This window comes from Ambystoma mexicanum, chromosome 11, assembly GCF_040938575.1.
Source record: "Ambystoma mexicanum isolate Mex_15411 chromosome 11, UKY_AmexF1_1, whole genome shotgun sequence".
Lineage (NCBI taxonomy): Eukaryota > Metazoa > Chordata > Amphibia > Caudata > Ambystomatidae > Ambystoma > Ambystoma mexicanum.
The window spans coordinates 457770377-457914555 of record NC_090934.1 but is presented as its reverse complement, the minus strand read 5'-3'; the positions used below and the strand labels follow the sequence as shown (position 1 = coordinate 457914555).

At 44.1% G+C, this 144179-nt stretch overlaps 1 protein-coding gene across 1 annotated transcript; it reads right to left on the bottom strand.

Annotated features, from left to right (window-relative positions):
- Positions 1-29568: 29568 nt before the first annotated feature.
- On the bottom strand, positions 29569-95188 carry LOC138503512 (astacin-like metalloendopeptidase). The gene is made up of 13 exons (XM_069623305.1): positions 95110-95188; positions 94846-94894; positions 76154-76210; positions 71484-71624; positions 71264-71381; positions 59514-59692; positions 57283-57367; positions 56305-56432; positions 53434-53549; positions 51955-52180; positions 49433-49563; positions 36067-36286; positions 29569-30980 (listed from the first exon to the last, which is right to left on the bottom strand). Exons 1-13 carry the CDS (start codon positions 95176-95178, stop codon positions 30967-30969), a joined length of 1533 nt encoding a protein of 510 aa, XP_069479406.1. The 5' UTR covers positions 95179-95188; the 3' UTR covers positions 29569-30966.
- Positions 95189-144179: the final 48991 nt, after the last annotated feature.

The following is a 144179-nucleotide window of genomic DNA, read 5'->3' as shown; positions in this document are numbered from 1 at the left end:
GGGGATGTGGCAGCACCTCAAGGAGTCTGCGAGGCACCGGAGGCCCGTGACATTCGTCAGCATCTCATTGATGTATGCTTCTAGCACTCACGCCTGGTGGCTGATACATGGACACGGGACTCGTGGCACTGTGTGTGTCTGGGACATGCACAATATGGACTGTACGCCTATGATGGCCTAGTACACAAAGATCAATGTCCACACATCTCATTGGTTGATCGTGCACTTTTTATGGCATATGTGATATCATGTTGTACACCCTATCGACCCGCCACCCAAGTGAGCCCAACACACCCCCTCCACCCTCCCACCTCCCCCCCGAACACCAGTGTCCAAAGATGCTCATCGTCCGTGGGCAGTCGCTATTGCAAGCCCCCTCTGCGGGTATCAGGGGCACCCCTGCCTGTGGAGCGCAGGTTCCTCCCAGATCTACGTTGGGGGCTGCCCTGGACGGAACTTGCAACGGTTGATGTCTCTGCCTGCTCACGTCCATGCATGTCCCTAAGGGTTTGCGAGAGCTCAGTGAGCACACGGCGCACTGCGGCAAGTTCACCACATACGTCTTTGGACGTCGCATGCAGTTCCCCCCTCAGGCTCTCGGTGCTTCTCTCCATTTGGACTCTCAGGCTCTCGGTGCTACTCTCCATTTGTGCCCTTAGTGTCTCTGTGCCTCTCTCCATTTCTGCCCTAAGTGTCTCAGTTGATGTTTCTATGTCTGCCTTAGTGCCCCCACATTCATCGGCATGGTCCTTGAGGAGCGTGGCCAGTTGCTGCTGTTGCACGATTAACTGGTCGAGGGACTGTTGCCTCTGCTGGGCCATGGCCATTTGCGGGGGTGTCACAGAGGGGCTGTTGTCCTCATGTTGCCCTGCCACAGGGCTTGTGGGGGATGGCCAGTCGTCGTCTTGTGGGTGCCCCTGCGTGGTATCCTCATGTAGTACGGGATGGAACAGACAGGGGGATTGGGACAGGTCATGGATGGATCTGACTTCGACATCCCCGTCTTCTGTGTCGGAGCATGCTGCCATCAATGGGGTGTCACCTATGGTGCTGCTGCCACCAGAGGCAGTGCCTTCTGTGGCATCCGTTGGGGGGAACTGTGGTGGTGGTGTTGTGGGCATGCTGGCTGCTGGGGTGCCTGTTGATGTTCCCTCCTGTGTGCTGCCACCTGATTTGTGCTGCTGCCGTGTCTTGATGCGTGCAGCTGAGGTGGAGGGTCTTTGGCCGTTGGTCTTGGCCCTCTTTGCAGGTGTGCTGGTAGGGGTGTCCTGCAGCTCGTCGTTTGGATCGGACCCTGTGGTGGAGTAAAGGAGGGCGAGGGTTATTGGTGGGTCTGTGGGAATTGGAATGGCATTGTATCACATGCATTGGGGTTGTACCTGAGGGTGATTTGGGTAGGGGCCTTGGAGGTGCTTCCATTTGTGTGTGGAGTGAGGGTGCAGTTGTTTGGCAGCCTGCAGTTAGGGTGTGCCTGCTGCACGTGTAGTGCGTGTTTTAGGGGTTTTTAATTATTTATGTATTTATTGTGGGTTTTAACGTGCGCTATCAGGCCAATGTGTGTGGACGTTCTCCTGGACATGTGTTTCTGTTGCACTATGGGGACACATGGTGCTTCACATGGATGGACTTTGTGGTTTTGGCATTGTTTCATTAGGCCCACCTACCTGATTCTTCGGATGTCTGCACTCCTTTCTCCATCCCTCCGACTCCCTCTATGCTCTCCATTCCGATGGTGGAGGCACAGATTTCTTCCCAGGGGGTCAGCTTGATTGGTGATTCCGACCCTCCCCCGGTGGCTGTGGCAATGTTGCGGTTGGCAGAGAGTATGCTGCGGACGCGTATCCGCAGGTCGTCCCATCGCTTATGGCATTGCTGTGGGGTGCGGGGTGCGGTCCCCACCGCACTTACCCGCTGTGCCACCAGAGCCCATATGGCCTTCTTGTTTGCGAGTGCCGTCCTGGTCATTTGCGTGGAGAAGACGACGGCAGCATTCTCCTGGAGGGTCTCTGTTAGCACGGTGAGTTCCTCACGGGAGAAGTGGACCTGCCGCTTGCGGTCGCACGCTTTCTTCGCTACTTTTCCCATTTTTCTTGGTTTCGCTAGGGTGGATGACGGGTTGGGTTGTGTCTCAGGGTGGTGATTTTAGTGGTTGTGTGGTTTTAGTGGTTTTATAGGTGTACGGCGGGTTGTTTCCCGTTCCGGGCCCGTGTTTTAACTTCAGTTTCCGTATATTTCCGGTCACCGTACTTTACGGTAGGCCCACACTGCGGTGTCCGCTGTGATGGGTGGCGGTATTGCACCTAGGGCGCCGTACGGCGGCGGTGTGGGCCGTTTTGGGGTCATTTCCGCCATCGCGGACTTTGCACTTCCGCCATGCCGTGGTGCTCGTGCCCGATGGGTCGGAATGGGCCGCACTTTGCTCCTTCTTGCAATGGCGGAAACGCTATTTACGCTGTGGCGGTCCGGTCAGTCACTTTCCACCAGGGTCGTAATGAGGGCCAATATTCCAACACATCACCCAGTGGACACACTGCAGGACTGTGGAGTCCATCATTTGCAGCCATGGACGCAAAACTGTAGGATGGAACAAAAATCACCACACCCATTCAACCAACAATATGTACAATGGTGACACACCACACATACGAGGCAACAATGTGAAACCTACTTGCAACTAGTGCACGAGGAAGGTGTTCGTACCTGGAGTACTTTGCATCGGAAATACACAATGACATGGTAACATGTTGCCACCTGACTTTGTTTTTGTAGCCGCATGGAGGCAGGAAATACAACCCTGTCATACCTCTCGATCAACAATGGTAGAGCTCATTGTAAAATAGGTTTCAGTGGAATGCATGATTTGTGCCAAAAATAGACCTTCCAGGCAATTCGAAAAGAAAATCCATATAGCAGTATCAGAGGGTTGCCATGGATGGCTGCATAATGTTGTGGTTGGTGGGGCCAAAGCCTAGGCTCTTGGGTGCATGGCCAAAGGGCGTAGGCCATAGGCCATGCACCCAAGAGACTAGGCCTTGGCCACACCCACCGCAATGTTATGCAGCCATGCATGTCAACATGTGGCCAGGTACCACAACCCACAAATGTAACACAGCCACCGGCACTGCTACCCAACCTCCGCACCATAATATTGCCATGCATCACAACATGTGGGTAGTTAGCAAAATCCACAAACATAACACAGCCTCCAGCACCTGTACCCACTTCCACTCAGATAGTATTTTTCTACTGCCAACCAAACCACAAAATCTTCAGAACATTGCCCCTGCTCCCAGCAGTCTATTAAGTACACAAAACCAATACATCATACTGCTATACAGTAATCCGTAATATGAGCAATGGCCACAAAATCAGAAATGCACAATCATATGTCCAGCCATAAATCGCTGGTTCTGGGAGCTCGCCACACGCAAGCCGTGTACACCCTATGCCAAAATGCTCATGTCATGTGCAATCCACTCCTTATCTTCAATTGAGCCTGCCAGCAATCACCACACAAACAGGTTTCCTCAGAACGTATGGTGCCTTAACGAAGGCTGCCTGCAGTCACCATACAAGCTAATCGCCGGAGGAGGTCACCGCAAATTGGCGCAGTATGCACGGATACACTCCCCCTCCCTTTCCATCCCCTCTTCCCACCACTATATCCCGGAATGCATGTTTTGCAGCCCCTTTCGTCACCGCATTATCCTCGACTACAGCATGGCAGTGTTACGCAAACTTATGACGCACATCACGCTTCCCTCCAGCCAACCACCGGGCTTGTCTAATGTCAACCAACATCATGCCACACTGCAGCCGAATCAGACTTTTGACCCTAGAGCACACAGTGAAATTGGGCCGTGGAGCAGAGCCAGATATCACTATTTTTTTACATGTACATTTTACCTGATTTTAAAAGAAGTACAGGACTAATTATCACCAAATTCACAAAAGAACGCTTTCTGGACCAGGGCGCCTCTCCTGCAGCAAAGTTGGTGAAAATCTGTCCAGCCGTTTGGCCTGTAGGCCTGCGCAAAGTTTCTCTTCATTCAATGTATGGAGAAATAAATATATTTGGGACCCTCCTCCATAACTTTCGCCCCCCTCCACGAAACGTCACCCAACTTCCCCAAAAAAATTGGAGTGCACCATATAGTTTTCTTGCAATGTTTTATAAAAATTCGTCCAGGGAGAGTGAAGTTATAAGCTACCCAAAAGTGGTCTTTCTATGCGATAAGCAACTTAACCATAACTACACGGCCGTTAACGCGGGCTGTGTAATGTGGAAGAAATCAATAAAAACTTGTAAAATTCCTCTGCCGGGCCCTTGTCCGATTTTCAACCCAGAAAGTAGTTCAGCCCTAAATAGCTGTACAGGTTTGAACACCAATGGAACCTCAAAGCGCCCGAAATTTGACAGTTCCAATACTGACACAATGCACCGCTCTGCCAAAGTGCCTCACCTAGCTGCTTCCGATCTGCAGATCCCCCCGCTAGGTGAGCGTCACATTTGAACTGGGCCATAAAATTGTCTCAGGCACCAATGAAAAAGTGGCCCACAGTTGCAATGGCTCTTCCATCTTTTTTGTGCCAGACTTTTTCAATATTACGCAAGTGCCCATTTTTTATCAAATGTGATTCAACTTTTGCAGTTTGCACAGTATTTACTCAGAAACAATAGGCAACTACTACATGGCTACTGAAAAATCTAGCTACTTTTTTGTATGGGTTTGCAAACAAATCGAAAAAAAACTGTAAGTTTCCAAACCAATGGCAGAAAATATGTACATTTGTCAGTAGCCGCTTTTACAGTGCAAAGTTGCTAGGGGGCCTTAATTTCCCCTAAATGCACGGAGAACGTAGCCAAGTTTGCAACACTGTTCACCACACCCAGATACCTGACTGACCAATCCTTTAGCCTCCATAGATCCATTGCCATGCCTACCAACCTGAAAACCCCTGGATGAGGCATGTGGGTTCCTGCAAATACATCGCTATGCCCAGACATATCGTGCTGTATACGAGCGTGGGAGAACACATTTCAACCTGGGTAGTAGATTTTGTCTTTAGAGGTGGCTCTGAAATGAGCCTTTTTTATTTATTCTTTTATATAGTTACTTGCAAGCAAACACCCTATTTTTTAGTTTTTTGGGGATTTTCCTTTTCCTCTCCTCCTTACATTCACATTCTTACAGAAACCTCTTCAAAGATTCCTGTAGATTGTAAAACAAAATTCCTATTCCAATGGTAGTCAAAGAAATGCCATTAGCATGGAAAAAGTACTCACTTCTAGAATTAAGGATGTCATTGTCACAGTAGAACATACCAGCTGCACACATAAATTCAAACATGCTTCTGTTAATTAGACACCTTCTGACCTCTGGCTGTGGACAAATAACATTCAGATAATCCCATACTCTTCTTGGTAGTATACATGAAAAAAGAATTGTGGCAGTGGAGAAAATCCACTTCGCGGCTTTAAGCAACTTCTTGAGTTGACGCAACAAACGTGCACAAGGCATGTAACCCAAATGCAATGCGCCATAGTATACGATGACAACATGAACAGTAGCGACAGTGGCCACATGTCTGCAAAGTGCAACCACAGTGCCACAGCTGCACACATGCACACCCCACCACAAAGCCTCCACTACTTGCATATCAAAGTTTTCAGCAATGCCTCTTTCCAGGGCATACCTGTGCAGATCTTGCACAAAGGCATCACCCACAAGGAAACACAGTGCGTCCAGCGATCTCTGTCATCCTCACTACAAGAGCAATGAAAAAAAGTGTCACTGCCTCTTCCAGTGAGGCACACCCTCACCACCTGATGGATACTCCCCACATTCCCATTTGCACGGCCATCATGTTGACAAGTGCAAGCTGTGGCACGTGCGCTTCCACAACTACAGCAAGGACCGCGCACTTGTGAAGCAGGGGCAGTGCTTCTTGCCTTTCCACTGCCAGCACTCCCCCAAAGGATACTGTTAAATAGTTACACACGCATCCACCATTCACATCCAAGACCTCAGCAGCTAACAATATTAATTCTACGCAATATGCAGTATGTACCGTAAACCACTCACAGTACAAGTCTAGAGTAATCGTAAAGCACCTGCAGTAGAAACTTCTATAAAAGTATGCAAAATGGATGCATCCAGATTAATGCACATCGCCACCCACCAACAGAAAGGACAGGTATCAATATTTTGTATACAGTACTTTTGCACATCTGGTATAAGTGCCTCTAAGCTACTCAGGAAACATATGCTAATTTCTCCCATCACCTACCATCAAATACCACTTGCAATGGTATGGCCTTTCAAATGTTTCATTTACTCATATCAACATTTGCAACAAACAAATAGTTAATATCTTCTTTTGTTCTGGTACAAGTGTTGTCCGCACTAACGTATCTCCTATAACATTCGTAAAATGGTTGCAGCAAAGGAGCACCTAATGCACCCTACCGATACAAACCAACTACATAAATTGCATGCATAATGACACGGTGCCTGCCACTTACCTTGGTCCCTGCACAGAGTATGACATTATGTATATAAGCAAAAATAATTATCTGTGCATCCACAACACTAGCAATCGTAAATGTGGATAAATGAAACCAATAAGTGAAATAATTGCTCCACTCATGTTGAAAGCATATATATATATGCAGAAAAGGTAATGAAACTTCACACACAAAATCATTTTCCTTTCCAAGCTAAACACCTTTCTGAAACTTTTTCTCACCCTTCTACAAGTACAAGTAACCCATTTGTGAAGTAAATACTTGCACAGCAATGCACACACGTGCTAAACTGCACATCGTACAACACACTCACAAGTGAAGCTTTTGGCCACTCACCAATAGTTCTAATGCTGCCAAGTTCCCATTCATATACAAGGCCATCCCATTACACATACACACTGTCTTCCTGCCAACACATCCCCCTACCCTTTCAAGTACTGTAGTCTCCAAATGCACTCAGTATGCCATTAAGAAACATTGGGCCTCATTGCAACTCTGGCGGTAGCTGTGCTGTTAAAAACGGCATGGCTGCCGCCGGAGTTGCATTTTTTCTGGCATCCGTGACTGGGCAAGAACCGGGTCATGCTGAGTTAGGCGCACCCAGTACTTGCCCATTTTCGGTTGCCGGAATCAAGGGCCTCCTGATCCCCATTCTGCCCCATAGGGCTGAATAGGGATGGGGACGTTGGATGCACCGGCACATGCAGAGTGTGCTCTTCCTAGTTTTAATGCAGTATCTCAGCATCTTGGTTCTGTGGTCCTCGAGGCATATCGCAACTATATTGTTGTCTTCGATAAAAGACAATCAGAGCAGTTGCCACCGCAGAGGACGTATGACTGACCCGTAGATCAAGGGCCCGGGTCTGCTATACCATATGCACGCATTTACTCCCTCACACTTAGAGAGGAGACATTAATGGGCTACATTGAGAATTCATAACAGCTAGGTCATGTACGTCCTTCTCAGTGCCCTGCCACCTCTCCTATCTTTTTTGTACCAAACAAAGACAAGAATATGCAACCATGTGTGGACTTCAGAGCTTTGAACGCTGTGACAATAAAAAACAGTATCTTCTACTCTTGATATCCGAGCTTTTGGACCAACTGCGGTCATCATTCATTTATACTAAGCTGTATCTAAGAGGGGTCACATAACGTGGTATGAATGTGACACAGTAACAAATGGAAGACAGCCTTCAAAACAAAACATGGACTATTTCAGTATTTGGTAATGCCAATTGGTGTCTGCAACAGCCCAGCCACCTTCCGAAACATAACGCTCCACCCTCCTGGCCATCTGTTGTTTTCCTGCACATGTAGAGTTTGTGCCTGGCTGCTGACCATTCCATTAGACTGCTGCCGTGTCCAGTGCGCTGGTGGAGCTACAAAGAAATTACTCACCCCTTAACTGGAGGAGGAGCATGTGAGCCGTGTGACTGCCGTATCCACTTAAAGCACCTTCCCTCTGTGGTAGCGGAGCGGAAGTGGTGCGTAAGTGGTGTTGCCAGGTGTTCCTGGGTTTTCGCTGGTGATTTTGTCCTGGAGGAGCTGCACGCCGACAAAGCCTCATGAAGACTGATGCTTCAATGATGCCGGCAGAGGACCTCTCTAAAAAGATGACTGGAACCTGCACCAGAAACCGTGTAAGACAAAGATTTACCTCTTTGCCAGCCCCGCCAGCCCCTCAGAGTGGAAGTAAATTGGTAAGGCAATCGCGAATACTGTTTGCATCCCGCAAACATCTGCAGGAAGCTCCTAAGCAACAAAACACTCCCTCAAGGGCCGAGCAAATGCCGGAAAGCTGTGCCCCCTTGGACATCTCTAGCCTTCCCGATGGAGAGATATCGGGACTGAAGGCTTTACCCCTCCCCCTTACCACAATTCCCAAGAAACATTCTATAGGCAATAAGGATTATGACCCTAATCTTGAAAATAATTACACGAAAGTTGGGCAATTGGACTGTGTTGATTCGATGCATCCCTCGCTAAGAGAGAGGCTTTCATCTCGGGAAAACAAGGCTAGCCGGTGCATGCTAACTACAGTACAGGATCTGGCAGCATCGCTGGCCGCGACCCCCAAATGCACTATACCAACTCTTCCAAATATAGTGCAATTGCATAGGGCTGAAATATCTGTTGCAGCTGCTTTGACATCTCAGAATAGTGGACCCCGCCTCAAGCAAACCCTTGCCACGATGGACAAAGTGATGTGAAAAGAAAAGGGGAAAATAAACCCACTTTAGGGGCTGCCCCGCAAATAACTACTAGATCGGATGAAAGATCAAATGACTAGCCCGTGGCTGAATCATCTGATGCCTCCTTCCCAGCCCTCCTAGTGTCCCCATTGGATCTAACAGAGTCTAGGATGGCTGTGGAGGCCGGGAACTTTCACTCAGTGCAGTCTCCCTCGTCAATGGCAAATAGAGAGGGTCTCAAGGAGGAGAATGAGAGTCGACTGAGTGAGAAGAGGGATGCTCTATCTGAGGCTTGGGCTACCCCTTTTATGGATGATACTGGAAACTTGATTTGGGATACCCTAAATGAACATGGCCAAGATGCCCTGGCCTCACCCCAATCACCTTTCAGAACTTCTACATAGCACTATCGCACAGCACTTTCAGAACGGCCGTACCATGTGGCTCCAAGGATTCCCATTTTCTGAATCTACCTTATTAAAACATGGAACAGAATGAAAAAGTACGGAACTCGGTCCCTAATTCAGGGAACTTCTGACAAAATGGAAATTGGCAGGAAAGACAAACAACCCATTCCTAGTGGAGAAGTTAATGCAAGACCTTCCAGCTTTAAATGGGAAGATTGCCAGAGAAATACGGAAGAACCTTTCCTTTATCACAGAAAATATTGCTGAAATGGATGATCAAATCCTTGCCTCATCTCCATTGAGTAAACTTAAAATGAGGCCAGATCAAATGCAGACTCCCCCTTGGACCCTATGCCTAATTATGGCAGATGAACTAACACAGCCTAAGAGCTTGAAAAAGACTGTTTATACACAGAGGCTACTAACAAACCAAAGGGCCTGGGGCCAATGGTAACCAAGGCGATTTTCAAGAAAATGGGCTGGCCCACATTCAAAATACGGTAATGGCAGCTTTGACTGTCTCTGTAGCACCCTTCTTAAAACTCTACAAGTGTATCAACTCATCTCTTGAAGACCTTCAAAATGGCAACCAAATGACCACATCAAAACTATTGGAGATGGAAAACTTCATGAAAAAAATTGAGCACTGTATGGACAAAGAGGCTGAATTAACGCATTCATGGCAAAACCGACTTAGTGATCTAGCAAGAAGGGATTCAACGGATAAGACTGCCTTAATGGAAGTAGTCCTGAAAGACTGTAAGTGGATGAGCCACCACTTTAAAAAACAGGATGCTGCCACCCCTATGGGAAACCATAAAGAAAGAAATGGCTCTGACCCAATCCAATGCGAGATTAATAAAGGGGATGGACATGACTTAAATCCCCCACAGAAGACTGGATCCACCCCGATGAAAATTTCCACTGCTGCTAAAAAAGGGAAAACAAAGGACAACCAGACTGCCCAAAAGTGGACAACGTCGCAGATCTCTACAAACTTCTCCATCTTCCATGGGGTTGATAAACAGGTAGGGGCCAACCAAATGGATAAGGAATTAATGCTGATGACCTTGGGTATTCAAAAAGAGCTGAAAAAGAGCAAAAATATGAAACAAACAGCAAAAAGGAAATTAAATGACTCGAGATCCTTTTTAAGAAATAGTAAGTCGCCCCTTTTCTTTCGAACCCAAGCAACAAACAAAGAAAGCTTGCAAAGAAATGGTTATATCCAAAGATAAAAGAGAACTATGTGGGGCCAGCGATGGAAGATCCCAGCAGATCGACTTGGTGGACGAGGATGTTTGTGAACAAGACTCAGGTGCTGATCTGAGTGATCTAATACAAACAATTGAGGAAAATGCAATGGATGAAGACTGGAGAAACTTGATTAAATCCGAATGGGAAGAAATTGAAAAAAATGTTCAAATTGTGGTGGCAAATGACGTGAAATCGCAGGAAAGGGAAGCAAATAGAATGAAAAAACAAGAGCGAGTCTCTGGTGGAGCCAAAATCGAGTTGGCAATGGACAAAGCATTTACTCCAAGCCCCAAGAAGACGACTTGTTTCCTAACCATTGACGAGAAAAGAAAAGCAGTAAAAAACCAAAATAGCCCCCTAGGAAGATCGAGCAGAAATGACATGAAAATAAACCTGGCCCTATCTCCAGAAAAAAGAAAGAGAAATGGCAATGAAAAAAATCAGGTTGGTCGAACCACGAACTATGATACCAATCCAACTGAGTGAAAGAGAAAACCACTGGAAGACCATAGGAAAAGACAGGGTGGAACAAGCTTTAGGATAAGCCGCGAAAATTTAGAAAGGACCAAAAAGAGGCCTATCCTGAAGAGGAAACAGGTGATGAATCTCTTTCAGAAAATCCCTGCCACAAGATACATAATATCTGATGACATCTGTATAGTGGAGTTCATAAATGAACGTCGGGTGGATCTGGTGATATTACATCTAAAATCGCAAGTAATTAAAGAATCGTTGCTGGATGCTGAAACAAAATAGCACTGATGGGCTATGAGGTTAGAGATGATCCGGCTTCCAAACTCCCCTATGATGATGGACAAAACAAAACAAGAAAAATGACCAGATACTTACATGAATAGAAAAACACGTTGGCCAACTCCAATAAGAACAAGTCAAACTGAAATAAAACCAAAATAAATAGCGCAAAAGACTTTAAAAACCTCTAACCAAAAGTTAAATCCACCAAAAGAAAAGGGCTGCAATCTATCTGCTAAAGTAAAGGGCAGTGAAACTGAACTACATCAAAATGAAAATAAGAAGCTACGATTTACTATTGACAACTCGAAGGACCATCGAAAGAGCAGGGGCATAAAACAAGGAGATAAAGCAAACCTGCAAGATTGGTCATGGATGGCTGAAGCTCTATCTAGGAAAAATGAGCAATAGAGTGAGAGCAAGAAGGAGGACAAGAGACAGAGATGTGCTTCCTGGAACACATGTGGATTCCTGCACCTGTTCTCAGGAGAAGATGATTACTTAAGTCAGTTTGAAATATTATGCCTGCAGGAAACCTAGTTAAGGAAAAAGCCGATCTGTGAAAACTATGAGGTGTTCCTAAATCTGGCTTGAAAAGGACCTAAGGGCAGACCCTATGGAGGCCTTCTGATGCTGGTAAAATTAAAGAATACTCTAAAAGTAATGACCAGCTGAAACCTTAACCCTGGCCTACAGATCTTGGAAATTACGATTGTCTCAAATGGCCTACATATCAAACTACTAGTGATTAATACATATTGGAATGGAAATTACCTCTCTCCTGAATCTTACTTGAATGACATAGCTAAAGAAATTGACGCATCAATGTTGAAAGCCCCAGGCCAACTGATTATACTCTGCGGAAACCTGAATATCAAGCTCCTACAAAATGATGGCCAGGATATTATGGCCTCCCATCTGAAGGGTAGAGCATCACAATGGTTAAAAGTAATGGCCATAAAAGTCATGAGGAGACTAAATGGCCAAACAAAAGGAGATCTCCATGGTGTGCCCACCTAGGTGCGGGGACACAATCAGGCATGCATTGACTACTTCTATGTCTCTAAAAATATGCTGAATCAAATTAAAACCTTTGAAGTAGTGCGCCGTGACGCAAGTGATCATGACCTCCTGAAAATTGAAACAACTATCTCTCTATCAAACACAAGTAAGTGTTTAAAAAAAATGGAACCGGTGGCTGTGACCTGGGGACTAAATCATCTGAGAATCAAACCGGAGGAAATACCAAAGGTAACAAAACAGTACGAATCCTATGTAAAGTCTATCCCTTCAGCAGTCGAATATCGATGGCTGCTAAAATCTTATGAGGTGGAAAGGAAATCAAATAGCATGAGGAAAGGGACCAGGAAGCATGCCTTTGATAAAAACCTAGTCATCAAGAGGAAAAAGCCTTGATCGGACATTCAAGCACTCCAAAAGTACCCCAATGATGCCAAAAGGGAAAAAATTAGGCATTTAAAACAGACATATAAGAACTGCATTAGGTCCACAAAAGCAACTAGAGCACAAGTGGATGCAGAAAAGATGCTAGCAGTAATATCCACGAGCAATGTGCGAAATCTGTGGGAGATAATTAATAAAGGTGACGATGTTCAAGTGGCAGATACAACAAACCAAGTTTCAGAAACCATCTGGACCAAGCACTATGCAGAGTTGTTCAGAAGGAAGACTCTGCCAGTTCTATCTGCCAATGACGTGAAACCTACTCTGGACCCCTGGAAGATAAACTTTGATCGCCTTGAAATTGACCTGATGATCCAGAAATTAAGCACATCAAGAGCTGCCAGCCCAAATGGCATCTCTAATATGGAACTGAAATCAAACAAAGAAAAATGGGGTGAAATTATTTACTTGCTCTTTAAAGTTATGATGACAAAATCAATTCCCCTCTCGTGGAAAGAGGGAATAATTATCCCCATATATAAGAAAGGCTATCGAGGGGATCTCAGACATTACCGCCCCATTGCCTTACTGGATTCAATAGGCAAACTCTTTGCCACCCTATTACTAAGAGACCTGACAAGTTGGGCAATTACAACAGGCATATTAGATCCAAGGTAAACTGCCTTTCTGCCAGTAGTCGGAACTGAATTAAACATCTTCTTATTGAACCTATTGAAGAAACAGGCAATTAACAAAAAGTCCAGAATTTTTCTTGGTTTTATGGACCTTGAACAAGCTTTTGACTCGGTTAGCCGCAAGCACCTATGGATGAAGTTGAAAAAATGGAGCTGTCCCGATTGCCTAATATAAGCAATAAGAGCCCTATAATCAGACACCAAAATCCAAATCTGACTGTCTAAAGAAGGCCATCTATCCAATAAGATATGTACCTACCAAGGAATAAAGCAAGGCTGTGCACTGGCACCTATATTGTTTGTCCTATATATGATAGACATGGATGAAAATCAAAAGGAAGTGCAAGCTATCCCCCCGAAAGTAAACGGAAGTCCCATATCATGGGTTCTGTATGCAGACGACCTGGTGTTTATTGACCAGACGCCCATCGGTCTGCAAAGACGTCTAAATGCCTTCAAATGTTTCCTTGAAGAGAATCAGATGAAGGCGAATGTGGGGCAATCCAAAATCCTGATCCTCAAAAAGGCTGGTGGTAGAAAAAGGTGGTAGAAAAAAACTAAAGATCTAAATAGGTGGTTCCTGAACAATCAACAACTAGAAGTAGTTGATTCAATCACACACTTAGGAGTTAGATTCAACAAAAATTCCAATGACTCAGGCCATTATCAGCCCATTCGAGAGAAATTGGTGAAGTTGACAAACCAAGGTAGAGCAATCCATAATCGATATGGCAGGTACTCACTAATGCCACCATAACAATCTACAAACAAAAGGTGGTGGCAGTCCTTACATATGAAGCAGAGGCCTTAATCCTCCCAAATTCTGTGCCTGGCTATATGATCCGATTCGAACTACGACTTCAATCTATGCAGTCGATAATGGTGTCGAAAACCATTTCCCTGTATATGAAGTGCATAACAGAATCTCCACCAGCTCCTTTTGCCATTCTGAACAGAGTTGACATAAACTCAGATACCTACTATTCAATACGGAAAAGAAGAGACAGTAATTGTTCCACCATTGGATGCTTAATTAGTAAAGTCCATATACAAAAGTGCTTCTCAAAGGAGACTCAGATTGATTTTTGCATTATTTAATTGTGTTCATTTTCCGTGTTCAAATGTCAGAGTTGTATGCCAACACGTGTTTCGACCTCCACAGGTCTTTTTCAAGGCAAAGCTCTGCTCCAAACAAGTGATGTGAAACCATTCGAATTCATAATGTTTGAACGCAATACATATTGAAAATAACCCAACACATGGAAAGGGGCAAAGATTACAGGGAAAACATAAAACCATAAAGTAAGGTATACATTACCAAATCATATTGTCATATAGAATAAACAGGAACATGTCATCAACAGCGCATAAAAAGAAAGGAAAACAAGAAAAAACGTATACACATTGAGCATCTGGATAATGAATATGGCATGTTCTCTATATGCCATCTGGTCGAACAATTCATGTTAGGAAGCTTTGATGTCAAATCTTTGTATACTGCAATTCAACACAATCTAGCACTGGAAACTTGATTTTTCTTTCAGGAATCATTCAGCCTCTTATGCAGAACATATATCTATGATCAAGGATTTCCTGGTTTTCACGTTAAAACATAATCAGTTTCTGTTTAACGGTCAGTATTACGTTCAAACCAGAGGAGTGGCTATGGGGGCTAAGTATGCCGCTTCGCTAGCAAACCTCTTCATGGGGAATTTTGAACAACATTACATTTTCAATCCACACAAATTTAAAGATCACATTGTAGTATGGAAGAGGTATTTTGACAATGTTTTACTTAGATGGAATGGTTCTATAGACATATTTCATGGGTTTACAGAATATTTGAACAATAATACTTTTGGTATTGAATTTGTGGGGCATGCTAGTTCGAATAGAATAGAATTTTTGGACCTAGTTATCAGCATTTCAGATACATACATAAACATTCAGAAAACCGACAGCTGTTAACTCAATTTTACACACTAAAAGTTGTCACAAACGATCAGTTATAGAAAACATACCATTTGGTGAATTCTACCGAGCTCGCAGAAACTGCAGTGCTACGTTAGACTTTATTGATGAATGTGGACAGATTCATGATAGGTTTAAGAGAAGAGGCTATTCTAACAAAACTATTCAGCAAGGTATGCAACGAGCAAGTAGTATAGCACGAGAGGATATGCTTTCTGATCAAGAGACACATAAGCCCACCAGTTATTCTGAGGTGCGCATTATTACCAAATGTGTGCAAAATTCGGATTTGTTATATGGACTGTTACTGTCTCTTTTCAATGTGGAGTAGGTTTGAGGTGCCTACTTGTTCCATGAGTGTGCATCAGCTAGTTTTGTTTGATTAAAGAGTGGTTTTCTATGAGATCAATAAGCTCAAGCGCTTCCAATAACCTGGCACACCTCAGCTATACTGTTTCTTCAATATGGGAAAGATCCTGTCAAGTTTTCTTGGAAGGAATAAATGTAGATGAAGAGATGTTAAAGATCACACCATGTACAGTAAAGAAAGAACTACAAGACCAGCACTGGCAAGATACTTTAGACCTAAGAAGTGGATCTAAGATGTGTATTAACAACTGTTGTGAAATCAAAAAACGAAATCTCCCCTTAAGCTACCAAAAAAAGTTCCCATCAGCCTATGATCGGGATTTGCTGATAAGAAGCCGATTGAACACCCAGGCTATGGGGGAAATCAAGTTAATGAGGAAACAGATTGCTCAAAAAGACTCAGGCTGCTGATTTTGTGACTCATTGGGAAACACAGAGACACTAAAACACCTCATGATATCCTGCTTAGGTCTTAGAGAAATTCGCCAAACATTCCTAGGTGATTACCATTAACAATACCCCCATCTGAATGATGAAATGTGGTGGGAAGGAATTCTATCTGCAGAAAAATTTGGCATAACAATCGCTGCCATGCAAATAATGGACAAAATAATTGACATTCTAGGTAGCGATGGTTGAATGAGACTGCTGCAAAAAACAAAAATCAGCAAGGACCTGAAGGAAAGGAACAGATTGCCACAATTGATATTAATTTGCTGAACTGTAAAGCCCAATATGTTTAAGGTTTATACTCTATTAACCAATAAAACAAAAACAAAAAAACAAAAAACAAAAGATAACGCTCCAAAGCTTACGCCCTCTGATACAGAAAATCCTAGACCCAGCCAACTACCAGGACTTGGACTCAAACAAGCTAGTTGACTTCTACAATGACACACCTGAGGCTGCTGTGAAAAGTATCACCCCATTAAACTATCCAAAGGTGAACCAATAGCCCACCTTAACAAATGGTTTACCCCTGAACTAAAAATCCTCCGCATGCCCAAAGTATGGCAGAATCCACATACAGAAAATCATCCAACTCCACCAACAAGGCGCTATTCATCTCAGCTGCCTCCTCCTACAAATCCGCTATCCTCAACCCAAAAAAGGAAACTTATGACAACTGAATTCTCAATGCCAAATCCAAAACCAAAGAGCTCTTCAGTATTCTCAGGGAACTTGAGTCCCCAGCAACCCATCGGAAACTTGTGTGAAAGACACAGACTGGTGCGTTAATATACAGAAAGCTCTTGCAGACAAAATTGCTATGCTCCAATCTAAAATTGACAAAAAAGAACAGGTAAACCAAGAACGCCAACCCTACTCCTCCTCCCCCTATCCACTGTGCCTCTGATTGCCCATCCTTCTCCTTCTCACCGGTCTCTGCCAAAGAAGTGGAAAAGATCATTAAAAGCCTCAAACCCTCTAGATGCCAAGGAGATCTCTGCCCAGCGGCAATCATTCAGGAAGGTGCTGGAAACTTGGCCCCATTCTTCTCTGCATTAATTAACTCTTCCTTTGTGACTAATATGGTACCCAATAACCTTAAGTAGGCATGGTTCATGCCTCTCTTAAAAAAACAAATTTATACCCCAATACCCCCACCAACTACAGGCCCATCACCACTGTTCCCTACATCCTAAAGATTCTAGATAGAGTGGCCTATCTTCAAATCCAGAAACACCTGGAGGGCCACAACCTACTGGGCCTCAGATAATCAGGCTTTAGGCCAAGACATGGAACGGAAACAGCCCTCTTGGCCCTACAAATCCAAATGGATGAGGCCAAGGACAATGGTATGCTTGCCATGCTCCTGCTGTTAGAGATATCAACAGCATTCAATCTTGTCGATCATCAGATCCTCACTGATCACCTGTCTACAGCAGCTGCCTTCTCCAGCAACGCCTCAATCACACTACTAAAGTCTTCGCACCATCTGCCTCAGCTGATCCAATTCCTATCCACTGCAGCATTCCCCAAGGCTTGTGCATCTCACCAACGCTTTACAAAATCTTGACTAAGCTCCTTTTGGACCATCTTGATAACTTGGCTGTCACATCACATACACAAATTACACAGGTGACACTCAGGTTCTCCTCAGGCTATCAGGGTTCTGTGAAGATGATTCTAAATGGATTAACGAGATATACTTGGAAATCCAGACGTGGATGGCAGACCACAGACTTTGCCCCAACGACAAAAAAAATGTGCCCCTGATCCTCGGCTCCCAAACACACCTTAACAAATTACACCCTGCTATGCATCCATCAACATCGATGGAAACCTGATCAAAGTGGCCAAAGAAATCAAAACCTTGGGGGTATACTTAGACTCTACCCTCTCTCTCAAGAAGCAAGTGAATGCCACTGCCTCTTCCACTGCCTACACTAACAAGCTGATTAATGCCTGCAAGTCATTCCTCTCGCCTAGTATCTGCATTACCTTAGCCACAGCACTAGTGTTGTCCAAAATTGACTACTGGAACACCCTCTTCCTAGGCACCTCTGAACGGATCCTCAACAAACTCCAGGTCCTTCAAAATAATGCCTTAAGATCGATATTAAGCATCCCTAGATTTACTCACATCACTAGCTTCAGACAGGACGCCCACTGGCTACCAGTAAGGAATAGAATCGTCCTTCGCATCACCCACAAATACCTTTCAAATTCCGCCCCTAAGTACCTGGCAGATAAAGTCAACAAACGCCAACCAGCTAGATCAACTAGAGCTGTGTACTCACACTGCCTTACCGTTCCTAGATTGCACCTAAAAAGAGCAGGGGGAGCGAGATTCCCTGTGTTAGCCACCAAACAGTGGAATGCCCTACCCATCAGCCTCAGAATGGAACCTTCATTTTGGACCTTTAGAGCAAAAGTAAAGAGTTGGCTCTTCGATAAGAAACACAACTGATTGGCTATCTCACCTTTTAAAATACCTTGCCTGCTTAATCTCTTTATGTCTTTCAGTAACACTAGCAGCCTGGTATATAAACTGATTCTCTCAACTTTCGACCCCCATGTAACCATGGTCGACCTCAGTGCTTAAAGTGGGCCGGGGCCTGTCGGGGCCAGGCCCCGGCAGTCTCCAAAAAGTGGGACTGAGCCGGGGCCCTGCCGGGGCCCCCCATCCCACACAACATTGGCGGGATGCATTATCATGCCGCAGCCGCGACGGGAGATGCACCCGCCAGTTTAATTTCAGGCGAGCTGACAGAAGTGCCAGCCAGGCACAGTGTCGCTGAGGCTGGCTGGCACTTCTGTCAGTCACTGTAACTTCCCTGATGACCCCTCATATGAGGGGTCATCAGGGAAGTTACAGTTCCTTTGTTTGCCCTTGCCAGGTCACTGACCCTCAGCGAACCTGCGGGCTCCATGATCTAATATGCAGATTAGATCACAGAGCCCGCGGGTTCGCAGAGGGTGAAAGGCGCCTCGGGCTCAGTGATCTCTGCTCAGAGCAGATAGATCACAGAGCCCGAGGCGTCTATCTACGTTGGCAAAGCATTATAAAAGATGGCTTGAATTGTATACGTTTCAAGCCATCTTTTATAAACGTAGAAATATTTCTATGTTTATAAAAGTCCGCTTGAAACGTGCACAATTCAAGGCATCTTTTATAAAGCATTGTCGATGGACAAAGCCACCTCGGGTTTTGTCCGTCCTCAACGCTTTATAAAAGATGCCTTGAATTGTTTACGTTTCAAGCCGTCTTTTATAAACATAGAAATATGTTATAAATGTCTATGCTTATAAAAGGTGGCTTGAAAAGTGCACAAACCATAGTAAGGTAAGCACACAAGTGTGCGTAAATTACTATGGTTTGTGCACTTTTCAAGCCACCTTTTTATAAACCTAGAAATATGTAACATTTGTATGTTTATAAGGCTTGAAAGGTACACAAACCATAGTAGTGCCATACAAATATATAAATGCTCACATACATTTATATATTTGTTTGCGCACCTTACAATGATTTGTGCACGTTTAGGCCACGCCCACAATGGAGGCCACGCCCCCAAACGAGGGCCCCCCTCAATTTCTTACCCCACTTAAAGCACTGGTCGACCTGCACTTATTGTTGTTTTTGTTGTTGTTCTAAACTGTATGTAACACTTGCATAGGTTTTTGGCGCCCAGTTACCTGAGCGTTCGGTGCATGGTACAAATAAATAAACTAAACTAAACCTTCCAGAATTTCATCAATGACATGTTTCAGGACATGCTGAATTGTTATGTAGTAGTATATCTAGATGACATTCTGATATATTCTAACTCCTTTGAGAAAACATCTTACACATCTGTCAAATGCTGCAGAGACTCAGGGAGCATTCCCTTTCTAGTAAAGCAAAGAAATGGGTGTTCCATTCCACGTTGGTATAATTCCTGGGTTTCGTCTTGACCCCAAAGGATATTCAAATTGCCTGTCCCATCTACAGTCAAGGCATTACAGTCCTTTCTAAGCTTCACCAATTTTTATCAGCGGTTTATAACTTCATTTTCCAAAATAGCGGTCCCATTGACAAGACTGACTCATCTATCTGTTCCCTTTGTATGAAATCTAGAGGGACAGAAGGCCTTTCAGACTCAAATAGAGGTGTTCATCGTAGAGGCAATGCCTCTGCAGTAGCCATTAGTACCATCCTTTTTCAGAGGTGCCCAACCAATAGGCACCTGCATACAGAAGCTTTTTACTCACGCACCCACTCCTCTTGTGAAGTACACTATTATGGAACAGGAGTTACTAACTATAAGGGTGGCCTGCAAAGAATGGTGACACCATCTCCTGGGTGCTAAACATCTGGTCCTTGTGTAGTCAGACCATCTAACGTTGCAGGTGCTCTCCCATGGCAAGTGTACCAATGCATGACAAATCAGTTGGCATTTGTTCTTTGCCATGTTTGACTTCACAATCACTCATTGACCAGGTCATCTACATGGCAAGGCCGATGCCCTGTATAGGTTAGGGGCTGCAGCCTAATCCCTGCGTTTTAACTATCCGTTTCTGTTCAAAGAAGCAGATGTGTATGTTTGTGCTGTCTCCACTCGGTTAGTGGATACCATTTGGTGCTGGGCTAAAGACCATTCCACTGACTTGGAAACTGTAAATGCTCACATCATTGACAACTTTCCATATGTGCAAGACCGCCTGTACATTCCTACAGAAGCCACTCACCTGGTGGCGTTGCAGTGGTCCCACAATGCCAAATTGGCTGCCCATCCAGGCCAACAGAGAACCTTAGACCAGCAACGCAGGTGGTGTTGGTGGCCCAACATAAAGCAGGACGTAGTAGACTACTAGATAACTTGTGCTGTCTGTACCCAGTGTACAACATTGCTGAGTAAACAAGTGGATCTTCTGCAGCTTATGCACATCCCACATAAACCTTGGTATATGATATCGACAGAATTCGTTGTCGAAATGTCACCTGTGCGAGGGCTGACTACCATGCTGGTTGTAGTCGAGGCTTTCAACAACGTGGTTCGATTCATACCCTGTCAGAAAATACCTACTGCCACAGGGTTAGCATCTCTATTTTTTAAACACATTGTCCATCTTTTTGGCTTGCAAGCCATCATTGTTTCAGATCGAGGGACCCAATTCATGTCTCGTTTTTTACATGCTCTGATGGGTTTGTTAGGCGAAGAAGCACGTTTTTCTTCCTTGTACCATCCGCAAACAGACAAACAGACAGAAAGACAGAGAGAGTGAATGCCACAAATGGAAGAGTCCTTGCGTTGTCTTTGTCTCCAATACCAAAACAATTGGCTCTCAGTTTTAGGGGTAGCTGAGTTTTCCAATAACAACACTGTTCATTCTTCGGTAGGGTTTTCTCCTTTTTTACCCTTTATGGACAACACCCACGCTCACTTCCCAATGAACCTGCTATGCATTGCATCCTGCTGCTGAAACCCTTTTGCATTCCTTGCTACAGATGCATGCACTTGCCCATGTATCAACACCTGAAAAAGGCACATAATTATACAAAATTGCTGTACCATCCAGGGGACAAGGTGTGGCTATCCACTATGCATCTAAGTATACCGGGCAAGCGCAAGATGTTGCCCCGGTACATCAGCCCCTATATCATTGAAAATTGCTTTAATGCTGTGACTGTGGGCTTGCAGTTACCCTCACAGTGGCATGAACATCCGTTCTTCCATGTTAGCCTGGTGAAAACGTATGTGTCAGGAACCCGAGTGCTGAGTAAACCTGCACTGATGACAGTGGAATGTGGAGAAGAGTATGAGGTACAAGCCATTCTGGACACGAGCATCTGTCAGGGAAAGCGCCATTATATAGTGGATCGTAAGAGTTACGCCTCCGAGGAGCGGACCTGGGAACCCTCCTCGAACATCCATGCACCCCGTCTTTTGCGCTCTTTTCATGCTTCTCATCAAGCACAGGTGGTGGTGGGGGTCCTTTGCAGGGGTTCACCCTACCTGCGTTGGTCTTTGCTGGCATTGCACCCCAGTGCTGGGATGGGGCCTCCCATGGCGCTTGACACACTGGGCAGCTCGGGACCGGTGCTGGCAACTTACCATGCCTCCTTCCTCTGCGGCACCTGAGCGGCATAGTGCTACATTCCATGCAGCGCCAGCAGAATACTCTGGCACTGTTTCCCACATCAGGTGTACTAAAGCCCCTAGCAGCAGCTGCGGTATGACACATGGCATGAACGCACGCACATTGCGTTACGTGAACCAGAAGGATTCACATTAAAAGATCTTACAATGATCAGCCCACACTCCTCAACTATGTTTTTTTCCTGTTCTGAGTAGCGTTTTGTTCTTTTGTATTGTTTACTGAGTTTCTTGCCTTCGGCTGTTGCATTCTGGATTGGCTTTGTTCTCCCTGCTGGCTTGCTGTGTGTTGGTACGTTTAGTTATTTAAATTCGTTTACTTCTGGGTTGCCTTTTCGGATACCCTAGTCTGCTGTGTGCTTGTTACTGAGATGACTTTCGACTCTACTTCTGGTTCTGGAATGCCCTTTTAAATACCCAGGGCTGCGGTGTACTTTGGAACTGTGTTTTGTCTGGAATTCGACGTCGTTTTTGCCTATTGGATTGTTTATGGATTTTTGCTGAACTGTTTTGGTCTACTAGTTTATTGAATTGTTTCCATTGATACCTGGAATTAGACTCCATTAGTTCCATGCTTGTTCTGTCCGGGTCAAGTTCCTGCGTTTTCTTCTGTGGATGGTTTCACCCACTAACTTCTGTGTCAGGCGGGCACCTCTGACCTATGGAATAGCAACTCCTGGTAGGAATGCAGATAGGTTTATCAGCCATTTTCCCTTTGGAATCGGGTAGGAGAACTACAAGGGGGAGGTGGAAGGTGTTGCTCACACTCAGGGTTTTCAACAGTGTATTTAACCAGTGATTCCCTGCTCTTTTCCTCCCCTGCAGCACCCGCTGGTTTCTGCTGTATTCCTGCCTTTCCACCTTAGCCCCTGGCCTTGCAATTTATCCTTCTGTCATTTGCAGGCTGCTTTCTCAGGAGGAATGTCTCCCCAGATTGGGGACCGCTGCCCTTTGCTATTCCAGCAGGGCCAGGGGCGTACTGTGTCCTTTGCTATTCCAGCAGGGAGAATGATACACACAGAGTTCCCTCGGATTGTAACAGTTTATATGTAGATGGAGAAATCCGAAATAAATAAAGTTTTACTAATGACCACATGGCGAGATGTCAAGGAGAAGAGTAAAAGTGGGCTGTTCGCGAGCAGGGAAATGGTGAGATATCTAAGGAACAGTCTGTGGAAACTGCAAAGTTACCTAATGGGTGACAAATCTCAGCCTGTTGAAAAGACACAGCCCTATTTTACTCTCATGTGTGAAATCCAGTCAGGGCTTCAGACGCGAATTGAGAGTGAGGAAAGAGGTCTCTCCTCTAAAGCAGCGATGGAGTTAGTCAAAAAAGCAAGAATTTTAAAAAAGAAGAAAGGCAAGGAAAAGAGGTGTGGCAACACTTCAAGCCATTGACTGTGAGTGATTCGGAAAGGATCCCTGACAATTCCTTGGTGTCACTTTTGAGAAACGTGTTTGAGACTAGGCAAAATGCCATCCTGTTATTTTGTGTTGTAGTTATATCTTGTATATCTTGTGTCGTATTAGAGTTTGGCCTTTTGTGGGGTCAGCTGTGCTTTCTGACAGTACCAACTTTAAGGTATATTTATGCCATTAGAATCCCTTCCCTATTGCATTACCCTTGTTAGATGTCAGGTGAGCACATTAACCCTCCTGTTTCTTGATGTATTGATTTCCATCCACTCAGTGTACTGGTCATGAATACTTCAATGGGGAACTGTAATGAAATATTTTAATTTAAAACAATTAGGTTTCTACCAGTGATGCTTTTTTGAACACTAACAGACTTGTAAATAATTGTACAGTAGCCTAAATAGTGGGCATTCCTGTTGCATCAGTGGGGTAGGAGGCCTGGAGTTTGGGGAGTTATCTTTCACAAATGCCTCAAATGGCCCCATTGATACTTCTAGAATGTATAAACAGTGATATCTAGTTAATATGCCGAAAAAAGAATTTTGAATGACAAAAATGTCGAAAACATTTTACCTAAAAAATATAATGTATTCTTTTTTAATTTAATGTTTTTTTCGCGAGTAAAAAAAAGAGTAAAAAAAAGAAAAAAGGTGGGTTGGGGGAACCCCGCCATTTCAAACAAAAAATAACAAAAAAAAGACATTCGAAAAAGATTTTTTAGGTAAAACTTTTTCGACATTTTGCCATTCCAAATTATGTAATTCGAAATAGTCACTATAAACCATCAACAGTAATCTCATCTAAGCAGTGCCAGACACTTTCTACAACAATGAGAGGCAATGGTTGAGGTTACAGCATATCAATAGTTGAAATTACTATAAAACATGTTTCTACTAAGAAGTACTATATCATTCAGAAATTGGCTAATTCACAAGTAGGATACATTTAATGTTGTTTTGTAATGGTAGGTTGACTTCCTTTGACCTGTTTTCCATTTTACTATCCTCCTCCTTCTTTCTTTCTTTCTTTCTTTCTTTCTTTCTTTCTTTCTTTCTTTCTTTCTTTCTTTCTTTCTTTCTTTCTTTCTTTCTTTCTTTCTTTCTTTCCTTCTTTCTCTTTCTTTCTTTCTTTCTTTCTCCTGGGTTTGTTCTTCTTTTAAAATGTTCTTTCTTTAATTTCCATCACTTCTCTTTTCTTAGGTCTTTTTTTATCTCATTCCTTATTTCCCTTTTGTTCCTTCCTTCCTTCCTTTCTCTTCCTACTTGCTTTCTGTTTTTCTAGCATTCAATGCGTCTTTCATTATTTATTTATTTATTGTGTCTTCCTTTCTTTCCTTCACTCCACTCTTTCCTCTTTAAATCTTCATTCACCATTTCCTTCCTTCCTTCATTCCATCAGTCTGTTGCTCTGTCTCATTCTTCCTTTTGTTCCATCAATTTTCCATCCTTTGTTCCATCATTCCACTTTTCATTGTTTACTTTTTCCCTTAATTCCATTGTTCTTTATTACTCATTTCCGTTTTCTTATTTCTGTTCCTTATTTATTTCCTGCCTTCTTTCATGTGTCCCTTCCTTCATGTTTTTATCTTTTTTCTGTATTTCAATATTTCCTTAATTCTTTCATTCATTCCATTTTTCTTTCAACGTATCTTTCCATATATCTTTCCGTCTGTCTTTAATTCATTGATTCCTTCCTTTTTTCAACTTTTTCTGTTCGTTTTATCCTTCTTTTTCTTGTGTCAGTCCTCGTGTCATTCCTTCTCACCTTCATCCTTCCATCTTTGTTCATCCTTTCTATCTGCTCTTTTTTCTTTTTTTCTTTTTTCTTCCTTCCGCTCTTTCATACTTTTTCTTTATAGTGTTCTTTGTTTCACTCTGTCGTAATTTGTCTTTCATTCCATCCATCCACTCTGTTTCTTTCTTTCTCTCTTCTCCTTTCCTGCTTTGTTCTTTCAACTGATAAACAACACTAGCCCCTGTACATTCAGCTTTCATCCAGTTGTTTTCATCAGTGCGATCATCTCTTCGATACTGTATTACAAAATCTGAAAAAATAAACTGAAGAATTTGCCAATCTTGGCTCTGAAAAGGAAGGCAAACCTTGTTTCCTGTTCTAAAACATTATGACGAGAAAGGTCAGACTGGTAGTTAAGTAGTTGCACTCTTTCAACCTGGAATTAGATAAAGACTGGAAGTATTTAATCTGAAAGAAGCCTAATATTGCAACACACTGTTTCTTATTATTTATTATGCATCTTCTCATTGGCAGGTTCCTGAGTAGTAATTCTGGGACTGCCAAACTGACTCCAGAAGGTGGTTTAGTCCAAGATTAGGACGAGTGAGACAGCTAATATTGTGAGATTGACAGAATTAATTAAATAAAATGTGATTATCCTGGGCCCCTAGATGTAAAGGTAAATGATGTGCATATGTTCCTGTTCTTCTCACTTGGCTTATGGGCTAATGTCTTAATGCTGAGGGCCACATGCTTGTGGGATTTGGAAAATAGTGTGCAGACTATGAGGATACCTAATGATAGTCATGTTCCTTTTTTCAATTATGATTTGTTTTTCTCACTAACTAGAGGCATGGGATGCATTTCCAGAGTGATGATGGGCAAGGGACAAAGTGTCCTGAACAATGTAGTTCCTTTGGACAATTCGATAAAACGGGCATACAATACATTGCTTCTTTATTGCGATGCTGTTTTGCTGGTAGATGTAGTGTGCATACTGAATGAAAGATCTAAATATGGTGATCTGAGAAAATGGTACACCCTCAAATATAAACATAAATCCCTCAACTCCTCAAACCCTCAAATACTAATAACAGCATATATGAGTAATTGTATGTCAGTCATTCTCTTTATCTGACATTTTCATATTGTGTTAAACGACCACAGAAGTAGTCTCAGAGAGCCTAGGCTTGTCGTCCTGTGCAAAATGTTTAAGGACATGAACAGGTCTTTGGCTCAGCAGTGGTTAAGATTTCAAGCCTTCCACATGGACATGTTTACAACATGCACACAAACACCAGTAGAGCAAAGACTTTGGGCCTCATTACGACCCTGGCGGAAGACCATGGTGCTATTAGCACCATGGTCCATGCCGGTAAGTTACCGACTCCGCCATGGAGAAAGGTGGAATTGCCACCCCATTACAAGGTTGGTGGGGCGGTAATTCCCCCTTCCTCCGTGGCCCTTCCTCATTCCCATTTTTGCCGCATAGGGCTCAATGGGAATGGGGAAGGCGCTAAGTACGGTGCCGCAAATTGCGGCACCGTAATTAGCACCAAGGTCCCTTTGCGGGTCCCTACTTTAACGGCTGGTCTACACCAGCCGTTAAGGTCGGGTCCCTCAAAGGGACCTCGTAATTAGGTGCTAATAGGTTAACAGCGTGTGGATGCACTTTAATGAGGTCTAATACTAGTGGTACCACTTTAGAATTGTAGATATTTACCATTATTGATTTTCCTGAGCACAAGGTGCGTTATTGTGATAAGTGTACATAACCTTTGAATTAATTATATAAAGACTGTGTTTTCAGTAATACAGTGTGTGGACATTCCTTTGTGGGGGCTTGGGGAATACACTGTACTTAAGAACCAGCCTGCATCACCTCCTGAGAAACTAGGCCTTGATTGCTCGTCCATTTCTACCGTATTAGAGAATCTTGGCTGGGGTCTTCTGTGCCTCTCCTCTACCATATAGAGAGCAGAAGTACAGACACCCCCTACCGGTCTTTACAGCTGGTGGCAGCGGTGGGATGCTTATGGTTTTAAGAATCAGTGTATAACCGTGCCACTTACAAAATATCCGCACTTTATTAGATTAAGGTTTGGGTGTGTACCAAATAACTGCATTACAAGCAATGGAGCCCATTGCAAATGGTAAATTGACTCGGATGAGCTTAGAGGCTCTCCAGAGTGCTTGTGAAGCCAGGGAGCTAGACTTTGTGAACACACGGTAAAAACAGAAAAAGGACAAGGATTCAGAGGCCCTGTCCCTCAGATGCATTTCCAGCATCACACAGCGCCGCAGCCTTTTACGGCGCTGTTAACCCATTAGCGCCTGGGTCGTAATTGTATTTAGACCATTAGGCCCCATGTGCACCATTAAATGAGTGTGGGTTTTGAACTGTGGTTCCTCCGGTAGCAAACCCATAGACTGGGCTTTGGAAAGTTCTTTATGCCTAATGGAACTTTATGCAGATATTTATAGTGGTATGTGAGCTAACATTCCCAGGCTGCTGAGGCCGGGCTTAATTCAGCCATGTCTGTTCTTCTTCACTTGGGTTGCAATACCTTATTTTGGTAATAGAGGGCAATTGAGATCTTAGCTTTAGGCAGGAGTGTGGTGTCTGCTTACCAGCTTGCATTGCCAGATCTACATTGATTATTATGACTAGTTTTATAAACTCAGAGCTGAGATTGTGTTTTATTTATTTATTTGGGTATTTTGAGGAGTGCTCTACCTGCCTCTTTATGGCTGCTTCAAAGTGCTTGACATTAGACAAATGAAATGTCATAATAAAACATGACATAATATAATCTCACACAAGTTAACCTATCCAGCTAGGATAACAAAACCAGCATTGTTTCCCAAACCAACAAAAAGGAGGCGCTTAAAGACGTTATAAAATGAAAATGGAAAACAAGCAGAACTCCCTTAAAAACCAAAACATTGATGTTCTGTTAAAAAATCGCAATTGAGAAGCGAGGATTGAAAAATGAAAAATACTGAGGAGGGGCAGGCTTTGGTTTAGATTCACAGAGATTTTGGATTGGAAGAGAGAGAAGTAAAGTCATCACACATTCTTCTGAGTGCCAGTCAGAGGACATGATAGAGAAGCCCATCTATTCACTGAGATTTGGAAGAGAGAGAAGTAAAGTCATCACACATTATTCTGAGTGCCAGTCAGAGGACATGATAGAGAAGCCCATCTATTCACTGAGATTTGGAAGAGAGAGAAGTAAAGTCATCACACATTATTCTGAGTGCCAGTCAGAGGATATGATAGAGAAGTACATTTATTCACAGAGATTTTGGAAGAGCGAGAAGTAAAGTCATCACACATTCTTCTGAGTGTCAGTTAGAGGGTATGATAGAGAAGTCCATCTATTCACTGATATTTTGGAAGAGAGAGAAGTAAAGTCACCACACATTCTTCTGAGTGCTAGTCAGAGGATATGATAGAGAAGCCCATCTATTCACTGAGATTTTGGAAGAGAGAGAAGTAAAGTCATCACACATTCTTCTGAGTGCCAGTCAGAGGACATGATAGAGAAGCCCATCTATTCACTGAGATTTTGGAAGAGAGAGAAGTAAAGTCATCACACATTCTTCTGAGTGCCAGTCAGAGGACATGATAGAGAAGCCCATCTATAAGTGGATAGTGCATTGTAACTCATACCTCCTTACCCCCTTCAATCAACCAGCGAGACATTGCGAAGTGCAGGCAGTTATAGAGAAGTTAGAGAGAAAAGTGAAGCTACCACACTTGCTTCTGAATGTCAGTCAGATGACATGATCGAGGAGCCGATTTAGAAGTGGGTGGTCTATTTATTGATTATTGCCTACTGATATTTGCCTTCGTTAAGGAACCAATAGGACACAGTAATGCACAGAAACACTGGAACGAAAAGATGTGTTTTAAACTGTGTTCTACTTATACAGGATTTATTTTTCAAACAAGAGAGAGGATGGTTAAACAAACTCTTGCCTCTAATCAGGCAATAGCATCCTTCTAACTTACCATTTGTTTTAGCGACATCATCACCAGGAGGTAAAATCTTTAATATAGCAGCTACTTGAATCGTTCCATTAATATTGAATGTGTCTGTCATAACTGTATTACTGTGCAGTATGTTTTATTCTGTCGACCAAATATACAACACTTAAAGTGGTTTTCTCGTTAAGGCTATATCATAGTTGTGATATACCAAAATAAAATGATACAGAATATAAACATAGTACATAAAAAAGATACAATTGTAGGTAGTTCATCATTTTGCTTTAATATAAAACAATTATTTGACATGAAAGAGCTACAGACAAAAAGAATATTACTCTTTTCATGTTACTGTTTTGGCATGGTCAATTTACTGACTTTGATAGTAGCCCTTTATGTGTTTCACTGTGTATACATAAAGTCTACAGTCATGCATTCTGGGCAATATTCTCTGGACTTTGCATACACATGTAAACAGGTGCATCATGAAAGCTTCAATTTGTGGCATGCCAAAGGCTGCTTCTCTGCGTAACTGAAGGCCAGGAGAAACCTGGAATAGCTACATTTCAATGCCTGCCAGAAGAGTGTGACACTTCTAATGCCCCTACTGAGCCCACAGATTCCCCCTCAGATGCCTGTGCGCCAAACTTTTGATTGAGCCTGCATGTTATTCCTTTCCAGAACCTGTGCTCTGTTCTTCTCTCTCTGAGCATTTGTGCAGTTCCCTTTCCTGTGTATGCGCATTGGCTCCACCACTTGAGTCTATGGGCCTCATTACACGGATGGCGGTGGACTAAGGTGCTATTAGCACCTTGTTCCATGCCGGTAAAATACCGGCACCGCCTTGGTGGAAAGGGGAATTACCGCCCTATTCCAAGGTTGGTGGGGCGGTAAGTCCCCCTTCCCTCATTGCCCTTCCCGATTCCCATTTTTGCCCTATAGGGCATAATGGGAATGGGGAAGGTGCTAATTACGGCACCGCAAATTGCGGTACCGTAATTAGCTCCCTGGTCCCTTTGCGGGTTGGTTTTTAACGCCTGCAAAAAACAGGCGTTAAATTATCCAACCCCCAAAGGGACCTCGTAGTAAGGCGGTAAGGGTTTATTGGTACCGGTAAAATACTGGTACCGGTAAACCCTTACCACCTACCTTGTAATGAGGCCCTGTGTCTTTTTTCTATCTCTTGAGTCAGAGTGTCATTCGTCTAGGGAGCCTGTGAGCTGCCCATTCCCAACACCTTTGTTCTACTCCCTTTCTGTGCCAATGTGCTGTTCCACCTTCCCCAGCTTGTGAGACATGCCTTCCAAAGCCATCTGTGTGCCATCTCCCTTCTCAGAATCTGTACGCTATCCACCAACCCCTTTAAACGAGTGAAATGTTCAATCTAGCGTCTCTTTCTGGTGTATATTCTGACTGTAATGTGTACATTTCTAGCACTAAAACCCTGATGGTCGAAATATGCATATAATACTTAACCTTTTATGCCCATAGGACAGGGATGTATGACTTAACTAGGTTAGAAAAATCAATAAAATGAATAAATACATATATAAATAAATAGACATTATAGGTCTTCCTTCTCTCAGCATTCCTTGATAACTTGGCAGATATCATTTGAAGTTGTTTTTCTTGTTCTGTAGTCATCTCTGGTTTCCGTTTCAAGTGAAGGCAGCTGCAAAAAAGTAACACCAGCTTCAATAAACAAGACAACATTTAGAGAAAATATATTGAAAACCAATCATTTGTTTTTGCACTGAAATCAGAGGTTTACTTTACTAACGAATGAAATTGGTTAAGCTACTTTAAACGTGTTGCTTAACAGGGCTATTTTCGTTCCTGGCAACAACATAAAACAGACAGCGGTAGGGGTCAGGGGCATGGCACTAGTCCGTTTTAGTTATTTTCGAGTGAATTGTTCCTAGGCTGCTTGCCTCTCCCTTTCAGTTATTTTTTCCCGGTTACCTACCTGTGGAGGTCCACAGGGTATCTGTAATAATCCACCGCCACTCCAATGTATAAGAATATAAGTATCTTTATTTGTGAGACCCCGCAGCGGATCACAGCTCCCTGTGGAATGTTGGTTGCCAAACACGCATCAACATTCCACCAGTGTGCCTATGCACGAGCCCGTGCATATTACAACATATCCTCTTCCCTTGGATAAAACTGTTAATATCAATTCGAACAATGGAACATAAACAAAATATTACATGACTTATCATCAATACAACTTCCATCTAGATACAAACCAAAAATTAGAGCAATTAAATGTACTTGTACTTTTAACAAATGTAATCTCTAAATCTTATGGGAGGACCACAGGTCCTACCCACACGACCCCTATGTTGTCTCTCATCATGTTGCTGATCCATAGCATTCTGACATTCCACATCTACCTCTGGACCAACAGGAATTGGAATTTGACCCATCCCTTCTTGTTCAATGCTTATTCCTTGTGAATCCACAGGATCATAATCCAGAACTGTTTCTTGCGATTCCAAATTAGATCCCACACCTGGCCTATCCATACTTTTGCACCCACTCACCACCACCCTTCTCTTACTCCAAACAGTGCCATCCTCCAAGTGCACATGCCCCTTTCCCACCTTGATAACTCTCTTTGAGGGCATAAAAGAGCTGTAACCCTTGTGAACCATCCTAGGATTCTTAATGTAAACTTCATCCCCAGGCTTAACATTCAACTCCTTCCTAGCTTTTTGCTAATCCATTGTGCTTTGCACGCGTGGGTTCGTATCCCATCCTCGTCGCCAATGTAATAATCCACCGCCACTCCAATGTATAAGAATATAAGTATCTTTATTTGTGAGACCCCGCAGCGGACCACAGCTCCCTCAGCTCCAACGGCCACTGTGGAATGTTGGTTGCCAAACACGCATCAACATTCCACCAGTGTGCCTATGCACGAGCCCGTGCATATTACAACAGTATCCACTTCATTCTGTCTTCCCTTATTCCACACCTCCACCCCTTGTCCTGCTGATACATTCTTATGGGGTCAAGGTCTACTCATATGCAAATGTGACCCTGATTCTGTTTTATCTAGGACATGAAATCACAAAGAAGGGCCGTTCCTAGGGAGATGATTTAATGTTTACTTGCATATATTCTTCACGATATCAATTAATGATAATGAAAAAAGCAGACCTGAAACAGAATGAAAGTTTGATATCGAATATATTGTTATTCTTCATTTGCTTGAAATTCAAAAATAAATTAGAGGGGTCCGGGTTAAAAAAAAATAAATAAATAGATAAATGAATTAGAGGACACTTCAAATTGATTGAAAAACGCTTCAAATTAATTGAAACATCATTAATTTCGTGAGGATACATTCAAAACAGAAGTGTCATCATTTCAATTAAGAAAACATGGATTTCCATTGAAGATACATTCAGAGCATTGCTGTAATCATTTCCGAAAAAGAATACATTGCATCGAGTACCACATGCCCTTGTTAGAACAAATAACACAAAAGTGCTGCTCATTTTTGATGTGCTCAAATGATGCCAGATTTTTATGGAGGGTCAACGTCCACCTTTAGCTTATTCCTACTTGTGGCTGTATTATACATGGACGTGTCAGTGAAAAATCGGTTAAGCCGCCTTTGTCAGGACTAGGGTATCGCTGGTAGCAGTGGTAGAGTGCTGCTCTTTCCTGCTATGTAGCGGGAGCTGTGCACGTGAGGACGTCACAATAATAGTGACGCATCTCTATCAATCGTTATCAATGAGAGTGCGTGGGTGTGAAGAGAGTGCTAGAAATGGAAAAAAGACCCACGGCAATCACTAAGGTTTTGAAAATAGATGCACACGTGTAGCTGTTTAAAACATTTTTGTCTGAGAATGCCCTAACTTCTAAACAAGGCCTTAAAAGTGGGGTCCTTTGCAGGGAAGTAGAAGTTATGTGTCTTACATCCTGAGATCTTGTTAGAAGGTGAAAACCGTCATGCTGTGAAGTTGAGGTGCCGATATTGGTTGTGCTCTAGAATAGGAAGACTGCCGGGAGAGTTAAAATAGTGGAAGATGATCATTGAGGCCAGATGTGTGTGTTTGCATCCAATGGGTCCACCATGTTCTTTATGTTAAAGGGATCTCTGTATGTTGTTTGTCCCTTTGATGACCTCTGAAGTCCACCACAAAATGTAATATGGTGTATGCTGAAATTTCCCATAGTGCGACACCATGGGTGCTGTAAGGTATTTGTATCTGATGCATGACCTGTGCTCCCCGATATGGATGTTGGCAGCACGATTAGTTTGGCCTACATATCTAAGTCTGTAGGGGCATTGGAGGCAATAGACCACTTGAGTGGTCTTACACTTTGGGAAGTGCCTAACTGGGAAATCTTGTTGTCCTATTTTAAAAGAAGTAAACTTGCATGAAGTAAAGTTCCCACAGGGGTAGTGCCCCATGAGTGGGTGCAAATCCCATCTTAGTCGCTGCAGTTTTTTGGAAATTAAACTCGAATGAACTAGGTAATCACGTAGGATTTTGGAACATTTTAAAACCATTCTTGGAGTTGGTTGGTGTGGCAGACTTAACTGAACCAATAGTCAAAATATGTTAATGATTTTCCTCACTTCCATAGTGTTGGGATTGTACATGAGGATACAATTGATTCTAGTGATTCTTCTATTTGGGGTCATTAGAGATTCATTGGGTGTGAATTGTGCCCTCTTTCTTGAATGACTTAGATGTTTTTGGGGATAATATCTGGCTCTGTTCTCTAGGACATGACCTCAAGGATAATTCTAACCGGTGTTATGAGTGCATGTTAGACTAAGGAGATTGGATGGTAAGACACTGTCCCAAAATGATCTTTGATAAATGTAGGTCATGGTAGTAAGTGTCAAGTGCAGACTGCAGCACTCTAAGATGGGTACCATGAATACTTCCATGCCCGCTCATCATAACATAGGATTTTAATTTGACTAACTCTGATAGAGATTGCCTAAGGTTCATAATGTTGCAGCTTGGCTAGTGTGCAAGGCTAGGTGTGAAAGCCATATTGTGCATCTCCCATTGTAAAGTCTATACACTGACTTCCTATCTGCAAATGTATTTTATATAAGTCTTTCTGTAATCTGCACAGGCCTTTGATGATATCATTCTATATTTCAACAGGAAATATGTTGCCATCACAGGAGATTTTTCTCTTGTTGTCTATCAAATGTCACATAGAACTCCTTGTTGTGATACATCCACCTAGTTGATACATACCCATCCATAATTGTATACTTTATACCTGCCAAATAACCCGACTCTAGATGAGGTTCCCCACTTGGGTCAATGGGTGAAGGCCAGAATAAACCAGGAGAAACTGCTGGACTCCTGGCCATTAATACCACAAATTACCAATTAAATACTGACAAATGTATGGTGCGGCCCAATATCTTTCTGCATAAATTGTACAATCAATTCTTATTGCACAGCATAACTTTTATGGAGGCCACCATTGTGGGGTAGTGGTATTACGTTAAGTAATGTTCTCAATGAGTGATGACCTTGAGGTGTGCTCAAGAGTTCCTAGGAGTTTCTGGGGTTGATATCCTGATAATCATATTGGATTCCCTCCTGCTGACAGACTGGGGACTTCTGGTAAAACCATGTCTGCTGATGGAGATGTCCGAGCCAGGAATTGTCTGTGTGCAGAATGAGTGCTGGGAGACACCAAAGGGAACTTTCCCACTCCGAGCCATACCAGACATGTCATTTGTTATCATGAAAACCTGGTGTAGGTGAAGATCTTGAGTACCAAACCTAGGGGCTCTTACGCTACGGACTATGAAATTGAAAAAGTCCCAATCCCATAAAGCGTACACAGACAACCCTCAAGTAACATGCGGTATAATTAGTTTACGTCTATTTTGGATGTTTGTAGGGAAGCCATTTGTGCATCTCCATTTAAGTCACATTATAAATTACCTGTGATTGGCACAGCGCCATCCTTCCAGGCCACAGTCTTGACTCTGTTTTTCTCTGATGTGTGTTATTGTTTTAAGAAACTTTAAACCGATTTGCTTTAATGCTGGTCTCCGTCATAGTTATTTTGTTTCAACTAACATTTATGTTATTGCTTTTTATATCGTCAAAGGGAAAGACAATGATGAATAAGAGGGACAGAGAAATAATACTTAGATTACAATAATACTTAGATTACTTACTCTTGTGTACGAGCTCGATACAAATAAAATATCATATTATATCATACTCTTATACAGCATAATCATCATAACTCAAAGCCCTACTCTTCCTTGTCCCAGTACTGATTCCCACTCTCTCTCCATGGTCTAAGATATTGGTGGATATGAGGTACTAATTGCAATTAATATTACATTTTAACAGATACTTCTGGAGTCTGTGTTGTGCTAGCTTTCAAGTTAAATATTTGAATAAAACCATATTTAAGTATTTAGGTTATACATGGGATGAATGCGGGTTACCTAGACACAATATCTGCTAATAGCATTTTCAAACAATACCCTCTGTAATACCCCTGTTTACAATTTATTCCAACCGATTAGTCTTAGGAGTTAATATGAACGTTAACTTTTAGTAAGCAACAAGACACCTGCCTTGAGGGAGTGTCACAGATAAGGATTGGGATGAGGAGGAATAGGACTCAGACTATTAGTGATGACCATTAAATGATTTAGGAAAAAATGGATAACAATCATTAGTTCTATTTTGAAGTGCTTCATATCGCAAATTGTATATTAACAGTATGGATGTACTTACAAAATGTGTATTCCACTAAGAAGCCACTGTTATCCGCGAAGCGATCACTGCGGAACTCCAGTCGCAGCATGCTCCCATAAGAGACAATTGTGTCCGGAGATGGAGTGCAATACGTGCCCAAAAGAGCAGAAGATGGTTTTGTGTCATCGTAAATCCTGAGAGAGTCGCGCGTGCAATTGTTTTGTGGTTTGAACAGAATGGAAACCAAATTCAACAATATCTGTGTGGAGTGGGGCAAGAGATTAGAACATGTCAGTTCATCCAAAACATTTCAGAAGACATCCAACAACGGACACTATTTGGACATACATCATGTCACATACTGCTAAGGAAATTGCAATTAACAGGTTTGTGAGTTCACAATTTCGATCTTAAATTCTTCAGTTAAAAAAACACCTTTGTCATCATTAGTCTCTAACATGCCTACATGAATTCTGAGCAAAATATTTGCTAGCTTTATGAACAAAAAAGTTAATCCCAAAAAAGACATGTTATTTTTCTTCTTTAGAGGCAAACTCAAAGTTTTCCATCAAACATTTCATTGTCTATTTTTCCCTTTTCTCCTTTGTAGAGATTCCTGAAATATCTACTCTGAGCTCGATATGGGACATCCTAAAAAACAACAAGGACACCATCTCACACAGCGCATTCATCTCTATTGACATTTCCACCACCTTCAACACAATCAGCCATGTAATCCGTCTAACAAAGCTGGATATTGGAGTGAAGGGACTGCTCTCATTTCCGACCAAGAGGAAGCAAGTCAAATGGCCCCTTTCAGTTCACATTCTTGCAAGTTGGCCTTTGGAGTGCCCCCAAGATCCAGCCTCTCAACTCAGTTCTTTAACATGTGCATGAACGTGCTACTGTTTTTGATTAACAACACAGGCATCAAATGATTTTACTATTGAGATGTCAAGCAAACTGTTTACAAGCTCACAAACGATACTACAATGAACCCACTGGAACTCAGGAGAGCTCTTGCACATTTGGACTCTTCAATGACTACAAACAGACTCACCATCAGTGCGAACAAAACAGATATTATGATCTGCAGCACAAAAACACCAAATTCCACACCAATCCCCAATCCCGAACCAAAGCAATAGATGCCTGGCCCCTGCCCACGACAATGGTCTGAATTCTCAGATTCTTGATGGATATCAACCTAATACTGGAATAATGTGTTAAAGCCATCACAGGAGGTTTTTCCCAAGTCCCCTAATATAACATGCATCATATCCTACCTGTCCTTCACGATTAGGACCATGACAGTTATCTTACTTGTCAACATTCGGGTATGCCACCAGCCTCTACTTTGGACTCCCGAAACATCTACTCAAAAGACTACAAAGAGTCTGAAACACAGTGCCAGTCTGCTCCTCTGACTAAAAAGATACACCTACGTCACGCCTGCTCTCTGTGCACGGCATTGTTTCCTCATTAAACAGAAGAATCACTGCATCACCCAAAATACTATCCATGGCAATATACACTGCATTGCTCTCATATTCTCTTGTGCCATGCTTTAACCAGTCATCCCGTCCTGGTTTTTTGTCTCATAATTATTTCAGTATCACAATGTCGCGTCCTGGTTTTTTGTCTCATAATTATTTCAGTATCACAATGTCAATTTGAACTGTATTTGTGAAAGTCCTGAATATATGGGTATTTCATGTCTACACACCATTACTTCTTAGGGTTTCCCAGCAGGCTGCATGATGGCCCTATCAGGTCATTTCCAGTCCATTCATAACCTTAACCAGTCTTTTTTTTACATCACTATCTGTGAAGATATAATTCTGCTTCCTGTGCCTCTGCCTATGTCTGTTAATCCTATTCTATATAACGGTGCTGAAGCAAGACTACAAAAAATGTAGAACGCTACTGAGGTCGTCCTTAATCATAAAAGTACAGTGAATACGTTTTGGGGGAAATAGTAGGCATAGGCAATTTCCCAAAAAAACATCTTCAGTCTTTTTCAAGTTTAGAAATGGCAGGGAAAAAATCATGTATCAAGCACTGTTTTTGCATCTATGATATATATATCATTTTCATATCTATAAATGTTAAGAGTATAAACAGAAACACAGGTGTATCATTGCCCATTGCAGTTGCCCCCCCCTACATTTTCCTTTGATCGCCTATGTGTCCCCCCAAATATGATTTCTGTAGATAACAATAATACCTTGGAGTAGCAGGCCCCAAGTGACACCTAGGTATTACCTGAAGGGCAGGGTCATGAGTAACATCCTAAACTGCAGGAGAACTGAAGCAGTCCTGATTGAAACCGAGTTCCAGTAGGCTATGCACAGTTAATGAAAGTGAATGGTGAGCACATTGTCATCAGCTAGAGTACAGAATGAAGTGAGAAGTATAATCATTATCATTTAAGAAGATGGCTATAGGAGGCTATGTGGAATATTGCTTTGTGGTAAAATGGTCAAACATTCAACGCACTGGATCCTATGCAGTAAAACACATACTATGACCTTACACACAGAGAGAAGGGGGAATTATTGAAGGATAACAGTTATTTGCCATGTGCCATAAGTTGGGCAATGCTCATTATCCCAAGAGTTAATGACCCCCCCCCCATCGATTTAAGGGTCTTAGTGTTTACAATGCTTCATAAAGTAAGATAATGGATACAACTATTATTTGTATAAGGTAACATTGGATGATTGGATTAATTGGCCCGATTTTAACGTGAATTTATAATAGATGTACAGAAAAAGCATTCCATTGTTCTATAACACAGTGAAAAACATGCGTCTGGTTTACCTTTCACTTTGTAACATTATATTTGATGTTGCCTTGTATGGAAAGATCTATACCATCAGAGTGGGAGCATCCTCGTGAATTATTGCTGGGAAATTGCATGGATGCTTGTTGGATGCATGGAAATGTGTTCTGATGTTCCACTGATTGTTTCTGAGATCTGAATGTTCCAAGTACACACTATAAGAATAGTTATTGGCTGAATTCTGTGCATTCTTGTTGGTTTAGAGAAGGTCTATTGTGACTTAAATGTGTGACGATGTTTTACTGTTAAACCACTCAAAGTTAATCATTTAATGGACCCGGGAAAGATAAAAGGAAGAGGTGACCCTGCCAGAATGCAATCTGTGACTTGCATATGGTGCAGAGTTCTCAGCAGTTAGTACTTTACCTATTGTGCTTTCCTTACTGTCTCGGAATTACCTTCATATGTGTTTATGTGTGTGCATATGTGTACACCAGTTGTCTTTTCTTTAGATGTGCCACACAGTTAAATCTGAATGAGTGCTATTACGCTCCCTCTGTGGCAGCCAGCGAGTGCCTGAAAACAAATGGGAATTATTTTTTTGAGCCATGTCTACAGTCATTAGCTTATAGTGTGCTCAGGTCGGACAAGGGGATTCATAGGCTTTTGCATTCCAAAGGATGGAGGAAAGAAAATATGATATGATATGGCATTTATAACGCGCCTATACACAAGTGTTTCAAGGCGCGACGAGGCAAGGGGGGAACAAAGGGAGGACAGACAACGATACTACTAGGCCAGGTGTCATTCAGATCGTGCAAGTGCATGGGAAGGGGGGAAGGAAGAGTGTGCGGGGGGAAGGGAGAGGGGAAAGTGCAGTACATGGGAAGTGGAATAGATAAGATAAATAAAACATATGAAACAGCCATCTGGTGGCAAGTGCAAGGAAGTGCAGACATAAGTGCTGGAAGGGGGACTGAAGGATAAAGAAAAAAAAGGTCCCCAAGTGCAGGGGTTGCCAGGGAGGCAGTGCAGGTGGGCAGTTGACGGGGCCTGGGCCAGAGATCAGAAAAAGGCTGGCCAGGAAACCATTGCAATTTCAGTCAGGAATTCAGCAAGGGTGGGGAGGAGAGAAAGCAGAAGCAAAGAGGAAGGTTTTGAGGTGTTTCCGGAAACGGAGATGGTTCTCCTGAATTTTCAGGGAGGCAGGAAGGCTGTTCCAGAGAGAGGCCCCTGCCGAAGAGAGTGATCTGCCACCAACTCGTTGCTTGGAGAAGCGACTGACCCTGAGGGAGTTGGAGGCAGATGAGCAAAGAGCTCTAGAAGGAAGATATTTGGGAAGAAAGAGTTGAAGGTATTGCAGCCCCAGACTCCAGAAGGCCTTGTGTACAATGCAGAGGGTTTTGAATGTAATCCTCGCAGCCACTGGGAGCCAGTGCAGAGATTTCATTCCTGGAGAGATACGATCCCTGGGCTTGAGGCCAAGGATAAGTTGCAGAGGGCGGAGAGTGGAGACAGGAAGATTTAGATAGAGTCTGTTACAGTAGTCCTGCTTGGAGAGGACCAGGGCTCTGAAGACAGTGAGCTTCTGGGGGAAGGAGACGAAAGGAAGAATACCTCTAAGTAGGTGCAGCTGATAGTGTGACTTCTTAGAGATGTCAGAGATGTGAGGGGAGAAGGAGAGTGCAGAGTCGAAGATGACCCCGAGGTTTTTAGCCTTGCAGGTGGGAGTGGGAAGAGGGCCAAGAGTGGCTGGCCAGAGAGCTGCAGGGAAGGAGGGAGTGGGTGTGCCAATGAGTACAATCTCAGTCTTACTGGCATTAAGGCAGAGGTCGTTGGCGGCACACCATTCCCGGATGGCAGACAGACAGTCAGAAATGAGGGAAGGAGAGGAGGAGGAGGAGGCTGAGGGTAGCCTGAAAATGAGCTGGGTATCATCCGCATAGCACTGAAAGTTGGAACAGAGAGCGGCGATGCAGTGGGTAAGGAGTGCCAGGTATTGGTTGAACAGCCAGGGAGAAAGGTTAGATCCCTGGGGTACACCACAGGAAGAGAAATAGATGTTGGAGAGGAATGACCCAAGTTGGACCTGGGAGGGTCGGTCGGAGAGGAAAGAAGTCAGCCACGCCAGAGCCTGACCAGTGATACCCAGGTTATCACGGAGACGGTTGAGCAGGATGGCATGGTTGACAGTGTCAAAGGCAGAAGAGAGATCAAGCAGGATAAGAACGCAAGGGGTGTTAGAGTCGAGGTTGGAGAGCAGGTCTTCACGGATGTTCAGGAGGGAAGTTTATGTGCTTCTGGCAGCTCTGAAGCCAGACTGATGGCCATGAAGACAACCAACAGATTCAGTGTGGAGATTGAGCTGGGAGATGGCCAGTTTCTCCTGGAGCATGCCCAGGAAGGGAGTTATGGAGATTGGGTGATAGTTAGCTGGGCAGGAGGGGTCGGCAGAGGATTTCTTAAGAAGAGGGTGCACAAGGGAGTGCTTCAGGGGGGAACATGTTCTTGGAAGAAGAGCTGGCCCTGCATGACTCACCTAGGTGATTACTTCTCCCTGCAACTTGCTACTCAACCTCCCAAAGTCCCATCCCTCCTCATCTTCTATTCTTTACAGAGCTTGAATAATGGTCATCTGCGGGTGTCCACCACTTCTACTTCCAACCAATCAAAAAATGAATAATAAACTTTGCCACTCAAACCCTCTTTGACATGTTAAGATCCCCTCTTCACTGAATGGCCAGGCTGGTTCATGGTGTGCAACAAGGCCCTCACTCCACTTAATAAATCCTATCCCTCCTTAGTTCTCAAATCATATCAGCTCACATATTAGCTTGCCCCTTCCACTCACAATCCCAATTCTGACTGATCACCCAAGCACACCCGTGACAACTCTCCCGTCAGATCGTTTTCCCTCACACTGGAACTGCAGCTCTGGAATGCCTTCTCTGAGCACCTTTAAGGGGGTCCTCAAGTTATTTTCCTTTATTCTTAGGAGTTCCCACATTGCTCCTGCACCCACGACCAAGACAGACTAAATACATACAAATTTATGAGGAGGACAAATAGGCCCTGAATGTCCTGTGCTTTCCAACCACATGGTGGAAATCATCAAGTGAAGTTGGAACGGTGGGCTAAATTGAAACTTTGTTGTGGAATAAGTCAATAGAATGGCAGTGAGGCAGTGTCAGAGAGCCCCTCGCTCTCTCATTTGAACACAGCCTTTTAGGATATGTTCTTGCAATGGGGGAGATGCTTGTATCCTTTTGTAGCCTCAGCACTAAAGTTCCTAAAAAGTAACGTGTCTACTCTTTAATTTGTCCACACATGAGATAGTTTCAATCTATGTGCTCATATGGATGGCTCTAATCCATATTATAACATCACAAGCTGTGTTGCCGTTGGTTACAGAATAGTGCATTCGCAGAGGATGTGTTGTGAGGAGTTGTGGGTAGAAAGCAGAAGAAGGCACCGACAAGGAGGCAGGTATAACACCACTGTGTAGCCCCTTCAGTGAGCCGCACCGTGCCCGACCACCTTAGCGCTGTCCTGTAATGGCCGCCAGTCTCCGCACACCATCTTTTAATCTGCTCAAATGCACCTTTATGTGTTTGTGTCCAATCAAAAAGGCCATTCTTCCTTAACAGCTTTCTTAAAGGAGCACTTACAATCTCAAAATGCTCCACAAGTTTGGATTAATATTTGCAAGACCCAGAAATGCCCTAAGCGCACCTTTATCATGAGGAGCTGGTGTTCCTAATACAGCATCAACCAAACTTGTTTTCTTCCTTATACCATGGCCATTTATAATATGTCCCAAATATGATACTGCTAGTACTTTAAATCTATTCTTATCTTCCTTCAATGCAAGCCCTGCACGCTTGGTTATTCTGAGCACTTCCTTCATACATATATTGGGTCTCATCACGAGTTGGGTGGTATCCCGGCGATATTACTGCCGGGATACTGCCTAGGCTAATAGCGTTACCAACACCCCATCTGGTGCTATTAGCGCTGGATCAAGGGTTGGGCAGTAATGGGTATTCCCCATTCGCCATTGGGACCATTGGACCCAATGGGCCATTTTTGGGAGCAATTAGCGCACGCTAAAAGTGCCGCGCTAATTGTGCCCCCGAAAATGGGCGTTAAGTTGGTGCATCACAGCTGGGGGTAAATGCTGCCAGATTCGTGATTGAGCAGACCCTTCAATGCTGTGGTAATAGTGTTACCGCTGCACTTAAGGGCTTCCGATGAGGACAAGTGTGATGTGATGAGGACAAGTGTGATGGTAAGGGTCAGCCGTGAAGATCAGAATATCAATTTAAAAACACCTACCATTTAACATCTCACCAAACAAAAATTCCATCATTTTTAAAAATAGCAAGGGTTGATACCAAACCAAAAGGCATTTATCGAAATCTATAAGCCCCAGAGAAGTCCCACATTACTTTAGATTTAATTTATACTTTTTTAGAGACCAAAATCTTTATCAGCATTCTCCATAACCCTTCCGACATATATAAGGCTCATTTAGTTCTGTTAAATTGTGCACACGTTTTTGAAATGTGTCTGCACTAATCACTTTGTATTTGGACCCTGAATCTGCCATCATAGAATGTTTCCACATAGAACTTGCAACTCACTGGACCCTGCCTTCCTCTCCTGAGCCTTCAACCAATTTGCCACCTCAATTGATCACTCTCCCTGCATCCACTCCTTGAACTCCCACCTCTTCCTCCACTTGCATCCACGCAAAGATAAATCCAAGCCTTGCTCTTTGGCCCATGACCATATCAGGTCTTCCATATCAACTCTTTCCTCATTTTACTCTGACTTCATTAGGGCTACCTAGAGTGAGGTTCAGCACTAGCATCTCCCTTTAAACACTGCTACGCAACTTGCCACTTCAATAGCTTTCACTCACCTCCCCAAACCTGGTCCTCCCAGCCATCCAACAGTTGAGGACAATCATGCATCCTAAGAAGCAACCACTGTCCTTCTCTTGTGGCTCCCTACAAGGTATACTTTTGTACTCATTGTACTGCCCTGGGATCTGCTGAGTACACCTATTCCACTGATTGTATCTTCTCTCTTTGCTTCCACCCTCGCTTGCTTTCTATGTTCCTCAGGTCCATGTTTGCCCACTTGACTATGTTGATTTTCCTCCTCACTCTCAGCAGACAACTTGGTCAGTTACTTCCTTCAGATATTTTCAGGATAGGTGATACCCAGACTAACCCCTCTCTTTTCCTGCCTTCTTGCCAAACTGGCCACCTTCACCCTCTCGCCTGACCCTCCAGGAGTTACTAGGACCTGTCCGTCAGTTTGCTTAATCACCCTTTCCTGAGCATTTTGAAGCATCACCAGGAACTGGGACACCTATCCTGACATGCCTGTTCTGTCCTTACCTATCCTCATTATTTAACCCATAACCCTATTATGCAATATTCACAACATGCTTGGCAACAAGTATACCCATCATAACTAAATCTACCACGGTCCCTAACAATCATGCCAACTAATAAACTGTATCACCTATTACCCACTAATGGAAAGTCCTAGAATGTGAAGTGTTCAACCATATCACTGATTACCTTGAGGATATCGAACTGAGCGACCATCTCCAATCTGAAATCCACAGCTGACATTATTCAGAAAGCAGCTCTCACTCATGCCTTGAACCTGTATGCTAACGCCAGCCACTGCCACACATTCTTCTTGATCTACCATCCCTCTTTGACACTGTTGCTCATCTCCTTCACTTTAGAATCAGTCATACCTTGGCTTCCAGACCACAGTCCTGGATTGGATTGCCTGCCACCTAGCAGATTACTCCTTCTCCAACTCCTCAAGCACTGGGACCTCATATTTCCCAAATCCCATCACAGGATATGGATCCTGTAAACATCTGTCCTTGACCAATGTCTCTTCACACATTACACAAGCTACCCATTTACAAACTCATCTTCTCCTTTTGCTTTCCTTATCATCTACAGAATTTGTCAATTATCCTCAAATCTTCTTCCTCACCTTCTTCTTCAACCATGTGTTGTCCTCTTGCATCACCGACTGCCTTTCTGATATTTTCCATTGGATGGCGTTGCAAGGCATATTGCTCAGCTCCCCTAAAACTGAAGTGATCTTTCTTCACTCCTCCAATGCCTCACATCATTTCCCTTTCCCCATTTTGTTCCACTGTGATCTCCTTAACCCAGCCACCATTACATGCAACTTAAGGATTGTCTTTGATAGTTGCCTTAAACTCCAATACCTTATTCCTCATATGCTACAGCAGCCAGACCACCTCCTCAACGTCTGAAAAATCCATTCCCATCTCACCTTTCACTAGGCCCAAACACTCATCTCCACTGTAGTCCTTAGCAGGCTTGACTACTTATGCAGTCCCTTACTGGACTCCATATCCGTGTCTTTGCCTTTTCCAACTAAGTAATATAAATAATTGACAGCCTTCACTGCTCCTGTCCTTTTAGTTGGATTATTAACCTATGCACTATTGTTCCCTTTACAATCCCCTGCTACTTTTTTTTCAAATCTATCCATGGGCTGCCCTCACCCTCCATATTGGCTGATTCTATTTCTGTCTTCTCTCCCACTCTTCACTCCTTAGCCCTCGGCAACCTATCAGTCTTCCACAAAACCTTTCATGTCTTATGTTTTTGCTCTTTTACCCACCTTGCTCTCTACCATAGGAAGAACCAACCCCCATGAATTAAGAACATTCCAACTGTGACAAGCGTCAAGGCTGCCATACTAGCAGGATACAATAGCATCACGATTGCCCCCAACAACAATCCACAGCCCAGTCCCCACTTTTGTGTCTCAATGTAAATAATGTATTTTCTGTATGCATACTCAACATTCGTCTGTGTTGTTCCCACTTTCTGTTCTCAGTCTTTAGCCCTCACAATACTTTTTATGTATCATCCACTGCCTCATGTGTTATGCAAACAGTTTATTTAGTGCATTCGAAATGTACATTGTCTCTACCCATTTAGATGAAGTGGTTAAAACTAAAGGCTCTCTCAGTGCTTACTAATGAGAGCCTTGCATGTCATCAAACATTACAGATATAATAATGATGATGATAATAATAATAATATTATTAATAATAATAATAATAATAATAATAATAATAATAATAATAATAATAATAATAACAACAACCATATTCATTAATACGGGATCCCTAAAAACTGATCTGCCCCTTGAGCCCTTGGCTTTAATACAATAAGTTGACATTAACCAACCTTCTGTACTTGTTTTACCCATTTGCGAATGATGTGAGGTTGAGTCAGCCCTACCCAGATACATAGCTATGGCCTGGATGTTACACATAGAGCTACTTTACAGTGGGTCAATAGCCCCCAGTTATATATGGGGCAGGTGGATAAAGTCAACCTTTCCAGAGTCCAATGGCCAATTAACAGGGCACTGCATTGCTTCTATAGTAAAGCCAAGCTCATAATTGAGACATAATTGAGACAGAAGACTAAGCATAGTTTTCTAATTGGAATTCTAATTACATTTCAGTAGTATTCACACAAAATCCAAGAAATATTTGGGGAAATTCATAAACATGCACCATAACCTTCTGCATAGAAGGTATTATTGAGTACCGATGTTCAAAAAGCAGATTTGAACTTCATGTTTTTAATCTTTGCACTCAGATATGTCTTTGGGATACCAGGGAGTTGGGGGGGCTGTAAAGTGTTTTGCAGATCTAAGTGAAAGGGGTTTAAAATAACAAATAACCTTCTTTGGGGAGTCAGTGTACATTTAAGAGAAGGATCAGCTACTCACGTATGATGGGTTCATTCCTTATCTCTGTGCAGAATGCCTGGTCCAGCCCACCTTCCCAAGTTCAATCATGCACATTCATATATTTATCGTTACCTGGCTTCCTTACAGATGGAGCTGTGATAGTGGGGTGTAGTAAGTCTATGTATGAGAGGAGTCCGGTATCTATCCATTTGGCTGTTATCAGATAGCTGATCAACATGACATTGATTATCCACATTTGGCAATCTGGTACATGCATCAGAGGAATCGAATGTTAGAGTTAGAGACAGGGAATCAAGGTGTAGAACTCTGGTAAAACCCATGCACTAACAGTATGTGAATGGAGATATTCTCCAGTAGATGGTTGCAAGCAAAGGCCAATGATTAAGCATCTGGCATCAGCTATGATGCAGGGCTGTTATTCAATAAACCTTTTGCCATTCAAGATACATGTCCCTTCGTGATTCTGACTAATCAATATAATTTCCAATCACACAAACTTGCTCTACATCTCTATTCTTCTCCCCATTGTTTTCTGAGCCCTTTGAAAAACATGTAGATTTATCACCATTGTTTTATACAATTAGTAAGTAGGGGGGGGATACCAGGTTAACAAAGGAGGCTATGGAGAGAGACATTTAATAGCATTAATAAGAGAATATGATATGACATATCATATGATATGGCATTTATAATGGGTCTATACACAAGTGTTTCAAAGGGCAACGAGGCAAGGGAGGGGGAACGGAGGGAAGACAGAGACAACGATCTTACTAGGCCAGGTGACATTGAGATCGTGCAGGTGCAGGGGAACGGGGAAAGGGAAAGTGCGGGTAGGGGGAGTGGGCAGTGCTGTACATAGGATCAACAGTAAAATAATAAATAGAATACATAAAAACAGAAGGTAGAAGTGCAGCCAGCTATTGGCAAGTGCACGAGCAAGTGCAGACATCAAGTGTCAAGAGCTGATGGGGACTGTAGGGATACAGAAACAGCCCCCAAGTGCGGGGGTTGCCCGGGAGGAAGTGCAGGTGTGCAGCTGGTGGGGGAGGAGACCTGGGCACGAGATCAGAGGGTAGCGAGGTGACCAGGGCAATTTCAGTCAGGAGTTCAGCAGGGCAGAGGAGGAGAGAAAGCAGAAGCAAAGGAAGGTCTTGAGGTGCTTCCGGAGATGGCTCTCCTCAAGTTTCTGGGAGGCAGGTAGGCTATTCCAGAGGGGGGCCCAGCCGAAGAAAGAGATCTACCACCAACTTGTTAGGGGAGGGAGTTGGAGGCGGATGAGCGAAGAGCTCGAGAAGGAAGAGAGAGTTGGAGGTATTGAGGCCCCAGAAGGCCTTGTGGACAATGCAGATAATTTTGAACTTAGTCCTCGTAGCCACTGGGAGCCATTGCAGACATTTCAGTCCTGGAGAGATACAATCCCTGGGGTTGAGGCCAAGGACAAGTCTCACAGTCCTGTGTTGGATGAGTTGCAGAGGGCAGAGGGTAAAAGCAGGCAGATTTAGAAAGAGGCTGTTGCAGTAGTCCAGCCTAGAGAGAACCAGATTTCGGGGGACAATGAGCTTCTGGGGGAGGCGAGGAAAGGAAGAATGCCGGAAGAATGCCTCAGAGGAGGTGCAGCTGGTAGTGTCACTTCTTAGAGACATCAGAGATGTGAGGAGAGAAGGAGAGAGTGGAGTCGAAGATGACCCCAATGTTTTTAGCCTCACAGGTGGGAGAAGAAAGAGGGCCAAGAAAGGCCAGCCAAAGCATGACAGGAAAGGAGGGATCAGGTGTGCCAATGAGGAAAATCTCAGTCTTACTGGCATTAAGGGAGAGATCATTGGCAGCGCACCACTCCTGGATAGCGGACAGACAGTCAGAGATGAGAGAAGGAGAAGAGGTGGCGGAAGGGAGCCTGCAAATAATCTGAGTGTTGTTCGCATAGCACTGAAAGTTGAGGCAGAGAGCGGCAATGCGGTGGGAAAGAAGTGCCAGGTATTGGTTGAACAGCCAGGGAGAGAGATTAGACCCTTTGTGAACATCACAAGTAGAGATAGAGATTGAGGAGAGGAAGGACCCAAGTTGGACCTGGGAGGGAGATCGGAGAGGAGAGGAAAGAGGTCAGTCAAGCCAGGGCCTGATCAGTGATACCCAGGTTATCACAGAGACGGTTGAGCAGGATGGCATGGTTGACCATGTCAAAGGCAGAAGAGAGATCAAGTAAGATGAGGACACAGGGGGTATTGGAGTGAAGGTTGGAGAGCAGGTCTTCACGGATGTTCAGGAGAGCAGTTTACCTGCTTCTGGCTCCTCTGAAGCCAGACTGATGGTCATGGAGACAACCAACAGATTCAGTGTGAAGAATAAGCTCAGAGGTGGCCAGCTTTTCCAGGAGTTTGCCCAGGAATGGAGTGATGGAGATTGGGCGGTAGTTAGCATGGCAGGAGGGGCCGGCTGCGGGTTTCTTAAGAAGAGGGTGCACAAGGGAGTGCTTCAGGGCGGGGAAGGGAAGACTCCCGTGGTGAAGGAGTGGTTGCAGAAGTCATCCAAAGCAGGTGCCAGGGTGTCAATGTGGTCCTTGATGGTTTTAGAGGAACAGGGGAGAAGCTTTTTCGATGAGACTTTCCTAGATCTGTCTAGAAACCTCGCCTGGAGATAAACAAAGTTGAGATGTTTTTCTGGTGAAACATATAACCACTTTAAAACAAAGAGGGTACATAAGAAGCTATATGAGTGCTAATGTTAAAAAAGGATTACCCTACAAAGCTGATAAATGACAGGATACTAGCATGGAATTTGTTGGTTAGCCCTAATGCCCTCATACTAAGCTGTCCTCACCTTGTATCCTGGTGGTGCAATGATGTTCCATGTGCAGGATGTTGATTGTGGATACTGATTTGGATAGTTTGGTGATGTAACAGTTCCATTCATGATTCCATTCTTAGCAGTGTAATTGCCTTTGCATGTTCCTATAAATAATACAAAACATGTAAATGTGGAGTCATCACTACCATTATAATTGTGCTCAGCACTGCACTCAACTATTAACATCACTAACCCAACTGTCACCAATCCATCTAGTAACTGCCTCCTACCACCACCGACACATCCATCAAATCCATCTGCACCGTCCCAGTTGCCAGCATTAAGCTATTATAAATAATAGACAACACTGTCTACACTCAAAACGGACACAACCACCAGAAGTCCTCCTTTCAGTGCTTCACCGGGCAAGCCAACGGTCCAGGAGGGTGCAGCAAGCTTTTATTCCAGTTTCTTCTTCTGTTCCTTCGTTCAGTGGTTGACTTTGCCTTCGTTGCAAAATACCTAACCTTTTATGCAAGTCTCTCCCATTCATTCGCAGCCTAGCTGTCACTCACACTCAAGGACAACCAGCCTGTCCAATCACTTTTCTGCAACCAAGGAGACTAAGAACAGGGAGTTTTCAGGAACCTCCCTTGCTTCCTGCCTTGCCAGACACGCTGGAGACAGAGGCGGGCTTCACTAGTGAATCCTGCCAAGGACAAAACGAACAAAGGGACCAAACCAGGTTTGGCGAGCAGAGTAAATCTGAAGAAGGACCTTTCCAACAAGAAATGTGGAAAAAAAAGACAGGGGTCATTTTGACAAAATGGGCAACCATGGGTGCAATAATGCAGCTGCAAATGCAGTCTGTGGTAAAAACGCAGACTGGAAGGAAAAATTAAACCACTGCCACCAGCCATTAATTTTAGAAAGGGTAACATAGAAATGTTACATGAGAAGGTAGACAAAGGGGATACTAAGTAACCCCTCCAGTACTCTATGTAAGGTAGTGTGTGCTGGGTCTACTAACAGAAAAAGGTAAGTAAAGTCAATTTCACACTTGGGTGCTGTGTGTCACAATACAAAAAGATGATGCCTATGGAGTTTGTCAAACTCCAAAACCAAAAGGAACACAGGGTTCAAATCAAAGAAAAATACATGAGACAGTGGGAAAAGGGTCTCACTCTCTCCAGGATGAACATTTAAAGTCCTAAAGTCCAGCAAAAGAGCTGGGAGTCTCTAAGGTAGAAGGGAATTAACACAGAATTGAGAATTCTCCCTAACATTTGTCATGTGAGGTTGGAAGCATAAATGCCATAACATAGTGTCAATTTACATGGTACCAATTTTTTAGGCCACATATAATGAGGGAGGGAATGCAGGCTCTTCTGTTTAATTTACTGGACCAGTATCAATACAAAAGGGGCTCCTCGTGCTAGAGTATGTACATATGGTAAATTGTGGGCCAGCACCCGCAAGAGTGTCCCAGGGTGCAGCCGTGTGGTGATTGCAGTGAGAATCTGGGCCCTACAAGTTCTTGTGCTCCTGCTTCTTTAAGGGTCTCAGCAGTTGGCTGCCACCACTGGTTCCTTGTCACTGCTGGGACGACTGTAGAGGACTGCTTTCCTCTCATTTCATGGCTAATCTGGGTTCTCAGGTACCCGAGGCTCATGGTCTACCCAATAGTCTTTCCTTCCACAGGTGTTTTCCAGGGTTCCAGCTCATTCATGTGCCATGGCAATGGCAAGTGGAGGAGGCTCTGTGTGTGAAGATGGATGGTGAGGTGGGCTGCTGTAGCCTGGCCTGGGCATTTATTCATACTCGTCTGTGCCTCTGAATGCTGCTGCTCTCCCCTAGAAGCCCTTGTTTACCTCGTCACCAAGTGTTGTATTGAAGATTCATGGATAATGGCCATCCTACAGACTGTCATGTGTAGGTGGAAGTTCATTCTTCCATATTCTTCTAGTTACATTTTAGTGAATTAGGTAGCATCATTTGGCTTCAGGAGATAACACCCACTAGACATCCATTTGACTTTAACAGGATCATCTTATACATATGGATCACTCTCCCTGCGGACATGCCCTGGCCTGCATGAATCATCCCATTCATGACATCTTTCACTCGCAGACAATCATGTATCCAGTCTCTCGGAATACATTGCTTTCTTTGGGAATACAGAAAGGAAATAAACGCCCATACATTATAAAATAAAATCCACTGCCATTGGAAGCCTGACCCTTGTAAAATATCTCTCAGGATGGGTCATTGGAGCAGACGAAAAGGAACGCCTGGAGGAGGGATTCCCATTTCCATGGAGAGGTGGTAATAGTTAGGTGATCTGTTGCCAAACACGGATACATACTTTACAAAGTGGGCTCCTAGTCGACAGAAGAAAAAAAGTAGGTGGGGACTACTAGCTAACAAGTCGGCAGTTCATTGGGGTGCATCTTCAAGCCTAAACATTGTGATACATGAGTTAAACATTTAAGATACCACTTAGAGTTACAAAGCCATATCCCCCAATGAAATGGAGTGTGATATGGCAAGCTTACCTGAATTGTAAACAGCATTAAAGCTTAGTGATACATTTGTTTTAATGTAGACTAATTCCACCAACATATTTTTCCCAGAAGTCATCATTGATAGCCCTCTGCCCTGGCCACAGGTCTTTTCCAGTATGACAGGCGATTCCTTGCTGTTTCCGTCATAAACTCTGAGGTAGCTGGACTGGCAGTCATCAGAGGACGGGATGTTAAAATCACTCAGCCACATAAAAACCTAAAGGAAGGCATAGGAAACGTAACTTTTAGAGCACTGCTGGCCAGCTGGCCACTTCTTTGCAAAATGATGAAATAAAGTCCATTATCTCTAAGGTATTAACAATGGTAAGTCAGGAAAAGAGATCTTTTGACCGATGGATGGATGGATGTGGATAAGTAAACGGATATATGGACATATGGGTGTATGGTTGGATCTACCGAGGAAAAGAAGAGAGAAAGGGGCCATATTACATGAACTTTGCATGAGTGCAGTCACTAGTCGGAAAACGTATTATTTCAATGCATTTTGCACCAGAACAAGCTTTGCCTTAGTTCTAATCTTTTGCACTGGTGAAGGAAATTAATTGAAGGAATATGTTTTTGCTCGAGGGCAATTTTGTAATATTGTTAATTCCACTTGCGCTGGAGTAAAGTATTTCTAGTACCACTTGGTTACAGTAAATTGTAGAGAATGTAACCTAGTTCAGAGCATGCTTAAAGCAGTGCCAAGACACTGGGAATTTGCTGCAGCGTTAAACATCAGCGTTCAGCGAGAATAAGGTTCCAGTCTCAATTTTAAGCTACTATTTGGTGGAAGGGAATACCAAAAATACTCCTGACAAACAAGGACATGAAACACCTGGACAGTTTCTTGATTCTAGCCTCTAACTCCCAGGTTAGCAGTGGAAACAACGTTGCCACCTCCAAATCCCCTAGATTTAAATAAAGTCAAACCCTTGTAAACAAAGTACACTTATGGTCTTGAAATTTGATTTGACTTATGTTTAGTCTGAAACCAGTCGAAGTCACATTTTAAACAGAGTGTGATTATTGAACACTCTTATAGAGAAATTCAGATTTCACTGAGACGCAATGAAACCATTCATCCCTATAATTAACAAGAAGCTCTTTGGTCCTCATGCACATTAATTAAACCCGAAACAGTGGGATCGTTTATGAAGCCTTTTTTTTAACAGATGACTTCCAAACTTCTGCCAACTATTTTATTTATTTCAATGTTCTTGACTTTAAATATTATATTTTGTATATCAGGACATAATGTAATACTAAGCATCTTCAAAGAGTTGCACTATAGCAAGTGGGATGCTTGTGATCATCTCTAACTGCCCTAATAAAGAAATCGTATCTGAAAGATCCAGTGTTGTTATTTTTTTCAAAGCCCCAACGTTAACCACAGACACTCCAGTAAAATCATAGAACTTTCAATGATCAGCAATTTTATATCTCATCACAGGTAACAATAAAATTCACCTGATTTGCTGGAAGTCGGATCAGCCAGAGGCAACTTCCATTGGTGGGCAGCAGTAGTGTGCTTTGGTTGAAACTTATTGTCCCACTTGGGTCCGTGAGCAAAGTTCTGCAGAGATCTGGAAGAAAACAAGGATTATTTAGGATAGAGGTAACAAAGAACACCACTATCTCAGTAAATATTGCTATGCAGACATTTTCTAGAACTGTATCGAGGCAATTCAAATGTTTGCTTCATAGAGCGGGGGTGTTTTATCAAATAACCGCACATGCATGCCAATGTGAAATCTTTGTGCGGAAACATTCAGTTTAGTCAAAATGCATGTACAGGAGGATGGTTTGCCAGAGGAGGGTGGTTAGTGAAATTATATATTTTGTTATGTGCTCGCATACACATATTGCTAGAATTATTTTAGCTCTTAAAGGTCAAGCTATTCCTTTAAATCCCAAGACAGCCATTAGCACCTACCAGAATTTATTGTGCTTTGGTATCTGATGCGTGCTGTCCCAATGTGCTGAAATGAACATATATGACAAGGCATGCATACTGGCTTCGTGTCAGTTTGGTCATGTAATGCACATTCAGTGTATCACTGTGGTGTCATATGGAAAGAAGATACAATATTTGATGTGATGCAGATCAAGGTTGTATTTAGTCAGTGAATCATGTCATCTCACTTCTCAAATAAGAGCATCATTTAGAGTTTTGCGTTGCAGGAGACAAGTGGCAGTGATTGAATTACTCCAACAGCTAAAGACCAAGTAAGAAAACAAGGTCACACAACCGCTCTCAAAAAGGGCCCAGATCCGGGCATTCAGTCAAGACATTCAAAAATATAGTTCTTATCAGGGTATCACAGGAGTACTTCAAAGTTGGTAAATAATAAAGATGAGGTTGTCAGTTGATTTTCATATAGTATTTTATCGGAAGAATAAAGCTGTCATTAATATTTCCTTAGTGAGGGAGCATTTGCCGCAACCCATATATATTTCTGACTAAAGCCAATGCATTTCGGAACATTTTTCCTTCATCAGGGCAAGTCTGTGTAATTCAACATTGAAAAAATAATATGCCGATTATAATACACACAATACAAACAGTGATATAAATAATGAAAACATACCGATCAGTAGCAAGTCCACACATGTTCATAAAATAGAGAAAAACAAAAATGTAACATAGTAAGTGGATTAATGGTAACCAAATACAAAATGAGAATCAGAACAACAACTGGTTTTACCTTGGAAGATTTGTATTGGAGCTGACAAGCGTTAAAGATGCCCACAGTAGGGTGCAGCGGTGCGGCATGCAGCAGGCAGCCGTAATGTTAACACGTACGTGTTTCAGAGTGAAATCTGTTTGGAAACAAAGGTCGGGTTCAGAATGTCAGCGTGTCTGACAGGATCTGTGATAAAGGCAGAGTGAAATGGAAATGCTAGCGAAAATCGCGGCGAGAAAGTCGTGTACCTTAACGCATCAGGAGCACAGTCTGATCCGCGAGCACCGACCGCTTAATGGCGCTCGTGAGTCACGTGTACTATAACACAAGCGGTCGTCCAGGCAACCGCCTAAACACTGCTCAGTGGAATCTAAGCACGGCGGCTACACGCAGGGGCTTTTCTGTGCTCCTGATGCGTTAAGGTACGCGACTTTCTCGCTGCGATTTTCACTAGCATTTCCATTTCACTCTGCCTTTATCACAGATCCTGTCAGACTCGCTGACATTCTGAACCCGACCTTTGTTTCCAAACAGATTTCACTCTGAAACACGTACGTGTTAACATTACGGCTGCCTGCTGCATGCCGCACTGCTGCACCCTACTGTGGGCAGCTTTAACGCTTGTCAGCTCCCATACAAATCTTCCAAGGTAAAACCAGTTGTTGTTCTGATTCTCATTTTGTATTTGGTTACCATTAATCCACTTACTATGTTACATTTTTGTTTTTCTCTATTTTACGAACATGTGTGGACTTGCTACTGATCGGTATGTTTTCATTATTTATATCACTGTTTGTATTGTGTGTATTATAATCGGCATATTATTTTTTCAATGTCGAATTACATAGACTTGCCCTGATGAAGGAAAATTGTTCCGAAATGCATTGGCTTTAGTCTGAAATATATATGGGTTGCGGCAAATGCTCCCTCACTAAGGAAATATTAGTGACAGCTTTATTCTTCCGATAAAATACTATATGACAATCAACTGACACCCTCATCTTTATTATTTACCAACCTTGAAGTACTCCTGTGATACCCTGATAAGAACTATATTTTTCAATGTCTTGACTGAATGCCCGGATCCGGGCCCTTTTTGAGAGCGGTTGTGTGACCTTGTATTCTTACTTGGTCTTTAGCTGTTGGTGTATTTTGAAGTCCGGGTGTCTCCAGACTTGTCACAGCCAGCTCCATTCGAATATCTACTATTATACATGTTTTACCTCTACATCTACCTGGATATATAAAAATTTCTAAACTAGTGGTGCCCACTTACTTCCCTGTTAGTGATTGAATTACTGCCACTTTTGCCGCACTGCAGAATTTCGTGTTTCAAAATTAAAACTGGCCAAAACCACCTAGTTTTGTGTGGAGGAAATGTCCTCCACACAAAACTGTCAGTAAACATGGTAATTGCCACATGGCGAATAACGTAAGGGGCCACATGACTCAAGCTTGAAATTGGGCCCCTAAGTTTTTAACGTGCATGTGAAATCTCATTCCTGGAGGCACAAGCGGTAACTGCAAAGCATTTCTCCTCAAGACAATAACCGCGGTATGGAGAACATCTGCAACCCATGTTCTAGGGTAGAGTGCAAAAGGCACAGCAAGAATATACATACATATCAGCACTGGGTAGAACACGGGCACTTACTGCATTTGTAGAGCTTGTTGATCTTGGCCATGTCCAGGTTGCTCAGCCCGTACCTCTGTCCAATGGGGATTGTGCTATCAGGCTTAGGTACAATCGTGCTCTTGCCAGTTGTGTTGGTAAGGGCATTTCTGTTGGAAAGTCAGAATATGAATAAGATGGAACACCGCAATCTCCTTATTAATCCTAATGATCATATCCACCTCTAGAAATGTAGCTTCTTACGCCTTTCAACATTTTGATCAAACGCATAAACCTTCTGACACATGTACTACAGCGCTGAGGCTCTGTTTGATCATACTCTATGCACTGCTGTAGGCAGCGCAGCATGTTGGTGGAGGAGCAACCTATAACCAACAATTATTCCCAGCTTTTATGGACTCAGTTTTTTTGTACCCCAACACTATCTTCAGCACACTTGCAATGCTACAGTCTGATTATCACTCAGACCTCTATTATTTCATACAGTCCCTCTTCCAGTCAAAGCACCCCATCTTAGTCTCATGCTCAAAGCCATGAGCACATGCACCCTTAATGAACTAGTCTATCCGGCAAGGCCAAGAAGTTCTTCCATCAATCGGAATCACAATCGGAACCAAACACAAGACATCGGGACCCTTCTCTGGTAAGAATGACTGGGGATATGAAGGTTACGTTCTGGGTCCTCGGTATGTTTTTTCTAAGGTATTTGCTATAGCAAGGACCTATTGCAACAGTACTCATCAGCATCCTGCACGTTTGTGTTATTTACATACACACATTAAGCTACACATATTTTCAATTTCAATCACTGGAGTTAAAGGGGATTGCCTTGAATCCAATGATTGTTTAGGTCATGTGCCCAAGCAAGGATTAGAACCCAGGTCCCAGAGTCCATGGTCGGCAGGTTAGTCACTAGACAACATAACCCTACAATGATAATTGCCAGTGATCTTTAAAACAAAAAACGTCCTTATTTCAGCAGCCCATCACCCCACTTACCTTGGATAGTGCATAATTGAGTTGTAGTCATAGGGAAGGCCGAGGGTGTTCGCATTTCTCTCTATTGCAAGGTTGGCCCAATCACCTGAAATGTATAGTAACAAGTACAGTGATATGTAATTGAAGACCCTACTCGATTGCTGAGATATTTTTGTGAAAGACTGCATCTTTGGACTAGTTCTAGCCCTTGTGTAGCCCTTATCGCAGTTTGCACCACAAAGTATCCTTTCCTTAACTAAACATTCTAGTTCAGTGGGCACCCACTTGCGACATGTGGTCTCTTACAAGCTGTCATTTCAGACAAGAGGCCCACATCCCTCCTTCACCATCCCCCCTTTTGCAATATGAAAATGTACTTGTGTTGTAAAGCTGACAGCGCTGCAGAGCAACACTACTCTATTTCAATCCTATACAGTGGCCAATAGACCTCATGAAGAAAGGGTGGTATGGATACTGCTGGTACTAACTGGTGAAATATCACACATTACACAAGCAGTAAAATACACTCCTGCGGGTTCCTGCAGTGTGGAACCTATACGCCAAAACTATCGGAAAATCAGAGAGCAATGATTTGCACAGCAAATGCACTATTCCTAAAATGTACACATGCAATGGCCAGCTGTTTCTTTACGGCCCACTGTAAGAAATGCAGGAAAATAAATGTTCCATTCTTTGTACTAAAATGATTGCACAGCAGAGACATGTACTTAATGCTGCCCCCATTTGTTACATAACAAACCACTTCAAAGCCAAAATCACCACCATCCAACAAATCATACAAAGCAGACCAATCGACTACAACATGCAACCCACCCAGCCATCCGAGGGTCACCAGAACAAACTCTGAAGCTTCCCTCAAAAACAAATCAGTCCTCACACAAGGAACACCCATGGAATACTACAGAAACATTTTCAACCAATCACTTTCAACAGGGAAAGTAACGCAATCGTTCAAAGCGGCATACATCAAGCCGCTCCTCAAGGAAACAGCAGGATATATAGAAGACCTCTCCAACTACAGACTCATATCCAACATCCCCCACCCAGCTAAACTACTGGAGACATATGTCTACAGAATAACACAAGAATTCATGGAGGAGCACCAACTGTTGGACCAAGCACAAGTAGGCTTCAGACCGATGAGGGGAACGGAAGCGGCATTGCTCTCAATCTGGGATGATCTAAAGACTAATGCAGACTCAGAAAAAAGCACAGCTCTAATCCTTCTGGACCTCTCTGCAGCATTTGACACAGTTAACCATGAATTCCTCATGGGGAAACTAGAAGAATTAGGAATCACTGACACAGCCCTACTATGGATTAAATCCTTCCTAACAAACAGGACAGAAACAGTCTGGATCAAATCTTTCAAATCTACTACAAGGGAATCCAACTGCGGAGTACCACAAGGGTCATCATTCTCCCCATTACTCTTCAATAGATACCTGATGCCACTAATCAAACTCATCAAAAAATACAGCCTCACATGCTATAAATACGCAGATGACACTCAGGTTGTCAACAAAATACAAGATACACAGTAAGAAAACAAAATGCTGAACAACTGCCTACAAGAGTTCTACATCTGGATGAACACAAACAGCCTCAAATTCAAACCGGGCAAAACTGAAATAATGATCATAGGTAAAAATTAGGAAAACAACCACTACATCCTATGGCCAATGGAACCGGGTGCAGCCGCAACTCAATTAACGATGGTAAAAAACCTAAAGAGTCTTGATGGACGACAAAATAACACTTGAACGACAAGTAAACACCATAATCAAGAAATGTTTGCTCCTGCTACATGCAGTAAAAAGGATCCTACCATTCCTCTCTTTCACCCACAAAACACTCACCATCATCACACTCATCATGTCCAGAGTAGACTTCTGTACAAATGGGCATGAACAAGATACCCACCATGTGGCTTTTCTTCGGGAAAGCATATGGTAACGAATGATAGTCTATTTGGTGTGTGGGGTGTAGGCATTTTTGCCAATAACTGTGGAATGAGCTTGCCTGTGGTCTGTCAATAGCAGTTCAATTCCTCACCCAGAGTCACTTGAAGCCCAGAGTGGACAATTCATGAAAGTAATGGGAGGTGTTTGTGGAAGGAGAGCAGTCTGGTCAGGACACTACATCTCAAAACATTTCAGTGATGGCTTTTTAATTTCCTGATGCCATCTTTAAAGTCCTTCATAGAATGCAATGGATCACAGGGTGTTTACCTTGTTTAATGTACTGCCACATGATATCAATATAAAGGTCTCTATCTTTTCGACTGTGCTCGTGGTAGAAGCCCAAGATGTGCATTAGCTCATGCTGAATGATCCCCTGCTTGAAGCAGCTAGAGATTTGCAGCGAGGTTGTCTGAACTCCACCTTGCTTTCCAATACCAGACCAGCACCTGGAGAGAGGGGAGAACCATGACACAATAAGGAGAAATGCATAAAGATCCCTCATAAAGAAACTCATGGTAACTTTAATTATCCAAACTTGATGAATGTCATAATACATTGCCATGTATCAGTGCTTAGAAAAAATTAATTTCTATTCACTCTATTTTATTTTCTTAAAATAAAGTGTCTTATGATTTAAATTAAAATGTACACACTTACATACAAATATACAATAAATATATACAAAACAAAAACCCCATCTAATTCCTCAATTGTGTTGTATTTCAACTATTTCAGTTTTATAGAACACAATTAATTCATTGTGTTCTATAAAACTTGAGCTACAAAACCCTCTCAAGCAAAAATGAAAAGAACCTTGATGACCAGTCATACCACAACCCCAAAAGATTAGTGTTAAAAAACATGGGTCACTATTTTATTTTTTAAGTAAAACATTCACAGATAATTTAGTGCCTCAAATATATATATATGTTTTACTTTTTTTTCTGAAACTCCTTCTCTTTTCAGAATCTAAGTGTTCTTTGATTCTATTGCAGTCTCTATCTGGAACAAACTACTTCCATAGATTCTTAAAGGTTAAAGCAGAATCCTACTAATAAATAGCGAGATTTCCTCTCTGGAAACAATTATATGTAGGGTATGGAACAGCCGTACGTGAGAACGTTTTGGATATTCCTCTGGCAATTTTTAGGTTTTTAATTAAGATACATTTTCTTTCCAGTCCCATCAACCTGCATTCCTTTTGATATCATCAACATATGTTCACACGTCACATGCCTATTTCGAACAAAAACTGTTTTGTTATTAACTTACACGCTCCTCTTGCCATAGCTTCTCTTAATACAACAAATAAATTCCCAATTCAAGTAGCATAAGAGCCATAGCACAACATTGTGGTAAACTCAGAACACTTTTTCAATAAAGGGCATCTTTATTCGTTAGCGACTGAGGCAAACTTTGAGGCCAAACCTCCAACCCATAACAAACCATCACAATCATTTTCTTTTCATATGCTAGTTTTGCATGTGTCAGAGACAGTCCTTCATGCTGCATATTGAAACCTTTAAATGCCACAATTACCAGAATTATCCTATTCATGTAACTTATACAAGGTACCTTTTGGCTATGTTTTGTGTTTAAATAGTGTCACCCGCCCCCCCCTGCAAGAATATTTGCACACAATCTCATCTGATTTATTTGCCAATTTCTAACTAAATGAATTGTCTCCCATTTTTGGTACTAAGTGCATTTATTTTTGTTTTTTTCCATGGTGATTTCTAAATACTTGTCTCTAGAATAGTTCACAACTGTGTTAATGCTTCTATGTAAGCTAATTTCAGTTTGATCGAAAAGCACCAGGTCAGAAGCATATCCCAAAAATCTCATGGGAATCTTTCTGAATCTAGAGGAAAGAATAAGTGTTTCCGAATGAGCTATCCAAATTAGCCATGTATAGCAACAACAGTGACGCAACAACGTGCACCAGTTTGAGCCCTATTATCGTCTTTACCTTTTCAGAATAGCTACCTTCAATGTCCCATTTTACTCTCACACTAGTGTTTCTGTGTTGGACCATGTAAGCTTTAAGGGCCCTGGTTGTTACTCATTGCTAGAGTTTCTACCAAAGAAGATTCCTTTCAACATGGTCAAATACTGCTTTATAATCTCTGAAAATGACATAGAATGGTGAGTTCAAAGGTGTGATGGCCCAAATTATCCCTGTCTGGACTGCTAGTATAGGACAAGGTAACCACTTGTTTTCTATAACCAAGTTTTATTTTCTAAAAGCAATTAATCAAAATGTCACACACACATTGTTACACTGTGATTTAGCAACACAGGAACATTACATACAACCCTATACAACATCAAACACATATCTTCATTAAAACACTTCTATATGATTATCCAAAACAGCTTTTTAATTGCAGAAGGGTTTGATGAATAGGTGTTAACTGTCAGTATTTAAGACACAGTCATTGGCACACTCCTATACTAGCCCTCCAGACAGGGGTCAAGTTTTTCATAAGGTTGTTGAATCAGGTGAAATCTGTTTTGCTGCATTAAACAAAAATCCCTCTAATCTCCTAGAATTCTTTCAAGTGATGGCACTAATGCTTAAGTATGTTGCTTAAGTATTAAGTATTAAAATACTATGACATACTGACAAGCCCTTACTGAAGCCATGAGCAATTAAGTAAGAGAGCATCGCCTTATTCTGTACCCTACTATTCAGTTATTGATGTCCAAACTGTTATTTGATGTGTCAAGCAGCATGATAAGGCAATCATTACTGGTGCTCTCTAACTTCTACTTCTTGTATATCAGGACTAATATGCTTTCCATCCATGACTGTGGTATGATTCCTCTTATCACAGTGTTATGAAACAAGTCATGGAGTATGTCGGTCAAACATTTTGGGTTACCCTTTAAAATCAAAATTGCTAAGCCATGAGGGGTAGGGGCCCCATATGGCTTTGAGTCTCGAATCAAGGTCTTTATCATTTTTATGTCAAAACAACTAAGGGCCAATTCACAGAAGCGTTTTATAATGGCAAAACCCGATTGGAAAATGTTCTGTGAATTAGTCCCTTAGTGAGATGCACTAATCATCAACGTGCGGAAGTGCATGTAAAACTGTTATGGGAATATTAGAGTTAATCAAATATATCTCCCATTTATATGTACCGATTGGGTTGATTTGCGGTATCAACACACCTCTTGTATTCTTATTGTTTTAAATCCACGATATTTTTGGAATCACCGGATGACAATATAGACATCTTTTGCTATGTCTCAGTGATTTCAGTTCTTCTATACTTCAATAACCAATCGTTATGATTACATAATTTTCTATGTTGCCTTCAAATATATTCATATGTCCTTACAGGTAATGTGAGGCAAGCATTCTAACCTTTGACAATGCTCTTTCTGCAAGGGATCCGACTGCAAGTTGAATCCACAAATAAGAAAAATCCTAAGGTGTAGTAAACCTTATATTGTTACGAATACTTTTAGTTTCAACAGTAGGGTAACTACTTTACATTGTCATATCACTCAAAATACAGTCCTCTCTGAATACGTTGCTATTAAGCGAAGCTATGTTAATCACATACCATCTTATGTGATTCCCGGCTGGGTTAATCAAGGTGTTCCCAGCACATTTTACCACAGTACTTCTTACCACTATTATTTTCCATATCAAACTCAATACGGAGTGGTCGCTAGTGGGGTTTGGATAATAGTCATGTTTTCAATTCTTAGAATGTATTAAAGTAAAATAAAGTAACGTTGATTTACACTTGTTCGATTTCCAGGTGAAATTTCTCTAAAGTTAACTAAGTTGTTACATTGCATACATTAGTCAGGTCACTGCTTCAGAATGTTAAGGGAATGATAGCAAACAGGAGACATCATACTGGTGGTTTCAAAAACAACTAATATTCTGTAATATTGAGCATGCGGTGGGGATGGTACCTTGATTCGATATAATGTAACCCAGTGTTTAAAATCAAACTTTTTTTTCTTAACCAAAAGGCCATGTGAACTCTAGCACTGGCAGCCAGGCAGTGCAAGACAAGAAAGTGATCTGTTTTATTTACAATGGTGAGGCACCTAAGGGGAGTCTTACAGAGGGCAGTGGCACTAATCGATTAAGAGAGCCTCTTGGTGATACATCGTGCTTCCATTTATCCAAATACGGTCCCTAAAAGTGTACTGTTCTGCTTGTTGTAGGATTGGTGTACATGTAGCACCCGACCCTCCGAATCTCAAGGCTAAAGGAAGGCTCTTAATAAACGGGTGTTCAAGATCTGTTGTCTAGGGACTGCTCCCAGGGTGCATTGCATCTTTGCCCTTCTCTTTGTTTAACCAGATGTAGACTACTTTGGGGCTTGAACCAAGGCAGGCAGCTGGGAATTGTCTTGTTGTGTCCTGAAGCTGGGATAAAAAACAGAACACAGCTGCTCCCTAAATTGTCCAGCTCACGATATGCACCAATGGGTGGCTAGGTGCATAGTTCTATGACTTTCTGCCAATTTATTTTCACGGTGGTAGTTTTTACTGCCGATTTGGTACCAAAGAATGTGGGGGAGATCCCTTTCACTAGGCCTCCTTCCCATCTAACCTCACCTGCTCCCACACCCACTCCCACTCTCTCCCCATCCCGTGGTTGCCTTATCCAAACCCCCCACCACCCCTTCTGCATTTTGTGGCAAACAATTTGATGAAAAAATTGCAGTAAAAAGATACTGCAGTGAGGCATATTTGGCAAAAGAGCCTGGGTATCATATGTGTAGTGAGGTAATAATTTGCTGTGATTTGAATATGTAAAGTGACTGTCATGCTTCGAGAACAATGAGTCTATTTAAGAGGTTGGTATTCTTGGCTTACCATTGGTTAAAGTAACATAACTCACAGAAAATAGTTAACGCCCATGAATTATGGGATTTAAGACCACTGTTGTTTGAGCATGATAAATAACGAGATAGATGTAATGTAATGTAAAGTGGTCTCATATTGCACAGTGGGCAATCAGATCTATGAGTGTTTATAGCAGTTTAAAAACTAAGTTGTGGATGGTGTGCATGTCCACGACCTTAGCATTCCTTGTAGAATTTTATGATCTTTGACATCCACTTCTTAACACATTATTAGTTAGCTCTGAGGACCCGCTGGTGAGGTAAACTGTTCAGAAAGTGTCTATAGGTGATAAAGAGAGAAAGAGAGAGAGAGAGAGAGAGAGAGAGAGAGAGAGAGAGAGAGAGAGAGAGAGAGAGAGAGAGAGAGAGATTTGGGGATACATAGACAAACAGGGGCTCATTTTCAAATAAGCAGAGTGGAAAATGAAAGCGGACAATTGTTTTTACGTCTCCATTTCCCACACCAGCTCATTTTTGTACCTTTTCAAGGCACAGGAGGGCACCATACCAGAGTTTGCATCTCTGCTTTGTATAGGGTGGCCAACTGTTCCACATTTTGCGGGATCGTCCCGTATTTGGGGACTCTGCCCCGCAGTTTTCAGAGTGGCTGTGCTGGACGCAGGTTGTCTCAACTTGCTTTGTTCCCTGGATTGTGACTCTCGGGAGGCAGCAAGTCGAGACAACCTGCGTCCAGCACAGCCATTCTGCAAACTGAAGTGGCCGTCTACACACCACAGAGCTGCCGCTTGCTGCTACCTGCAGTTTTCTTTCTCTGGGTGGCTCCGCGGCCCGGCTCCTTTTGTCTTGCTGCTAACGCTCTGACACCTGTCTTCATTCCAATGCTAAAGCTTTGTTCCTGGGCTTGTGATGTTCATGTTTCCAGTTAAAAAAAAATGTGACCATCACCTTCCAAGAATAAACCATTTGAATTGCAATAAAGCCAGATGTTAAGAGCCATTAACAAATGTTTAAATTACAAATGGGGCGGGTCAAACATGAATGAAGCTGTGACATCATCAACACCTTGTTGGCAAGTGTCCCGCAAAAGGATCTCAAAAAAGTTGGCCACCCTAGCTTTGTATTCCCCCTTTGTCTTGGGAGAGCACTTAATTTTACATAGTTCTGCATTGCGTCTCTGCAGCCACATATATATATATATATATATATATACGTATATATATATATATATATATATATATACATATATATATATATATATATATATATATATATATATATATATATATATTTAGTTTGCTTCTTCAGCTCCAAAAGACAATGGGTCTCATTATGAGGTATGTGGTAGAGGGATAACGGGGCCAGTAGAGATGCCAGCCCTGTTATCCCTCTACCGCCCCATTATAAGGCCTCCTTGCGGGACCCGCTAAGGGCACCTGGTTTCACCAGGCATCCTTAGTGGGTCCCGCGAGCAGACCTGGATGCAAACAACGGGCCCGTCATTAACGGGCCCGTTGTTTGCATCCTCCCCATTCCCATTGAGCCCTATGGGGGCCCGAATGGGAATGGGGATTTACCGGTTCCGGGTTCCCGGTTAGGCGAATTACCGAGCCCTCCAAGGTCAGAATGGCCCGGTACTTCCCCATTCCAGGAACTCGGTACCCGGTTTGGGGGTAGCCATGCCTCTAATAGCGGCATGGATACCTCCATACTTGTAATGAGGCCCAATGTTTAGAATGGGGGAAAGGAGTTTGGAGTGTTGTTGGTTGAACTGGATTACAGTTGGGGCTGGAAGAGGGAGCTGAAGCAAAGCACATCTGGGGCATGTTACCAACGCACCTGTTGTATCAATATAGCAGTGATGAACTTTTCAGTTACCTGAATGTCCTTCACCCCAACAGTGATATAGAGCTGGTCAGTTTTAACGGGTCTTGGGTGTGTAAAGCAGCTGTCAGGTCCAAGGACATTCCCTGTTCCCCTGACATCCATACAGGGAGGACACAGGGGTGGTATGCGGCTCCTATGCCTTTGAAGAGGTGAGATCTTCAGGCCGTGACCTACTAGACGAGGTTCCTGAACACCTGTGGCCTGCAGTCATCAAGAGGAGCGTTGGTGTGGTACTGACGAGTTCTGTCCTGAGTAAGGGCTACGCCACCGAGCCAGTTGTTGGCAAGGCCGGGAACTGGATTGAGTCCTTGGCTGCAGCGAAGGGAAAGGAAGCAGTCACCGGCCCCAAGAGGAAAGGACCTGCAAGCATTGTAGGCAAGCAGCATACACGGCTCAGAGAACAGGTTACCAAGGCAACCAAGCCGTGACAACCCTCACAGATTGTGCACTTGATGTTGGTTACCGGAGCATCCTAAGGAAGGAAAATAGATGATATGCGACAGTCTTAGCGTGAGGAGCTTGAATCTGCTCACGTCTGCGATTAGGTACCGTGACTCGCCCAATGGGATATCTGACAATGCATTGGCTATGACTCTGTAGCTAACTACAATGCAGTTTGAACCTTCTGCTTCCCATACAAGTAAGGATATACTGAGAAAGAAGACACAAGGTGAGACAAGTACCACCATGAGTAATTTATCACTAATTTCCTTGCAAATCCAGCTGAACCGTCTGTGAAATGGGCAAGCTGGAAGGAGGATTTCCAATACTATGTCCTGGCAATACATGGACAGTGTTGACAGGCGTCAGGCCCTGCTGATGCGTTGTCTATTTTATGAGGCGTGCAGGATCCTAAGGAGTCTACCAGACTTGAATCTCATCAGTGAGGTGGGTGAAGAACAGCCAGTGGGCAAGTCACTAAATGCATATGGCACTATTTTAAGGAAAAAGCACTTACATTTTGAAATAAAGTCCAGCATTATGCTAGAGAGTTATTATTTTGGGATACGTGAGCAGGGCAAGGGTAAATTAGTTGAAGTTTGTATCACTGATTTACGAGAGATAGCTAACAAATGTAACTTTGGACAAACATATAGTGACTGACTTTGGGACCAGTTCATGTTAAAGGTGAGTGAAAGCAAGATTGGGTAGGAAATATGGGCTGAAGGCTGAATGATGTACTTGATATTGCAAATAACACATGATGGCATGTCTAAAGGAACTAGAAAAAAGATTCACAGTCTTTGGAGAAAGGACTTGCTGCAGTGAGTATGCATGTGGATCAAAGGAAGGGTGGTTAGAAGAAACAATTGCTGACACAGAATGAAGATCTGTCCAAAAACGGAACTATCACTGAGAGTGGGGAGGATAAGAAAGGAAAGGAACCCAATGTCAAGAGGTGTTTCCAGTGCGGTAGAACCTTTCACTTTGCCAGTAATGGGATGTGTCCTGGGCTAAAAGTTATTTGGTATAGGTGTGGGAAGAATGGATGTTTTTCCCATTGCTGTGAGAACGTTTCTCGAGAGGTGCTGAAGGAAATTAATATTGAACTGCGAGAGGAGAGGGATGACGCTGATGGGGATGCAAGTTTGGGAGTGCGTTGGTCTAGATGCCAAGTGGGTTCACGACCAAAGAGAGGTGAGAAACCACACGCAATTGTGTCGATGAATGGTATGGGAGTGACAATCCTGGTGGACACAGGTTCAGACTACACTTTTATTGACAGTAGTGTCTGGTCTCGTTGAACAGGGGGAAGTTACTCACCCTAGTATTAAAGCCAATGCCTATGGTGGTGTGCACATCAAAATATTGAGTCTGTTCAAGGCCAAGTTGGAATGCAAATGAGAAACTACAGTGGCAGATGTTTATGTCTCTTAGAAGGGTGGAAGCTTATTGGGGTGGTATGAACACATTGAGATGGGGATTGTGGTACACCTTAATATCCTGGGGCATGTAGCAACGATGGTTGAACAAGTAGTCCCACCTGTATCCTTAGGCAAGTCAACGTTGTTGTCTTTAGAAGTTGCTCCTGGTTTCTTTTTGGTTTCTTGTTGCTTGTCTCTTAGACGTTTGTGAAACAAGTAATGACTTTGGTGACCTACTACCACAGTGTAGCCTGAGGTAACAGGAAACAACAACTGATTGGGACAGGAGGAACAGACCCTAATGGGGAAAAAGCCAGGAAGGCAAAAGAAAAACTTGTGGAGTATGGCAAAAGGACTTTGTAGTGCTGAACCAAATGGAAACAGTCTTGGCGGAATCCAAATATGTAGGCAGGAAGGCAGTAGTGAGTCAAAGGCAGCAGGAAAACAGAAGGCAACACACAAGGGGAGCAACAGCAATTCAAGTGTCAGCAAACAAAAGGCAGAGAAAGCATTGGGATGATGCAGGCAGGGAAAAGGAGATTGCACAAAGAAGGCACAGTGGGAAGGCAAAAGGAGAACAGAGGAACAGCGTATTCCCCACTGGGTTGATGGAAAAGCGCAGAATAAAATAGGATCCAACAGCACGGGCACCATCTTGAAAACACCTAGATAGGAATGGATGGTCTGAGAATGTATGATAGAACATCACAGCCAGAGACACCATCTGTTCCACAGGGACCACGGCGCTGTGACAAGTAGGAGAATGCCCAGAGGAACGCTTTTGAGTGGTGCTTAGGGAAGGTGTTGGGTGTTTGAAGGGATATCACATTTGTCTTAAAAAGGGGGCAAGACCTGTCTTGCGAAAGTAAGCACATTGTCCTTCTGCATGAGGGAGAAGGTTTCCAGAGAGATCAGGAAGCTGGAGAAGGAAGGGGTGCTTGAGGCTGTGGAGGCATCAGAGTGGGTTTCGCCTGTTGTGGTGGGGTGTAAAGCAAATGGCCAGGTGTGGCTCTGTGTTGATTTGAGTAGCCTTAATTGTGAGGTGGTGGTTGACAAGTTTCCGCTGCCAGACATAGGTTGATGGTAAGCATTGCTGCTGGGACAAACGTGTTTAGTACGCTGGACCTTGCCTTGGCGTACCATCAGGTACAACATCATCCTAAGTCCAAAGACTGCTCCACGTTCATGACCCATGAGGGTACCTTTCAACTTATAAGGATGCCCTTTGGTTTAGTGAGGGCTGCAGTGTTTTTTCAGAGAGTGATGCATAACTTGCTGGGAAGTGTCAAAGGTGTGAGTTTCTTTCAGGATGATACTTTGATTACAATGAGATGTGGTTGAGCATGATTTGAGGCTAAACAGGGTGTTAGGTATATTGATGGAAGCAGATCTGACCCAGAAGAAGGAAAAGTGCACGTTCTGCATGAGATCCATTGACTACATGCATGATATCCATTGACTACATTGTAAGTGATAGGGGCTTTGGAACCAACATGAGAGGTGGTAAAGGCCATTGTAAATTTGCAACCTCCCACAAACAAACGAGAGGTATATCTTCCTTGGGGCTAGCAGAGAACTACTCAAAATTTGTGAGGAACTTTGCAGATAGGTGCAACATCATTAGAGAACTTTGCAAGAAAGGGGTGGCAATTGTTTGATGTGAAGGTTGTCAGTACGAATTTGAGGATATCAGGAGTGCCATTGCCAAAGCACCTGCTTTGCAGAAGCAAGAAGATATGGAGAGGGTGGTTGCATTTGCCTCATGTACTCTTAAAAGAGCTGAGCCACAGTATTCCGTTATATAGAGGTGAGTCCTCAGCATGGTGTGGGCAGTAAAAAAGTTGAAAGCATTTTTGTGGGGGAGAGATTTTACGCTACATACTGATCACAAGCCTTTGGTAAGTGTGTTCATGAGTAAAGGGTTAGATGGTGCATCGCGCAAGATATTAAGATGGGTAACTTCGGTGGTAGGCCATCATTTCATTGTCGAGCATGTCCCAGAAAGGGAGGACACAATAGCAGACTTTCTCTCCAGGGCAAACGTTTATGGTCAGACGAGTGAAGGGAGTTGAAGAGTATGATCATATCTATTTGGGGTGGGGGGACTAGGTGGGTGAAAGAGAGTGGGATGACGCTACTTGGGATGACTTGGAGCTCTGTCGGGTTAAGGAGCAGGTTATGAATGGAGCTAGTGGTCTAGTGAGTCCAGTTTAGTAGCTTTTCAGAGAGTTAGAGAGGAGCTGACTTTAGAACAGATTTGTTGTATAAAGCTGGGAGCATTGTGCCCCCATTGGATGTGCGGCACAAACTCATTCAACTAGGGCATGAAGGGCATGTGAGAATGACCAAAACCAAAGGGAGGTTGAGGGTTGACTATTGGGGCTGAGTTTGAATTTGGAAAGCGAGGCCAGTAAGGTCTTGCAAAATGTGCCGTGAAGCCGACAATACACTCAGGAGTTATAATTACAGAGCCGTTGCAATTACAGAGTTTTCCATGGGAGTTTGTTGCATTGGATATTTTAGGTCCGATTACGGCCCAGAGGGGAAGGAACAAATATATCACTGTCATGATGGACCTCCACTCAAAATGGGTAGGAGGTTTTATTAGAGGCTGACACACAATCGGTTATTCATTTTCTGGAAAGAGTCTTCCAGGGGAAGGGTTTTCCAAGGAAAATCATAACTGACAATGGGGTACAGCTCACCTCGAGATTGATGGAAGTGTTTTTGGGAGGAATGATCTGGCTCACCATTAGACGTCATTTTACCACCCAGAGACCAATGGTGCAGTAGAACAAATTAATCGTGCGCTCATGGAAACTGTACAGATGTCAGTGGAAGCGGGGTTTGTCTGGGAAATAGATGGTTGAGAAGAGGGCTTGTGCCTACAGGTTGGCTCTGCATGCCACTACGGGCCAGATGCCCTTCGAAGTCTTGAGGAAGAGGAAGCCGCACACAGCGGTGTGTCTGTCGTAGCTGGGTAGGGTGTGTTTTGTGGAGTGGAATTAAAAAGATTTGAGAGAGTCCTTTCATAGTAAAGCAGAGTTGATGAAGAAGAGGTGTGATGAGTTAAAGACTGGCAGTGGTTTTGATGAGCGAGAGAGAGTGGGGGTCAGAAAACCTGGGAATGTACCAAAGTGGCATGCTAGGTTTTGTGGACAGCAACGGATTAGGAGGGTATTAGATTATGCTGTTTTGTTGGAAGATGGGAGAGTCTAGAACATGGGGAGTTTCTCCAGGCATGCGTTTGAGTGATTGCATGGAGTCTACACCACCCTGTTTGAAGGGTGGGATTTGTTAGCATGAAGGGGGGATGTGTTATGTTGTTTTTATTATGTTTGTACATAGCTCTGAATTGTGTCCCTGCATCCACACTTATATATATATATATTTAGTTTGAGATTAGAACAAACACATCAGTACTTACCCAGTGCTGGAAATGATGCTAAGATAGTTGGTTTCGCTTGTTCGGTTTACAAAGTCCACACAGGTCATGGTTGCAATCTCCTGCATGGCAGTATATATCATAACTAGCTGAGCAGTACCTGGGTGATGAGGAGGAACAAGTTAAAACACACTCCTTGGCTTGAAAGAATATTTATTTGAAGTATTACTATTAAAATAATATCTTGAGGTAGGAAAGGTACCGTAAACAGAGGAGAGAATGAAAGGCACACGAACACGTCCATCACTAGATTGAGGCCAGAAGCAAATGTCTTTTGGACAGTTAAGCACATTGCGGTACTTTATCATTACAATATCGTCATTCTCCAATGGAATCTTGGCATCTGTGGGAATTAAACAAGGTGATTAGATTTTTGTTTATATAATTCTATTGGGGTTTTAAACATTACAAGAACACTTTATAAATTGATTATTGTCCCAATGTAAAGAAGGCTATATGCAAATCAATAATTGTCATTTTAAATATAATAGCAATATTATAATACTGTATTTTAATATTTCTTAAAGTAAGTTATTTAAAATATATTATGAACTATGTGACATATGTTTACTACAAAATAAATAAAATAAATAAAAATAAAATAAAAACATACTAAAACGTATTAAACAGATAGCAGTAGAAAAACATAGTTGCATATATAATATCCTTGCCTAGCTAATAATGTGTAACTATTAGATTATGAGCATAACATATATACACTGTACACCATACATGTAACATGCCCCGCACATAATTAATATTATCAAATTATTCATTCATTGAACCTCCCTAAAACTTGAAATAAGACTTTGGCCATTTCATGGGGGTTTGGAACCTCGTGTAACAGGATGATTGCCCTGTACGTTCATAGTAGCAGTGAGTGTATTATTCTACAAATATGATTCCAAATATTTCCACAATTACAATATTTAGCTTCTTGATTGATGTTACAGAGTGAGGATTCTAGCTTGTGTGTCATACATGTTAGCCTCTACGACTGACGAAAGCATAATTCATTAGCTCTATTCCAATATGCAGTTATGTCTTTATTTTCTACGGCAGAGAAAATATCTAAGAGCCTTTTAATTTCAGGTCTATAGATAGGAGGTAACACACTACTCCCTGGAACAATGCAAAGTAATGAAAGAGGTGTGCTAATATTACAAATGTAACAAATGCAGGGCAAGAATTTAAAGCAAAAAAGAACCACTGGGGGCATTCAATCATTATGTTCTTAAGCATTCCTGGATCTAAATCACAGGGCCAACAGATGTCCATAGCCAATACGTTTCTTCTTGTAACAATGAAGGGGTAAGAAAAGCCATATATAATAACATGAACCGTGTTTGGGCAAATTTAGATGCTATTGAAGAACCATTAACTCTCTCTCAAATGTTCACCAATAGCTCCTCAGAAATATCCTGCTCTCAATCTAATTGGCAATTAATTTTAATGTTCTCATTTACTGTTCTGAATTCATATATCAGTGTATCTTTATAAATTCCTGAGTCTGTCAATAAAATAGATAACACATGTGGCTTCTTTGTCTTCTGCTCTCCTGTAGCAGTTTGAGCTGTCTAAATTCTCTTCAATAATCTGTTAAGAGGACATAGCAGCTGATCATAAGTGATAAACTCACTATTATCCTTGCAAGATGGTGAAAGGCAATAAAGTATTTTAACTGCAGATTTGATCTATCAAAAGTATGCCAGCCTGCATCCATGGAAGCCAGCACAAGGGGATCCTTTCACTTGAATCTTAGGTTGTGCCAAATGAAAATATCCCCAACTAGTTCTCTTTTACAGTAATCTTATTAAACTAGCATGTTAGGGCTTTCCTGATTTGAGTAACTTGTGAGTGAACATTTAAGGAAAAAGATAGACTGCTGGTGATTCAATTGCAAATGATTTAGGGCTTGTATCAAGGTGATACGATGTGTACCTGAAATAAACAGGCTCTCTATTAGAAACATCCTGTAACAAGATACAGGACAACACAAATTAAAAATAAAACAGCATATATGTGTGTGCAACAGTGTTGCCCATTCATATTCAGTCATGCATCCTAAATGACCTGCTTGACAAACAAATCATTTGGGACGACGGATTGAGGAGACATTTCCAAAAATATATGGTTCCTAAGCAATAATCTTCTCGAAAGAATTAGCTGATTTGATGCCTGTCACAAATACTATAACTTGTTTTGAGGAGTGACACCTGATGACTCCCCAAGACCAACTAATTAGACTTCATTATACTGCATAAGAGGATTCCTAAAAGGATATTTCTCTTACGGATGATCTCCCTTGATCATATTAATAGAGTGAAGTTCTGATAAAGGAATGACCATTAAATCGAGAGGCTTTCTGGCAAAAATATGGAGAAGCACCCCTCTATGACTAAGACATTTATTTTTTCTGTATCCCTCCTTTCTGATATATTTAACTAATATGTTTAATTTAGATGAAGAAATATAATAATGTCTTCACTCTTTTTAAATCATTGCCACAATCTGTATAATTAGGGGTGCTTCAATATGAGTAATATCTTACAAGAGGGTTCTTGTAAATTAAATCTATCAAAGTATATTCCTTTTTAGGGTGCTCATGTTATCAAGCACCTCTTTTCACTTTTGTTTTTCAAAATGTTTTCGACAGTAACATTTTCATTTATTGTTGTTTCTCAAGTGTTTTTGTACTGCATTGTCAATCTTGATTCCTGTCTTCTGATGGTAATAGTCAATACGTGTATGTATTTAATTTAGCTTTTAATGATCGAAAATTTGTTTATTTGAGGGTGAAGAGTATTCATAACTGTTTAGAGAAATCTAGTTCTTTCTATAGTACATTTCCAAATGCCCATTTTGCTTCATGGGATAGTATCTGTTTGAACTGATACTGGTCTGTAGGCATTTCCATACCCCAATCCGGAAGGAAATTAACTTTTAAACATATTACCAACATGACATGATGTACTCCAGCAATTGAGCATGCACTGTTTTCAAAGCTCTGCAGTTTAGCTTTCATTTGATGGCCCCAGTGGTGATAAACTTATAATTATGCAGAGACATTTTGATTTTTTCATTCAAAAATAATGATTACTGCATGTGGGAATGTGATGTAAAATACTGCACAACTTCTAATGGTGGTGTAAGACAGTTATGGGACTACCTAGAACTTCCAACAAGAAACCAGAATAAGGAATAATAGTCATTTTGAGGCCTTAGTGGTTTGAGGACAAGGACTGTCAGAATTTGCTACTAAACTTGATTAAAGACATAGTGGTAGAGAAAAGGTTTGCATTTTGGCTAATTTGCATACCCACAATGCCTTGTGGTTGTGGCTCTGAACTGGAGGTGAACTTCCAGCGATGGGTACTAGGTGGCGTTTTAGAATTTTTGACTTGGCTCAAATCGACTATCAGACTATCCTACTATCCTACTTTCATGTTTTAATTTTCTTGGTGTTTTGTGTGTATATATATATATATATATATATGTAAAGAAAAGGAGGAGAAGGGAAGGACCGCACTCTCCGTGAACCCAGCAAAGTTTCAAAAGGTTCCAACACAGGTTCCAGAAAAGGAAAGCGCAGCTCACACAAAGTAGAAAAAAAAAGATTATTTAATAAATTCTTGGCTGTACATAATGCACAGAACAAAAGGCTGGGGAAACAGCATAAACAAACAGAGGCAGGACGCCCGTGGGTACGACCCGCTTACAACGCGTTTCACGCTCAACTGAGCGCTTGATCACGTAACACAACAAAGGACAAAGGCACGGTTAAAAGGTATGTAGTCCATCTTCTATGTCAATTAAGAAATGAAGGTGCATTTACAGAGTAATTCAACAGTGGCCATCTTGGAACGGAAAATCAGATTATTGCCTGCCATACAACAGATCGTGATTGATAACAGCATTCAGTTTGTATAGTTGGATTAAATCCATACAGGATCAAAATTCTCAGACGTCCCAATCATAATTCATGGGCAAATACCACAAAATTGTTTAAAAGCCAAGTTTCATGTACCGTAATTTCCACCGTATGTTACAGTTAAAAAACACAGCCAAGTCAAATTCACATTTAGTTAAGCGCTTAGTGCGTTAACATGAGTCAGATTGTGTCTTATATAGATGCAGAATACATTTTACATAAATCAATCAATTCATCATAGTATCAGCTATAAAAGAAAGAAACGTAATGTCATCATATACATGTAGATTAAAGGAAGGGGGCCAACTCGGGCTATGTCATTATAGATAGATTTTCAAACTAGCCTCCAGTTTGGCATTGTGCAAATACGCAAAATAGCAGCATGAATTCGCATAAGATGGCATACATTACATCTATAACAATAGTATGTATAAAGGAGAGCAAAATTGCATCTAATTGCTTTTATGGACTGAATCCTATGTCTTGTGCAAAATTGCAAGGATAAAAACACAAATAGTATGGTTAAAACTCCAACATGATTGCAATATCGATATAAACATAGAAACTATAATTGCAAGTAAAAAAAAAAATTTTTACAGCGCAGTCATAATTTCCAAAGGTCAATTATAAGAAACTTGATACTTGACCTGATCATGTTTAGAATAACCAAAGTGCAAGTGCAAGTCCAACAATGGCAACCTAGACGATGTGCAAAATAAGCAAGGTCACAAAAGTGACCACATTTGATAAATATCAAAGAATTTGAAAATTGGTGTCATCTGCACATCACTGATGTAAATTGTACCAACAGCCTGGCCAGGACTATTGCTGTATAGTCCTCACCTCAAATACATGGATACAAACTATTCTAGATGAAAATTACTTTTCTAGCTGTATTATCTGACTAAATATATATATATACATGCACCTGCACACATTACCTGTATTGGCCTCTATTATTATGCTGAATATTTCAGGTTCTAGATCGATGCTGGTTTCTGTAAGAGAAAAGAAAGAGTTTTGTTCTTCTTGCATTTCTATCAGATAGACATGTGTAGCGATGGGGGCTAAATATGCACCAATACTTGCAAACATAAATTTGATGAAAATCGCAAATGTACATCAAGAAGCAGTACACCAACTTCTTCACCAGGAAGATCAGATGGGGAACCAATACAGGGCATTCTATTACCAGGTTCTAGTAATGAAGCCACACTTCTTGGGGTAACCAATGTAAGAACTTATTTTTAGAAGAGATCAAGATATTCAACAGAGGGAATCAGCCCAAGAGTACCCTGACAATATCTAATATTGAGAATAATGCTATCCTATTATCTTTAGATACAGACATTTTGAGAACTCCAAAGATAATTTGTGAGGAACTGGGTGTACATCACAGGAACCTAGACATACAGCAATTTAGAGCTAAATCCAAATCTTGTCCTCGATTACCATCTGAGAGTGTGATAGAAACATTTTACAAGGCATTTGCATCTGAAATACATCGTCATAAGGATAAAGTTGGGTAGAGGTATGTAACAAGAAGTCAGAATTTAAGCAAAACAGGGAGATAATCTTTGGTGCTCTTATCAAAAGTTGAACACATAGTCATTAAGGAGGCTGACAAAATGGTAGTGTAGCTATCCTGAATAGGGAAGATTACATCTACATGGCAGACCATCACCTACAGACGCTGGATTGTTACACCAAGCTTACAGGCAATCCAACGAAACAGGTGGTAGCTAAATTGTCAGAACTGATACAGGCATGGTATATTAAAGAGTTATTGACAGATGAGGAGAGGATGTTTTTTAATAAAACCCAACCAACCATGCCGACGATATATTTTTTACTTGAAAGTACATAAAAAGTATGAGAGACTCCTCGACGTGAGTTCCATAAGCAGTGTGATAGGATGGGCCACAGAAGGGCTTTCTGAGTACAATGATAATGTCATTAGAGACCAGGTACATATTTGACTTATTTAAGAGATTCGACACAGATACTGCAAATTCTGGAGGAGATACCATGGCAATCATGATATATGCTAGCAACGTTGGACGTTAAATCTTTGTAGCTATCTCTTGGACACTCAATAGCTATTGAATCAATAGAGTTTACTTTCAAGGATTTTTTGGCCAGATATTAATCATAGATGTTCTTAAATTCACCTTGAAAAATAATACTTTTCTATTTAACAAGGATTATTATCTTCAGAAGAAAGGATTACCGATGGGGGCTAAATATGCGCCATCAGTAGCAAACTTTTTCATGGGCTATTTTTAAAAAATGCATGTTCAGAATGACAACATCCACAGTCATAACATACGACTTTGGAAGCGGTTTATAGACGATGTGTTCCTCATTTGGGTTGGCACCAAGAAAGCTTTCAAGAATTTGTAGATCACTTACAATTTAGGATATTAGTTCTCCTGGACCTAATTGAAGAAAACTCCTTATTAATGCAATGTATTGGAAAAGCACAATCTTTTCTGGTCTAAGACATTTAATTTGTTAATCATTTATCGGGTAGGGTTTAGCCTGACTTAATCAGATGCTGCAGCCTTCCACTCTTTGACTAATGATCTTGAACAGTTTATACCTAAAGCATTCCTCTACATCCCATTATTCTCACATTTATTAACAGTTTTACTAATTATTTAGGGGCCGATTCATGGAACAAACGTGCGCCGAAAATCTACGCGCAAGCAGGCGCAAGCAGGCGCAAGCAGGCGCAAGCGGAAAAAAACAGGCGCACGCGTGCGATTCATGGAAGTCCCTGCGCGTGTACACCCCGGGATGTGCGCCAAACCCGTGCATGGCGCACAAGTCACTGCAACATCCCGAAAGGCGTGCGCGACGCGCACAGTGAAAGCGCACAACCTCGGCGCATACACCAGAAAGTGGGCGGGACACGGGGCGTAACGTGCGGAATGGGGAACAACGCGCGAAAATAAGGGCGTAACTGGGGATGTACTGCAGGGAAGCAGACGGAACGCCCACACGCACTCGAACCACACATATTCATGGAATCGAATAGGGCAAAGCCACGCACAGCCAAAGACACGCACAAGCCGAAACACGTCCGCCACACGAAGGCAGGCGGTAGCGTCCCTGCGCATTACAAAAGTGGCAACATACAGCAATTGGGCCTGTGCGAGCGGGCTACGTGTATTTCAGGGGTTCGCGTGAACTTTTTCACGCGATCGGGCCTGGGGGAGCGGGTTACGTGTATTTCAGGGGTTCGCGTGAAGTTTCTCACGCGATCGGGCCTGGGGGAGCGGGCTACGTGTATTTCAGGGGTTCGCGTGAAGTTTCTCACGCGATCGGGCCTGGGGGAGCGGGCTACGTGTATTTCAGGGGTTCGCGTGAACTTTTTCACGCGATCGGGCCTGGGGGAGCGGGTTACGTGTATTTCAGGGGTTCGCGTGAAGTTTCTCACGCGATCGGGCCTGGGGGAGCGGGCTACGTGTATTTCAGGGGTTCGCGTGAAGTTTCTCACGCGATCGGGCCTGCGGGAGCGGGCTACGTGTATTTCAGGGGTTCGCGTGAACTTTTTCACGCGATCGGGCCTGGGGGAGCGGGTTACGTGTATTTCAGGGGTTCGCGTGAAGTTTCTCACGCGATCGGGCCTGGGGGAGCGGGTCACGTGTATTTCAGGGGTTCGCGTGAAGTTTCTCACGCGATCGGGCCTGGGGGAGCGGGTCACTTGTATTTCAGGGGTTCGCGTGAAGTTTCTCACGCGATCGGGCCTGGGGGAGCGGGTTACGTGTATTTCAGGGGTTCGCGTGAAGTTTCTCACGCGATCGGGCCTGGGGGAGCGGGCTACGTGTATTTCAGGGGTTCGCGTGAAGTTTCTCACGCGATCGGGCCTGGGGGAGCGGGTTACGTGTATTTCAGGGGTTCGCGTGAAGTTTCTCACGCGATCGGGCCTGGGGGAGCGGGCTATGTGTATTTCAGGGGTTAGCGTGAAGTTTCTCACGCGATCGGGCCTGGGGGAGCGGGCTACGTGTATTTCAAGGGTTTGCGTGAACTTTTTCACGCGATCGGGCCTGGGGGAGGGGGTTACGTGTATTTCAGGGGTTCGCGTGAAGTTTCTCACGCGATCGGGCCTGGGGGAGCGGGTTACGTGTATTTCAGGGGTTCGCGTGAAGTTTCTCACGCGATCGGGCCTGGGGGAGCGGGCTACGTGTATATCAGGGGTTCGCGTGAAGTTTTTCACGCGATCGGGCCTGGGGGAGCGGGCTACGTGTATATCAGGGGTTCGCGTAAAGTTTTTCACACGATCGGGCCTGGGGGAGCGGGGTACCACTCACCGTCTGCCTTGCATGTAGAAGAACGCGTAGCCAACACCCGCTGTGAAGTAATAGCGTGTGAACCCCAACGGATGGAAAACACACGCACCGCACGAAAAGCACGTACAGAACAGTGTAAAGGCATGCGGGATCTCCAAGCCCTGCCAGGGCAACGCCCGTGCGCAAAACGTCACAGACGCGCTTACGCTGTAAGGGCCTTTGGTCCAATGAAATCGCGTACGCGTGCTGACGCGCTTACGCACTAAGGGCCTTTCCTCGATTTTCACGCTGACGTGCAGGATTTTCACGTGCCAAATCACTCCGTATCAAGCTGGCCACGCGAAAACACATGGAAGACCACGCTCCTGCCCAAAAGGCCGAATTACTGCCCCCCAGTGCCCCGAGCAGCCTCCCACGTGCCATCTGCTGCTGCCTGCCTGCCTGCTGCCACCGTGCCCTGCCATTTGGTGCCTGCACATCAGCCATCTGCAGGGGTCCAGTTGCTGTGTCCACCCCTGCTGGAACAGAAGACTCCCGACTCAGATAACATCGCTCCACAGCCCAGCCCCAGGACCCAGTTGCCCACCCACTCCTGCCCCTGGGGTTGCCATGTCGGGCACATCCACATCTGGCACCAGTGGCAACCCCCGGCCAGAGGGGCAGAGGGGCACCAGCTTCACTGCCACCGAAGTTGGTGTCCTGGTGGAGCAAGTCCTGGGGCAGTATGATGCCCTCTTCGGATCGTCCCGCCCCAACAAGGAAGGACCGGAGAGGATCTGGGCCGACTGTGTGGTTGACATCAACGCGGAGGGGGTGGCAACCCGCACCATCCAGAAGGTCAAGAAGCGCTGGGAAGACATGAGGTCCAGGACCCTCATGAAGGCCCGGCGCCTCGTGGAGGGGGGCCGGGGCCGCATGAGTTCCATCCAGATGGGGGTCCTGGAACGCGTACACCCAGCGCTCCACGCCCAGGTCCTTGAGAGGGAGACCCGTCTGGAGTTGAGCGGTAAGTGGCCAAGCATTGCTGTGTGAGACAGGGCATGTTGCAGTGTGCTGGTTGTCTGATACTTGCCTGTATGTGTGACATAGGCCATGTACGCATTTATGTGTGCAGGGACATCATGGTAATGCATGTGCGACCAGTAATGTGTGAACCGCACGGTTGTTGCATGTGTTTAAATGCGACATGGGGAGCCCTATGCAGATTGTACACACGAGAGCATGGCAGTCTCTGTTCCTGGACATGGGTGGGGGTGAGGGATGGGTGCTGATGCCAGGTACATATATGGTGTCCATGTCTGTGTGCCTGACCTGTGTGTCTGTGACTTGTGGATGCCATGGATGCATGACACATGTCTGTGACAATGTACAGATTCACTGATGCAGCATAGTCATCCTTGTATCCACTGTGATTGCGGTGTACGGGGCCAGATGGATGTGACTGAGGTGAAGTGTGTGCATGTGATAGGCATGACCCATGATGCATGTGAGTTCCATTACATTGTATGTTTCGAGAGTCCATTGGACATGTATGGAAATGTCCATGGCATGCACCATGACTGTCACTGTGTGTGTTTTGCCTGGACTGACACATGTGTTGTGGAGGGACATGATGGAAGTGTACTTTGACAGTGGCACTCATCTGCTATTGCTTCCTGTCTAGGGGACCATTGTACAGTACCCTGATGCTTGTGTTCTATGTCTCCCTCTACGCAGCGGCTAGTGAAGAAGAGGGCGGAGACGGTGCTGTGGAGCAAGGCGGCGGGGATGCCCCCACGGCTGAAGCGGAAGGGGTGGGTGAACCCCCACAGGGGCCTGCTACGACGGAAGACGGTGAGGAGCCATCCAGGTTGGTGGTTTCCACAGAGGAGGAGGAGGCCGCCACTGAGGCGCACATGGGGCCTGGTGGGGGCATCCCTGCTGGTGCAAGTGGCGCAGTCCAGGGGCAGGGGCAGGAGGCAGCACAGGTCACCGTGGAGGGGCCTGTGCATGTCGCTGTCCCTGACCCAGTGGGTGCACCACCATGCACCAGCAGGGATGCCCCATCCCAGGCCCGTCCGCAGGTAGAGGGGATGTCCATGTCATCTGACTCCCCTCCACCTGCGGACGAGGGGACCCCTGGCCGTATGGAGAAGGTCCTGATTGGGGTCGCGATGCGCACGGCTGTGATTCGTGATGCCGTGCGTGCTTCCCAGGAGGAGCACGCACGTCATCACGAAGAGCACCGTGCCGACGTGGCCCAATTGGGATCATCCATGTTCGGGGGTTTCCTGCATGTGTCGGCCAATATGGCGGCCCTCTCCTCCTCTGTGGAGACTATACGCCAGTCGTTCTCCTTGCCGTCTTCTGGCCCAGATGCCACCAGGGCCCCCTGTGGACCTGCCCTGACCAATGCAGCCAGCTTGGTGGGGATCCCATCCCTGCCACAGTCGGGAGTCAGAGGTCCAGCAGGGGTGGACACCACAGCAACTGAACCCCAGCAGATGGAAGATGTGCCGGCATCATCAGGCAGGGCACGTGCACGACGGCGTCGGTGGATTCCATCAGCCTGGATGCCGTCGTGCTGGCAGAGGCAGTGGCGTCGGAGGCAGCAGCGGAGTCAACGTGGGAGGCATCATGGCTCGGGGCCATCAACATCGGAGGGGCAGGCATCGGCCGGAGGGCAGGAGGACCCAGGACGGGAAGTGTCTTCCGTGTGGCAGCGGTTGGGCCAGCATATAGGTGCGGAGCGGCGGCGGGCAGAAGAGGCGCGGCTCACAATGGTCAGGGCGGAGAACTCCATGCGGAGGGCCCTGAGGCGGGCCGAGTGCCTCGAGGCAATCCGCAGGGGGTTGGAGGAGCAGATGGCGCCGTCCCTGCGGACCCTCGGGGCCATGGAACAGGACCGCCTCCGGGACATAGACGAGGAGTTTGATGATGCCCTGGCCCGGAACACCACGGAGTGAGCCGCTGGACTTGCCCGCCGCCTTTGTATATAGTTCTTTAGTTTTAGGTTTCATTTGTTTCTTCTTATGATTTGGAGTCGACGGACACATCTCCACTTTTTGTATATAGTTGCATTTTAGTTAGGGTTTTTTGTAGGTTTCCTTTGTTCAGTTGGGCTCATGGACCCTTGGATGTTTTGTACATAGTTCTTCATTGGATTGTTTTATTTTTTTATTTTTGATTTATTCTCCATGGAGCAATGGTCTTTGCATTTATTTTTATCTCTGGGATTGATTTTATTTTTAATGTGACTTTGAACAACTTTTTTTTGGATTTGGATTTGTAGTTTTGATTTTTTTGGACGGACATGCAACTTATCTTTTTTTCATTGCCATTGTAGTTTGTTTCATTTCATTTGCATTCAATTTTTTTTAATACAATTTTGTTTTCATACTTCACTGTGTGGTATCATCTCATTGGTTTCATGCATGTCATGTTGGGTGTTTTCCCATTCATTTGCAACCATTGTGTGTGACGGACATGGGTTCATTTGCTTTATGAACATTGGGGGTGTAACATGTAATTTCCATTTCCATGTGGGTGAATGGGTTACTTGGTAGGGCCTTTTGGCTGTGGAGGCTGACCATAACGCACATGATTGGGGATTGTGAGGACCTGGGTGCAGGGGGACATGAGTGGGGGCCTGGTGGAGGCTGCCCCTGGTGACTGGGGGGGGTGGGGGTGGTGGGAGACATGGGTGGGGGCCTGCGCACAGGTGCCCCTGGTGGCTGGGGGGTGGGGGTGCTGGGAGACATGGGTGGGGGGCCTGGTGGAGGCTGCCCCTGGTGGCTGGGGGTGGGGGTGGTGGGAGACATGGGTGAGGGCCTGGTGGTGGGTGCCCCTGCACTGCTGGGGGGTGGGGGTGCTGGTAGCCATGGGTGGGGGCCTGTGGAGGGTGCCCCTGGTGGCTGGGGGTGCAGGAGGACATGCGTTGGTGGGCAGTAGTGCAAGTTCACATGTGGGTTGGCTGGGGGGCATGGCCATGGTGGATGGGGTGCCTGCAGGACATGTGCAGGGTAGGCCCCTGTGGTGTGAGCCACCTGCAGGGGCCGTGGAGGGTGTAGAGGGAACACCTGGGAGGACCCACACGTGCAATTCACGTGTGGTGCTCCCCGCGCACCCCTGAAATACGTGTACCCTGCTCGCACGGGCCCAATCGCGTGTGGAAATTCCCGCGCACCCCTGAAATACACGTACCCTGATGGAATCGCGTGTGGAACTTCCCCTGCACCCTGAAATACACGTACGCTGCTGATATCGCGTGTGGAACTTCCCACGCACCCCTGGAATACACGTACCCTGCGGAAATCACGTGTGGAACTTCCCACGCACCCCTGGAATACACGTACCCTGCGGAAATCGCGTGTGGAACTTCCCGCGCACCCCTGAGATACGCGTACCCTGCTCGCACAGGCCCAATCGCGTGTGGAAATTCCCGCGCACCCCTGAAATACACGTACCCTGATGGAATCGCGTGTGGAACTTCCCGCGCACCCCTGGAATACACGTACGCTGCTGTAATTGCGTGTGTAACTTCCCCTGCACCCTGAAATACACGTACCCTGCTGATATCGCGTGTGGAACTTCACGCTCACCCCTGAAATACACGTACCCTGCGGAAATCGCGTGTGTAACTTCCCAGGCACCCTGAAATACACGTACCCTGCTGATATCGCGTGTGGAACTTCCCCTGCACCCTGAAATACACGTACCCTGCTGATATCACGTGTGGAACTTCCCACGCACCCTTGGAATACACGTACCCTGCTGTAATCGCGTGTGAGACTTCCCCTGCACCCTGAAATACACGTACCCTGCTGATATCGCGTGTGGAACTTCACGCGCACCCCGAAATACACATACCCTGATGGAATCGCGTGTGGAACTTCCCGCACACCCCTGGTATACACGTACCCTGCTGATTTCGCGTGTGAGACTTCCCCCGCACCCCGTAATACACGTACCCTGATGGAATCGCGTGTGGAACTTCCCGCGCACCCCTGAGATACGCGTACCCTGCTCGCACGGGCCCAATCGCGTGTGGAAATTCCCGCGCACCCCTGAAATACATGTACCCTGATGGAATCGCGTGTGGAACTTCCCGCGCACCCCTGAAATACACGTACCCTGCGGAAATCGCGTGTGTAACTTCCCATGCACCCTGAAATACACGTACCCTGCTGATATCGCGTGTGGAACTTCACGCGCCCCCCGAAATACACGTACCCTGTTGGAATCGCGTGAGGTACTTCCCGCGCACCCCAGTGATACACGTAGCCCGCTTGCTGTGCTGGTACAGGGTTAGCGCAGCCCTTTGCGCTGGATTGGGTATATTGATGGCTTTTCCCTGCGCGAGAGGCGTTCTTGGGGGCGTAACTGGCGCTGCTGCAGGGTCACTGCGCCACTGTGCGCCACGGCTGGTTTTGCTGGCTGGAATCCATGAATACGCTGTGCGCGGAATTGGATTTTAGCGCACTCGGCTGGCGCAGGGATTCGCACGCGCACACTGTGCGCCAGCCGCGTGCGCCACTTGTGCGCTGGATTCTATGAATTACCCCCTTAGTGTCCATAGCAAGAAGGGCAAGGATATTTGGACTTTTGAAGCCCTTAAAACCCACTAGTAAATGCCACATTTTATCACACAGTTGAGGGCGTGTGTCTGATTTGCATGACTCCCTCTTAATGACCTGATATTATCATGGTGGATGGTGGTGATGTGCAGTGGCAAACTTCACTGCAACCGCTTCATAGTATTTCATTGCATTGTGCTTTGTTTTAGCTGGTGTAATAAAACCAAACATGAAACGAAGAACAGGAATGTGGGTTATAGGGGAAAGGAAAGGAGAAAGGGAGGTCGAGGATGGAAGTTGAGAGGAGAAAATGGGGGAGAGAGAATAGAGGGCAAAGGGGAATAGGGGGAATGGGTAGAGAGAAACTGGTAAAAGAAGAAAGTAAAGGGAAGCCAATGAAAGGGAATCCAAAGAAAGGAGAAGGGAAAGTAAAAAGAAAATGGAAAGACAAAGGCTAATGGAGTAATCAGGGTGAGTTTGATGTGTGTGTGAGGGAGAAAGAAGGGGAGAGAAGACATGAAGAAAAAAAACAACATCTTCTATTTGAGCTTAAATTGTTTATTCTGGTAAACTCATAAATCAAGAGATTAGAATAAAGTCTAGAAATTCCTTACATCACCCATTACGCGGTATCCACTAAGCCAACAGGGATACTCACAAGGATTCTGGTGCTCCTTTCAAGAAGTAGGAGGTGAAAAAGCATAAGAAAGATTGGAAAGATCACTCCACTAATACCCCACCAAAAGAGGCTAACAAACATTGCAATGGTAAATTCCCCCATAAACCTCATAGGGCTAGTGAAACCTCTGGGGCCAAACAAGAGGGTGGTTACCAGAAACCCCCATTCCAAAGAACATTTGGCAAACGTGTGGTTTGTGGGTTGTGTGACCATGTGAAAGGGGTTCCCAGGTGTAAGGGTAAACCATCAGGGATCACACCTGTCTCTTTAGCCTTCATCCACAAGGGAGACTCTCCCGTGGAAGGTGCAATCTTTCACCCTTCAGCTGAATAAACCATTGCTGTTCAAGCTAAAGTTTCTTTAGTGTCCCTGGGACTGTGGGAACAACAGAATATGCATGTCTATAATTCCATCCCTGATAATACTAAAGAATATTATAAGGACTGTGTACTTGTAAATGGTCAGGATGCTACTGTCATCAGATACACTGGGGCTTGCAGAGCTGTGGAGGATTAACATTTCTTCAAACCTAAGGATGAGGTTGAGGCATCCAAAAGTCTCACCAAGTTAGCAAGAGGCCGTCTCCAAACGTGTCCCATAATTCCAGCTACCAGTCAGTGCAATTATATGTCTGTCAGGATTATTGTCAGTGTTCGGTCTGAAGTGCCTGGTAGGGTACTGTCAGAAAATGACTTAAGCACCCTGGTTGTAGTCTCCAGCACACCAAATCCCCCTTAAAAGAAGAATAGGGAGTGCACCAGAAAAGCCAGGGAGGCAACTTTAAGAGACCTCTCCATTCTGACCAAGGAGAAATCCAGAATAGGATTGATGTACCAAAGATGAACCTCAGCAGCAGTTGCTTCCAATTACAGCTGGATAACTGCCCCATCCCCCCACCCATTAATGACTAGCATGGAGTGCAAGAAGAGGAGTGCTGTACAAAGGATGAGCCACAGCAGACATTACTTCCACAGATGTTCTCCCTGATATTTTCATGGTGCAAGTTTCTGTCGCAGTAGGATAACATCAGAGCCCAAGCTCTACATTTCCTTACGGAAAATCATATTTAGCTAGAATCAGCACTGAGTCGTTTTGCCATATTGATTGCCTTCTTGAGTGTTCCTTCTCTGTGTTTAGGCAGTTTAATAAAATGAATGTTATAAAAGTGTGGGGTGTTGCATTCCTAAAGCATTTAATAGTTGATTTCTGAAGATTAATCAAGTTTGTTTGGGAATTCTACATTAGAGTGTGTCTTCTGGAGATTGAGTTTACACCAGAAAATATATCTAACACTGCATCCTTTGAATTATCAGGTTCTGATGTTGTGATGAATAAATGCACCTGAGAGAACATTACTATTGCATATCCCTGCAATGCAACTTCCATTCTTGCTGTCTCACTATGCTACCTCCTCACTACTGACACACATCGTTGCTCTCTTTTCCCTCACGGCCCTACTCCCTTGAGCACACGTGTGCCCTCTACATCCTACATACTTATTTGGAACTGCAAGCTGACCCTATTAAGTGCCCACAACAGACCCTGACTCATAGGCATTATTTGCCTGCCCAAAACAGCCCCTCGCATGATGAGGTGAGGCTGTGCCTATTTGTACATTTTACCTATTCCTAACAGCTGGCTTACCTAGTGGTGGGTGTACACTTACAAGATATTTAAAGTTACACGAGAATGCTTACTTTTTCAAAGTTCGTAAATAGGTCTACTTCTTTAACATGGAAAAATCTGATTGCCTCATAGGGATAGTTAAATGTTCTTAAAAAGGTGCACAACAAGCTGGAGGTTTGTGACAAATGTAATAATTCCTAGAGAATTTGCGACAAATCATTTTTTGGTGAGAAAAGTACAGTTATGTAAAAGTAAGGCTTTTTTCAGGCTTGCAATATTTTGCATTCTGTGACTTCTATTTCTCCTTTCGGGATGTGGAAAATAAAGCGACAACAATATTCTTTTGGCTAAACAAGTTTCACTAAGGATTTACATATTGTAAGTTTACTTTCATTTAAGATAAGTGTATTTTGCAAGTAAACTATAAGAACTCTGACGTTTCCAGTAACCAGGCATGAGAAGGCCATCCAGTCCTGTTTTCCCCTCTAGATTCTTGGACTTCTATTTTTAGTTTGGGCTATTACCTGTCACTTGTGACACCTTCTAATAGCCCAAACTATTGCATTAAAATACTGAATCTTGTGTATACTGGGAAGAGGACTTTGGACAAAGGGTACACAAGAATGACATTTGAGTAGGGACACCTAGTGTATTTGGTTGTTGTTTGGTTATTGCTACCTCTCATTACCTACCCCTAGCCATGCTAATACCTATGGCTAATCCCACCCATTCTTGCCCATCTCAGATCTTTTTAAACTCTAAACTCTTCCATGCTGGCGGCTATGTTTGAAAAAGTTCACACATGCACCCTGCATGGTAACTACTGTGCAAGCCAGTTACATAGTTATTTATTTCCAGTATTGGATATAACAATGAAGATTATCTCACAAAAGAAGAATTCTGCTGTGTACGATAATGTGTCCTGAACTGCAGCAGAAAATTGTACTATTTGTGTTAACTTACTATGTGCTTGATGTATTTACCTATTGCTAAAATTCTTTACACCAAAGAGAACAATTATTTTCCAAAAGCCACACGGCAACTTTAAATAATCCTTCTGAAGCCCTGTTTTGTGACAGCCCATAGCATTACTAATGGACACCATCTTGTATGTAGGCCAAGGCCCTATTTGGCAGCAGCAGAATCAGCCTAGCAGAGTCTCAGTAGGAAGCGCCTGCCTGCCTGCACAGTGTAAACTGGTAGAGAACTAGCTGTCGTGTCTCTTCCATGGCTCCCTCTTCCTCTTGTTCCCTGGCATTTGGGAACTGCACCTCCCCGACAAGCAGACCTGCTAGAAGCCTCGGGTCACAAAGACATTACAACTTCCGGAAGCCACGCATCCAGAGACAGACCAGTGCTGGAAGGAAATGGATGTGAGGCCACTCATTTACATGAGCGGAAAGAGAGTTTTGGGAGTATAAATGATCATCTTATTTTATATTTGAAATATGTTGGATAGTAACTCGAATGAAACCCTTTTGAGACGGGTAATGGCAGTTGGGCTTTTTGCTGTTTTTATTTGTCACAATTCTCACCCTAGCCTGAAAATGTGCGCAAGACAGGCACCTCTTTGGGGCAACCTTTCTCTTTGCTTCTGCTTTCTCTCTTTCTCTACCCTGCTGAACTCCTGGTTGAAATTGAAACTGCACTGGTCACCTGGGTATCCTCTGATCTCTGACCCAGGTCCCCTCCCCGCCAGTTGCACTCCTGCACTGGTTGCCCCCCTGGCAACTCTTGCACTCGTGGTCTGTTTCTGTGTCCCTACAAGCCCCTACCAGCACTTGACACTTGATGTATGAACTTACCCTTGCACTTGCCACGAGCTGGCCTTCCTTTTTATTTGTTTTTATTTGTTCTACTGTGTGATCCCATGTACTGCACTGCCCCCTCCCCCTTTGCATGTTTCCCCTCCCCCTCCTCTGCACTAGCGCAATCTCAGTGTCACCTGGCCCAGTAAGATCGTTGTCTGTCTTCCCTTTGTTCCCCCTCCCTTGGCTCTACACGTCTTGAAACACTTGTGTATAGGCGCATTATAAATGCCATATCATATCATATCATGAAACCGGATGGGAGACTGTGGGTTGTTTCACCACAGAGCTGGAGCAGACTTAACAGGGAATAAGAGGCTGTGTGAGCTTGAACGCTGCACCCCTCTTCTCCAGCTGTCTGAGGGCTCATAGCAGCTAAGCAGGGATACGTGCTCTTCCAAGGTGGCAATTGATTCAGCACCTTTCACTCTCAGAACCAGCTGTAATGAAAGGCTCTCAAGTTCTCAACAGTGGAAGCTTCATCCTCTGCTAAAAGAAGCTTCCACACACGCAGCAGCCTCGTGTCATGAAATGCTTCAGAATACACACATTTTCATTTCATTTCCACCATGGTTGTGTCCTAAATCTGTTTACTGAGCGCACAATATGTACTGAGCACACTGACAAGAAAGGATTTGCAAAATGTGCAATTTCACCTTTCTTTTTCCAGGCTACACTGGCTTGAGTGAGTATCATCAAATGGTTTGCCAGGATCACACCATTTGCTTAAGTGGTGAAACCGAAATTTGAGCAGAGTCGACCATTTAAGCACTTGACCACATATCTTTCCATCTTCCATTAATAAAGTATTTGTTAACGTTTAGGATTGAAAAGATTAAATAATATGTTCATAGCAATGCATGTAAAAGTGCATACATTATGTAAAAATACTAACCTAACCTTATATAAATAGTTTGATTTTGCAACATGGGATTGTAAATGATTAGATGCTGAAGTAAAATATTTGGAAATTTATTTAATACGGGATCTAAAGAAAATAGCTGAATTGAATCTATACTGAATTATAGGGGTGTTGATGATTTTTGGGCTAAAATCAATGCCATCAAATGTCTTTACTTCCTAAAGTACTTTATGTCATTTAATCACTACTCTTGCAATTCCTGAAAAAGCTGCTAAAAAGGAATGACAAGGTTTTTCAAAAATTTCTTTTGATAAAAGAAACCTACAATTCTAAGATACATATTAATACGTGATGTTCCTGAAGGTGGATTTGGTTATCCAGATATGGTAAAATACCATAGGGGCTTTTTATCGAAGAAGGTAAATAATTTCTTAGTACCCAGTTATACACAAGAGCCACTTTGATTGGCAATAGAGAAGAAAGTTTTTCTCCAATTAAACTGGATGATATGCACTCTATGGGAAGAATACTGAATGTTAAGGATAGGTTACCTACTACGTGAAGTCCTTACTCAGTGGTTGACGAATACTGATCACAACTTATGGTTGCACTATAGAGCCTCTCTTTAGCATAGCCCTGGTCTTCAAATTGCAAATAAAATATTATGTTGGCGTAGTTGGATTTCTAAGGGAATCCTGGAGATAGGTGAGGGGTTGTGGGAGGGACAAGTAATATCCTTTGTGAGTTGATAATATATTCAGTTGTTGCTGAGGGGGATTGCTGTTGAAGGGGTTGTTTTTCTTTTTTAACAATGTAACATAGTCAGTTGTGTTAGTTATTTGATGTTGTAAACTTTTTAAAATGTATATAAAGAATTACAAAAGAAGTTTTGAAAACACGTTGAGCAAAAATAGGACTACAGCTTTATTTTACCTATCCTGACTATTTCACGGTAAAAGCCTATGAAACGCAATGTAATGTCACCTGCTAAAGTCTTTATTTCACAGAGCTTGCAATCTTATGCACCCCTCCCATTTATTATCACCCCCATTCACACCTCTGAATGGACAGTAGTCCTCCTGTGTCTGGGCTAGCAACCCCTAATTGCCCTTATTGTAACACTTTGTTTGCACAAAGCGAAACTTCAGGGGGAGCCGCTGTTCTTTGTTGTGTTTAGACTTTTCACAGGAGAAAGTGTGAACGCTGAAATGGGACAAGGAAATAAGGAATGTTGGCAATTAGTACCGGTACTCTCCTCAAGCTAGGAGAAGTCCCGGCCCTCATTTTTGCCAAAAATAAGAAGTGCTGGTTAGAGGTGGCCCATTTAAAGCATTGCTTGCAAGGCCACATCTCTTTGCATTCTGGTGCTTGTAGTTCCGCTTTTGTAGTGGGAAAATAAAACTACAACTAGTGTACAATAAAAGAGAATGATTTCAGAAAATATGCCTCGATTTACCTTTACATAGGACAACACGCAAGCTTTCGTTGTATATCTTTGATAATTAGTGTTAATATAATATGCAGCACTTTCAGTGGGACAGTTCTGCCTTCCCCAGACTACTGCGTTATTTGTGACTGACAGGATGGAAAAGCAGAGATTTTTTTGTTTTGTTAATTGTTAAAAAGAAACCAGTTTGAAACCTAGGCACAGTAAACCCCACCTTTACTTGTTTTGCGCCCCCCCTCCTTTCCTTTGCCCTACAAGCTGGCATACCCAGTGTCATCCAGAAGACGGTCATCCTGTCCAAATTATTTATGTATTTATTTAAAATTGAAACAAGATGACCAACTTCCGAATGACATCAGACACGTTGGCATGTATGTTTTACCAGCACTTCTGGATCGATCAACGATTGTAGCTTAAAACTGCTCTTGCCATCTTCCCCAATACAGTAAATCATGATGTTGGCACCTTTGCCTAAACTGCAACTTTAAATCAGCTATTTTTCATTGATGTGCCTTGAAACACTTGTGTATAGACGCGCTATATATGCCATATCATATCATATGTGACGAAAGGGTGGGAATTTAGCGAAATCTACAACTAAACAGGCATTAGCCAACCCAACAGTTTGGGTCTTTTTGTGTGAATGGAATATATATTTTCTAAGCACTGCCATAATGGTACTTCCCACAATAAGGTGGAAACAGCTGGAAAATGGCATGAGTATACTTCAAAAGTATAAGTCAAAAGTACGGAATTCCCGATTCTGCTGTTTTGTCCACTTATTACGCATAATGTATAAACGTTACCATCACTAGTAAATCTGGTCACAGCAATAACGTTCATTTGAATTGTTCCTCACAGAGAGAATGAGGGGGCAGGTGGTAAAGGGAATATGAAATGTAGACAGAGTCGGAACGAGAACGGCGGTTAAGGGGAGTAAACGAGATAAAAGAGTGAAAGGCTGCACCAATTAAGAGGGTAGATGGAAAAAGAAAGAGACGAGGGAGCGAAATGTTTCGTGTGGTGATAGAGATATTGGGAAATTCATTTTAGAAAGAACATATGATTTTTCCGATAAATAAGAAGGGAAAAGAATAGAAGATAAGGGAGTCTCGGGAGGATAGCTCAGGGGCGACGTGCTCGTCTTGGAAGCAAAATGACACGAAACAACACAGGTTCGATCTCCGGGTCCGCGCTTAGAAACTTCTGGGTATTAGCGTGTTATAAATATCATATCAAAATTAGGGAGATAATGTGGAGGAATACATTCAAAGAATGGGTGAGAGAAAAAAGGAGGCTTGAGAACAGATAATAAAATATAGGTGAAACGATCTAGAGAATAGAAGAGACGTGAAAGCACAGGTTTTACAGAGGAAGCTCAGGAGAGAGAATGGCAAGAAAGCGGTGAGTGAGCTGAAGAGAGCAGAGACAAAGAGAAAACAATGTAGTAGACATCTTAAGAAACAGTGGTGCGAGCTAGAGAGTAGTGTGAAAACATGGGTGCTAGGGGGCAGTCTTGAACATACAAAAGTCATGACCTTCAAAAAAAAAAAAGACATAATCAACCAATGTATTGAGAGGGGATAAAATCATGCCTGTTCCAGAAGCTGGTGTCAGCTTTTCATGGAGGAGGGGCTGTATGAGGGGAGAGAGATAGAGGCAGCCACTTGTAACTGAAAGCCTTCACTCATACCATCCATATCTTCCCCTAGTGTCTGAGTGGGTAGCTCACAATAAAGCACGAGGGTCTCTGACGTGAGAGTAGCCTGCACTTCACAAATGCAGCAGACTTAGCCTTGCATTCAAGGTTAATACATTGAGTACCTGAAACTGGGTCCTAATAACACATATTATTACAGTTCTTGCAAGTAGAGCTGAGTGAGCCCCCAGGATTCGAGCCGGTCCGGTTCAAGGCTGGGGCTCTGGCCTGATCCTCCTCTCGGGTCAGGGCCTGCCCAAATCAGGGGCTGCCCACGAGCCCGACGTCTGCCCCTGACCCCAAACATAGGGTGCTTGAAAAAAAAACGTGATCCGCCTAATTCCCCGTCCGGCCTGCCTGACTTCCTGTACCGCTAGCCAGTCACTGATTGGCTGGGAGAGGGTAGGGATGCTTTCTGGCTCGACCATGCAGTGATTGGCAACGATTTCAAAAATAAGTGAGCACAAAGAGTTGGTAGACAGTGTTAACCAACTCTTTGTTCTCCTTTGGCGCTCGCTTCCCTTCCCAAGTGCTTCCAAACCCCCCAAAATGCAATTTTTCCTGCCCCAGGCCCTTCCCGAAAACACCAGTGATTCCCTTCACCCCAATCTGCCTCTTATCCCAGCACCATTTAGCCTGGTTACTTGTGCCTAGTACCGATTTGCCCCCAGTCACACCAGCCCTCTTGTTGCTGCCCAGTCTACTTTTTCCCTTCTATCCCCTTTTCTTGCCCCTTTCATGCCACCCCTTTTAGCCCCTTTTCTAGCACCCTTATCCCCTTTTCTTGCCCCTCCTCTTTTGCCCCTTTTCTTACCCCAGTCACTTTTGACGACTTTTCTTGCCCCTTTCACCTCTCTTCTTGCCCCAACCCCTTTAGCCCCATTTCTTGCTGCCGTTAGTCCCTTTTCTAGTCCCATAGTCCACTTTGCTTGCCCCTCCCCTTTTGCCTTTTTTCTTGCCCCCTTTGACCCCTTGTCTCACCCCTTTTATTGCCCTAGTTACTTCTATCCCCTTTTCTTGACTCTTTTAGACCCTTTTATTGCCCCCAAACCCTTTTGACCCATTGTATTGCCCCATCCCCTGACACAGGCCCCTTGCCTGTTTTGCATGGCCTTTCCCCCTGCTCGGCTTGTAGCTGGCCCTAAGAACTGGCCCAGACACCCCAGGCTCGGTCCTGACTTAACCATGTTGAAATGGGTTACCCACATACCTTAAGGTGGGCCTGGTGCTTTACAAGAACACTAATATGCTTAACACCTGAAAGTCAATGGATTCGGGTCGTTCATTGCTGTCGCCCGTACCTATCCCTTAAAGCATAGCTCTCAACACACCCGCTTTTGGCGGGTGTCATCCGCCTTACAAGCCGCTGACTCCAAGGCCCCTACACGACCATTCACATCTACGGGCTCCCATCCGCCAACAAGACATCGGGTGTTTACACCCGCCTTGGCAACACAAAAGGATGAGAGCTATGCCCCACACGCAACATAAGCCAACGCTCCAGGTCAAAGACTAGACTACTGGTTTATGAAAAGAAAGCCAAGCTGGGAATGTCCTTCGCCAACTTGGAAGCTTGTGTGCCAGACGCCCGGCACTCTACAGCCCAGAATTTCGGAACCTTCCAATGTCATGCACACATTCTCAAAGGATAATCGCACATACCTGTGGGGTTGGCCGCCTCACTCGCCTGGAGAGGATCATGCTCAGGGGTCTGCAAAACAGAAGGAACAGGTGTTACTTCTTACACAGCGAAAGCCCACGGAATGCGTATGACAACACAAAGCAAAGACCCGTTCCACGCACCCAATGCATGGCGCTGCCAGAGTTTCCCCCAATGTACAAGCACATTGCTGAAAAGTAAACCGCGGTACGAAAACGAAAGTAAGAGTGGACTTTGGGCAGGGGGTGGGTGTCAGTTCAACTCACCGGTAGCGGCAGAGGCAAGGCACAGCCCAGCAGGCATGTGAAGGAGACGAGTACTGTTCTCAGCTGCATGGTTGCTTGGTCGCTGTGAGTGGTCTTGAATTGCACAAATGTCGGAGCGCCTTATATATCTATAAGGAGAGGCACGGTGACCAATAAGCTTCCAGAGCTGCGGGAAATAACAAAAACCCAAACCAAAACCGGCCAGGAGGCGATAGGAGGCCCTCGGGGCCTGGAAACTCCTGCGAAATGCACGTAGGAGGATGGATAAGGCTTCCTGAGGTAAGACGGACGGCACAGCCTCAGGCTTCGCAAAGAGGCAATGGGCGCACGTAGCCACCGTGCCGACAGGCACACGTTCACATGGAGACACGTCTTGTGATTGTAAGAGGAGTCAGTCACATCCGAGATGTATGCAGTTTCTGAATAATAATTATTCTGGCGATTTCTAAAGCGCAGCCCTCATCAATAATCCGCCTTTAAAGCACTTGGCAGCCGTGTTGCTTATTACCTTCATGATTACCCATACTGTGGTACTCGATCAACCAGATCAGGCTATCAAAACCATAATACATGGCCTGGACCTGCTTCCAAATGTGCTGTGTTTCAGCTGTCCTCTAGGCTGCTTGATGAAGTTGTTTATATAGATGATGAAGTTTGTTGGGGTGGGATCTTCATCTGAACAAAATCTTGCAGGAGCAAAATAATCACACCATTGCACAGTGGGGTGGGTTATAATACCTTATTTGTATAGCATTCTCCCCTAAACACGTTACATGCTCTGTCGTTTGCAAAGCGTTCGGCTGCCATGTGTATGACCTTATAGCGCTTTGTACTGTCTACTGTACAGAGTTACCCAGTTTCAGGGGGGACAGGAAGATTACAACGCAAAAGAATTGGTCGAATTCCATATAGTCACTTTTTCTCAGCGAATTTGGCAGCAAATATATGTGTGGGGTTGTGGGGTGGGGGGGTAATCGTGATAATAAATATAGGGGGTGGTTGGGGGAGCTGCAGGGGTCTCGCATATAATTGCAATCAAATCGAATTAGAGAAAACACAATTCTACAAAATCGTATTCTACAAAGTATTTTCGATGTAATCACATGGAGCCCCTTGAAACTACTTATTTAAAAAAAAAATGTATTAGAGTGTTATAATTTATTACAAACTTTTCACTCACATTTTAACATAAACTACTTTCTATTGTTCTTATCGTTCTTATTCAAATTTAACAGTATCAACAAAAACACAAGCATAAATGAGTCCATGTAATTCCTCCCCCCCCCCCCCGCCCTTTAATTTGCAGGCATATTTTCCATGATTGAAACGACTTCAATATGCTATGGGTGAGGAGCAGAGAAGCGATGAGGCTATGAGGTGAAGCAGTCATCTTGCCATATGATCTGTGGACGCTTGCCAAATGTTGAGAGTGCATAAGCATTTCATGGGGAAACCAGGTTAATAGAGAAAGTACCTGAGTATAGGATGGCAATATGTATAAAATGACATGAGCACCTGCGCATGTGATGGCAACAGCTACCCAATAGGACAAGTTCCTTGGCATATAATGCTACTTCTGGCAAATAGTTACATGCCTGTAGGATAGCACGTATGCAGCATGCTGCATTTTGGAATGGCACAATGACATGTGACAAGTTTGGAACCCTGGAGGCACTGACTAGGGCTAGGCCCATCTTCATTCTGAGGGCATTTCATCAAGTACCATCAGTGGGTAATAACGACAGAAAATAGAAGTGGTCCAGCTTCATGACCCCTATAAAAATCAACCAATTATTATTGTATGATAACAATGTGTTATTTACACAGTGCTTTTACCAACGGGATTTATATAGAACCTATTTTACATACAATATCACCCAATATATTTTTTGTGTGCATTTTAATTCTGAGATGTAAAACAAAGTAGAAGCTTTCACAAAACTACAAAATACAAAAAAATGAAATAATTTCCCAATTAAAGTTGGTACTCATTTATCAACCTTGGAAGGGTGACAGGCTGAGTTAGCCTTGCCGGGATTTCAAGCTGCGATCTTCATATCACACACTGTGGGGAGCAGCGAGCGCTCAACCCACTGAGCTATCTTACCGGCTCTATTAAAATGGCAGTAAATTGTTCTACTTGCTGTTGTCCAATGGCAAAGTTTGTCATTTGTATAAATGTCTGGCAATGATGTGAGTTATGTGGACAATAATACGTTTTATGTTAATATGCCTGGCAAAACCTATGAAATGATGCTATCTTGGACATGCAATTGTAATGCTAGGTGAACAATGAATGTACATGGGCATGTGATCCCAATACCAGATCGAAAACGTTTACACTAGACGTCAAAACGGTTGGCTTTGACATTAATTGCTGCTACAGTAATTATGTCCTACCTTTGCACATACATTACTTTCACAGTAAGTAAAACACACAAATACACTTCTAATCAAAGGAAGTAATCCCATTAAGTGCAATTCCCTCAGGCCTTCAACCCTTCCATGTTTCCAAATACTGGCCCGTTTGTCAAAACGTAAAGGGCAGCAACAAACAATGGGTACAAACTGCAAAGTTACAAACATTGCTTTTTCCATACGTGCACAAACTGTTTTTGCATCCCAGGAAGAGAATAGTTTGGCACAGTGACTCTATGTTTCCCGAGCATGTATTTCTAGTCCTGGGCTTTCGTTTAAGAGTTCAATGTATTCTGGGGAATTGTCGCCTTATGTTTGAACTTGATTAACATACCAGCAAACAATGATTTTCAAAAGAAACCCCACGTGTGTTAGGGTGACACAGAGTCACTCATCTGATTGCCCTAAAACACCCCACAAACAAGAAAAAGCCCAGTAACGTGTTAAAATACCATAAATGCATGCCAATTGCCACCTGTCTAATATGACACCTTCCACTTGGTCGTTTGCTTTTGCCCCCCACTCTCCTGCCCCCATAACCGTCTACTCATAGAGGCTATCTCTGGCCCTTTTCATTAAGCTCCTGTGTGCCATCTCTGGCCTTGTCCGTTAAGCAAACAGAAGTAACGCACACAAAAACAGACCTTTCAGGCCGCCATGAATGCACGTTTAGTTTCACAACAGATGCTAATTTAGGAAGTGAGAGCAGCCTTGAAAAACCTCTTAACAAAGTATTAAGCAATTGGCTGCCTGAAGGGAGGTAGAGGGTTATGGACAGGGCGGGCGTGTGGCCCAGGTCAGTGTATTGCTGTTAAAATGTAATGTCTCCCTGTTCTCCCAGCAGAGAGATTAACAGGCTGCCTCATGTGACCATCACCCGAACTGTGCCCCGGGCCATCGCCAGGCCTGCGAGGAGGCCGTACGTCATTTGGAACAACTAATGGTCGGCGTGTAAATGCTTTATTGACATCTGTTGTGCACATTTTGTGGTAGTGGACTTTTGGGGACCGCAGAGGGGAGCCCCATTTACATTCAGTAGAGGAAGAGGATCGATGAATGAACTTATTTCCCCTGCCCAGGGGAAAAGGAAGAGGAAGGGGCCGTGGACAGGGGGCGCCAAAGAAATGAATACCCCAGACTTGACTCATCAACTCCGCAGGGGTGAGGCCCGCCTACCCCAGTTCCTGGGATGTCTGGGAAACTCCGCACAGAGCACTTTCAGATTCAGGTGGGGCATTGGCCATTCCCCTGATGACGCAGTAGGAATGTTTCGAGCACAACGTGCTTTCTCCATGCTTTCTCCATAGTGTGTGCAATCATGCTACTCATTCCCTACTCAGTGGACACTAATTATTGACAGTCCATGGCAAACACAATACATATACCACCAACATGTACCTGAAGGCAGGTTCAGAATGCAGACGCTTGCTAGGTTCATGACTCATAAACACCACCAGGGCTCCTAATGTCTCGGGGGCTTTAGGCCACCATAAAATACTTCCACGAATTCACAATGCCAGCAACATATGTGCAGCAAGAGGTGCAAGTGGACCTTTTTGCGTGCTTCGTGTTATATGAAATTAAAAAAATAAGCAAACAACACAATAGGCGATTCTGGAGTAAACATGCGAGTTACAAGAAAGTTCACAAAAAGAGGGCGGGGAACCAAAAGGCAGCAAGAAGAAAGTAAAGGACGGAGATTGAGAAATCCGGCGTCACCGTTCACACGGCCCCAGCCCAATAATTAAAGATAATACATCAAAGAAACAGACTTGGGGAATGACATGGGGGCCTGTGAAGCCCAGCTATGGCTTTTAACATAGCTTGGATTTGTTACTTCAAAGCCCTCATTATTGCCAACCTGCATTATGCAAGAAAAGAAAACCCTTTGTTAAGATTTCAAGGAGGCAGACCTCCGTGTTTACACATCAGTAAAGCACCCCTTTCCTCGTTATTGGTGGTGGACTATGCATACCACACAGCAGTTTACGTGCCACGACCAGGCTTACTGTTCTGCTTCTTCTGTGGTCCTGTTCGTACTTTTACTTGGTGATTTGAGAACATGTGATGCATTCGGAGGCAGGGGAGCCGACTTATGAATTTCCAGGGGGGTGCCCAAATATAGGAAGTGACATCACCAGCAGTTATATGACGCATTTGCACGTAGTCGCCAACTTGGTGCGAGGGGGTTGGGGGGGCGCAGAACAGTGGAAACATTGTCTCGCATGTACTGCATATACTAACTTCAAGTAAGAAGGAGGTTTAAGCCTTCCAGTTGCATTCCAGTAAGCCATCACAGCCCCTCCCCTACCCCTCTATAGTCATCCGGGTTGTAGTAGCCCTCAAAAGGCAGAGCAACACAACTAGGATGGGAGAACGAAATGCCATCCCATCCTGTGAGTGTGTCAAACCTCAGAGCAAAGACTATGCGTGTGCCTCCTAACTTGGAGCGCAATCTCACTAATTTGGTGCAAATCTCGCAAGTGGGTGATTGGGGATTCCATGTGTGTGTGTGTGGGCTGCAGACCCCGGATCACATGCTCACTTCTTCAGCATGAAAATCTGACCAAGGCTCTTTGGGCAAGCATTCAGGATGGGTCTCACACCTTTAAACAGTGTAATATATTGAGTGGGCACCTCACTCCTTGGAGCATAGTATACCCTTTGCTGGTAATCTCACAACTGAACGTACAGTTCCACTCTTGGTCATCTCAGTGACCCCGTGTATATTAATGGAGTCAGTCTCCCATCTGAGAAGACAATTATATTTCTGTTAGAACACTCTGAATTCTCACTCCAGTTTTCTCGATCTATAGATCCATACCATATTCATTCATTGTGTGTGCTGGGGTGATAAATTGTGTCTGAGAGCGCTCATTCTTTCATTCAGGAGAGATAAAGGGGTAACAACCCCCTGTATGTGGGATCAGGCTCCTTTTGCCCCATGGCCCCTCACTCCAGAATGAGTGAGCAGGCTTTAAGACCCTGCTGATTCTGCTATCCTACAGGCTCGAGCCTTCTATCCCTTGTCCATCACGTCTTCCAACATCCTGAGCGGCAGTTTATGGACAGCAGGCAGCTTGGGACTTGCCTGTTGTCAATTGAATGCAGCCAGATCTACTATTTAGACACTGGGAGAATGCCATGAACCTACATTGGTGGTGAAGAAGCACTGAACATACAGAACACAATGGTATAGTGTTGCAGTCCTGCTGAGAAATGACAATTCGGTCTGTTTAAATGTAAAGCAGAGTGGCTGAGAAGTATACACACTGTGCCGTTAAAAATAAAGCAGCTGTGGTGGGTGGAAGTGCTGATTCGGTGGCATCAAGAGTATGCTATTCCCTGTGGGGTAGTGATGGTCATTTCCTATTGAAGTATAGCAGCCCTATTGAGAAGTGCCATTAAAAGTGAAGCTGTCCAGTAGGCTGGATCAGTGCTTCCCCATAAAAGGTGTAGAAGCCTCTGTGAGAAGTGGCAGTACTGTCAAAATGGTGAGAAGTGTAGTATTTTCACATGAAAACACTTTGGGTTATTGAATAGTGCTGCTACATTCCATCCTTTTAATTATATTAGCTCTTGTATAACCACAACAGTGTTGAGTCATTCTGATGATGATGAAGATGATGTTAGACTTGTTCAATAGCTCTGATTCTGTATCATTAAATGTACTTCAGATCTTCCGAGTCTTGGGAGGATAGCTCAGGGACAACGTGTTCACCTTGGAAGCAAGACGACATGGAGCAACACATGTTCGATCCCTCGGTCCGCGCAACACAGGTTTGATCCCTCGGTCCACGCTGAGAAACCTCTGGGTATTATTACGCGCATTATAAATAACCAATAAAAATAAATCTGCTGCAAAGAGCTGGGGCCTTGTCAATAAGAGTGTAGCAGCTCAACTGAGAAGTGCTGATGTTGTCCCAAGAATAGCAGCCCCACTAAGATGAACTAGCATTGTCTCATCAAATGTATAGCAGCCCCACTAAGATGAACTAGCATTGCCTCATCAAAAGTATAGCAGCCCCACTAAGATGAACTAGCATTGCCTCAACAAAAGTATAGTATTCAAATTATAGAAGCCCTGTTAAGAGTGCTAACTGAGGAGTACCAGCATTGCCCCATTTCAAATATGGCAGCTCTAGTAGAAAATAGATTACACAGCCCTGCTGAGAAGTGCTGTTACTGTCTCTTTAAAAATGTAGAAGCCCATTTGCTCTGCACCATTAGGCCCTGCAAGTACTGTCCCATTGAATGCTATTACACTGAACAAGGTCAGCAGTATGGCAAGGTCCATACTCGGTTCTATGTGATAATTCTGCATTTTGAAGAACAAATACAAAAAAAACCAATTTATTTCAGCCGATTTGTGTGGTCTTCAAAAGGCCAAATTATCACATTCTACTGCACCCCCACCCGCTAACCCCACCCCCAAGAAGGTGATCCCACCTCACCACACACTCCCACCCTCTCCCACGCCGTTACCTTCCTTATAATTCAGGGGAGTTACCTCCCTCAACGCCTCTGTTCCCCGCCCATAGCATAGCATTCACCCTCACCATGTACACACTCAGACATATGCAAACAGTCTCATTTGCCCTCTCCCTGCCACCTCCCGTTGCAAATGCAAGGCAAGAGGGGTGCACAGATGTACAAATACATCCAACCCAAAAAGATTTTTAGAAATGGAGGGACAGACTTGCTTCGCATCTGTGCCTCCATTTCTAAAAATCATTTTGGGTTAGGTGTACCTCTACATCTGTGCACCCCTCTTGAGAAGAGGGGTGCACAGATGTACAAATACACCCAACCCAAAACGATTTTTAGAAATTGAGGGACAGACTTGCTTCGCATCTGTGCCTCCATTTCTAAAAATCGTTTTGGGTTGGGTGTACCTCTACATCTGTGCACCCCTCTTGAGAAGAGGGGTGCACAGATGTACAAATACACCCAACCCAAAACGATTTTTAGAAATTGAGGGACAGACTTGCTTTGCATCTGTATTGTACAGATGCAAAGATGTACAAATACATATATATGTATTTGTACATCTGTGCATCCCTCTTGCGAAGAGGGGTGCACAGATGTACAAATACACCCAACCCAAACGAGTTTTAAAAATTGAGGGACAGACTTGCTTTGCATCTGTGCCTCCATTTCTAAAAATCGTTTTGGGTTGGGTGTACCTCTACATTCGTGCACCCGGGTGCACAGATGTAGAAGTATACCCAAACCAAAACGATTTTTAGAAATGGAGGGACAGATGCAAAACAAGAGCCTCTTGCTTTGCATCCGTCCCTCAATTTTTAAACATCATTTTTTACCCGGGCGCCAGAGAGAGACACAGTATGGATGGAACAAAGGGCCATCCATACTGCGTCTCTTCTCTCCAGCCCAGGGGTGCTCAGCCCCGACTTCATTCTGCCGGCGGGCGCCCGGGCCCAGAGCCCCCGTGTACTCGGCGCACCTGTTTGGGGATGCTGCACTACCGGTTATTCTTGCATCCCCACCCTCATTCTGTCTGCCACTCTCCTGGGCAGCTGAGTTCCAGCGAGTCTGGTCCCAGACACCCTGGGCAGGCAGAACAGCACGTGGTGCTTCACGACACTCAGGGCAACCAGGCTGCTCTCCTTAGTGGCACCAACACAATGTTGACAACGTTGGACTGGGAAATCAAATCACCAGGGCCTCGCATGTCCGAACAAACAACTGTAGCACACGTGAGAGCTCCTTACAGGCAGCCCGTGCGCTTCTTTTCCCTGCTGTCCATGAACGGTGACGCCGGATTTCTCAATCTCCGTCTTTTACTTTCTTCTTGCTGCCTTTTGGTTCCCCGCCCTCTTTTTTGTGAAGTTTCTTGTAACTCGCATGTTTACTCCAGAATCGACGACTATTTTGTTTGCGCATTTTTTGATTTTATATAACACGAACAGGACTGGACTGGCCTACAGGGAACTCTGGAGATTTCCTGGTGGGCCCTACACCCTGGGCCTCTTTTGTGTGGTTACCAATTTTATTTTCAAATTTTCTCATAGGAAAAAGCTCAAAATGTGTAATATGGGGCCACTTTGAAAATGATTTCCAGAGCCTCTTTTGGTTCCCAGTCCACCCTTGAACACGAACCACGCCAAAAGGTCCACGTGCACCTCTTGCTGCACATATGTTGCTGGCATCTTGAATTCGTGGAAGTATTTTATGGTGGCCTAAAGGCCCCGAGACATTAGGAGCCCTGGTGGTGTTTATGAGTCATGAACGTAGCAAGCGTCTGCATTCTGAACCTGCCTTCAGGTACATGTTGGTGGTATATGTATTGTGTTTGCCATGGACTGTCAATAATTATTGTCCACTCAGTAGGGAAAACACATTCTATTGACACAGTCGCACACACTATGGTCTCGTGTGCTCGAAACATTCCTGCTGCGTCATTCGGGGAATTTCCAGTGCCCCATCTGACTCTGAAAGACAGCTCACAGGGAAGGGCCCTAAGCATTCCAAACCCCCATTCTGCCTTTTCTCTTCAGCGAATGTGTGCACTACTCAAGCCCGAAACCGGGTAATGCATGAACACTTGCACATTTTATTCAGAAGCTGCTTGTGTGAAACATTTCTGTCATGTGAAGACAAGAAGGGCCATACACAGAGATGTCTGGTTGTCTGGGGCAGGTAAGACAAAGCATAAGGACTCCTTGATTTCGAGAATAAGGGGTGTTTAAAATGAATGTTGAAAACAACGAATGGGGGTGTTTTAAAAAAATATGTAGACGAGCATCGGTACAACTTTAAAATGAGAGTGCCACCACCAGCACAGTAAGCCTTCATCATGGATTCAGGTATGTCCTGACATGCAGGAACTGCTTCGGGGCTGAGACTCTTTCATTGGCATGGCCTTTTGCAGGATGCCATGTGTTCTGTTCATGATGATAATGGTGGCAGGAAAGACTTGTCTTGTGAGCCACTCCCTTTTTATCTGTGGGAACGAGTTTGAAAGAGACCAGGCGAAACAAAGAGTGCGATTGCAAATTCACTATCAAACAAACAAACAAACAAGCAAGAATTCCCGATGATAAACATGGCAGTTCACTAACTCACAATCACCTGCGGGTTTGGGGGTATTTACTTTTTAATGAGACTCCGGGTAAGCACATTTGGAATTCGATTTGTGCTGGTATGAAGCCAGCTATTCTGGGAAGCACCTGTTCGCCTCTGCCAACTTCCCTGCAGACCCTCAAATTGTTGATGTGCAGTGTGGGCCTTGGCACAGCATCCACAAATGCTCCATTAACACATTTAAGGGACGATCACTAAATCTTGTAAAAACACACTTACCGTAATTAGGTTCCCAGCCGAGGAGTTCCTTTCTACCTTCGGCCCCTCTTTAATTGTGGAAAGGGCCACTGACGCAAATATTTTTCTGACGCATGTGACAGGTGAGGTATAAAACAACTTTTAACATAACATAAACTTTTTATCTTGTCAGCCGAACTACGGCTCTGTAAGGCACGGAAACACGATCACACATGTGAGCCAAAGGCACAGGATGCGCCGGCGTGCTCTGGGCTGTACGTTTTGTAAATGTTCCTTCAGTGGATTGCAAATATTGCTGGTACTGCTCTGGTGATTAGCAGTATTAGGCCCCATCGCTCGTGGCACGCTCGTGGCACCTGCAACATGGATAATAATAAAACTATAACTGACAGTGGTACTGTTAGTGATGACACTGTCAGAAACTAAGAGAATGTGTGATGCCATTTTTTGTTAATTGTTTGCGAAGACACTAGTGGAAGGAGCTAAGGAGAGCCACAAAAGGGTGGCAGGCAGGCACTTGGCAGCCGAGTTGGCTAAGCATGTATCTGGTAAAGCACACACAGCGTTTAGGGGCAGCAGGGATTAGCCCCAGGGGAGCAAGGTTCAGGTCACCGGAGGTTCAAAATACAGCACACATTTCAAATGCTGGCTGAGTAGAGTGTCTATTGTGTCTAGGTCTGGCGTATTGGTGCTTCTTAATCTGCCCATTCTTGTCAATGAGGTTGGCTTACTTGCTAAACATGAACTGTGCACATTTTGAAGGCACGGCAAGTTTCATTCACATTGAAGAGGGAAAATCGAGATCAAACTCCTGCCCCCTCACCCCAGGCACTTCAACAGACAGAACAGCAGGAAGAATAAGGAGCGCACTCATCATTTGCACTAGGATCCAGTACGCCCATGGGTGACAAATATGCTGAAAGACAACCACTTCACCAACACTGCAACCTACATGCTAAATTAGCCTTAATTCAGCAAAGCCATGTTTCAGGAAAATTACACCCAAAGTACACTTGTCTCACTGAACACCAGCCGCAGTGGGGATTCGTGCTGACTTCAGCAGTGCTCCTGGCAAACCCAGCAGCAGCCCTAGGTTTTACAGTAAGATAAGATTCCTTTCCTTGAATGACAGTGAACTCTGGCAGACAAGCATTTTTAATTCTTCACAAATACGAGTAAGTCAGAGCGGAACATCCAGGGCCCAGTGTTGTTTCTCTTGGAACGAAAGACATTTTCGCAAGACCCACACATCTTTTGAAACATAATTGTAACAAGAATGGCTAACCTCTAGCCAATGAACGCCGAGGGCCCAGGGGCGAAAATCCTGTTCAAGCTAAAACGAATGGGAACAAATTCACAATGCAACAATTTTAGAATTAGGTAATAGGGAGGTGCAGTTAAACCAGCCCACTGACACCAACGTCTAGAGGTCCAATGACCAGGCATCCTATAAGGGCACTATAGGCTAGCTATCAGCTTAGCAGCCAATCCCAGAGTGAGATAGGTTTCTGGGAGCTAGTCCAATTCTGTGATGTCAGCCTGCAGTGTGTTACAAAGCTGGCTTGCAAGCCAGCCCCGGGGGAGACGGTGCCTGGATTTCCACTGTGCACGAAGCCCTCTGTGTGTTTTTTTGCTGCCCAGAAATAAATGCAGTTTGGAACTGTAAAGACTGGTAGGGGGTGTCTGTACTTCCACTCTCTATATGGTAGAGGAGAGGCACAGAGGACCCCAGCCAAGATTCTCTATTATTGGTACATGGTCGAGCAATCAAGGCCTAGCTTCTCAGGAGGTGATGCAGGCTGGTTCTTAAGTACAGCGTAGTCCCCGAGCCCCCACAAAGGAATGTCCACACACTGTATTACTGAAAACACAGTCTTTATATAATTAATATTCAAGGGTATGTACACGATCACAATAACGCACTTTGTACTCGGAAGTCAATAATGATAAATATATAAAATTCTAAAGTGTTACCACCAAGGTTATCGAATCTCAGTAAAGTGCATCAACTGAACGGTTAAAATGTCACACAGATCAATAACGAGTAAACCAGCAATAGAGATAGGAAGGAACGCAAGATGGTTGAAACAATAGGCAGAATGCTGACCCCTACCACGAGGCACAGTTCTGTGTGGAGACCCCCCACCTGGGCAACCTGTAAATAAAGATATATAGCACAAGCCCAGTCCATATAATGTTCGATAGTCTTACTTCTTCCTATTAAGGTTTTACCCCCCCCAATATACCTGGTGGAGTAGAGTTCTCCGACGCTGCGTCGACCGAGAGGTGTCTAGGAACTTGGCGTTCGGTGTCGGGGAATCGACGGCCCTTCTTGAGTGCCCTCCCTTTAAGGCGGGAGTCACGGGTCATCGAACGTCCGACAGTAAACAGGTTGAACTACGGCAGTGAAGTGGCAGCTTTGTTCCTAGCGGTGCTCGCCGACGACAGAGCGTTGGCGTCCTGCAAGGAAGAGGCGTGCGGGGCACCTCGGTGACGATAGTTCTGGACCGCAAAGAGATGATGAAGAACTGTGGCCCAGCAAGGGGGTCGAGTCGTCGGCGTCTCTGTGGTCCTTAGGTGGCAGGAAACCCACCAGTGGATGCTCCTCGGCGCGTCGACATTCAGGCCTTCTCCAGCGGGAGACAAGCGGGTGACGATGCAGACGAGAGCGTCCGATGATCAATGGAAGTTCTTAGGCAAATGGGAACACGGCGGCTCCGGTCGGCGACAGCGGTCGTCGACAGTGGCGGACAACAATCCGAGTGCTTCTCCTTGGATTTCCGCAGCAGTCCCCGTCTCGGGTCGGCAGCCTGTCGAAGGTCTGTCTACCAGGGAGTGTTGTCAAAGATCAGCTGTGCACGATGGTCCCTCGTAGCTCGGGAAGAGGGCGCCTTAACAGGTCCTCTCTGGGTCAGTCCTTGGAAACGCAGCAGCTTTCAGATTGCGAAGGAGAGCAACAGCAATTCTTCTCGTTCTAGCAGGGCTTCATGGTCAAGCGTCAGTCACTCCAATTTTCTGTTCGTAGTGGACTTCAGTTTCTGAACACGATTCCTAGCAGTGAGAGGTCCCCAGATATACTGTTGATCTCCCATTCATTCCGCTGGGTCACACTCAAGCATCCAATCACGACTACAGGCATTCATGCAGACAGGCAGCCAATCAGACACACGAGGTATTCAGGCCATTCACTTCTCTCCAGACACTCACAACAGATTATGTGTATTGGGACAAGTACCGAGCCATTCAACACTCCAAGCTGCATTCATACCGGTTTCAGGCAGGGTTGTCTCAGTCATTGTGTCAACCACCAGATACTAGATACCCACAACACAGAATGCATATTCATCACACACTCTATTCACCCAGGTCCCACCCACAGGAGGTACCCATAACATACATCACCGGGAAGGCTCCAGCTAGTCTGGCCGGGCCTTCACAACAACACCATATATGGCATTTCCACCCAACAGCCAGTCAGGGGGAAGGGACAGAGTCAGGGCTTCCCAGGACTTTGGGAAAACAAGGTAATGGGTAATAGAAAGCAAGAGGCCACCGGGGCCATCTTATTTTCCATCCGGAATCAACTGATCCCAATGGCAGGGCCGGGGTATCTCAAAATGGAGGATACTCCGCGCACCTGTCAAATTCATCATGGAGCTGCCACCAGCCCATACCCTGCTCTGCGGGTCACCCACAGGTGCCCAAAAACATACACTAGGGGCACAGGGTTGTACCACAACAGAACACACGATAAAAAGCAGTAAAGGACAAGGATACGTAGGACCTGTCCCTCCAATGCATTTACAGCATCACAGGAACATGTTGCTGCTTGCTTGGAACTCTGCTGCATTTCTTTGGGCAAAATGGCAGGTGATGGTGCCTCCCATAGCCGGGACCCCCAGAAGCCCTGGTGGGGGTCCAACTTCTCCCCAACAAGTTGGTGCCCTCTGTGAGGCTCATTGCTCATTGTAAGACATTGGTGAACGGGCACTGCCTGCACAAGCCCTGCATTGAACTGCCCTTCCTGCCGCCGACCCAAGGAAGCTGTGGGACCCTCATCTACACCTGAAGACCACCGGAAGATGCATTTACTGGTTAAAGGCATCGGGGGCCACTTGGAAATACCCTGCTTAAGGGCAGGTGAGAGCCCTGCAGAAGAAGGGGTCCGGTGAAGCGCCTTGATGGTGGGTCCGGTAGCAGAGCAAGTGTCAGTGCAACATAGGAAATGTAAGTACAAGTCCAAGCAACCAGCAACATGGGCTTTGAGGGGAGGGTGTGATTGTGTGGGGTAACAATGGGCAAATGTTTTAAGTATTAGGAAGTATTGTTGAACAGTATGTTGTGTAATGTTAAATTGTATTATCTGGATAGGGACTGGAGCTTTTGTGTGTAGGGAGTGTTCGGTCTTCGAGGTAAAAGGCTCTGGTGAATAACCAGGACTATAGACTTGACAGGCTTGGATTGCAGAAGTATGTAAATAGAGGTTTACCTGTGAGTCAGGCGTTGTAGTCTGGATCATGGATGATGTATTCCCGTAGTGATTGGTTAGCTGGAGCTATCCTACATTGTGGAAGGTGTTTGACTGGTTAAGTCTCCTGGAGAGAGGCGTATCAATCGTGAGGCGACGCCACGGGTGCAGTTTAAAACAAACACAAGGGAATAAAGAGGATACCCCACCCTGGTGTGTGGGAAGACAGCTGTGGGGGGAGGTGTTGTAAATAGGGTGGTGGGTGATTATACATTGTCACAAAATTCGGCATATTGGTGGTGATCGGCACGTGAATTGTAGTCGGGACTGGAGCGGTGATAGTGGACTCTTCGTCTGTTTATAAGGCTATTGGGTGGGGTAGTGACTCCCCACTTATCGGACGGAGTGCCGTGCTGGTTGGTCTGGATGCCGATTACATGTACGGGGGTGTGGTATTCCTATGAGTCGGCGTTATAGTTCGATGAGTAGATGAGGATTCCTATTAATTGAGTGTTTTAGCTTGGTGAATAGATGACGGATTCCTGCGGGAGATAGCTAGAGTCTGCCTCACATTGTGGAAGATGGTTGGCTGGTTAAGTTCCCCTGTTGAGGGTGCGTATCACACGCGAGGTGACGCAGCGTGTGCAGACGGACTATTTGAAAATGATTAATGGATACTCCACTGCAGGTGAAGTGGGAAGACAGCTGTTGGGGCCTCCAATAGCTGGGATTCCCAGAAGCCCTGGTGGGGGTCCAACTTCTCTCCAACAACATTCTGCATAACAAGCCAAGTGCCAGTGAAAAGCAGCAGGTGATTATAACATAAGCTCTCCTGGGTGTGATTACAGTAAGTCCAGAAAGTAAGACTACACATAGGGCAGTTAAGAGAGATCTCAGGTTTTCCTGCATAAGATGTGAAATGATTACCCAGTCCTGGCCTGTATGCTGCCATTACACTGCATTCTTGTACTTGTAGCTTTGTAACATGAGAATAATACAAATACAGTACAATAATACAAAGTGTGGTTGGCGCTAAAAATGTCAGGATAACGTGATTTAGGAGCCCTGCTCACAAGCAGTGATGTTCGATGTGAAAGGTGGCCAGGGTCCAACTGGGGTACAAAGTTGTCTCTGGCACCAATGAAAAAGTGGCCCACAATTTGAATGGCAATTAATTCCTATTGTGATAGGCTGTTTGAAAGTACCCAAGGGGGAGTTTTTTGATAAAATGTGGTGCAAATTGTGCATTTTAAAGAATATATATTCAGCAACAGTGGTCACAACTACTAGTAGCATAATTAAGTAACTCATCATTCTGGCCCACATTGGCCCAAAAAGTGGGCCACTTTGACCAAAATAAACTGGCCCACAGCATTTTGTGTTATTGGTTCAGGCATTGCCTTAATGTCCTATAGGCTAGCCCGAGCCTGAACGTGGCCATGGTTTGACAGCTTTACTAAATGTACAGGACTTTAGAATTGTCATATGCAGCACTTGCTCTTCTACCACTTGAGTGTATTCATTCCATAGGGCCAGGCAAACACAATTGTGTATCTCCATAGATTTGTTTAGATGTTCAGAGAACTGCACAACTTACATGTATATGTTTCAACCCTAACAAAGCCATCTTTGCTTTTCATCCTCACAGTCGAAAAAACAACTAACATTGGGACAAAAAATAATTAAATATGGTATATACAAAACCAAGGACAACTGTGGTAACAATCACTACAGAAAACTCAAGTTAGTATTGTTAATTTAGTACCCAGCGCAAGTCAAGCAGAATTCAACACGCATTCTGATTGGCTCTCTCCAGGTCCTTACCGGCCGAGAATCCTTCTATTCTCGGCCGGGATTCCAGCTTACCTGAGTACCCGGCAGAGGGCGTGTTAACCCCTTAGCCAATGAGGAGGCTCGAAGTGGGGCCATCTGTTGGGTGTCCTGACCCACGTTTGAGCTATCATGCTGCAACATTTGGCGCTGTGGGCTTAGAAAATCCAAGATGGCCAAAAAGCCCACAAGTGCGCCAGAATCCAGGAGAACCACGCAGTTTGCGCACACTAAAATGATTGCCTAACTTGCCACCCACCAGTGTGAGCAGGATGGGCCGGGGTGCCATGAGTGAAATGTGTGCCAAAGGAAAAACCGCACTTTAAAATCACCTTTTGTTTCCCTGAATGCCAGCTATAAATGCCTATTTTCAAACATTGCAACACATCCAAAAATCTCACTGAACACCAGCGGACATCTGGCAGAATGAAGTATGTGTGCATACTAAATCTGGGAAGTTGAAGAGCCCCAAAACAATGTTCATAACAAGACTGGCTGAGCTCTGCAGGTCTGCAGCAGCCTAACTGAAACTGGATTTAAAACTACCAAAAATCGAAAATGTTTAAATTAACTGAGTGACCTACTTTGAGTGTCACATAGTTTGTCACTGTTGAAATGTCATAGTTTTGAACTTAGAATCAGCATTCTAGCAGCATGTGTAAAAATTGTCTTGACTTAAACTGGGGAACAAAAAGTGACATTTTATCTGAAACCTGGCTTAATGAAACTGAATTCTGCCTGACATCTACCCCCACAGGAGTTAAAACCTGCTCAGCCATTTTTCCCCTTGCCAAAAGGAGTTGTCACCTCTCTGATTAGATTAGGGGTGGAGCAGCTACAGGGAGTTGAACAAAGGCCTGTCCTGGACCCAGGCAGAGGGTTTATTGGGGGGAGGTAATAAATGGCTTCCTCTTGAACAATGGGCCTTCCAGGGCCCAGGCAGATGGTTTATTAGGGGGACCGTAAAATAGCTTCCTTTTGGCAGAAGCTGGGAGGGGCAAGGTCTCTGAGCTTGGCAGAAACTGGATAAACTGGTTTCTACACCATGTGACCTGAAAAGACACACCCCTGTTGGCCAGAATATGATTCTAAGAAAGATGTATAACTCATGGTGCGGACTTGTCAAAATTATTTAAATGATACCATAATTCTTGTGATTTTTCTGTGCACATTTTAAGACGCGTTGGGAATTTGTGTGATGTTCCGGGGCAAAACCCCGCTATTTATGGATACTACAGACTCTGTGTTTAAGCTAGAGACATGGGAATTTACTGGAGTATGTATGGACAGGCCGTGTATATGTGTATAATTTTTAATGAAGAACCAAGGTTGCATAACCCACTAAAATCGAAAATGTTGCCGTTTCTGAATGCAAGCCCTCAGGAAGAGCAGATTTGGGACAGAGACTACCTCATGTGATAGGTAATATGTACATGCAATGACAAACCACTATGTATTTGAGAAATGTGCATTTTTATCAAATATAGATTTGTGGGCAAACTGACCAGGGGAGGATCCTCTGACCCATAAAACCTACAGCATCACTCTGACTCACAGTTCCTTCCCAATCATGGGAGAGGGGAGAATTGGGCCAATGACAAGTTGAGAGAGGGGCTGGCTAGTGATGCTGCACACATACCCACTTTCAAAAGACATAAAAAGAGCCACTGGAAGCTAGAGAGGACATTCAATTCCATTTGCTGCAACGCGCTCTGCCGGACCACACAACATCCAGAAGATACTAGATTCAACACTTAGACTTTAAAACTCCAAAGAACTGATTCAGAACTCAAAGCAAGGGCCTAAACCCACAAACTGAGAACTCTTCTCAGTAGGCCTCAGCATCCAGCAAACCTAACAGCGGTAGCAGCATCCAGGAGCCGTGCAGATCAGCGCTGGGTCCAGAGAAAGCTGTGCAGAAAGATCCAGAAGCAGTGCTGTACCCAGAGAAAGCAGAGCAGTATCCAGAACCAGAGGCCAGGGATCCAGAGTGACCCAGACCGCTGTTAGCAGAACGAAAGAGCTGACCCAGATCACTGTGAAGTGCCGAGACCAGAACCGGAGTCCAGTCCAAAACCTGACCAGATCCGTGGCGAGGCCTAATTCAAAATATTTTGTGAGTACCTAGCAGAACTGTGCAGAACCAATCTCTTAGTTAAAATAATATAATTCAATCTATTTTAATCTAACCAGAACTGCCTCCTAACTGTCACCTGTCATTTGCAAAGCTGTCACCTGTCATTTTCTAGCTGCAAGCTGTAACCTGTCGCTTTGAACTTTTAAAATTTCAAATCCGAAAAACAACCTTCACAAAATCGTTCATAACTCCGTAACCGTTTGTGCTAGGAACTTGGTTTAACTTTCCTCTGAAAGCTTAGAATCTCAGCTTTTCAACAGGCTTAGAACCTCCTACTCCTTATCCTTTCTCCGTAATCACGATTCTCACACCCGCGAATTTTGCCGCGATTTGCGATTTGGCCAGATATCTATACTTGTAAAAAGATAGCTGCTTTTGCCTGAACTACTAAATTTCGTTTGCCTCTTAAGAACCATCCCTGAATCATTGCTAGAGTGAGCCTGGACTAATATTAACTAGATACCACTCACCCTGAACCTCCTGAAGGGAATTAAAAGCATTTTCAGCATATTTCTCACTGCATTGTCACCATATTCAAAGCACTTGGGTCTGTGTTTCAAAACTCCTATCTGTTGTATAAGCTGCTGGGGGGGAATTGAACTGAACTCTATTTGATTGCATTCCTAAGAACTGAGTCCCATTCTATTCATCTCCTTACATTGCATAAAGGGGGGGTGAATTGTCCAAGAAAGTGATTACATTGTCTTTTGCTGAAATCCTATCAAGTTATTTTCTGTACTGCATTTCATTCCACATTGCATCCATTTGAAACCATAAAAGTATTGTTGCTATCTTATCCATCCTATAACCACTCATCATTGATTATAAAGAAGTGTGCTAGTGCCGGACTATCCATTATTGATTACTGCTCAGATTAAGTGTGATATTCAATTATTAATTTATTATAAAGTGTGATATAGATATATATTGTTTAAATTATCAAATAAACCTTTTAAACTTGCAAAACAGAACTACTTCTTGGCTCAGTGGGGTCAGGGGGATTCCAAGAGAGGGGTGTTATATAGGGGTAGTCATCCAGAACTCATGAACTGGACATAAAGATATATCAATAAGGGTTTCCATTCAGTATCCCAGACTAGGCATTGACTTAGCTGCAGTGCTGGATTGAATCCTCTTACACATCCCCGTTCTGAGCCTCCCCACGGCTGTGAGGCTGCCATGGTCCCCCGCGGGGACTCACGTAAGCTTTTTTTGTTTTTTCTTCCCTTCCCTCCCTCCTCCCTGCCCTCCCCACCCCACTTACCTGCTTGCTCCTATGTCCCCGGTGGGGGACGATAGCAGCCTCCAGCAGTGTGGAGACTCAAAGCTTACATTGTCCCCCGCCGGGGACGCAGGTACATTTAAAAAAAAAAAAACATTTCTTCCCCTCCCTCCCAACCCCACTTACCTTCTGCTTCTTTTTCCTTTTTGGGAGCGGACGCGCTGGGAACACTTGTGTTCCCAGCGCGTCCGCTCCCAATGCCCACAATGGAAAGGGAAAACTGACTCCATTTTCCCTTTGCATGGCGGCCATTTTCTTGGTAGTTTCTGTTTTTTTTTGTCCCGAAACGCTACAGCGTTTCGGGACAGAAAAAAATGCTTTTAGTGTCCCGGTCACGCACATACTGCGGGCCGGGGTACTAATAGCAATATGACCTTTGCGGCGGGGGCATTACCGACTCAGGTAATGCCCCGGGGCCTTCGTTAAGGCTTCGTTATAACTATGGGCCCTGGGCATTACCTGAGTCAGTAATGCCACCGCCGCTTGGGTCATATTGCTTAAGTATTGTTACTGCCCACGGTCCAGTGAGTGTAAGTAACGTGTGTATTGATGCTGACGTCTTTTGTGTGGAAAGGAAGCTGGATCTGCTGTTGCTTGTGCTGACCCTCCTGACTTTTGTGAGATGTGCTTGCAATACTGATTTGAATGCTGGATCTGGTTTTGTGTGATGCACTGTGCACAGTAAGACACCCCCACTGTCCTGAGTATTACATCAACTCTTGCTGCATTGAATGGTGAGACTTTTTAAATGCAGATTGAACAGTGGTTTCCATATTGTATGGTCAACAGAACAAAGAAAGAATCTTTTAGTCATAAAAACTGCTCATCAGAGTCACTATCTTCTCCTTTTGGAAAGGCTCTAATGTCCTTTTTTCGCGGAATGTCATGATTCACGTGCAAGAATGCTACGCAAGATCCTCCTATCATTTCGACCATAAGCCAGTTATTGCTAACTGGCACCCCCTTTAGTGCACTCCTGAGGGGTAAGTACACCACTGTTACTCAAACTGTTTCTGAATTCAAAAGATGGACTAGTAAGTTAAACATAAATTCAGTGATAATTCTCGGGTGATTGATTGCATATAATCGGTGAGTAACATACCAACATTTGTGTATGTGTTTTGAAACCAAAGAGGTAGACAAAAGCATACATAAGAGTCTGTATTGCACAAAGAAAATCTATTTACATATAATTATAGAATTCAAAGGTGGAATTTAAACATTCAAAGAAAAACACTCAAAATGAAGTAAATTGCATCACAATAAATGGTCCTATACAAATAAAGTAAAAGAAGCATTCAAAAATAAAGTTTGTTGCATCACAATAAATGGTCCTATACCAGTAAAGTGAGATAACAGTAGTGTTGTATTCACATATACACTACTATATTGCAGGAAATAGTTGGTACACAAAGTAAATCTCATGGGGTTGTATCCCCTAAAGCGCCGCAATGATGGTAAACAGAGTTTGCCGACGCGTTTCGGATTATAACAGAATCCTTCTTCAAGGCTTCAGCCTATTCAACTTTCTTAGCTTGTTTCAGCAGTGTGTCTATAAGGTCATATAAAGTAATACACATCAGTGTGTGTCTCCAAAACCTTTGCTTACTTGTCAATATCAGTGAATGAGATACTAGAAAAGGAACTGACCTCCTTGCCATTTCCTAGTGACTCCAGGTCCCTCACTAGACATGCAAGATATCGACAATAATTTAATTAGAGGATGAAACTCCTCTTAACATACAGAGGAGAGTGTCCCCTAATTATATAGGTAATATGGAACTACATAAATAGAATAGCACTTACCCAACTCGAAGTCGGAGAGGAGGGAAAAAGATCTGTAGGGATGTACGTGGAGTTGCTCAGAATTGTAAGAAACAATAACAATAAAATCAGACATCAAAAGGCTGCGTAAAAACAAAGGAGTACCTAGTGGGTAATTAGGTGCTCAATAGTTAAAGAGCTGCATAATGCAAGGTGGGCTGGCAGTGTATAAAAGCTAAAAATCACGCATCCGTCGATCCGATACAAGTGGAACCGACAAGCGCTGTGCATTTGCATGCCGCTAAGGATATTATAAAGTTCATAGATGACAGGCGGTAAAAAACACTTAAAGTGTATTTGTACCCATCACTCTAGGATCAGAGAAATGGACACAAACAACAACAAAATGCTGTGCGACCCTATGTAGGAGGGTTGGCATTCTGTTTAAAGTCTATGGGGAATATACCACAAGCACTGCCAACGGACACTACAAACATAGTACGTGGGAGTCCATTTACATGGCCAAACCCGCTAAAAAGCACAACCCGCTAAGGTATGAGGGAAACTCAAATGAGCCGATCAAAGGGTGTCAGATGAACGCTAACTTACCTAGTGCTCGATGCAATGTCTAAATACAGAATAGGGTCCCGAATGCTACTCGATCAGACCCTGGGAAGTCAGTACGTTGTCAAGGACCCCCACACATGGGCGTGGCGTCCTCCCGATGGCAGAAGCCTTCTTGGTGTGGGTAAGTTGCGAGTGTATTGCCCGTGGCAACAAAACTCTCGTACCATGACCCCGAAGGTGTCGGGGTTGTAGTAGATCGAGGGCATGCCCGGGCTGGTGTGTATAGGAAAGTGATCATGTGCCCTATGTTTGGGAATGCGGTGCATGTCCCCCAGCCTGAAAGTAGGGAGAGAGATCTTAACGGCCAAGAGGGCGCTGTAAACAACAGGTAAAGGTAGTCTGTATAGGTGAAATGCGTAGAAGTGATGGTAACGATGGAAGGCGGAGTATAGAAAACCAATCCATACCGCTTGCACCGTAAAGGGAAAGGGGGAGGAGCCACTCGTCCAGAAACAAATCCGGTCAGGTGCCCCTAGAACCCGTTACCTAATGTCCAGTAGGGTGCTCCAAAGACCCATAGTCCTATGGCATTCCAAGTATACGTGTCCCTAGGGAGGTGACAAAGAGGTCAGTGTCAGTATTAGAGACATGGATAACCTCAGAGGGTCCTAATCAGATTGTCAAAAGCATACATGGTGATACAATGGTGATGAAGTCATCTTAGTGTGTTAACCACACTAACCATTGTGTAGTGTCCAATGATATTACAACTACAATATAAAATCAATCGTTTTACAATCTACTAGACAAAACACATTAAATCCATTTCTGTATTCATGCCCCTTGGGTGTATAGAATCAAGCAAGTCTATCCACAACACCTCCCTCTGTAGGAGTTTCCTGTGTAGATCACTACCCCTAGCGCTTTGTTTGACCTGTTCTAGAATGACACATTTAAGTTGGGCTATCGTGTGTCTACTTTCACTAAAGTGCATTGCTACTGCTGATTTCATGTTACCCGTCCGGATGTTGGACTTGTGCTCGGTCCAACGTGTCTTGGCTTTTCTTGTGGTTATCCCCACATAATATAGGCCGCAGGGGCATTTTAATGCATATACTACATTGGTAGAATCACACGTCGCTGTGTGCAGTGCCGTAGTAGTAGAGGTTTACCAGAATGGGGATGTGGTATGCTGTTCCCCTGTAAAATGTTGTTGCAGTGCTGACAGTTGTGGCATGGTTGCGTGCCCTTGAACTTCTGTGTATCTTCTCTCTTGGTGGTTCCAATTTCTGCTTTGATCAAGCTGTTACGCAAGGCCTAGTTATTGCGATATGCAAATGTGGGTGGCTGTTGGAAGGGTGGCTGAAGTTGGGGGTCCATTTGCAGCATCGGCCAGTATTTCTTAATGATCCTCTTAATGGCGGGGCTCTGGACTGAGTGGGTTGTTACATACACCAAGGTTTCGTGGTGTTTCACTGGTTTAGGCACCAGGAGAGAATCTCTCTCCAACAGTTCCACTCTGTTTGCAGTACTTGCTACTAAGTCCCGTTTGTAGCCTCGGTCCTCAAATTAGCATTGAAAATCTTGGATTGATTCCTATATTCCTCGATGTCTGAGATATTTCATCTGTATCTTAAAAATTGTCTCAGGGGTACACTGTCCACCGTACGTCTAGGATGAAAGCTCGTCGCCAGTAATAAGCTGGTTCTGTCTGAACATAAATCTCACATCCAGGAAGTTTACTGATGTAATGCTGGTTTCAGTAGTGCATTTTATCCTGGGATGCATGAGGTTCATTATCCCGAAGAATTCCTGCAATTCATCCATAGGACCTGTCCAGATTCCGCACACGTCATCAATGTATCTGACGTACATTGAGAGATGTCTCATCCATCGTGGTGAGGAGAGGATGTGCTCATGCTCCAGATAGAACACATACGCATTCACCTAGGTGGGAGCCATAGCGGCTCCCATACTCGTGCCCGATATTTGTAGGAAGTATCGGTCTTGAAATTTGAAATAATTATTCATAAGCACCAGTTTTAATAAGGTGAGTACAAATAATCTGTCTCCTTGGCACGTTTGAGTTCTTAACAGTAGCCATTCGATCACTTCCAAACCAGATTCATGGACAATATTAGTGTACAGTGAAGTAACGTCCATGGTGAAGAGGATATCTCTTCTTACCACGAACTCTGTTGATCTGAGTTTCTGAAGGAAATACATTGTGTCTCTTGTATATGTCTCAGTCTCCTGGACCAGGGGTTGTAGCACTTTGTCCAGGTATTGTGCTAGGGGTTCAAGTAAGCTCTCTGTGGCTGCTATAATGGGTCTGCCTGGGGGTCTAACTAGCCTTTTGTGGATTTTTGGCAAAATATATAGAACCAGAGTGATGGGATGTTGGTTCTCAAGAAATCTTCTGGTCTTCTCTGATATGACTTCTCTGGATAGTGCTTCATCAAGGACTTCACGAATCAAGGTACGTATTTGTTCAGTTGGATTGTTAGGTAATTCCATATATGTTTCGATATCCATGAGTTGTTTATATACTTCATCTAACTAATCCTTTTTATCGATTAGGACTAGTGCACCCCCCTTGTCTGCTGGCTTGAAGATAATCTCCTCGTTGTCCAATAGCCTCTTGAGTGTTTGCTTCTCACAGCTTGTAAAGTTCCCTCTCCCCTTATGTTCGAAACGGATCTTCTTGAAATCTTCCAGAACTTATTTCTCGGAGACAGATAACACGTGGTTCTGCAAAGGGGGGTTAAAGGTGCTTTTTGGATAAAAGTTCCAGTAACTCTTTAATTTCCTCTGTCTCTGATTCTGTTTCGACCATGTCAAAGAAAGTTTTAAGCTTCAGCTTCCTCATAAGTTTGTAGAAATCAATGTTCTCCTTCAGGAGATTACTGCTTGACGTGGGTACAAATGATAGTCCTTTCTTCAATGCGTCCAATTCGAGTCGTGTCAGTTGGTAAGAGCTGATGTTGACTACTAGGTCTTCTTTACCACTGGTTTCTTTCTTTGTGAATTTTTTCTTCTGTCCCCTTCTGATGGGAACTTTCCTAAAAAAGATGCTGTTGATCCACTTGCTTCCTTTGTATCTTGTGCCTGTGCCTCTTCTGTTTGAGCGGGTGTAGCGCTCTCCTCCAACTTAGTGCTGGATGCTTCAGAAGATGCTGTTTCCTGGTGTGGATTAGGCTTGCTCAGTTTATCCTCCTCCTCCTATCATTTCCCAGGAATGAGACCATCCTTTTCACCCTTTTGTCACCCGAACTGTGACATCCGCCACGGCAGCCGAACCAAAGCCTTCTCGAGTCCCGGCATTCACTGCGGCACTCGAGAAGGATTTGGTTCGGGAGACAAAAGGGTATTTACTTAATCAATAAGCCCAAAGAGGCGGGGGGGGGGGCATTACCGCTTCAGGAAATGCCCTGGGGCCCATAGTTACAGGCCTGAGAGAATCAAGGGCCTTAACGCAGGCTCCCAGGCATTAACTGAAGGGGTAATGCCACCCCCTGCTCGGGGCTTATTGTTATTAGGACCCCAGCCTGTAAGACCAGGGTACTAATTGCATTTATTTTTCTGTTTGCAGAACTCTGAAAAAAGAAAAAATGGCTACCAAGGAAGGGAAAACAAAGACCGTTCTCCCTTTTCATGGCGCCCAGTGAAACTAGTTAAAAAAAGTAAACAAAAAAATGGCCACCATGGAATTGGAGAAGGGACTACAGAGTTCTAATAAAGAACTAGCGGGCCAACATTCCACCAGAAGATGTGTCAGATCTGGACACCATGCTGGTGGATAAAGCCGCTTTGGAATCCTGCACTTTCCTTTGCAGTCTCTATTGGTTCCTGCCGGCCATCTCTCATCACTGGACCCAAGACCACCTTTGGCGCCATCCTGCACCTACTATTGTTACTATCCTCTCACCATCCTACACTTTGGTCCTACATTGCCCACTACCCCCCTCTCTGTAACTATCACACTGGTCTCTACCCCTGATGCGATCTTCCATAACCCCTCTCCACCTCCCTTTCCCCCCTCTCTCCACCCTTCCACCTTCTCCTTTCCCTCCTACTCTCCTCTTTCCTCCTGATGCCTAGTCCTCTTCACTTTCCTCATCCCCACTCCTCCAGTCATTCTCCTTCCTTTTTTCACCGCCCTAACCTCCTTTACCCCCATACTGTCAGACACTCTGGCCTCATGAACACTGCTCTCTGGAATGCCAGATCCATCTGTAATAAAACCACAGATATGCTTGACTTATTCTTTCACCTTAACCTTCACTTCCTCTGCCTAACTGAAACCTGGATTCCACCTCATAACACCTCTGTCCCTGCCTCCTTAACGACCTCCTCTTCCTCCTTCATTCACACCCCGTGACCCTCTGGCCGTGGTGGAGGCGTTGGTCTCCTCTACCACCCCAAATACATCTCCTCCTCTTCCTCTCCAACTCTCCCTTCTTTCCCTTCCTTTGAATTCCTCTACAAGTCCTTCTCCTCTCCCCACCCTATTTTGTTCCTTATCATCTATCGTCCCCCTGGCCCTCTCTCTTCCTTCCATGAAGACCTTGATCATCTCCTCTCACTTATGTCTCCCTCTCCTCTAACAGTACTTGGCGACTTTAATATTCATCTTCCTTCTCCCCCTCAATCTTCTCCCCTCTTCTCCATCCTTGACTCCTACCTCCTCTCCCCCCTTCCTTCATCCCCTACTCACTCCTCTGGCTCCACTCTTGACCTCATCTTCAATTCTTCCTATCCCTCTTCCCCTGTCTCTTCTCTTCCTGTTTATCTCTCAGGCCATGCCTTACTCTCATTCTCCCTTTCTCCTCTCTCACACTCCCCTACTGCTAATCCCTCCCCTCCAATCTACTCACATCGTGACTTTCGAGACTTCGATGCTACCCTCTTTTTTGACACCTGCTCTTCTTCTCTTCCTTCTCTCCAAGACTTTGCTCTATTCTCTGCTGATGATGCTCTATCCTCCCTTTCCTCCTCTATCTCCTCTACCCTTGATCAACTTCACCCTTTTTCTCTCTTCCGGCCTACCTGGAAACCTTCTCAACCTTGGCTTACTTCCCATCTCCTCTCTATGCGGCGCCTTCTCCGATGGTTGTAAAGACTCTGGATCAAAACCCCTTCACTTGGTAATCAAACCTCCTACTTCTCTTACGATGCACTATACAACTCTTGTCTTGCAGCGGCCAAATCCTCCTACTACTCTAACCTTCTCCAGTCTCAAGCCTCCCACCCTTGTCGGATATTTCAAACTGTCTCTCATCTTCTCTCTCCTCCTACTCCCGATCCCTCATCCAATTCCACACTTTCTCCTTCTGACTTTGCCAACTTCTTCTCCTCCAAAATCCTCACCCTCCGGCAAAAAATCAACTCCTTCTCTGACTCCCCCTCCCCACCTCCCCTCTCTCCTCCCTCTTCCTTCATGTCCATCTTCTCACCTGTTTCCCCTTCTGAAGTCTCTTCCCTTCTATCCAAAGCCCACCCCACGTCTGCCCCTTCTGACCCTCTCCCCTCCGTTCTTATCCCTAAGATCTACCCTCTTCTTATCCCTTACCTTACCACTTTCTTCAACTCCTGCCTCTCCTCATCAACCTTTCCCTCTGCTTTCAAACATGCAACGATTATTCCTATTCTAAAGAAACCCTCTGCCGATCTACTTCTCACTGCTAACTACATACCTATCTCTCTTCTACATTTCCTTTCTAAGCTTCTTGAGCGCCTTGCCTACTCTCAGCTCTCATCCTTTGTCACTACTTCCTCTCTCCTTCCTCCCTTCCAATCTGGCTTCCGTCCCAAACATTCCACAGACACTTCTCTCACCTCTATCCTTAACTCCCTCCTCTCTGCTTGACATGCCAAGCAATCCTCTAACCTTATTCTCCTTGATCTCTCTGCAGCTTTCGACACTGTTGATCGTCCACTTCTGCTCCACACTCTTTCCTCCATTGGTTTTAAAGGCCCCATTCTAAAATGGCTATTCTCTTACCTCTCCTCCTATTCCTTCACTGTATCATGGGGAGGGCAGACCTCTTCCTCCTTCCCTCTTATCTACGGTGTTCCTCAAGGTTCTGTACTTGGTCCTTTCCTCTTCTCTCTTTACACCTCTCTCATTGCCACAGTTATCTCCTCGTTTGGCATCTCCCACCATTTCTATGCTGACGATACTCAACTCTTCCTCTCTTTCTCCTCCTTCTCAACTGACCTTCACCTTAAGCTCTCCTCCTGCCTCACTGCTATCAAGAACTGGATGTCCTCCCGCTTTCTCTCTCTTAATACCGATAAAACCGAAGTCCTTTTCTTCCCCTCTAATTCCCTTCCTCCTCCCTCTCCTCCCCCTTTCATTCACTGTCCTCCCTCCAATCTCCCTATCTCTCCCCATGCCCGTAATTTAGGCGTTCTCTTTGACTCCTCTCTCACCTTCTGACAACACATTTCACTCACCTCTCGCTCCTGCCGATACCACCTCTACAATATTCGCAAAATCCGTCCCTCCCTCACATTCCACGCCACCAAACTTCTAATTTCCTCTCTCATCTTTTCCCGCCTCTTCTACTGCTCTTCTCTACTCTTTGGACTTCCCACATCTCATCTTGCCCCTCTTAAATCCATATACCACTCTGCTGTTCGTACCCTTTGTCTCCTTACCTCCCGTGACTCTATCTCTTCCTCGCTCTCTTACCTGGGCTTGCTACCATTCCACTTACAGCTAAAATTTCACTTTCTCTGCCTTGCCTTCAAATCCCTCCATGGTCTTGCTCCTCCGTACCTCTCCTCCCTTCTCTCCTTCTACTCCTCCTCCCGTTCCCTTCATTCCGCTGACCATTTCCTTCTCACTGTACCTCCATCCCCTGCGCTTCCTCCCGTTTCCGCTCCTTCCAACTCCTTGCACCTCTGCAATGGAACTCACTCCCTCTCACAATCCGCTCTACCACAACCTTCACTCATTTCGCACTTCCCTTAAATCCCTCCTCCTCCATTCTCCTCCTTGAAACCCCCCCTGCCCTCTCTTCTTCCCCTCCCCCTCTCCCCTCATCTGATTTCTCCCTCCCTCTCCTGCTCCTCCCCTCTATCCCTTCATCTTTCCCCTCGTCCAATCTCTCCCTCCCCCCTACTCACCCAATCCCACTCCCCTCCCCCCCTTCAGTTAATTGCTCTTTGCACTGTTTTGTCGAATGATTCATGATGTAATTGCTCCCACTGTTATTTTGGTGTTGTTATCTTGTGTTATGTTGTTCCATTGTACAGCGCCTTGGTGTAAAGCGCTCTAAAAATCAATCAATCAATCAATCAATCAATCAGCCAGCAGCATTTTGATAGAAGAATCGCCATCCTTTGTGCTGCCTTGCATTTTATGAGCAAGAGGGACACCTGACACACATTTTACTTCACATGTCAGTTGGGGACATTTAAAGTGTTTTCACATCTGTACGTGTTTTTCGTATTGAACGATTCTCCAGAATTCCAGATGTTGCTGTGTTTTTACATTGCTTAACTGTCACAAATATTGTTCATTTTGCAATAGCACATGTGGGCAATTGTCTGTTTTATTTTTTTAGAATCTGTCCCTCTGCAGGTAAATGTGATGTAAATGGTAAGTGATACTGAACAGAAAATGGGGCCTGTATGACAGGTGGCTTTCAACATTATTGAAAAAGAAACCTTTTGTGTGTAACAGCCAAAGCTTTCCATGTAATCTGTGCTGTACAGCAAAGTGTCAAAGCTTTAGGTAAAATACATTTTAAAGTGCTACTAACAGCAACACACAACCAGAACAGTATATTCATATATCATCCATAATAGCATCAAACATTTCGGAACAGTTAAGGGGGAGATGTTGTTCCCAGAAGAGGGAGATTTTTTCTCCCATTGAATTGCATTTTACAGCACAAAGTTGTTTTTTCGTGACACATTTTTGGTATGGGCTACTAGGTGTCGCTTGCGACACCTATATGCCAAAACTATTGCATTGGAGTACATATAGGGAGAAATTACATATGAGGAGGGGCACAGAGGCTGCTGGCGTTGTTTGGTTATGTCTCACCCATTGCCTGCACATGGCCATGCTAATCTCTATGGCGGGTCCCACCCATTCCTGCTTCTGCCACCCAAAACACCGCCTTCTGGGACGTATTTCAGCTGCTTCAATGAAGCCTTTGCATCATGCTTTACATGCAAAGTGCCTGCCAGTATTTGTCATCTAAGAGTTAATGACTTAATTGGAGTTGTAAACACGCTACTGGTGTCATAAAAATGTCTTTTTTTAGCAGGTCTGCCTTTAGCTTCTTGATTTATAAACACTCTGAGTGTCCTTGAGTGAAGTCCTGTTTAAAACAAGCATTAGTAAGACCAACATTTTGGCTTCTGCATACGTTTTAAGCTTTTGCCGGGCACTGCTATTAGAAGCCCAGGTACTCACACCATTTTTCAACTGCTACCAACAATGAGTCATTAATATCCCTACGGTGGTGATTGGCAAGTGCCTTTACCATGCCTACACAAAAGCCCAAACTGTTGGCATTGCCAATGCTTGCTTATTTAGTTGAGAGTGCGATGGAGTACTTGGCTGCAGGAGTGAGAGCCAGGCTACAAGAGCAACAGCAACTGAAACGTAGCACATCATTGCAAGCATTAAATGCTTCTGATTATGGTGAATATGCTGTAACTGTTTATTGAAAAGCCACCCTCAACACAGGGAGTTCCTTCCCTCCCCACTCAGGTGGTTATGCAACAAATTGTTTAACAGATTCTATATTTAGCCCTATCTCAGACACATACCATGCCCCTTGGATCCCTCTCTCCTAAGCTAACTATGAGCCAATAACCAGGCCGAAGTACGGGAAATATATTGGTATTTATTTAAATTAAAAGTAATAGAAATTAGCACAAAAATGTCCAAAACCACTTTATCTGTGGGATAACACAATCAACATCTCTCAGCATAAATAAATCCCAAAAGTGAATTAAAAAGCACACAATCACAATTCTTCACTTTCTGCACATTTCAAATCACAAAATAATTACACTGATCAATAAAAAAGGGACTTATCATGTGATGTTGTGCGATTTTGATTTTCCTGCCGGCTTAAAAGGTAGCAGTAGGTTTTCAAGATTGGTCATTATGATTTTGCCCACACTTTTGGTTTAAAGTAAACACAGGGGGTTTTAGCTGTTTGTTTTCCAGACCCCCCCTTGCTTTGGTCTATGTTGGGAGGTCAGACAGAACATTTGGAATAATTTGTGGAATTTTGGATTTAAGACCCCCCTTACTGAAAGGCCTGGGTTGGGAAAGCTGGATATAAAGATTGAACTGATTTAAGATCAAAGACACCCCTCTTCCTTAAAGAAATAGGGGTCAGCTGGTCAACAAGAATTACGTAATTAATTTATAGGCTATAGTTTTCAGCACACACTGGCAAGCAATCTTTGTTAATTTCGAATTTGATCAAAATTCACCCTTAGTGCTCTGCCAAATGGGGAATTCATTAAATTAATATTTTTGGTTAAATAGGTTAAGGATCTACACAGTTCTCCCACACACGCATGCCACTATAAAGGAAACGTTTTGAAGGCAAGCAGACTCCCCCACCCTTTGGTTTCCCAGGGCAGAGTTATACTTACATAGTAAGCCCCTGTTTAAGGTTCAGGAAAGCCATCTGCATCTCAGGACACTCTGGAAAAATAGGGCAGGGGTCTGATCACTCCACTCTGAAAGATGGCCTCCTGCTCTCCACCACAGGACCCTTTGAGTCCTTCCTAGGAATAGACAGCTCCACCCAGATGTAGTCTCAGCAATCTCCTCTGGTGTCTCCTTACAGCTGTCAGATGGTAAGTTTCAGCAGCGTTCCAGGATTAGTGGCGAGTCCTGATTTGAGGTGGAGTTACCTAGTTATAAAGTAAGTGACATCACTAATGTGTCATAGTTCTCGCAGAAGGGATTGGATAATGCCCAAACCTCCACACCCATCTGTGTGCCGATAGGTCGAGCAAATGTGGGAGTGCTTTGGACTGGCTAAGAGAGGAGACCTATCCATCACCTTCCTTCGACAGGGGGCTTGGTCTAATTCAGGGACATAGTAACCTCACTGCATGACAAGTGTCCTTAATGTTCATACTTTGGCACATGTGAAGGCAGTTCTGAACACTATAGTTCACTATGAGTCCAATGATCCGACTTAGAGGTTTGTAGGCTATTCCTATACAGAGCTATCGTTTTTCCTCCTTTCCTCCCGAACTATATCTGTGATAAATATGACACTAAGTGGGCAGAATATGAATCATATTTCACATGTTTCTTCAAATGTTCATATCTCTCAACTACAAAGGGAGGGCCCCATGATGTTTTCATAAATAACTTGAATTGTGTAGGTCCCACAAAAATCTTTTTTGGGTGACTAGAAAAGCCTGTTTGACACCTTTTCAGAACTCTCTCAAAATGACTATTGTGGGATGAATATTACGGATATTACACAATGAAAAAAATGTCTCCCAATTTACACAAAGGTCAGTTAACTCCCCCTTGACATCTGGCCCTGTGCCTGTTCCTTGATGTGACATCAAGAGGGTCCTGTGTTGAGATTAGCTTTGCACATTCCAATAGCTAGTTTTATTGTGGTCTAAGTGGCCTTGGTCATAAAAAGCTGGGGAACAGAGATGTTTTTATCTTGCCACACCGCAAAAGTGATCTCTACTGGAACCTAAGGTTGTATTTTTAAAAGAAGCACTCTTGTTTAAAGGGAAACCAGGCCTACATCCCCATGACAACAGGCTTTGAAACCTAGTTGCATATTTGAAGACACCAGCAGAGAGAAATGAAACCAAGACTGCTCCCACTTAGCCAACATGGCCTTGTAATTCCATTTTACTTTCAAAAGAACTCTTGGGAATGCACACAATTGTTAACATGTAAAACCCTTGCAAAGTAGTTCCCTGCACACAGTGGTTAAAGAAGGGTAACATAATTACATTATTGAAGGCTTTAGTTGTACATCTGGATGCTCAGAGTGTCACTTTAGAAGCACAATTGAAATGTCACTTTGTTAATTCCAGCCGTAAAAAAGCTTTCATTTTCTCAAGTTTAACATCACCTTATGGATTCTGTACACTGTTGTTTCCTTCATAATGGGCTCATGATGGACAGAAACTGAGTTCATATCTTAAAAATCTTGCACACATTTTGATGAGCAGTACTTTAGTTTAAGGGAAAAAACGGAATGTATTAATTTTATTAAATGTTCATGACAGAAGACATTGTGCTCCACTGCATTGCATATCTTGCTGGTAATTAGCCCACATCTCGTGCCAGTGCTCTTCTGTAGCCCATTGCTGCCCTTTTTGACCCTGTTGCAACCCGGGCCCGTGCGCCAGTATCAGCACCGACAGTTGGATACAAACAAAATGTCAGGTGCGATGCAGTGCCACAACGAGGCCAGGCGTCCCTGCGGTTGCTGAGCAACCATCAGTTTGAAATCCTCCCCTTCCCGCTGGCAGGCGGAAGAGCCGGCCCACCGAAGGCGAAGGCCACCTAAGGCCCTGTTTGCCCCTGTTTGCCCGCGGTCGCCGTGTGCTAGTGAATGCACTTAAGCCCTGCATCTTGATACTTTTGCACGCTGTACCGCGAGCCAAGCAAAAGTAAGTATTGCAACCCCGTTTGTGTCAAGTTCTCACAAGTGCAGAACACTGAATACTCCCTAAAACTATGTGCTGATCCTGCAAGCCCACGATCCTTGTAGACATTTGGGGCAACCCAGTACAATTGTTGTACCATAACTAAGACATCGCTACCTATGACTCTATGCTATGTCCATGATTCTATGCTATGTCCATGACTTGCACTATCTAGAATACAGCAATTCTCTACCTCTGAGCCAACCCACATCATGTGTCTGAGAGCTTGGAATCAACCTTTTATCTATGTGAAGGAACCAACCTACTCCACTGTACTAATGTTATGTGCCTTGTTCCATTTGCTTATACTAATGGAACTTAACCTTGTATGCTAAATGCGTATTTGCCGCCATGAAAACTGGATCCACCCTCTCTTATGTTAATCTGAGTAAGCATGTCCTGTGCAATTCCAAAACAGACTCTGTTGAATACACCTGATTCAGCCTACTCTATGTAAAACTAGCTTCCTCTGTGCGTACTGGAATTAGCCTATTCTGAGCAAACTCATTTTAGCCTATTCTATGATATCTTGAATCAGCATATACTGCATACACTTGAATTCAGCCCGGTTACATGTAAAACTAGCCTACTCTGTATCAATTGGAACTAGCCTACTTCGAGTCATTTTGATTTAGCCTACTTTGCGCAATTTCCAATCACAGTACTGCTTAACTACAAACTAAATCGCTGCACGTCCAATTAAGGATTTTATACTTACACCACCAACACCGAAAATGCACTGATCAAGGAGCCTCTTGTTATCCCTCACTACATTAATAGGTACTGTCTGTATACTGACAACCTCTCCAGACTTCCAACACCACACCCTCTCCTATGGTATAACGGCCCACTCAACCACCCCTAAAAATAGCCTATTTTGCAGTTAACTATAAGTTAAACCTATTATAGCCTCTCAGTTACTACCCAGGCATGACTACCAGCCCTGTAACACCAGTGCGAGAAACTGAGGACTCTGCGCGAGACTAGCTAAACTATTTGAACCATTAGCAAGAACCATTGCTATCCCTAACAAGAGATCTAACCCACACTTGGCAACCCTCAATATCAAAGGAAAATGTCACCACAGGTCTTGGCTAGCCTATGCATCTTTTAATCACACTACTCTCAAAACCCAAAGCATAGACATCTCACCCGCATCAGTTTCTGCCAACTTCAACCTCCAGGGCGCCCTAATAAATGCCAGATCTTTGGTCGCACATGCAGCTGAGATATCTGACATCATCCAGTCAGATCACTTTGACTTCCTAGCGATCACGGAATCATGGCTATACGCTGCCGCAGGACCAGCCCTCTCCTCCCTCGTTATCCCTAATGGCTACAATATTTTAATATCTGACAGAACTGAAACACGAGGAGGAGGTATTGCCCTCATTGTTAAAGATAATTTACAAATTACACTTGTGCCACCCCACAATACTAAATCATGTGAGAATCTGACAGCCAAGCTGAACATGAACAATTCCCAGACTCTCACGATCCATCTGATATACAGACCTCCAGGCCTTATCGGTACCTTCAAGGAGGATATTTCCAACATCCTATCTAATAACCTAAAAAACTCCTCTCAAGTCCTACTATTAGGAGACATGAATTTAGGCTTCAATGACCCTAAAGACTCACATGCGTCTAATATTGTCAACACTTTAACGGAACTAGGCATCACCCAGAGAGTGCTCCACCCATCTCATAACAAAGGAAGGACACTCGACTGGGTGGCAGACTACAACTGCAATGCCTCAATTCCATCCATATCCCCTCAGATCTGGACAGACCACCACCTTGTAACCTTCTCCTTAGCAACCAAAAAATCTTTTTCTATGCCTATATCGCTAGCTCCACCCATTCCCACAAGGAATAAAAAGAACATCACCCATGACAACTTACTCCCTCTCATTCTCCCCACTCTCAATGCGCTCCCTGAAAATCAGAGGCATGACGCATTGGTTAAGGAATATAATCAAGCTATGGCCACCTCACTAGACTTAATAGCACCACTTAAAATGAGACAAAGCAAACCTAAAGCACACCTCAATACCTGGTACACACCATACCACAAAACATTATGAATAAAAAAAAGACAACGGGAGGTATCTTGGAGATTACTACCATCCGAGGAAAACAAGAGTAACCTCAGGACTATATCAGCCCTCTATAAAAATGCAATACTTTTAGCTAAACGTGAAACATATAACACCAGAATATCACAGGCCAAATCAAGCAAGAAGGAGCTATTTGTTATTCTAAAAGAGCTTGAAGCCCCTATCCCGGTGCCAGACAACTGTATGAAAGATAGACCATGGTGCTCTAACATACAGCAAGCACTAGCCAACAAAGTTACGACCCTACAAACTAAAATCGCCAAGAAAAAAGCCTCACTAACTAGCACCACCCCACTCATAATCGCCCCTGCACCACCCAATGTCACTGCTGATCCACTCCGCTTTAAAGGCATACTCTAGTAAAAAATGTTATTGTCCCTATGGGTCGGCCATGTTTTTTTAAGGCTAAGTGGCTCGATTTTAGAAAACTTTCCTATGGACCTTACCCGAGTTTTCGTCCATTAAACGCACGCGAAAACAAGCACCTGGGAGCCGCCATTTTCTGATAATCCTATCTTTTCCCTGATCGCCCTGGCTCACCTGCTTTTGCGGCACTAAATCAATTCCCCCGCCCCTGAGCCTGACATTATCAAAACATTCATATTCCCCGCCTCTCCCCATGACGTTACTGTGCTGCGTAGGCAAACGCGCCCAGTCGTCTTCTGCGCGACTCCACACAGAACCCGGAAACCAACACAGATCAACTCACAACACAGCGCGCCACAATTCGGAATATGAAACTGTACTTTACAATGAAACAGCAACACGGTACATTTGGTAAAGTACATTTATTTGGCATCAAATGTTTAGAGAATATTCATATGAACTCCGGAAGACATTTATTTTCTTTTATCTGTATCCGCAATAACTGTTCCGTTTCATCTTGGGTCACGCGCTGTTCCATTATGGCACACAGGGTGTTCATTTTCGTAAAAAGAATCACTTTGGAAGCATGGTGAACCGCAAGGCTGTTCCATCAACTAGGCACTAGTCCAGCCTAAAGTTTGATATGTTACTTCTAGCCACTAGTACAGCGTAAGGGCATGTGGGCCCTTGGCGATCGTCCCATAATATGGTGATCGTGCTCCAGTTGTTGACACGAAACTGCAGGTGTCTGCTGAAGAATCCGTCCGCCGGTGTCTCAAACAGGTGGCAGTTGCAGAACGGGATAAAATACCTGTTAAAAAAACAAATAAATGATCATTAGTCTTGCTAGCCGAACTTCATTAATATTACTCATTTCATTCATTACGGCCGATCAGAAACTATTTGCTTGCAAGGGTAGTTCAATGGAGTATGTTCTTCTCTAACATAAATGCGAAAAGTAACGAGATTAATCTAGGGCAACACACAATGATAAACGACACTCTACATGCATGAGGAATGATATGATATATGATATGGCATTTGTAACGCGCGTATACTCAAGTGTTTCTAGGCGTGACGAGGCAGGTGGGGAACAAGGGAAGACAGACAACGATCCTACTAGGCCAGGTGTCTTTCTGATCACGCATGGGGATGGGCTGTACAAGGATAGTTGAATACAAATTAAATAATAGGGCCAGCTGGTGGCAAGTGCAAGGTAAATGCCGGGACAAGGGGCTGAAGGATACAGAGACAGTCCCGTAGTGCAGGGAAAAGTGGCTGGGCCAAGGAGCGAGATCGGTGACACCAGTGAACCTGCATGCCCATGTGCCCACTACGAACAGTTTTAACATCTTTTACAGTTTTCATTCATTCATTTATTCATGCATCCATTCACTAAATCTTCATTCCGGTATAAAAGCGTGTAAAGATTTACTTACATTATATTTGAAATTTCCATTGTGCCTCTTCGTAATGCAGTCTGTAAAACGGACCGTGCTCTTGACAATGATTTTTCGTATACTGACCTAAAACTGAAACTCGGTCTAGTTTCTGAATTTTCTGCCTTATCGTCTCTTACGTTATTGCGCACTCCCTTCAAATGTAGTTCTTTCTGCATGGTCCCTGTCTCAAGGTCAAAAAACAATAGACCCTTATACTTCCAGTGCGACTTGTGGGCCTCATCTGTGCACTGTCCTTCGCATTCTTTATTTGCAACATCACGTAGTATAGGCATCTGTGAGAACTTGAAGTTTAGAATCCGTCTATGTAGTGCGCCTCAATGTGCAAATGCGAACTGGCTTCTCTCCCAAATGCCACGGCCTGCTTGGCTGGCGCGTTCTAAGTGCCCCAATTTTGTCCCCGTTGTCTGCGAGCTTTGCAGCCCAAATTGAGACATTTCATTTTTTGCGGAAGGTCAGGGAAAGTATAAAGTACCACAGGAGTTGAGTTAAAAGTGAGATTTATTGTTTGTTTGTTTTATTTTTTGCAATACGCAAGCCTCCCCTCCGTTAACAGTGCGCAGCATTTACATTTACATGAGATAAGACATGAGAAAAATATATACATACACATATGTGAGGTGAATAGAGAGAATTCAAAGATGACACCCAGCTTCTTCGCCACCCATGATGGTGAAGTTGGGGGTTAGGTTTACTGGTACACTGTACAATAACATTTATTTACAAAAATACAATCCTATTGCAATTATTTAAAACCGCGATTTGTACTTTACAATCAGCTGTGCATCGGGTGGGCATGGCACAGTCGCAATGTTTGGTGGCAATGGATCACTGCTCTGTACAGAAACATCCAAAATTCCATATCTGTGCTTCTCTAACACAGCAACAATAAGGCCTTTCACAAAGTCGAACTGCATTTCATCATAGACTGGTTTGATCACCCATTGCTTACTTCGTTTTGAAAACACCTTGGTGTAGCGAGGCATCCTTACTTTGCCCCTAGTCCTAGATTGTTCACGTCCGACATTGCTGTTATGGGCCAAGACGGCTAGTAGAGTGCGATGTTTCATGCCCCGAAAGCTAAAATTCAAGCGCTTTGGCCTGTACTTTAGGCACATATTGTGGAACACCTCCAAATCTCCTGTGTGACATAATTCTGTCAGTCCTCTCAAATCTCTTGATAGAGTTTTGTCGAAAACAATCTTCTCAATGGCTTTGTGTGTCGGTGATGATGGAATCAACCACTTCTTCTTCCGTGCCTCCTCTGGGGACAAAGGGCCATGTTCACATTGGTGGAAATGTTCATTTGCTGTCCAGCGGTGAACGTTGGTACAGTGGTGCATCAGTGACCACCATTTTTCAAGTAGTATTTCCATTGACCCCTCGCAAGTTTTTGAGCTCCACCAAAGATGGTTGGTGATAGGATGTGACCACTGCAAAATACTTTCAAAACCTTTTTTTTTTTTCCTGCAGCCGAGATTTTCTTATTGATTGATTTAGCAAGATGCCATACGTCAAATTGATGTTTAATATGTGGGAACTGCTCTCTCATTGTCTTGGCAATTGAAACGTGTCCATCCGTGGCTATGAGCACGATGTCCATCCCCCTCGATTGTAGATGTTCCACTGATTTTATAAATCCTAGTTTCTCCATGGCCACTGAGGATGTACATTGTGTTACCTGCACGACCTCCGAACTCACAATTTTCTTACTATCCATGTCCTGAAAGTGGTAGGTGCAGTACTTGGCAGAAAACCCAGGGCTATCGCACTGTCCATCGCCGGCTAGCCTGAATCGTTTGCCTTCGAATGTACTTGCTAGAGACAATTGTTCAATTCTCCAAGCATCACTAATGGCCGGAAACAGATAATCACGTTGGTATGTGTAGTTCAGCGCACTAGAAATGAAATGGAGTCCCACAAACTGAAAAAAAGCCTCTAACTTTCTAAAACTGGAGCCACTAAAAAGTGATGCAGCTGCACACAGTAGATTGCCTGCTGGCAGTTTCCCCAGCATCGGTTGTGCAGACCATGAGAATCTATGATTTAATCTACAGGCGGCATTTATTTTGACGTTAGTGCCTTTCATTTTACGAGTCACATTAATCAATGGCTTCCCACATACTTTCCCTCTAACGGAATGCACACATTTCAGCATACTTATAATTTCCATCAAGCAACTGTCGAATACAATGTATTTGCTCTCTTTCATTAGACTGTCATCCTGCGTCAACGTTGTTTCAGCTTTTGACGCTGTGGAGATGTCAACACATTGGCAAGTAATATCGCTGCTATCAAGTATTGTTGCGTGTATGGATGCTGCGGCTGGTTCATTCTCTCTCATTTCAACATCTGCTAATTCAACATTGATGGGAGAACACAACAATGTCGACATGTTTTTTGGTGGCAATTTTTTGGCTGGTGTAGATTGTGTAAATTGATCTGCAACTACTTCAGAGCTATCTCCAATACATTCAATAACATCTTCTTGTGGTGGTCCGGTCGCACAGCAGCTATGGTCCAATGCAACTTTGCTGTAGTCTCCAAACAGAGCTAATTCATGTGCTGGCCATTGGACATGAGCATCTCGAGCCTGAACACGCCTCGCCTCAATTAATAGTTCCTCCATAGTGTACATGGTCTGGCAAGCCACATCTCTCATTCGCTTCAATGTCTGTGTGTGTATAGTTCTGACGCCCACGGGTAACTGGAGGAGAGATTGGAAAAGGGATGTTCAGTTTAAACACAAGATGGAGTGTAGTAGAATTGACTAGAAAAAAACATAAAATAGTCCCCACCACAAAAATTTTTTTAAAGTTATTAACTGTTTGTAACTAACCTTTTTTTGTTTTTTTTTCTTTGCAACTTTTTTGACTCGACCTTCAACATCTGCACGCTGTAGCTCCGATTCGTTTCCGCATGTCCTCCCTTCCTCTTGCGCTGCAACGACTATATTTTCTGTATCCGCATAGACAGCAAGGAATGAGGCTCCATCGTCTCCCTGAAACATAGTACTTTCATTACTATGTATCAAAATATTGTTAGCATAAAACACGTGAGGATGAACACACAGGTACATCTCAATAGCCAAATACGATTTAAACATTGTGTGCAACAATCAAACGACAAGTATTCGACCAGTGATGATCTATTTCGATGGAACTGTCAGTATCCATACCTCTGGCTCTGCATGGACTGCCATGAATGGTTGTATTGGAGAGGAGGCATCCGCATCTCCCTGAAACACAGTACTTGCATTAGTATGCTTTTCAATATTGGAAACATAACACACACTTGGGGTCGACGGCACAGGTACATATAAAGAGATAACTGCAAATGATGCATTGTCCAAAAGAATCAAGGAAAATCCAAATAAGATCACATTTCATCGACTTATTTCAACGATTCCTTTACATCTGCATCATCTCAATGAGATGTTGTGATTGTGGTGGAAGCTCCATTGTCTCCCTGAAACACAGTACTTGGATTAGTATGGTTTTCAATATTGGAAACATAACACACACTTGGGGTCGAATGCACAGGTACATATAAAGAGATAACCGCGAAAGATGCATTGTCCAAAAGAATCAAGGAAAATCCAAATATGATCACATTTCATCGACTTATTTCAACGATTCCTTTACATCTGCATCATCTAAATGAGATGTTGTGATTGGGGTGGAAGCTCCGTCGTCTCCCTGAAACACAGCACTTGCGTTAATAGGGAAGAAAGTATAGCAAATGGAATCACGTTATATGATCACGCATGATGGAGCTGTCAGTATCCATACCTCGTGCTGCTGAAGAATATCTATGGATGTTGCAAATGTAGTGCGCACTTCCGAAAGCTGTTGCGCCGATTCGTATACTTGAATGTCAGGCTCTGCATCAAGTGTAGGGGTTGACGCTCTATCGACTGCCTGAAACATAGTACTTGCATTAGTGAGGATTACAATTGTGAAAACATAACATACACCTGGGGTCGACAGCACAGGTACATATCAACAGCTAACCACGAATGAAACATTGTGTAGAACAATCAAACGACAAGAATTCCAGCTCTGATGATGACGCTCGATGGAGCTGTCAGTATCCATACCTCGTGCTGCTGAAGGATATCTATGGATGTTGCAAATGTAGTGCGCACTTCCGAAAGCTGTTGCGCCGATCCGTATACTTGAATGTCAGGCTCTGCATCAAGTGTAGGGGTTGACGCTCCATCGACTGCCTGAAACATAGTACTTGCATTAGTGAGGATTACAATTGTGAAAACATAACATACACCTGGGGTCGACAGCACAGGTACATATCAACGGCTAACCACGAATGAAACATTGTGTAGAACAATCAAACGACAAGAATGCCAGCTCTGATGATGATGCTCGATGGAGCTGTCAGTATCCATACCTCCTGATGTTGAAAAACATCTAGAAATGTTGTAGATGTGGCGGACGCTTCAGCATCTCCCTGAAAGACAGTACTTGCATTAGTATGGATAACACTAATTATAACTGAAAACAAACACCAGTGGACGATAACTAAGGTGTATATCAATTGGAAAGCAGTAACCAAACATTCGGTAAAATAATTACACAATAGAATAAAACTATTACTTGACATGCATAAAACAAGTATGTAGCGGATTAGCCTAATAAGATTACCTGATACGCGCTAGAAGTGGTTGTTAACTGCGACCACGTCAAGGATGTTGAATGTTCTTGCTTCAGATTCAAGGGATAGTCAAGAAGTTGTAAAGGTCAATTAATGATTGATAATGAAATGCCAATATTAAAAATAGCCATGTAAGCCGACAGAATACTTGAAAAATGCTCAATACAGCACAGTTCCCTGTCCCCATATATATATACATTGCGTTTGTGGGTTATGAAATCGAAAAAGAATATATTGATAAATGTCATTATTCAAAAAACTATACACTCATATCAATATCGAAATTATTACAAGGGATAGAACACCTACAATATCAATTAATCCATTCGGCTACACACTACCGCAAGGCCGAAAGCTAAATCCGGACACTTGACTCACCGGTGGCGGAACGTGGACGAATAGAGTGGGAATAGCGTTTCCGAGCAATTTCCGTGTAGTTCGCCGTTTATTCTTCTTTGTTACCCAAGAAGTTGTGTACATGTCCAAGGAAAAGTGCCGGCTGCAGATGCGGTATCGATCGCCCCTCTTGTCCTCTAAGACTTGTTGGACTCTACTTTCCAGCTCATCCAGTGGATATCCGCAATGTCTGACCCATTCTCTTTTTCGATCGGCAGTTTTCGGGAATACATGCATTGTAGTTCCTTCAGATTTCGCATGGGTCTTCGAAGGGCAACCGCTAATCGAACAGGCAGGCATTGTTGATAAATCTGAAAAGTAAATATCGACATTATTATACAATCTTCAAGAATAAAGATTTGATACAAAAGTAAATGAATCATACAATGATCAATGCAAGGTTTGTTTTGGTCGCAGGAACTGTACCAGTTCATTATGTGCAGCTTAGTATTTGCATAAATTGCAGAAATGTATAAATGATGTGACTAAAATCTGAACATGTGACTCATCCCTTGGATGTTCTGTATTACACGAGAAGGAAACATGCTTACATCATAGACTGGATCCCCGAAGGATGCAATTCGATGACAATAGACACAGATGAAAATAAATAGATCTATTGATAGCATAGCAATGGAAACTCTAATCAATAGCAATGAGACCAATGAACATAGCACTATTGTGTACTCTACTCGCAAATAGATAGAAATTTAAAAATCTGCGAAATATGACTAGGATACATGGCCTTACCTTGACCAACAAACAGTCGGATTCAGCAAGCAGAGCAGTATGTTGCAGGAGAATAGGTGGGTGGCCACAGGTAGCACACTGATGGGTTTGCTCTAAGCGGTCACAGAAGTTCACGGATAGCACGACGACGTCCAGATTAGCGTAGATCTCGGTGGTTGCCAGGTAACACGTTCAGGAGTTGACTTGCAAAGCACAAAGATGTTCTCATGAGACATATCAAGTGGTTTATAAAGTATTTGGAACAGGGGTGTGTTTGTGAATGAATGACGTATGTATGTCGTGGTCTTAGGGGGGCGGCTTGCTTCAAGGGGAGGCCTGGCTGGAGACACGGGGTCTGAGGAGGCCATGTGACCGATGGCCCCTTGGCGTGGGACACCTTTTGAAGTGTACATGTAGTTTGGCACCTTGGCCTTTCGCGCCCCGGACAACCCCCCCATGCCAGCGAGCATCCACTGGTGCGAACCGCCTTTGATACAGGGGGGTGGGATGGATGGGCCTGGGGCGTGCAGATAAGGCACAGGAAGACTGCTGAATGGAGACACACTTATGTGGATTGCAGGGGGGCGGCCTGCTTCAAGGGGAGGCCTGGCTGGAGACACAGGGTCTGAGGAGGCCATGTGACCGATGGCCCCTTGGCGTGGGACACCTTTTGAAGTGTACATGTAGTTTGGCACCTTGGCCTTTCGCGCCCCGGACAGCCCCCCCCATGCCAGCGAGCATCCACCGGCGCGAACCGCCTTTGATACAGGGGGGTGGGATGGATGGGCCTGGGGCGTGCAGATAAGGCACAGGAAGACTGCTGAATGGAGACACACTTATGTGGATTGCAGGGGGGCGGCCTGCTTCAAGGGGAGGCCTGGCTGGAGACACGGGGTCTGAGGAGGCCATGTGACCGATGGCCCCTTGGCGTGGGACACCTTTTGAAGTGTACATGTAGTTTGGCACCTTGGCCTTTCGCGCCCCGGACAGCCCCCCCCCCATGCCAGCGAGCATCCACTGGCGCGAACCGCCTTTGATACAGGGGGGTGGGATGGATGGGCCTGGGGCGTGCAGATAAGGCACAGGAAGACTGCTGAATGGAGACACACTTATGTGGATTGCAGGGGGGCGGCCTGCTTCAAGGGGAGGCCTGGCTGGAGACACAGGGTCTGAGGAGGCCATGTGACTGATGGCCCCTTGGCGTGGGACACCTTTTGAAGTGTACATGTAGTTTGGCACCTTGGCCTTTCGTGCCCCGGACAGCCCCCCCATGCCAGCGAGCATCCACCGGCGCAAACCGCCTTTGATACAGGGGGGTGGGATGGATGGGCCTGGGGCGTGCAGATAAGGCACAGGAAGACTGCTGAATGGAGACACACTTATGTGGATTGCAGGGGGGCGGCCTGCTTCAAGGGGAGGCCTGGCTGGAGACACAGGGTCTGAGGAGGCCATGTGACCGATGGCCCCTTGGCGTGGGACACCTTTTGAAGTATACATGTAGTTTGGCACCTTGGCCTTTCGCGCCCCGGACAGCCCCCCCCATGCCAGCGAGCATCCACCGGCGCGAACCGCCTTTATATCAATATACAGTATATCACCTTTATATGAATGATAGTATATCGTTGCTTATCAATAACAAATGCCACATACCGCAGATTCTTGTGAGCACAGACCCACACTTCAACCAGTGTATTATAGTGGCCAAGGCCCGAAGGTCTGTATAATCCAATGGTAATTGATAGTATAGATATATGTGATTCATTTAAAAAATCGAGACAAACGTTGTTAAAATAAATGTGGTGTTTTATTTTGTATCTTATTTTCATGACACAAAAATACAAGACTTTAAAGATTATACAGGTCAGGTTGCAGCACAGCGAGAGAAAATCCCCTGTACTGACCGCTGTCACTCGGGAACGTTTCTCTAATGGCACGAACGGCACAGGCGGTTATCACTCTTCGAACACGGTGTCCAAGCCTCCCGTGAAGCCACCATGTATAGGAACGATAGGCCACCAGCCTGTACCACCTGTGAAAAGGAATGAAACAAACTGTTTTTAAATGACCCAGATAAGTTTAATAAACGTTTGTTGTCAATGACAATTCTTGTAACTAATGGCATTTTACACGGACAAATGCTATCTAGACAATGCACACTATTCAACGCCTTACATGCGTTACAATGATATGTAGATGTAATTTTGGATATAGTAGAAGAACATGAAATAGGAGTGGCATGACAAGCAGAGTATACTTACTCGTTACTCGGATTACGAGGACGAACAGTTGCTCGAAGTTCGTGCATAAGCACCATCAAGATTCTCAACACGGCCCGTGTGAGGCAGGCTGCCCTGAAGTCTGGCAGCTCGGTGATGCATTGCGGTCGTGGCTCGCCTTCCGAAATGTAGGCCAGGCATCCCGAGTTTTCTCGGCAGCAGCAGTTCTCGTCCTCGGTTGGCATTAGCTCGCACCGATTGCATGTGCACCAGGTGGAGACGCCGTCCATGCGACTAGGCCCAGGCTCTTCATCTGTTGAATCGTCCTCCCAACTGCCGTCCGAATCCCCATCGTTTTTGCGTGCTTCCCTTTCCAGTAGTTCCTCCTCGGTATACTCAGGCTCGTACATGTAGGGCATTATTGTAGCCATTGTGTGGTAAACAGAGTAAAATATTTTACCGAGATGGTAAAGGTGTTCACACGGGCTACAAGCGGTGAAGGTAGCTGACCAGAGCACTGAAACGAGTCACAGAATACTCAAAGTAACAGAGAGAGAGGAATGGAATCGAAAATATGCTGCTGTGTGTTGTGAAACGGTCTGTTTATACTTATTGAGGAAAGAGGCGTCCTGCCATTTCGATGGCGACACGTCATTAGCTGAAGCGCAGCGAATGTTGACACGAGACGTGCTTTGGTGTTGGGAAATGGGCGGTACGAGTCTGCTGATGACAGGCTCAGGGGCGGGGGAATTGATTTAGTGCCGCAAAAGCAGGTGAGCCAGGGCGATCGGGGAAAAGATAGGATTATCAGAAAATGGCGGCTCCCAGGTGCTTGTTTTCGCGTGCGTTTAATGGACGAAAACTCGGGTAAGGTCCATAGGAAAGTTTTCTAAAATCGAGCCACTTAGCCTTAAAAAAACATGGCCGACCCATAGGGACAATAACATTTTTTACTAGAGTATGCCTTTAAGTTTACCAAAGTCACTATAATCGAAACTGAAAAAATCATATTATCGCTAAAACCCACTAACTGTCAGGGTGACAAATGCTCTGCACAATTGATAAAGGATGCTGCCAGAAACTTGGCCCCCTTCATCACGAAACTCATTAATGCCTCCTTCTCTTCAGGCATTATCCTATCTAATCTCAAGGAATCGTGGGTGCTCCCATTACTGAAAAAACATACTCTTCACCCTTTGATACCCACCAATTACCAACCGATTACTGCTGTGCCTTTTCTTCTGAACATTTTAGACAAAATGGCCTATTCACAAATACAAAATTATCTGGAATCTAACCTTGTTAGGAGCACAGCAGTCCGGTTTTCGGCCGAAACTGCCCTAATAGATCTGAAGGCCCAGATTGACGAATTTAGGGATAAAGGGAAATCAGCCCTCCTTCTTCTCCTGGACCTATCGGCTGCAGTTGACCTTGTGGACCACAGGGTCTTATGCAGCCATCTGGACTCTGCCACGCACTTCTCAGCAGAAGCTATAGCATGGATACAATACTTTCTCAGTAATCATACTATGAGAGTCTTCGCACCTACGGCAGCTGCAGACCCCATCCCCATCTGGGGATTATGATAAGGATTTGGCCTTGGTGAACAGGGTTTATCTCATCATCCAGGCATGGATGGCCACCGATGGACTATGCCTGAATGATGACAAGACTGAGATCATCATCCTGGGCACGACCTCAACCCTCAAATAATTGAGCCCCAAATACTATGCCTTCAATATTGACAACAATATTATCACTGTCGCCAAGGAGGTGAAAACCATAGGTTTCTACCTGGATTCAACCCTATCCTTCAATAAGCAGGTCAATGCAATGGCCTCGGCCACAGCATACACCTGTAAATTGTTTAGAGCAGGTAAACCTTTCCTGTCTAACAACAGCTGTATTACCCTTGCCAGGGCGCTCATTTTATCAAAGCTTGATTATTGTAACGCGTGTACATAGGGGCTAACAAGAAAACTATCAAGAAAATCCAATTCCTCCAAAACAATGCCCTTAGAGCAGCATTGGGAATTACTAGGAGAGAACATATCTCTGAGACTAGAAGAGCTAATAACTGGCTTTCAACACACGACAAAATCAAGTTAAAAGTCGCCTCGCTTACATACAAATGCCTGAACAATGCAGCACCATGCTACCTGATAGATAGACTCAACATGAAATCTTCGACAAGAACCACCAGATCATCCAACACTAACTGCCTCTTAGTCCCTAGATTCAAGCTATCTAGAGTGGGGGGGGTATCTTCCCGGTTAAGGCAGCTCAATTGTGGAACTCTCTACCCATCCCACTGAGGGCAGGTCAATCGAACCAAAACTTCTGCCAGAGTATAATAAGATGGCTCAAAGACTCTGACAACTAGGCCTGCTCCTTACATCCATGACCAACCCGCTTGGCTTTTCATGTAAAACTTTTCCTTAGCTATTAGTTATATTATTGACTCTCCTCTGTATATGTCCTCTTTTAGGACCTATCATGTCTTTGATTCCTCTTGATTTCTCTCGATTTCTCTTTGTTTATTTTGATTTCTCTTTGCTTGTACATTATCTCTGCTCTGTATATTTCATAAGTATTGCATCACCTTGTTTTGTAACCAAGCTGTGAATTATCTTATGCCCTGCGCCCTGATACCCTCGGGTCTGGTGCGCAATACAAAATAAATAAACAAACAAACAAACAAGCAACTGCAGCACACAATGCTGACATCCCATTGAGGGTTCTATGAATTGTGTTTTCTGAGACTGTTATTTCAGCCCCCCAATACTTTTGGCAAACTTTGTCTCATGTCTTTCCCTTATGCCCGGCAGCTGGCATTCTTAAATGTTTTTACATTTTTAGGCCCAATTTCACTCCTTTTTGCTTTAAAAATGCAGGGCCTCATTTCCACATTAGTCCAGGGCAGGCTTTTCCTTTTGGGGAGCCCTCATTACTGACTCTGGCCTTTAAATATGGCCTCCAGGGGTCATTTCACCCCACAAGTCCCAACCTCTGAGCTCTTTGATGAGTTGATGCAGAGAGAAGAGCTAGGAGATAGTGGGGTATCCATTTTGGATCTGCCTGAAATCGTCCTAGGGATCTCTTTGGGAGCACGAGTGCTCCTAGGTTCATTCCAGTACTCTCCTTCAGAGTATCTGCTCTTTTCCTGGTTCTGATGGAGTGGTGGTCTGGTCGGTCCTGCACTCTTTTCGGATTTTTTTACTTTGCTTTAGGGTTTTTATCCTGGACCTCTCCAATTCCGGCGGCTTCCCTCTGGCCTGTAGAGGCAAGGAGTTATTTTATCTGCCAAGAGGAACTGAGAGATTAAGTATTTCATACAATACCATGTTCCCAGGTAGGGACGTGAAAATTGACAACAAAAAGTAGAAGAGACATCTCACAATATATAACATTACAAAATTGTTTTCCATACCAATCATTTACAAACACTTCAAAATAAGAATAATTGTTCTACTCCCTGTAAATGTATAATTTTCTTCATCCGAGTTCCAATTCTTTGCCTTTACTCTTCAGAGGATTCCTGGGCTCTACCCTCACTGGCTTCTTCAATCAGTTTCAAGTTCTGCCTAGGATGACAACAGTTGAACTGGTTGACGTGCACCCATTTCTCATCTGTTTGTTTTCCTTTGGGGATGCAGATC

Coding starts and splice junctions, on each gene's coding strand:
- LOC138503512 (XM_069623305.1), bottom strand. CDS start 95,178: ATGCAGCTGAGAACAGTACTCGTCTCCTTCACATGCCTGCTGGGCTGT. Junction 71,625..76,153: donor AATAATAGAGGCCAATACAG/GTAATGTGTGCA, acceptor TAATTCCCACAG/ATGCCAAGATTCCATTGGAG. Junction 71,382..71,483: donor CATTCTCTCCTCTGTTTACG/GTACCTTTCCTA, acceptor CTCATCACCCAG/GTACTGCTCAGCTAGTTATG.